Source organism: Stenella coeruleoalba, assembly GCF_951394435.1.
Source record: "Stenella coeruleoalba genome assembly, chromosome: 19".
Classification (NCBI taxonomy): Eukaryota; Metazoa; Chordata; class Mammalia; order Artiodactyla; family Delphinidae; genus Stenella; species Stenella coeruleoalba.
This window is the reverse complement of record NC_137165.1, coordinates 1,491,181-1,628,322: the sequence shown is the minus strand read 5'-3', so window position 1 is coordinate 1,628,322 and position 137,142 is coordinate 1,491,181. Positions and strand designations below refer to the sequence as shown.

The following is a 137,142-nucleotide window of genomic DNA, read 5'->3' as shown; positions in this document are numbered from 1 at the left end:
AAAGAAAGGACGATGCATTAGCCATCAGAACCCTAACCCTAGGCCTTTGCACCCAGTGGGATGGCTGTAATCCTAAATGTTGGGAAGGACACGGGGAAACGGGAGAAGCGGAACCTTTGTGCATCACTGGTGGGAATGTGAAAAGGTGCGGCTGCTGTGGGAAACAGTTCCCTGAAAAGTGAAATATAGAATACCCCGTGACCCGGCAATCCCACCCCAGCTGTGTGACCAGAGGAACTGAAAGCAGGGACTCAGGCTCTTGCACACCCACGTCCACAGCAGCCGAAAGGTGGGAATGACCCACGTGTCCACCCACTGATGAACAGATAAAGACAAGGTGGTCCATCCACACGGTGGGAAATCACTCAGCAATATAAAGCAATATAAAGACCGCAACCCGGGGCCCTTCAAAGCCGACGCTCAGACACAGAGGGCACACGGTACGCGGCCCATTGGCACGACACGTCCAACAGGCAAACCTGCACTTAGAGAGCGCAGCTTAGTGGTTGCCTGGGGCTGGAGGGGGCGGGGAGGTGGGGTGACAGCTCAGGGGGTAGGGCTCCCTCTCGTGCCGACGAAAACGTTCTGAAATTGAGCGCAGTGATGGCTGCGCAACTCTGTCGACACGAAAGCCCACTGGACTGTACGCTTCCAGTGAGGAGACTGCACAGCAGGTGAACTGTATCTCCGTAAAGCGGGTATTTTTAAAAGGATAGGAAAACTTTTAAAAACTCATTTGAAAGCTGAACAGGTGTTGACACCCCAACAACGGCTGTTCCCACAGAGGCCGGGGCTGCATGGAGCCCCGGGCACTTGGTTGTCGCTGGATAGCCCCACGCAGCGTCCCACAGGAGCCTTCAAAGTGTGCAAAAGTCGCGAGGAAATAATTTCCACATTCAGAGAGGAAATCAGGTATTTCATGATACCGTCTGCCCTTTAGGGATAACGGGGCACTCACAAAAGCTCAAGGAGCCACAAGAAGGCCCGCAAAGGTGACAAACACCAGCCCTCGGGTGGCACGCTGCCGTCACCGGGGCAGAGGCCCAGGGCAGGGCCGACCACGCCCACAGGCACCGGTCACCGGCCGGCACCAGGTGGGAGCGTGAGCACAAAATTAAAAAGGCCGCTGACAGCCAAGTTCCCGCTGTCCACAGCAGGGTCTGACACTTCAGTTACTGAGTAAACTGGGGAGGAATAAATACAAGACCCGCAAGATTGAGATAAACATAGCTGACAATACTTGCTGCTTGAAAGCGTTTAGCTGTGAGTTCCTGTGCCCAGAACTTCATTTCTTTACCTTGTTTACACTGCCCTGTGGACGGAAGCGAGCCCCTCGAGACACGAGGCCGCGGCGGCCGGTCCTTACCATTCCGAGCTCCTGTGGTAATAGTAGCCCTCTATGGAGGCCGCCGACTTCTGGAAACAGATGTAGTAAAAGCCGGCAAAGGAAGCACCGCTGATGTCCTTGATCGTGTGGTCCGGGACCAGGAACTGCTCCTGCACATGGATGGGGACGGAGGGTCAGCGCCGGGGGCTCCGGCCCCCCAGGCCTCCCTGCCCCCTGCAGGTGGCTTGTGGGCAACTGTGAACCCCCGAGCCACTCGCATGTTCAACCTACGAACACGGCCACCACGTGTCGAGGTCACCGGGGTCAGAGCCGAGAGTGGGCGCCGTGGTGCCCACGCCTCGAGAGTACATCACAACCTTCCCACCCCTGAGCCGCGGACTCACGCTTCTGCTGCACCCCAGGAACCGTCGCTAGGCTCCCGGTCACCTTGAGAGCCGAGGGTCACTTCTATGGCCCGGGCCTCACCCCGAGGGCAGGTGGAGCTCGCTCGCCCTGGGGACCCCCCCATCGGCAGCGGTCAGAATGGTGCTGCTCTCCTCAGACCCCGGGCAGAGCCAGCCCCCTGGGGGGGCGAGGTCAGGGCCCGCAGGAGGCCTAGACGGCCCACGGGGGAGTCTCCCTGCGTGAGAAACTCTTGGAGACCAAGCAACTCTCCTTCCCTTTCCCCAGTCTCTGAAATTGTAGTTTTTCAAATTAATTTTGAAGTAGAGTCTCACCCGACACTTCCTTTAGTGGGTTGCTTAGCTGGCCGGCGGCGAGGCGGGACTCAGGTTTTCCCCCGGCACCTGCCTGTCTGCCGCCAGTGCCAAGCCCCTGCCCCAGTTCTCACCACAGAAACACAGACCGGGAAGGAGGGTGCTACAGGCTTCATCTGCAGGAAAGCTGGCGAGATTTCACCTCAAGCGGCTTTTTCCTACAGCTTGGGGGTGAGGGGCTGGAGGTGGGTGTAGGTTCTCGAAGCGATTTCACACACTCGCCTGCTGAATTCAGCACCCTGGGGCTCTAACCCAGGAAATGCCGGAGGGGGCAGCAGAGCCGATCCAGTGAGCCCGGCCCAATGGGGTTCTCAGGGGCTGGGGGAAAACCCAAATTCTGTCCCCAGCCCCGTGTTTCCTGAGCTGGAGGGACCGGGGGCGCCGTGACGGCCCACAGCCCGGGCGAGGTCACTTAGGGGCTGAGACGATGGGGGTCTCCTGAGTACACAGGACACTTGGGATGACCCAGTCTGCAGGGTCGCCGGAGAGAACAAAGGGAGAGGACACAAGAGCGTGGAGGGTGCCGCCCCAGGCCTGGGACCCAGGGGCCACACCACAGGTCGGCACAGCCGGGCAGCCTTACCTTCCACCTCATGAAGACATAGTCCCCACTCTTCAGCTCTTCGTAATCAAAGTCGTCTGAGTTAAACGATTTTGCATACTGATAAAAAGCCAGAAACTTGCCCTGAAAGCCAAAAGCAGAGTATGAGAATGAGGGACAGAGGGGGTGGCAAGTGTGCTGGGCCGGTGCAGTGGTCCCTCCAGGGCGAGGCGGCGGCTGGCGGGCAGGGAGCGTCTGGTCACCCCATGCACTGGGGCCTGGACCCCGGGGCAGACGCCCGGGCCCTACGCCTGCCTAGCTAACGCGCCCAGGAAAGGCCGCTGAATGGGGTTGGATGCACCCCCGGGCCTTCTCTCACACCTCACCCCAGACAGACGCAGCCGGACGATGAGGGACGGGGTCTCCGTACATCAACCAACGGGGGCAAAGACTCAGGCTGAACCAGCCTGTAGTGCGGGGGTTGGGGGGAGTTAGTAAAGTGGGGTCCCCTGACAACGCAGTGGCCTGGCGGCTTGGGGCCAGCTAGCTGAGACCAGAAACAAGTAACACTTGGTTACGGCAACAAAGTTGTACCTTTATGATCATGTTTTTGTTAAAAAAAAAAAAAAAAAAGTCCATATACTCAAAAGAGATTTAGGAAAAGGTCAACCCCTGTTTTAGCTTTAGGTATTCGGCATTATAGATGTTTTGCTTTTGTTTCCTCCAAATATTTAAAAATAAGTATGTATTAATTCTATAAAAAAAACTCCTGAATAAAAAGTTAAGACAGAGAGGTATTAAGTCATAGAATCTGTCACACAGATATTTTTATTCTAAGTAGATTACGTGTGAGGAATCTTTATCGTGATAATGATAATCACCATAATCTTTTATCCCTTTATCATAATACCCACTTCAAATCTCATTCAGGAAAACTCGAGGGTCAACTACAGTGTCCTGACCACAGTGTGCAGTAGACATCGTGGCTCCCCAACAGACAGCGGGGCACTCAGAGCTCCTGGGGCCCACGTGGGAGTCTGGGAATCCCACGTGGGGAGAGGGCATCGGGAAACCCTGAGTCCTGCGAAGGCAGCCAGCGCTCCTGGAGGGAAACCGTCCACATGCCCGACCTCGCACGCCCAGCAGGCCGGGGCCCAGGGTGGCCTTCCCGGCCCCTCTTTCACTCAAAATAGTTCAACCCAGCCTAGGAAGGCTGGAGTCCGGGTGTCTCCAGCTCTAACGAAAGGCAACGGGAAGTTCGAGCTGCTCTCCAGGTTCTTCACCTGCAGCCAACCAGCCTCAAACTGAGTTTTCATTGGGCCTCAAAGACCTTCCTTTTTGCAGGACCAGTTTGAAATGGAAAACAAAGTTGGAAGGAAGACAGGCCGTGTGCTCGCTGGGCTGTGCAGGAGAGGTAGGTGCCAGGCGGGGAGAGCCAGCCAGGGCGGGGCCTGACAGCTCCCAGGGGTGCTCCCCGACAGCGGCACCTTCCAGGCTCCCCAACTTCCAGACGCTCGGCCCCGTTCGTACTCTGTTAGAAACACAGGTGGCCATCTATCTCAGCGGCTGCTTGCTCCATTTAAAAGCTCAAGTTTAAATTCAATCGAAACTCAGCATTTGATAGATGTTTCTTTCCTAACTCAAGTATGAGAAAGCAGCTCACCTACAAGGACGCTGACTCAGAGTGTCTGCAGGAGGGGCCCCCCAGGAGACCGTGGGCCCGGAAGCAGGAGAGCGTGGAGTGGTGGCAGGGACAGTGAGCTGCTCTGGAATCTCCACTACTGACACCTCATCCTGGGTGCTTTAGGGCTGAGCGCACTGCACTTCCTCGGTGTGAAACCAAGGTTCATCCTCGCCACAGCCAGCTAAGCCAAAAGGCTCTAACGACCAGCTGAGAAATGGGTTTTTAAAGACACAAGACTCGCGTGGCCCTGGCGAAAAGGCCCGAGGAGGAGCTCTGAGCTGTCTTGAGGAGCTCACGGCTGCGAGCACACACCCGTGCTTGACACGTGCGGGCGTTTCCAGGGGCGGAGCGGCCCTGAGGTCCTGCTCGTGAGGGGGAACCGCGCCTCCGCCCAGGTCCACCCTAAAGGCAGAGGCCGTTCGCAGGCTTCCCCAGAGCAGAGGCAGCGAGAAAGGAACAGGGGCTGGAGAGGGACGGTGCCACGAGCCCCCGGGGGCCCAGAGCAGAGGGGCACTCACCCAGTGCTTGCGGTCAACATCCTCGTCTGCATCCCACTTCCGGGTTAAGAAAGGGTGCTTTTTGCTGATTATTTCTCCTTCAAAGAAGGTCGTGAGGGTTGGATACTCCTATGGTAAGAACCCAAATGTCAAACACGACGTCAAACAGCAGTTGTAACCTTTCACAAAGGAAGAAACCAACCTCGCTGTAATTTCTCCCCAAAACTTTGCAGAAATGACCGCCACACTGCTGAGCAACCACCCAGCCCAGCGACGCCCGCGGCCGTGGAGGGAGCCTGACGTGAAGGGGCTGGGGGAGGGGGTCTGTTGGATTCCGGGGCCTTTGCCAGAAGCAGAGAACCCTTCTTTGGCGCACTTGTTAAGGGCTGATGGCTCAGAGAAGATATTTGGACAGGTTATTTCTGAATACAAAGCAGATGGTAACTTGATAGGTTTTACTTTCCAAGGCGAATACCCAGAGAGGCTCCGTAATCGAGCTCCGTCTCCCTCGTGCCACGGCTCAGCCACTGCTTCTCAGACTGGCTCAGCCTGTCCCTTTTACGCCGACTCTTCAGCTTCGGGGGGCGGGGGGAGGCTGGTAGAATACCTTCCTGTATTAGGCATTCGTATAATTCTATCGCACGAGCTAAGACAGCTTATGCGATGGGAAACATTGATAAATCATGTCGGCCCTGGGAAGTCACAACGGCTGCAAAAACAAATAAGCCGTCATCCTGATTGGGTGCTTGGACTACTCCGGGCAACCTTGCTACTTGTTCCTCTGATAGTAAGGAAGCACTAAAGATTTTGAAAAACTTAATGAAAGAACAAGTCAACATCGTAAAAAAGTGTACCGTTTCTCTGCATTTCTAGAAACCAGCCAACCCACCTGCCAGGTGGCCCCTCAGCACCACCCACCCGCCCGGGCACCTCCCGAGGGTGCGGTGATGACCCGCCGCCTGGCACAGCAAGGGTCACCGCCCCCAAATCCTAGGACCATAGAGGTCCCGCTTTCTTCTCACCCCACGTAAGCCCCTCTCGATCGGCATCAGACTTAACTACCCGTTTAAAATAAATCTGTTCTCATGGCTTTGCCACTTCTCCCGGCTCGCCTGCCACGTGGACCGGGGCTTCCAGAAAGGCCGTGGCTGCTTTACCGCACACGTCCAGGCAGCCTGTCCTCGTAGCAGTGAGCTCGAAACACCACAGATTTGCCACCCCCCGAAACCGCAGCCCTCACCCCAACACTGGTGCTGGGTTCCTCAAACAGGTATTTATAGATACAGAGTGAAGAGATTAAAGAGGAGATAAGTTCCTAAGTGGAAACCTGATTTTTTTTTTTTTTTTGCGGTACGTGGGCCTCTCACTGTTGTGGCCTCTCCCGTTGCGGAGCACAGGCTCCGGACACAGGCTCAGCAGCCATGGCTCACGGGCCCAGCCGCTCCGCAGCACGTGGGATCTTCCCGGACCGGGGCACGAACCTGTGTCCCCTGCATCGGCAGGCGGACTCTCAACCACTGCGCCACCAGGGAAGCCCGGAAACCTGATTTTTAAAGGTATAAACCAATCTATACTCATCCGTTTTAGGAAGGACTGCTAAGGGAAAAAGTTCTGTGTAAGCTGACAGCGGACTTGAGGCGCTAAGTAAAAAGCTATAGACAGTATATTGACTTCCTGAGTTTTATCAAGACTTCCCTAAAATAGAAGGATAAATGGTCAAGTCCTCCTATTATAACACAAAGAACACACTTATGTTCAAGTCACGAGTTTTCCTAATAAGTGATTCTGCGCCGACTTCTCTCTCAAATGTTTCAGGCAATCTACCAGGGTGACCACAAGGTACCCACAAACTTCCAAAATTAAATAAAATAAACACCTAATGAATGAGAGTCATGTGCACAGAAGGAACCAAAAAGACAAAGCCTCTCACAGGGCAGGCGAGGACATTCGAGCCCTGACGACAGCTGGCGGGGGAGTCACAAAGGGGGCGGGGGGTGGCCAGCACCCCCCGGGGGTGGGCTCCCTGTGCCAGGTCCCACTCCCCTCACTGACTCCAGGCTCACCTGCCTGGAGGTGGCTCCAGCTTTCCGTGAAGACCTGCCTTCCGGGGGGGCCACGTTTGACTGGCCAGTAAGTCAGCAAGAACTTCTGAAACCAGCAGTAAACGGGCACCTGGGGCTCCGGACAGTGTGACCGGCTCCCCGGTTCAGCCTCGGGAGCGTCCAGAACTGCCTGGAGAGTGCGTGGCAGGCCTGACCATGACACCCCCAGGCTGGGCTCCCAGGCCGGGTGCCAGCCGCCTCCGCCGGGCCTCCCCGGGGACGCCCCTCTCCCTGCGGGTGGCTGGCTCGGGACTGCAAAGAGAATGTTATTTGACACCCATTCTCACAATTCTGGGATTTAATTTCCACAAGGCACACAAACTTCAAAAACTGTACTTATTTGTGAATGTAAGGCAGATGAGAGGACATTTATCTCCAATGTAACAGTGAATTTTCCCTATTTCCGTACAGACGAGGAAGACCGTGACTATGACCCAAACCGTTCGGTTACATTAAAGCAAATCACATATTTGATTTTTCAACAACTATAAATGGAAAAGCAAACCAAAATGGTTAACTGTGTTTTATAACAGGTGTAAAACCAAAGAATCATCACCCTTTTCTGCACTTTACCAATTATCCACAGTGACCGTGTACTAGATTTGTAACTTAAAAAAATGTCAGACAGTTGTACAATGCTGTGACTATACTGAAAGCCAACAGATTGTACGCTTTTTTTTTTGGCCGCGTGTTGCGGGATACTAGTTCCCCAACCAGGGATGGAACCCGTGCCCCCTGCAGTGGAAGTGCGGAGCCCTAACCACTGGACTGCCAGGGAGGTCCTAGACTGCACACCGTCAATGGGTGAATGTATGCTATGTGAATTATATCTCAGCAAAGGGACTAAAAAAAGTTATTAAAAAAGATGAATTCACAGACTCCTGACGCTCGGGCAGGACGAAGGGCCTCAGGAAACACAGCCCTCCTCTAGTAAAAGGCGGCTTCAGGCGGGACGGGCCGGGCCCAGGGAAGGGCCAAGCCAGCGCCCCATCCCCTCAGAGGAGGCTGGCTGTAGGTGGCTCGGGGGTGCTTCCCTTCATTAGCGCCACCTGCTCCTGGTGGGGCGTCCACAGCATTTCCGTACACGGTTTGTGGATTTTTAATCCTACTTAACCATTCGCACAAAGCTTCCTGTGACCATTTGGAATTGGTGTCCACATCCCACGTTACAGATTTTGCTGGTTTCCTTATGGAGTTAAATGTCTATGTTCTGCGCTCAACAAATGTGTTTGGCCACCTAAGAGTTGAGCATATTCTGTTTCCTGTGTGTCTTCTTGGTGTTTTTGTTTTTTTTTTTCTTTTTTGCAGTACGCGGGCCTCTCACTGCTGTGGCCTCTCCTGTTGCGGAGCACAGGCTCCGGACGCACAGGCCCCGGACGCACAGGCCCAACAGCCATGGCTCATGGGCCCAGCCGCTCCGCGGCACGTGGGATCTTCCCAGACCGGGGCACGAACCCGTGTCCCCTGCATCGGCAGGCAGACTCTCAACCACTGCGCCACCAGGGAAGCCCGCAGGGGCTACTCTTTGTTGCGGTGCGCGGGCTTCTCATGGCGGTGGCTTCTCTTGTTGCGGAGCATGGGCTCTAGGCGCAAGGGCTTCAGTAGTTGTGGCTCACGGGCTCAGTAGCTGTGGCTCGTGGGCTCTAGAGCGCAGGCTCAGTAGTTGTGGCGCACAGGCTTAGTTGCTCCGCGGCATGTGGGATCTTCCCGGACCGGAGCACGAACCTGTGTCCCCTGCATTGGCAGGCGGACTCTCAACCACTGCGCCACCAGGGAAGCCCTCCTGTGTGTCTTCTACTAGTACAAACCTCCGGGTGAGAACCCTTCCTTTTGCTGTCATTTTCTACCCCGACTTGATTGGATGTTTTCTAGAGGAGGGAAGAGATACCTTTTTGTCTCAACAACAAATTTCACAGATTCCCAGACTCCCGGTGGGGAAGCAGGAGAACAGGAGGAACTGGGGCGACGCAAACAAGTGTTTCCAGACCGAGGAGGACCAGCCTTGTCAGGTCCCTCGGAGCCTCCCACTCACTGACCCTGCGTCTTCCCCGGGAGACAGAGCAGGCTCCTGGAGCTCTCACCTCGCAGATGAGGAAAATGGAATGGACAGAGGTGACAGTCGTGGGGCCAGCAGAGGCGGCGCGAGGATGCCCGCCAGTGCCACTGAACGCCGCGGCCCCCAACCCTCGGCCGGGCGGCACCAGGCCCTCCTGCTGCCCACTCACCAGCGGGAAAAGAAAGCACACTCTCTCTTGCCTCCGATATTCCCAGGAGTTCTGAGGTTTAAGGTGGTTCAAAGGAAGGAAAACACCTACGTTTCCGAACTGCGAAGACCTCAGTCCTCGGAGGAATGATGCTCACCCAGAGGCTGAAACTGACCCATGACGGTGGCAGCTATGTTCTTACTATGTTTGTTTTCCTCAGAAAGGATTAAAGGGGCTTCCCTGGTGGCGCAGTGGTTGAGAATCTGCCTGCCAATGCAAGGAACATGGGTTCGAGCCCTGGTCTGGGAGGATCCCACATGCCGCAGAGCAACTGGGCCCGTGAGCCACAACTACTGAGCCTGCGCGTCTGGAGCCTGTGCTCCGCAACAAGAGAGGCCGCAACAGTGAGAGGCCCGCGCACCGCGATGAAGAGTGGCCCTCGGGCTTCCCTGGTGACACAGTGGTTGGGAGTCCGCCTGCCGATGCAGGGGGCGCGGGTCCGTGCCCTGGTCCGGGAGGATCCCGCGTGCCGCGGAGCAGCTGGGCCCGTGCGCCATGGCCGCTGAGCCTGCGCGTCCGGAGCCTGTGCTCCGCAACGGGAGGGGCCACAGCAGTGAGAGGCCTGCGTACCGCAAAACAAAACAAAACAAGACAAACAAACAAAAATAACAAACAGTGGCCCCCGCTTGCCACAACTAGAGAAAGCCCTCACACAGAAACGAAGACCCAACACAGCAAAAATAAATTAAGTAATAAACTCCTACCCCCAACATCTTCTTTAAAAAAAAAAAGGATTAAAGTAAAATCAGTAGCGTTGGGCACATGGTGACCTGTTTATAAACGTCAACGGTCTGTGAGTCTGCGTGCTTTCCAACAGGACACGTCCAAACTCCCTGCTCTACGCTCCCCCTGCAAAACCACACTTACAAATGGGGCTCCTGAATCAGGCCTGAGGAGTCGGGGTTGCTGGCCCTTCAGCACCGAGGCCCCCTCCGGCTCCTGCCCGTGGGAGGGGCACTTACCTCAGTAAGGCCTTTGATCTTCAGATACCCACAGAGGTAGGAGTTCCCCGTGTCCACGTGCTGAAAAGACACACACAGCCTCGTTACCAATGGAGGGTCCAGCAGGAGACAGCAGGATCACGTCCGGCAGGCAGAGGCCCCTTCGAGGCCAGGGCGGCAGGCGGGTGGGGGGCGAGGGAGCCTGGAGGCCGGCTCGCCCAGTGCAGCCCGGGGCTCACAGGTCCTGTGGCACGCTGAGTGTTCAACATTGAGTGAGGCCTCATTTAAGAAACTAGGAACATTTTGTGGCATTTACCAGGTCTGGGGACCCAACTACTTCCAATACACCATGAGTCAAACACCAAGGCAGTGCTTAAAAGCTGCAGTGAACTCAGCCAGCCAGACGAGGTCAGCACCAAAGCAAGAGGGCTTCAACGAAGCTGGGGCGGTCCCACCACCCGGTGTTGGGGACAACAGTCTCCACCTGAAAACCACCACAGCCCTGCAAACGTCCTCACCTGCTGACCTGGGCATCGGACAGCACCGAGCAGCTGATCCGAACTCACAGGGGTCAGTAAAGAAGTTGTGTTAAAGGACACACAGCTCTAATCCAAGGCCTTAAGTTTCAAGGATGCAATTCTCACTGAATTTCAATATAGTTTGGGGTCTCACAGCTGCCAGAAAGGGTATCAGGTGGCAAGGATACTTGCTAATAAGATTAAAAACTGCACTGTAAATTGGCTAACACTTTGCACGGATTACCACCTGCTCAAGAATCAGAATTTCATCCTGGCCTCCATCCAAGCATGTGTCGCTCCCTTTCTGCCCAAATTGATCTTGATGAACTCAAACCCACCACAGCGCAGAGAGCTTCAACCAAACAACGGGCCAGCATCTCAACGAGAAAGATAACAAGGCAAGTGCTCAGCAAGAAGGTCTTGCAGCACAGCTGTGTCCAACAGCTGCTCTTTTTAATATTCCTTCCACAGTGACCTGGCCTTCACTTCACTCTTAGCTTCTTGGATGGCAGAGGAGAAAGAAAGCAATCACAGTGACAAAACAACCACCACAAAAAGAGCAGTCAGAATCTTACAAACGTTTGAGGAACTCTTTAAACTGGAATTTCCAAAAAAAAAAGGCACTCCAGAAGCACATGAAAAGAGGCCCAACATTGTTAGCCGTCCCAGAAGTTCAAATCAAAACCACAATGAGGGGCTTCCCTGGTGGCGCAGTGGTTGAGAATCTGCCTGCTAATGCAGGGGACACAGGTTCGAGCCCTGGTCTGGGAGGATCCCACGTGCCGCGGAGCAACTAGGCCTGTGAGCCACAACTACTGAGCCTGCGTGTCTGGAGCCTGCGCTCCGCAACGAGAGGCCACGACAGTGAGAGGCCCACACACCGCGATGAAGAGTGGCCCCCGCTCGCCACAACTAGAGAAAGTCCTTGCACAGAAACAAAGACCCAACACAGCAAAAATAAATAAATTAAAAAAAAAAAAATTCCAATAAAACTCCATTAGATTTAAAAAAAAAAAAAAAAAAAAACCACAATGAGATACCACCTCACACCCACTAGGATGGCTACAATCAAAAAGAGGGACAATAACAAGTGTTGACGAGGATGTGGATAAACTGGAGCCTCAGACGCTGCTGGTGGGAATGCAAAATGATGCAGCCACTTTGGAAATCAGTCTGGCAGTTCCTCAAATGTTAAACAAATAATTACCATATGACCCAGTATTCCACTGGTAGGGAGACGTCAGGAGAAAGGAAGACGTATGTCCACATAAGAACTTGTACGTGAATGCTCACAGCAGTGTGTTCATAACAGCCCCAGAGTGGAAAAAAATCCAAACACCCGTGGACGGATCAATGGATAAACAAAATGCTGTAGATCCACACAGGGGACTATTAGGCAACAATAAAAAGTCAGGAAGCACTGCCACCTGCTATGATATGGGTGAACCTGGAAACACTGTGCTCAATGGAAGAAGCTAGACACGAAAGGTCACATTATTGTATGACTCCATTTACACCAAAAGTCCAGAAGAAGCAAATCTTAGGTGAAAAAAAAAAGGGGTTGCCTAGGGTTGGAGGGGCGTGACAGCTAAGGGTTCTTTTGGGGATGATGAAAACGTTCTAAAATTAGATTGCAGTGACGGTTACACAACTTTGTGACTACATTAAAAAACGACTGAATTGTACACCTTACATGTGCGAATTGTGTTAATAGGTGCATCGTATCTCAGTAAAGCTGTTACGAAAAACAGGAAATAAATGAAGTTACAAAAAGCATAAGTATTCTAAGAAGGCTGAGCCCGAGAACCCAGTCCTGGCTGAAAAACCAGATGATGGAGCTATTCACACGCCACTGTCTCCACGACGGACAAGCTGCTCACCAGTCCGGATACAAGGCAGCATTCCTGGCTGAGACCACTGCCCCCACCACCACTCCAAGGGGCCTCCAGCCACCAGCCAGGTCCTCCACTCGAGCCGCCCTGGGACCTACCAGTCGTGCACCAACTCAATCCCCACTCCCAGCGGTTCACGAGGAAGTTGGCACCTGACAGGAATTCAGAAACAACACACTAAGGAAAGGGAGGGGAGCTGCTGCAGTAACCAAGGCGAACTTCTCTTCTGACACTTGGCTACCCTGCCACTTGTCTCCGACCCCATCCTAAACCATCAAACTCAACAAGGGGCACAAGTTCAAGGTCATTGAAAACATGATCCTCACCGGGGATCTCACTTCTAGAATTTTATGATTAGCTGCAAAAAGTAAAAAGGCCTGTAACTTCCTACTAAACTCTCATATTTGAAGGAAAAGAGAAGGGGGATTACCACATTAGGCATCTCACCATGAAGACTGAAATAACTCAGCCATGGTACTTTTTTTTTTTTGGCCGCACCTTGCAGCTTGCCGGATCTCAGTTCCCTGACCAGGGACTGAACCTGGACCATGACCATGAAAGCACTGAATCCTAACCACTGGACCGCGAGGGAACTCCTACTATTTTCAATTACAATAAATATCGTGGCTCATGATAGATATTTAAGTTTATAGACCAAAGACACAACACGGAAATGGAGTTCTCCCAATCAAAAGAAATTATCTATTCCCACAAAGCAGTAAGAAAAAAGAGGCTGATGAACGCTCTGCAGTGAGTGGAAAGAAAACACATCCACAACTGTTTTTTGGGTGGGAGAACTACTTGCTCAGAAAAGAGGCTGTTTAAGATTTAAAATTATTAAAGGGCAAAGGGCAAGCATAAGGAAAAGACACTACGTTCTGTCCTCACACAAGACCTCAAAGCTTCTGGAAAGCCTTTCAAGAGGACAGATGTTTGGGGGGGCTTCTGGGAACAGCCTAGGAGGTGAGGTATCAGACTAAGGACAAAGGGGCAAAGGGAGGAGGAGGTGGGTCCTGATGCAGGTCTGGGCAGCTAGAGATAAGGAACAGTTTTCTAGGAGGGGGAGAAAAAGGAGTATCAACCACTGCCAATCTCCTTGGGCTGGGAAGAAATGTCAAGTGTGCTCCCATTTGCATGAGAGGGGTGAGGTGCAGGAAAGGGCCGGGACAGGTGAAGCTGCAGTTCCAAAGCCATTAGGGGCTGGCAGCAGGTTCTCAGAAATCCAGGTCAAATGGGGGGAGGTGGGTGGACACGGGAAGGAAATACAGTATGAGAAATAAAGCAAGTGAGTTACATTTCCCAGTACATGGGTATCAGAGACTGGGAGGAAGCCCTGGCCGTGTCGATCAAAGTTAAGAACACGAAAGAGCCCTGGAGCCCGGAAGGAGGAGAACAGAGGTGTAGGACAGGGAGATCTGGGCAGACAGGCCAGGGAGACCGGGAGTAGCCTGGAAGTGGCCAGAGGGCAGGGGTAGGGAGTACGAGAAGCCTGGGCCAGGAAGAGACTAGGGGTTGGGGGCCTAGGAGGCCAGCTTCTTAACAGACGATGAGGAGCCCACCCAGGATGAGGGCCCGGCCTGGGGGGTGGGGCAGGAATCAGGGTAGGCTGGGCACTCTCAAGCTCAGGGGCTAATGGAGGGAGGGGGCTGAGGAAGTCCCCCAAGGAGGAAACCCCAGGAGAAGGAGGCGGGACCCAGAGCCTGGGCTTCCTGGGACCGAGGAAAACGTATGGGGGCAGCAGGCACGTCTCAGGCCTGGGAGGGTCCCGAGTCAGGGGGAACCACTGGAGAGCTCTTCGGGGTCCGAGAAAGGCTAGAAGGAGGGCTGGTCCTGGGGCGACAGGCCACGGGGAGATAGGGCCGGGTCTGAGGCCGCCGGTCCCCGGCTCTGGCCCGCAGAGTTGGGGTGCGCCGGAGTCTCCCGGCAGGCCCGGGCAGGAGGCCCGTCCGCGGCCGCGGTCTCGAGGGGGCGGCGGCGCGGCCCGGCCAGTGGGCGCCGCGAGAGGCCCGGCAGCCGGCTCACCTGCAGCACCACCTCCACGTCGTACGAGTTACCCTTGCTCTTCTGGTGGCCGCGGAACTTAGAGCCGCTGTAGAGCAGGCTGGTGGCCACGCCGGGCTGCTGCGTGTTGATGGGCGGCGGCGGGATGAGCGAGGCGGCGGAGGTGGCCGAGGCACCGGCCGGCGGGGGACACTCGGTGCGGACCGGCATCGCGGGGTCCCCCGGAGCCAGGGCTGGGGGAGGGGGAGGAACCACCGCCGCGCGGGAGCCGAGGAGGGTGGCCGGGGGTAAGGCCGGCGCGCGCGTGGGGCGGGAGGGGTCTACCCGCCGGCCGCCTGCGGTCTGAGCGCTCCGGCCGCCACCGGGACCCCGGGACCTGCGAGCAGGGCCTCCGGGTGCTAAGCGAGCCCCCTCCCCGCCTGCGCTCGCACACACACCCCTTCCGATTGGCTCCGGCGCGCCGGGGGGCGGGAGCAGGCTAGCGCGGCGCTTCTGCCTATTGGCGGGCGGAGACAGCACGTGGCGGGCACCGAGGCCCTCTGGGACTTGTAGTCTTCTTCCCGAGGCGCGGCGCGGGGGCGGGGCCTGGGCGTTTGTGATACTGATTGGCTGCGGCGTGCGCTGAGGCGCGCGGCGACGGCGCGCCGCGAGTGTTGTGCGCAACATGGCGGCGCCCAGGGAGGCTGAGGATGCCGGCGGCCGGTGAGAAGTTCCGGTCGCCGGTGAGAAGCTTCGTGCGGCCCGAGTGCGCAGCGTGCCGTCCCTCCGCTCAGTGTTCCCCGCGCTCAGATCTCGCGCGGTCGTTCTCCCAGGCCCCCGCGCGATGTGGAGGAGCTGCCTCCGGCTGCGGGGCGGGGGTCGCCACCTCCTGAACTGCCCCCGGGGTGGCCTCACCGCCTCCAGGGGGCCCGGGCCAAAACCCCCGGCCCACGCCCGGGCCTACGCGCCCCCAGCAGGTGAGGGAGGCCAGGGCGGAGCAGGCTGAGGAGTTGGCCGTACAGGGTCACAGGTCGGAAGGGAAGCCCCGGCAAGAGCAGGGACCGCCCCAGAGCGCACGCGCGTCGTTTTCTTTAGCACGTGTGGCTTTTTTCTCTTCCGTTAGGAAAGCAGAAGTCATCCTTGTTTTCAGGCGGGGAAATTCGGGTTCTGGGTCGGGATTGCCCCAAGGGAGAAGAGCAAACTCTGAGAGGTTTGCGGGGTAAAGGCCGGTCTGCCGGGCTGCTTTCTGTGTCCCCGCGACCCGGCACCGAAGGGACCTGGAGCCCGGGCTTTCAGTCTTTCATCCCGGCCGCTGTCTCCGCAGCTGTCCTGACCCTTCCTCCTACTGCCTTCCCACGACCCTTGCCATCTGCTAAGGAGTTAACACCCCGTGCCTCTTCCTCCCCTTCCAACTCAGATGAGGCTTAGGAGAAGGTAGTGGCTCTTTCGTTGCTTCTGGGGAGAGGTTTTAGGGGTAAGAGTGGGAGTGACTCCTTTGAGTGAAGATAGTAAAGCTCTCCTTCCAGTCACTCAGTATTGATGTGCTGAGGGCGGGAGGCACCGTTGTCTTCAAGAGAGACGTAGCCTCTACCTAGTTGATGTTCAGTGTCGAGTGCAGAAGGTTATAACACCCTGGTTAAACAATAGCCTATATCCTGCGTGAGGAAGGTACAAAGAAGCACCTATTCCCACCTTGGGGGTTTTGAGGGTCTAGAAAGGGTCTTGGGTGAAAGGACATTTAAGCTGAGTCTTGACAGACGAGAAGGAGCTCGGTGTAGAGGAGCAGGGAGGGTGGAACGTGGGCGGCTGGAACACGTCCAGAGGTGGCAGCGGGTGAGGGAGCTCGCTGTGACACTGCCTGCTTTAGGAAATCTAGAGCTCCACAGGCAGCTTGGCATCGTGGCAGAAGCACATACCTGGGGTCTGATGCTGCTGAACCAGGAGCTGTGTGATCTTAGGCATGTGACTGCTTCGTTTGGACATCATTTTCGTCTGTGAGTTGAAGGGCTAGGTTGTCTCTGAGCGCCCTTCTGTTCCATAATTTTATACAAATAGGGAAGAGGAATGGATGTAGCAGGGAGCAGAGATCTCACTTGTCAGGGCCCAGGTGAAGGGCCTGGAGGTGATCCATGAAGAGCCAGTAAAGGGGAAGAAGGAAGGGCATCTGTGACCGTGTGACTTATGATAAGAAATGTACACATTTGGTCATTTTCTTGTACTGGCATACGTCTCCTAAAACCTTTGTAGCTTACTAAGTAATGAGAGTTATGGGAGAATCTTCTGTTAAAATAGTCGGTCTTCTGTCCTAAAAGAGCTCCAGAGTGATAAAGGTGAAAGGAGGGTCTTATTACTCATAACAAGCCCCTTTCAACCACACCTGAGTGTATGTTAACAAGGTGACTTTTTCCTTAGGGAAAGCCCCTAAGGATGGCGGCTGATTGCCAGGGGAACCAAACACGCTTGATTAGAGGGTTGGAAGTTTCAGCCCCATCCCCTGACCTCTGGGAAAGGGAGAGGGACTGGAGATTGAATGGAGGTTCATCACTAATTACCTGTGATTTAATCATGCCTGTGTAATGAAGCCTCCATAAAACCCCTGAACTATGGGGTTTGGAGAGCTTCAAGGTTGGGGAACACGTGGAGATGCAGGGAGGGTGCCCAGAGAGAGCATGGAAACTCGGCACCCTTTCCTCCATACCTTGCCCCATGCATCTCCTCCATTTGCCTGTCCCCGAGTTGTATCCTTTTGTAGTAAACTGGTACTCTAGTAAGTAAACTGTTCTCCTAAGTTCCGTCAACTGCCCTAGCAAGCTATCATGCAGGACATAAGTCTTGTAAGACTGAGTCCTTAATCTATGGGATCCAGCGCTGTCTCCGGGCGGGTCGTGTCAGAATTGAGTCAATTGTAGGACACTCAGCTGGTGTCTCAGTTGATCAGTGGTATCCGATCGGTAGGGATCCCTAACCCTAACCGCCCCCCCTCCACGTTTGGAGCATAGTATCAGTGTGAGTGTGTAAAGGAAAACGGGAGCATTGTTTTTCCTTTACAGCACCCCAGGGAGGCAGCACACGTTCAGGAATTCCCTTAAGTTTCCTCAATCAGAGGGTTCATCCAGTTGGTGGGTGCCACTTGCCGTCATGGTGGCACTGACCTGCCCCTGTTCCTTTCTACTGCAGACTTGCTAGCTTCGGCTCTTGGTAGGTAGTCAAACGTGGAGGAAGATAAGAGTGGGTGAAAGAGTGCCGAGCAGTGGGACGGAGCGTCTCGCACCGACCTGAGCGCTCTGCTTTTCCGACCTGAGCGTCTGTGCGTGTTTGGAGGAGTGGAAGGTTAAACCCAAGTGGTGGCTTCTCCGTGAAGACTTGGAGAGGCAAGTAGATTGAACTTGGCTCCTTAGGGACAGCTGTGCCATTGAAGGTTGTCGGAAGGCGAGGAGGGGGTTAGGAGAGGGTCACCGGCCTGTGTGGCGTCCAGCCCCGTACCAGCCGTTGGAGCCGTCAGCCGCTTAGAGGGGAAGGTGTTCGGAGAGGCTGCCTGTCGAGCTGAGGACGACACTGGTGAGGGCAAGGCTGGGGGTCTCCTCTGTTTACAAGTTGTCTGTCGCCTGCACAAGTGGTTTAGCTTCTCAGTCTCTGCCCCGTCTTCAGAGGCTGCTTGTGCTGGGTTGAGGCAGATGCTGTAGATAAGGAGGCCGGCCTGCCACCTGTTTTTGTTAATAAAGGTTTATTGGAACCCAGCCCTGCTCATTCACTGACATGCATCTAGGGCTGCTTTCACCACAGTGCAGAGTTGGCTGGCTGCACAGAGACTGGATGGCCTGCAAAGCCTGAAATACTTTATTTGGCTCTTGGCAGAAGTGTGCCAGCCCCTGCTCTGGATGCTAGAGCAATTTGGAAAACAGGTGCGTTGAAGGATTTTTTAACAGCTTTATTGAGATGTGATGCGCTTACAGTTCACTCACTTAAAGTGTACAACTCAGTGGTTTTTAGTATACTCAAAGGGATTGTGCAGCCATTGATTCTAGAACATTCTTATCACCCCAAAGAATCCCTGTACCCTTTAGCTACCGCTCTCCGAGTACCCCCTCAATCCCTCCAGGCCTAGACAGCCACTGCTTTATTCTCTGTGTCTGTAGATTTCCCTAGTTTGGATATTTCATATAAATGAAATGTGGTTTTTTTGGACTGGCTTTTTTTCATTCAGCATGTTTTCAAGGTTTATCCCAGGGGTAACGTGTCAGTACTCCATTCTCTCTCACAGCTGATAACATTCCATTGTAGGGACACACCATGTCTTATTTATGCAGTCATCCATTGGTGAACGTTTGGGTGGTTTCCATCTTTTGGTGTTCTGAATGCCTCTGTAAACACTTGAGTACAGGTTTTTGTGTGGGCGTATGTTTTCGTTTCTCACAGGCAGGTATCTAAGAGTAGAATTGCTGGATCAAATGGTACCTAACTTTCTGAGGAACTGCCACCCTGCTTTCCAAGGTGGCATTTCCACCAGCAATGTATGAAGGTCCCAGTTTCTCAGCCTCCTTCCCAACATCTGTCTTTTTGGTCATAGCCATCCTAGTGGGTGTGAAGTGGTGTCTCGGGGCTTTGCTTTGCATTCCCCTGATGATGAATGATGTCAAACATCTTTTCGTGTGCTTTTTGGACACTTGTACATTTTCTTTGGAGAAATGTCTATTCAGATCCTTTGACCATTTCTTAGTTGGGTTATTTGTCTTTTTATTATTGAATTGCAAGAGTTCTTTATATAGCTGGCCCAAAGAATTCTGAAACTTGAAAACGCTCTGTCACAGCCGCCCCAGGATTATGGGTAGAGGGACCCCGAGTCAGAATCTAACTTTAAGGCTTAAGGCCCGCCAGGTGGCACTGTTTAGAGAGAGAAAGGTATTGAGGCAGCTCTGGGAAGGCACGTCCTCTGTTCCTGGTGCACCGTGGTGATTGCAGTTCTGAGGCTTTGAGTCTTTCCAAAGCAAAGGCCAGCCCGGAAATTGAGGCTGGTAGAAGGATCACTCACTGGTCTGTGAAGCCTGGGACAGGAGGAGGAGTGTCCGGGGAAGTGACACAGAAAATCGCCTGTTCTTTATACGTATTGAAGCAGCCTCTCAGGAGAAAGGGAGCCAGTGGACATTGATTTCCAGTTCAGCACTCTTCACAGGAGCAGCTTGTTAATGTTCCCGCTTATATAGCCTGGTTTCTTGTGGCAGCTTTTAAAATTCAATGCTTTTTCACATACCCATTTCTTTGTATCTACATAGTCCTTAAAATTGTCACTTAAAAGGCACCAAGTGTGGTTTTGCTACAGAAACAGACGTTCTGTAAAGGGAGTGATTCGTACTCAAAATAGACCTGTTCTGTGTGATCCTGCAAGACTAGCCTGTCTCCTGCCTGTAAGGATGGGGTTTCCGTTGCTGGTAGCTCGCCCTCTGTCACTGTTCTGTGTGATCCTACAAGACTAGCCTGTCTCCTGCCTGTAAGGATGGGGTTTCCGTTGCTGGTAGCTCGCCCTCTGTCACTGTTCTGTGTGATCCTACAAGACTAGCCTGTCTCCTGCCTGTAAGGATGGGGTTTCCGTTGCTGGTAGCTCACCCTGTGTCACTGAGGATGTGGGTGCTTCATAGGCTCCTAATCTCATGACTTGTCTTATGAGACCCAAGGCCTTGGAGGGTCCAGGGAGAAAACCTCCATCTTTTGACATTGTTGGGGAGCATGGATCCCGCCAAGTGAATTTTCCAGATCCTGGTCTCGTTGCCTGTGTGAACCCCCTACTTGGCTCCCCCACCCTCCTCGCTGGGACCTGCCGGCCTCCTCCCCAGATGTGGGCCTCTGCAGCCATCGTGGGCACACACACACACACACAGACACACACACACACAGACACACACACACACACACACACACACACACACACACTCTGAAAGCCATCAGCACGGTTGGGCCTGCCCTGCTCTTCTGCAGCTCTCAGGTGCCATCTGGCTGCTTGGAGGTCTTCCTTTGGCCCAGAAGAGATGAGTCTTCTTGGGTTTAGTGTCCGTCTACCCACGGGACAGTACGTGCCTCGAAGCAGGGTAGCTTTGAGTCCTGCCCTGGAAGGGGGTTAGTCGTCACCAAGTTTGCTCCAAGACTGGAGTTTGCCCTCCCGTCAGCGCAGCCCTGAACCCGCCTGGCCGGCCTCTCTGATCAGCACAGAGGTGGAATTGGCCAGGACAGAGGAGGGGGGCAGAGGTAAGAAGACCCCCTCGCGGGAGACATCGCTGTCCCGGCAGCTTTGGGAGGTTCAGCCTGTGCCGTCAGTCTCTGCTCCGTCCTTTCTTTGACCGCCAGGTCTCTTGGGCCCATTTCCCATGGCCGTGTGGGGCGTGTGGTAGAATGCTCTGCCGTACCGGCAGGGTGGGTCCCTCCCCCAGGGATGAGTCAGCCTTCAGGTCCCCCCACCCCCCACTTCCTGCCTGGTCTGGCTTTGGACTTGCTGCCCAGCCAGGCACTGGAGAACATGCTGGACATCGTCTGGGCACCCCGACCGAAGCCTCCAGACAGATGCAGGGGCCTCCAGTCTCGTGTCGGCGGGGCTGCTGCCCCTAGCCTCTTACTCAGAAGCCACTGATCCATGTGGAGTGGGGAGACCCTTGGGTGCTGTGTGGAAGTCGGGGTGGTCAGTCAGAATCAGCAGTGGTGGTACAGGCTCCTCCTGAGTCTCCACAGCATTTTAAACTGCGCTTTTGAAAAATCTTCCCAGCAGAAAGGAAGAGGTTCTATCAGAATGTCAGCATCACACAGGGTGAAGGTGAGTGTCTGGAATTTTCACTGCCTCTTTTGTTTCTGTGAATGGCTGGAAACACTTTTCACCTCCAGCCAGCTCCTCGGTGAGCTTGACCTTGGCGCTCTCGTCGGGTGTGTTTCTGTAAGCCACCCACCCCCCAGAAGGATCTCGGGGCGTCTTTGCACCGAATCAAGTAGCTAAATATAGGGGTGGTCACTCGATTCTGCTTATTAACCCCTGAGAGGTTTTCATCTGTTCTTTCAAGCTGGCTTTGAGATCAATCTGGACCACAGGAAGCTGAGGACTCCCCAAGCCAAGCTCTTCACCGTCCCCAGCGAGGCCCTGGCCGTCGCTGTGGCCACTGAGTGGGACTCTCAGCAGGACACCATCAAGACGTACACCATGCACCTGGTAATAGGTCGCAGCCCGCGCCCGAGGCTGCCACGGGCTTCGTGGGGCACCGGGCAGAATTAGGGATCCTCTCCCGATTTCAATAAGGCCCTGAGGCTGTGGGCACCCACCCCACCCCCACCCTCAGGGCCTGGTTCCTCCCTGGGTCTCGGGACACAATCCTTCCCTGGCCGCCGGCTCTCTTACTTCCCTCTGGGGCAGCCGTTCCTTTGTTTTGTCGGCTCTGAGGGTCTGTGATGGTCTGGGTCATGTGCTGGTCATGGACATGCTGGTCTTGCCTGCTGTCCATCTCAGCAGCACGTAGCCAGCCTGGTCTCAGCTCAGTTCGCACTCAGCAGGGTTGGTGGCGGTGCAGACCCTCCCTGAGAAGCTGGCCTCCCTGAGGCCCTAGAGGAGCAGCTGGGGGAGAGGCCCACTCGGTCACCTTGGGCAACTTGCCGCCCCTCGGGCAAGGTCCCCACCCTGAAAAGTGGGTGGTGGTCAGGATGGGACCAGACGATGCGTCGAGAGTCTGTGCTTCCCGGCACATGGACCCAAGCCCCAGGCAGGCTTCTCAGCCTCTCTGCCCGCGTGCCAGCTCCCCTGGAGTGTCCAGGGAACAGGGGACACGGGCTGCAGACGGAGCCTTCGGGTAGCTCAGCAGCCTGTGGGCCACAAGGCAGATCTGGAAAAACTGTCCTGCCCCTGGGTTGGCTGGCTTGTCCCCTGCTTTCTGAGGCGTTGGGGAGTTGGCGGGTGAGCTTCTCAGCCGGATCCAGGAATGCCTCCACGTCGCCTTCGCTGGACCTGATCTCCCTGGGCCTGGCTTCCCACGTCTCTGTAATGGTTACAGTGATAGTACCTCCTGGAAAGGGTTGTGGTGAGGATTGAATTAAACACTGCAGAGCCTGGTAGTACAGAGACTGAGACCTTGGGGGAGTTCATTGTTCCTGGGGCCTGGGCAGTGTCCTCGGGACCGGCTGTGCTGACGGGCTCTCTCTCTGCCTTTGATCCAGACCACACTGTGCAACACGTCTCTAGACAACCCGACCCAGCGAGACAAGGACCAGCTCATCTGGGCAGCCGCAAAGTTCCTGGACACTGACACCGTCTGGTAATGGACGTGCGGGCAGCCTCCCTGGGGCCTGAGCGAGTTCCTCAGGCTATTTGCCTGGAGCCTTCTCAGTGGAGGAGAGGGCAGGCCCTTACCTCCTCAGCAGTCAGCTGCTCTGCAGACCCCAGGCGGGAGGGCACGGGCTGCCCCAGCGTCGGGCCGGCCCTCTCCCACAGCCAGCAGCTGTCCCCTGGCCTGGGGTGGGATAGGCTGGTGGCCTCTGCAGCTCTCTCAGGCTCCAGGACCCAGGGGGTCATGTCTGGCCACCGCACGTTCTCATGTAGGTCGCCTGCTCCTCACTTGTCCGCTGGGTCACGGATGGCCCGACCTTGGCATCCAGCGGCCGGCCTCCTCGTCTGCATCCTCCCTGCGCCCGGGTTCTCTCACGGGTGGGTTGGGGATGTTGACAGGAAGTGGAAGGAACAACTGAGCAGCCCCATGTCTGCCACCCGAATGCTCCGACACCCGGGTACCTCCAGGATGGCACGTGAAATCGGCACTGGGGCGAGGGGACAGAGGTGTCCCTGCAGAGGCCGCTGGCACTGCTGGTGGAAAGTCCGCGCTGTTTGCATTAGGGACCGTTTGGTTACAGGGAAGAGCACCCTTCCAGCCCAGCTCAGAGAAGGGGGTTTTCTTGGAGACCATCCCAGTACTGAGAGCAGATGCGGGTGGGAGCCCTCTCTGCCCTGGGGGCCACTCCTCTCCCCTGGGCAGCCGCCTCCCCGCACCCTCGTGACCTCCCTGCCACTTCTGCTCACACCAGCCTGGCCTCCCCGGCACCCCCAAGGCTTCTGTCCCAGGAGGCCTTGCAGCTCAGCTCCCCTCAGCTGACCTCATCTCTGTCTCGGTCAGAACAGTGGTGTGGCCTGGCATCGGTGGTGCCGGGCAGGGCCGCTGGCGGCCGCATCTGTGGCTGGGAGGCACGTGGGCAGACAGGCAGCTGGCCCGTGGCCGGGGTGCCGCCTCTTGGGAGGGGCTGGCAGGCAGGACGAGTGACTGAGCTTCTGGCGCAGCATCCTGGGACCAAGGGGGTGTGGGTCTGGGGACAGTGTTAGTGTTGAGGGCAGCACCAGGGCAGCACTGCAGGCAGTGACCTGTCGATAACGGGGGGTGTTCGGGACAGTGGGTCTCAAAGTCAAACTTACGCAGAACCCCTGGAGGGCTTGTGAAGCTGCAGGTTGCTGGTCCACCCCCAGAGGGCGGGGCCTGAGGATGTGCATTTCCATCAAGGTCCAGGGTGAGCCCTGGGCCACACTTTGAGAACCACTGCTTTAGGGGAAAGGCTTGGGGGCGGGGGTAGGGGGTGGAGAGGTCTGCTGTTGCGTTTTGTGTATCTGTGTCTGTCGCTGGATGAAAGAATTGTACTTTTTTTATTAATGGAGGTGCTTTTGCACTGAATTAGCTGCAGGGTGGAAGAACCAGAGACGCTGGTGGAGCTGCAGAGGAACGAGTGGGACCCAGTCATAGGCTGGGCCGAGAGGAGGTGAGCCGCTCAGCGCTGGGCAGGCCAGGGTCCAGGCCATGCTGCACAGCCGAGGCCCTGAGCTGGTCAGCGTTCTGAGTTCAGAGCACCCAGGGGACTCAGGACAGGGCCACCTTGGGGGAAAATGCTGTTCAGTGCTTCTTCCCCCATTGGCTGTGTGACCTTGGGCTAGTGACTTGATCTCTCTGAGCTCCCTTGTTTGTGAGTGGGGCTCATAATCCCTACCTCCCAGGGTGTCGGGAGGTGTACGCGAAGTGATGCACCCTGCTTGGCACACACTGAATGCTCGCATTGGCAGATACCGCCCTGCTCGTTGTCACAGTTGCTGTGCAGTCGTATACACAGTCACAAAGCAGCATGTGTGATCCTGACACATGGAGAAAAGTCTGGACAGGTGAACCTGTGGGTGGGAGGTTTCCAGGGATTGATGATGCCCAGTGCTTTTCCTTAGCAGGAAGACTCTTGTGCGGAATTGAACAGGCCATTGATATGGCACAGTTGATTCAGTTTCATTTCATTCCCAGGGGATTCGCAACGGGCTCTGACCCTGTGCTCCCTTGACCACGGTATTTTGTAAGTGTGCGTACATGGAGTGGTTTTGGCATAGCGTTTTTTATCTGTACACGTTTACAGAGCACCCACGATGTGTCGGCATCCTTGGGTTTTGTAGTAAGAGGCATAGCCAGTGTGCTGAAGGGTCAGATAAAACTGAACAACTAGATGCCACGTGAGAACCGCAAAGATGCGATGCCATTTTGGAGTCCAGTGAAATGGCGCAGTAGTTTGGTGCCTGCAGGCCTTTGCTGTGGTACAGAGTTGTCAGCTTTTTGTGGCAGTTGAAATTTCTCACACGTAGCAGATTACAGGAAAACGTGGCCACTTCCTGTGTTCCATTTGTACTATTGGAAATTTCGGAAAGACTGTTTCTAAAGCAATGGGGAAAATCAGTGATATGTGAGAGGAAATTACAAAAATTGCTTTTATTCCATTGTTTTTTCCTGCATTTTGTGTAGTTAAGATTGTTCTTGAAAATGTATCGTTCTTGAAGCTAGCTCATGTCCCAGACTAAAAACAGTGCCTCGTGTATGGTAGAGGCTTAATAAATGTGTGAAAAAGTGATTGCCTGATATGGGACATACACGACTATTGTAAAGAAAACAATATTTAAAAGAAGACTCTTATGGCTCATATGTGAGGACTTTTCTGCAAAGGTTTGAAACGCAGGCAGCCCATAGTTCTGATGGACGTTCAGGCCAATGAATTCGAATCTCAGGAGCTGTAAGTGACCCCCTGCTTCCTGACTTGCCAGCTGTGTCTCCATCCAGAGCTGTTTCTTGCCCTCTGCTCTTGGTGACAGAAGGTTACTAGGTCAGGAGGCCACGGACTGCAGCGGCAGGTGCTGTCCGTATTCCCAGCGGGCCCCTGAAGGGGCACACGTGTGCTCAGCAGGCTGGGGCTCTGCTTCTGGGCAGAAGCTGGGCTGCACAGCAGGACAGACAGACATGCAGCCTCTTCCTTATAGATACGGCGTGAAGATCGGCTCCTCCACCAGCATCATGGGGCCCAGCATCCCAGCCCGGACTCGGGAGGTGCTGGTCAGCCACCTGGCCTCTTACAACATGTGGGCCCTACAAGGTACGTGGTGCTTCCTGTTGGCCAGGGAGGACGGGCCGGGGGTGGAGGGCTGTCATGCTAACCTGTCCCCTGGTCCACGGGCCAGCAGTTTCACACCCTTCCTGGGGGACGTGGCTCTCCCCTCTTCAGGAATCTCCATTCAGGTCTCCCTGGCCTGGCTCGGGTCACGGGGTGGAGTGCTCGCTCTGATGGGCCGGGGCCCGCCCCAGGCAGGAGCAGAGCAGGGATCCCCGAGGGAGAGCAGAGCGCTCCTTGAGAAGTGTGGCGAAGGCTCTGTCCCCCGCCTGGCGACTGCCCTGTGTGGGATGGGGGCCCCAGGTCCTGACCTGGCTGTGTCCCTGCAGGGATTGAGTTTGTGGTGAGCCAGCTCAAGTCCATGGTGCTGACCTTGGGCCTGATCGACTTGCACCTGACGGTGGAGCAGGCTGTGCTGCTGTCGCGCCTGGAGGAGGCCTTCCAGGTGAGGCGCAGCCCCAAGGCAGACTCCCCGAAGGGCACCCCGCCGTGTACACGCGGAGCCCGGACGCTAAGGCCCATAGAGGTGTCGCGTCACAATGGTAGCAAACCACGGCGGTGCTGCTCAGCCCTCCCTCACCGCCTCGCCGCCTCTTCTCAGCACCGTGTCGGGTGAGGGCTCGTTTCCCATCTTGCACAGGAGGAATCCGAGGCGTGGGCGCCCCCTGAGATGATGCCAGAGGCGGGTCTTGGAGCCCCCCTCTGCGGGTGGAGGTTCAGGCCGGTTCAGGCACAGCTGCAGGCTGGGCCCCTCAGGATGAGCAGGGGCCACGTGGGTGCTTCTAGAAGGAGGCTGAGCCCGCACACCCGGGCGTGCGCACGGCGGGCCCTCGGGGCTGCTGCTCGTGCACGTTTGGTTCAGGGGGCTCAGAATTAATAAGGCTTTGCTGCACTGCCGTTTGCGTTTTTTAACTCAGAATGATGGTGTTCTCTGCAGTGCCCTTGTCATTTCTCCAGCCTCAGAAGGTTAACTGCTGTTACAAATTGGCTCCTAGCATGATGAAAACCCTTTTGTAATGACAGTATTTCCCAAGTTCGTCTAGTCATCGTTCAGGAAAATGCCAGGGGATAAAACTGCTTCTGTGTTGTGAGAGGCCGGCCACTGTCTGGTGTGAGAAAGGGTTGGATGGGAAGAGGGTGATCTGGGCCTGGAGGCGGCAGCCAGGAAGCCTGGTTTCCAGTCCGGGCTCTACTTTTGGCTGCGGGGTCCGAGCGGGGCCATCGTTCCCTGAACCTCACATTCCACCCACCGCAAAACAGTTCTCTGAGAGTATAAAACGCCCTTCAGATGTTCTGGGCCACCTGAAATGCAGGTAGATCTCGAGTTCCTGGGTGGGGGGCCCACGCCTCTGGGCCTCTGGCCAGGGAGGGGCCCACAGGGTGGGCTGGAGTCGCACTGACAGCCATGCTCAGGACAGGGCTCCTCCTGGAGAGAGGGTCTGCAGCCCTGCCCAGTACAGACATGCCGGCCTCTGCTGTCCCGGCCTCCCCCAGGAGCCCAGCTGCAGCAACCTTGTGGCCCTGGCTGGCTTATTCATCCCCCCGCCCCCACCGGGGCACTTACAGCCCTGCCCAGCGAGGCAGCTCATGGAGGGTGACACTTTGCAGACTGCCTCACGCCAGCCTCCCCGTGGGAAGGTCAGGCCCCTGGGGGAGAGGCACGTGTGGCCGTACCCGTGAGCACGGTGCCTGCTCTGCCCGCCCCCCCACCGCGTTTTCTCACCTGTCGCTCCCCCTGCGTGTCTCTCATGTTCGGGTGGGATCAGAGCCGACTCTCCTCAGCTATGGGACGTCGTGGCTCTGGCCAGTCACCCAGTGGCCTGTCCCGTCCTCCCCTCAGATCCAGAAGTGGGGCAACGTCGAGTGGGCCCACGACTACGAGCTGCGGGACCTGCGGGCGCGCACGGCCGCCGGCGCCCTCTTCGTGCAACTCTGCTCCGAGAGCTCGGCCGTCAAGCACAAGCTGCTGCAGGGGTGAGGCCGGGCCCCAAGCCACGCGGCTGGTGGAGGCCAGCTCGGGCCGAGGCAGGGGGCGTGGGTACGAGTGATTATATTGAACGATTCTTTGCCTCGAAACGCGTGGCGCCTCCACTCGTTGCTCCTCCCGTGGTCCCCGAGGCCACCCTGCCCACCCACAGGGCACGTGCTGCTTCCACCGGGGAGCTCTGCATGGCCCTTAGCCCCAAGACTTTTGTTTTCCGGTTTTTAATCAAACAGTCTTTTAAAACTGAGTCCCTCTTGGTCCGAGCCATCTGTTTCTGCTTGTTTGTTCCTACTGTTTTAGCAAAAATGATTTACTCTTAAAAATAGAAAGTAGGGTTTCCCTGGTGGCGCAGTGGTTACGAATCCGCCTGCCAATGCAGGGGACATGGGTTCGAGCCCTGGTCCAGGAAGATCCCACATGCCACGGAGCAACTAAGCCCGTGCGCCACAACTACTGAGTCTACGCTCTAGAGCCCGCGAGCCACAACTACTGAGCCCTCGCACCTAGAGCCCATGCTCCGCAACAAGAGAAGCCATGGCAATGAGAAGCCCACGCACCACAACAAAGAGTAGCCCCTGCTCGCCACAACTAGAGAAAGCCCGCGCACAGCAACAAAGACCCAACACAGCCAAAAAAATATATAAATAAATTTTAAAATATATATTTTAAAAAACAAAGTAAACGGTGTTCGTTGTTTCTGGGATAAAAGCCTGGGCGAGGCCTGTGCACGTGACCTGCTCAGGGATCCCAAGGTCCTCCTAACAGGGCCACTCACAGGGCTCCAGACTGCAGGTGGGGTCTCTGGGTGCCTGGGCCCAGGTCAGGGAGCAGGAAGAGTGTGTGAGTTTGGGGCACAAAGGCCTCAGAGCTGCCAGGCCTTGCTCTCCCCCATTCCGGGGGCACTGGCCAGCTCCCCGCAGGCCCCCACCTCGCACCCTGAGTGTGCTCGCCAGGGGTACTGTCACATCCCCACCTCACGGGTGACGCCCAGCTGTGCTCTCAGCTGTGGAGGGTCCTTGGGTTCCTGCAGCCTCCGCCAAGGTGGGCTGGCCGGGCCCCCAGGCTGTGCTGGGAGCTGTACCTGGGGAAGGGTCTGCCCTGGGCCCCGCGGAGGGGCGGCCGAGAGCCTAGGAGTCGCTCTCAGCAGATGCCAACTGCCCAGACGCGGACACAGAGGATGGAGAAAGGTAACCAAAGTCCTTTATTTCTCTACCTGTGAAGTTCGGGGGTCGGGGGGAGGGCTGGGCCGCAGCCCTAGTCCAGGAGGTCGCTGTACTCCAGGCTGTCCAGCTCGCTCTGCACATGGTCGACGTACTGGTTGATCTCCTTCATGCGCCTGCGGTTCCTCATGATCTCGTCCTTGTGAATCTGTGGAGCATACGGCGGCTGGCCCGTCAGGCGGGATCCTGAGCCTGCCTTCCTTACTCCGTTCCTCCCTGCTCCAGCCCTGCATGTGTGTCTGGCGTGCGCGTCTGCCCCGGGGCGGGCCTCCAGCGTGGGGTCCTGCTGCCGGGAGACGCCTGCCCTCAGCTGCGCTCACCTTGTCCACCAGGTGTGCGCGCCAGGAGTTGACCCTGGTCACTAGCTCGTCCTCCCGATTGTCGATCTTCAGGAGGTGGATGTCGTGTGAGGCCCCGACTGCGTTAACGATCGTGTCTTTGTCAACAAAGAGCTGGGGAGCAAGGAAGCGCAGGTGAGGGCCTGGACCCGCACGAGTGCAGAGGCGGTGGAGCCAGAGGGGACGGGCCCAGCTCCCCGCAGGCGGAGGCCGTGCCCAGCCCGCATCCTGCTTCCTCCGCCCGTCTCAGGCGACCACGCCGTCGGCCTGGTGGCACCAGTGCCCAGAAGGGGCCCCCGGGCAGCAGGGCAGTGCCTGGGGGGAGCGTGCCCTCCCCAAGAGAAGGCAGGGCAGCCCTGGCCACCTCGCCAAGCGTCTCCAGTCTGACTTGCCTGAAACCTGCCTGTCGAGTGGGCAGCACGAGGCCGGCCGAGGGGCACAGGGCTCCACTGACGACAGAAGGTCCCACAAACCGATGGGACTCTGCTGCCCCTCACGTCAACCCAGTCGGACCTGGGGTCCCACCTGGGCTCCTGCCTTGTTCCCACCCGCTTCCCCGCCGTGGACGACGCTGTGGGACGTGGGCCCCGCCAGGCCCGGCTGGTTCCAGGTGTTCACACGTGAACTGGCCACGTGCGCCCAGCACAGCTGCGGGTCCACATGGTCGCTTCCCAGCGCGGGGAGGCCGTCACTGGCGGCTGCTTCAGCTTTACGCAGAGGCGCTTCATGTCGCCACGATGGCGAGGGACCTGAAAGCTCTGTGTTGTAGAGAGGGCACGGGCAGGTGTGTACACGTGGGTTTTTTCTCTCCTTCGGGAGTGGTTAACCTAATGGTCTCCAGAATACAGTCTATGGATCTTGAAATGTTAGTGTCTCTGCAAAAAGAGTGTTCTGAGACCCTGCTACTAATACGCTCGCTGATGGTTAGAAACAGAAACCAGACTTTTATCGCCGAGGACCTCATCTGAAAGTCCCTGTCCTGCCCGTGTCCACCACCCACACGCTCCCTGTCATCTCTGAGCCTCGGTTTCCTCGCCTGTGAAAGGGAACCACACTGGCACCTATGTCACTGTGTCGGCTTGGAGATTAAAAGGGCAAATACACGTGCAGAGCTGCTCAGGCAGCTGGCCCTCGGGAGGCCCTCGGTCCCTGTCAGCTCCTCGTGGTGATTCCGCTCTAGTCAGGGCTTGCTACCCCACGTTTTGTTGCTTAAGCGTAAGGAGACGGTGTAGCATCTCCTGCTACAGGTGTTCCTAAAGGACAGAGCTGATGGGCCCGCAGAGGGAGGGGTGTCCAGCGGGCTCTGCCGGCTGCCCCGTGAGGCCTCCAGGGTGGCACCCGATACCAGTGCCGCCCGGGAGCCCAAGGCAGCCCCTTAGCCCAGAGGCAGAGCCCATTACCCTGGGGCCTGGGGCCAGGGGCAGACCCAGAACGCCCACTTCGCAGTGAGGGCTCAGTGCCCGGGCTCGGCATCTCAGACTAAGGTTTGAATCCAGACTCATCCTCACAAGACGAGGTGTCCTCACAACACATCCTGGGTGTTTACCGAACTTCTCTGAGACCCCGTCTCCCCAGCTTTCCCATCTGTAGACTGGGTGGGAATGCCACTTTCAGGGGTCCTTTGGTGAGTTAACTAAGCCCATGCGAGCCCCACCCAGTCAGCAGCCTGAGTGTCCGGGGGCGCGGGAACAGGTGTCAGATGGCGCCGTGCACAGCCACCCTGGAAGCACCCGCCCAGGCTGCTCACCTCCCGTTGACATCGGGGCCTCCTTTTCTGCATGTCCCAGTCCTGAGAGAGGTGTCACAGACCCCGGAGCCTTGCGTCAAAAACTCCACGACCGCTAGGTGGTCTGTCAGGCGGCTCCCGGGTGGGCTCTTGGGGTCAGCCTTCAGGCTCGGGAAGGTGACCTCTCCCTGTGTCTGGGTGTTTGAGGAGGCCCTGCCACCTTTCCACTGCCCTGGCGACTGTCTCGGCCCCTGACAGGCTGCGGAGTCGGAACTGCTGGTCCCTGCCTGCAGGACTCCGCCAGCACCTGACAGCGGGCGTGGTGAACCCGGCACCCCGGGTGGGGGCTGACCGCGGTGGGGAAGAGGCCACTCCTGCCTTCCCCGGGGGGCCTGTATGTAGTGTGAAGAGTAACCTAAGCAAGTCGACGCGAACACGATAGCTTGGAACCGTGACAGCGGCTCTGACAAGGATGAACGGCTGTGACGGAGAGACAGTGGGCCTTTGGGAAGGTGATGGGGGCCTCTCCAAGGAGCTGGGTGTGAGCTGAGATCTGAAACACGGGGAGGAGCCGGGTGCACGGAGGCCTGGGGGAAGGGTGTGTCGGGGCGGGGCTCGGCGGAGACCTTGCTCCAGGACTCACTAGGGGGAAGGAGTCCCTGGTCTCTGGCTGCTGCGTGGAGAAGAGCGGTAAGGCCAGGGTCCCGCAAAGGGCGGTGGTAGCTTGCCTTGGTGGAACGCGGAGGAGGAGAGAGGTGAGGGGGGCAGTGAATGGTGAAAGAAGGAAAGTGGAGAGACACAGCAGCCCACCTGTTGCCGGCCCCCAGCGCAGCAGACCTAGAGCCCCGCGAGCGGGCAGAGACCCCAGCAGTGCTTCCCGCCATAGAGACTCGGGGCTGAGACGACCTTCCGGGGAAATCTCGGACCTCAACCTCTATTTGTCGCTGCCTCTCTTAGAAGGTGCCAGAAGCCCCACAGAAACGAGCTTTGGGAAAGCAACCTCTCGGTACGTTGAAAGCACTGAATTATCACAAGCTCCTCTGTAGCTGGGCTGCACTGGGTGCCCACCAGCTGCCTTTCTTGCCCATCTCGCCTGCCCACCGCCCCTCTTGCAGATGAGGAGACTGAGGCTCTGGCAGGTTTTTCAGGCTTTACGGGGGCTGCGGGGCGGGGCTGCGTCTGCCTGGCGCCGGGGCCGCCCCGCCCCCGCCCCCGCGCTCACCGCACGCACGGCGTCCGGCAGGTCCTCGTCCAGCTCGCCCTTGACTATCTTCTCCCGGGTGCTGATGGCGATCTCCAGGAGCTTCTCGTGGTGGTGGTTCTCCAGGTCCCGGCACTGAGCCATCGTGCAGCGCGAGTTAAGCCAAGGCCGGGCTGGAGCAGGCCGGGCGCGCCCTCCCCTGCGCTGGGCCCCGTGTAGCCCCGCCTTCAGGGCCCTCCGACTCGCCCGCCACGCACCCCCTCGGGGTCCCTCCTGGCCCGCTCCCCTCCAGCCCTTTCTCCCTGCAGCAGCGGAGTCCCACCCGCCCCTGCTGTGCTGGCGGCTCTCACACTCTGTGGTGACCTAAAGGCCTCCTCTTGGAACGTCCTCTCCCCGTCCTCTGGGCCTTTGCACAGGCTGCCTCCTGAGCCTGCCTGGGACGCCCTCCCCACCGTTCCAGCCCGTCCCTCTGGCCCACCCTCAGGCCCTCACTGAGTGGACCCTCCTTCAGGGAGCTTATATAGCCCTGTCACCCAGCGGGACCATGGGCCCAGGAGGGCAGGACTGGGGGGACTTCTGGGGTGGACTTCAGGGCCCAGAGTTCAGGTGGCAAAAGGTCAGGCGTGCCCCCAGTGTTGGTTCCTGACCTGACATTTAACCCATCTCCTGATAGATGACGTATTTGTCAGTGGCTTCAGCATAGAGGTCGCCCCACCCCCAGGGCATGTGCACCTGCAGTGGGGGGGGCGGGGAGGGTGGATCTGGGGGTGTGGTCTCCTGGTGAAGTCACTCATTAGAGAACAGACGGGCCACGACTTGTGCCGCAAGCGGTGGCCTGCAGAGCCACCCAGTGGGCATCCAGACTTCTACTCTAATAAGGCCCCTTTGTGCTGAGGGTCAGGAGGTATTCCTCGAACATTCCAAGTGGTTGGCAAATCTCCATCCTTTGAAGGTGGGCTTTTTTCCTTGGTGGCAGTGGGAGGGGGCAGGCATGTGACCCCACAGGGAGCCACCTGTAAGGGACCCCACTTAGTTGCATCCTGCTTAGCTGTAAAGAAGCTGTGCCCCTCTGTGCCTTTTGTTTAAAATGCAGGCGCCTCCCCCCAGCCCCCTGCAGGCGGGGAGCGGTGGTGCGGCCCTGAGAGCCCCGCGGCCCGCAGCGCCTCCCCGCAGAGGGCCATCAAGGAAAGGATATAGGCTTTGGACGTTTTCGACAAAGAGTCCAACCAAGTCGATGATGTTCCTTTCAAACATGTTAATAGTCTCCTGGAAATGATAAAGCACGTGCATATTCAAACATGAACGCCAGCGAACTGCACCAGAGCAGAAGTTCTCCTTACCACTCAGCGGGCAGTGACCGCAGACCTGGAGGGTGAAGACCAACCACCTGACCTTCCCCAGGTGGCGCTGTGAGCCGACCCTGCCCCTCTCCCGACGGCTGCCCCCAGCCGTCACCCTCCAGCCACTTTGCCTCGGTCACCCCCCGGGGCTTTAGTGTGACACCTTCTCCAGGCCTTTGCCTGTGCTGGTCTCTCTGCCAGGAGCCCCCCACCAACAGGCACACACAGAGCTCACCCCGTCCTTGGGGTTCTCGGTGGCATCTGCCTCCGCCACCTCCAGAGAAACGGGAGGGTCGCCAGGAGCCAGGCTGCCTGCCAGCTCCACTACTGGGTGTAACTCGGAACGTTGTTAACTTCCCTGGGCCTCAACTTCCCACCTATGAAATGGGTTCCCTTCGCATAGTATGTGTCTCACGAGGTTGTGGTGAAGCAGAAACGGGTTTCTTCACACAAAATGCTTTGCAAGGTGCCTAGCAGAGAGGAAACCCTCGGGAATGCCGGCTGTTACCCCAGGCCTCTCACCTGCAAGTCTCCCGCCTCCCTCCCTGAGGGCACCCCTGTATTGCTGCATCTAGTGCTGAGCAAGGCGCCCGGGCCTCACCCAGAGGCCCTGGGGAGGGCTGCTACCCACTGAGCCCACAGGGTGGGTCACGCCCCTGACCTACTCTAGACTCCAGGGGCTGCAGGGTGGGCCGACGGCGCAGGGAATGCACCTGAATCCGAGGACTATCTATAGACTGAGCTAATTATACATTTTTCAAATGTGTGTAAACCCTCTTGTAATGAAAAAAAATCGGGCCACTGGAAAGTGCGGCTCCAAAAAATCGGGCCGCTGGAAAGTGCGGCTCCACTTAGTAGCCTTTTGGCGGCTAGTAAGTCACGCACAGGCTCTGGTGAATTGCGAGATGCTGACAAGGGGGTCCTCCCAGTCGGAAAGGCTGGGGGCCGCTGCCTGAGCTTCCCGATGCCCCAGAGATGTGGGGAGCGAGCGTCTGCTCTGTGATGTGCTGGGAACCTGGACGAGGCAGGCATCGGGGAGGCGCTGGCGGGGGCGGGCCACGGCAGCTGGCGGGAGGTTCTGTTGGTCACTGCTCTGCAGGCCCCAGCCTCCGCTGCAAGCTGCCTGGTAAACAAACGCGCAGGTCGGTCTGGCCGCCCCGGGTTTCACGTAGCAGCACTCTGTCAGGCTCCTCGCTCGCCCCGAGATGCAGCGACTACAGGCTGCAGTGCCGGGAGCCTTCGTTCTATCCCGGAGTGGGGGGTGAAGAGCAGGGTGCATTTTGTTTCTCGACAGCTCCTTGGGTCTAATAAAGGACTCTCCCTGCCGCGGTTCTGCACTCTTCCTAGATGGGGAGACTGTTCCAGAGGAACGAGCTCACCTCTCATGCTGCACAAGGGCCACCTGTCATCTCAGCGACTGAAAAGCACCAGAAGCACAGAAAGCTTTCGTGTGACCCGCCGAGTAGCTCCCGGGAAGGTGTTCCCTCGCCAGGTTCTTGCACAGGAACCGGGCAGGGCCGTCGCGTCACGTGTGTTCCCTGGGCCCCACCTCACCTCCAGCTGCTCCACCAGCTGCATCTCCAGCGTCATGAGCACGTTGACCAGCTCGGTGATGTTCTCGCTGTGCTCCGCCATCTTTATCTCGAAGTTGGTCAGTTCAGACTCGTCTCGGATGGAGCTTAAAGTCTGGAAACAAAACCTGTGCTTTAGGAATCCACAATTAAGTGTAATTCCTGAAGTGACAGGCGGCACTTTGGTTTTGTCGGTCGGAACTTGGATTATGGGGTCGGACTGCCCAAGTCCGAGCGTCAGCTCCACCCCCTCCACGGCGGAGGCTGTCAGAGCAGAGGCTCCACCAGCTGGTGAGTTATTAGGCGTGGAAGGAGCGATGGCTTCAGAGTCACGTGGACCTGAACTGGGACCCGACTGGGTCACCGTGGGACCTCGAGTGACTCCCGTCTCCTCGGGTGCAGGGGCAGAGAGCCTGAGCTTCACGAAGCCTGGGGATGGGGCGCTGTCTGTGAGGCCCTGGCTCACCATGGGCTGACTCCCAGCCCAGCGGGGCTCTGCGGGGGAGGTTGGAACACAAGGTGGGCCCTGTCTTGGGGGAAGCCAGCTGGACCCCCGCAGCACCCTGTGTGCAAGTAGCTGTCAGGTCCGTCTGCAATGAGAGGTGCTCGTGGGCTGGAGAGCGCGGGGGTCCGAGCCGCACCCAGTACCAGCTGTTCACTGACGAGGGACCTGGAGGCTTGGCCGGCAGACGCAGTGTCAGCGGAGTGACCAGGCGTCACTGGGGGGCAAAGGGTATTTGTGGTCATGGCCACCCCATCTGGAGGAAGATCAGGCCCCTTGCCGGTATCAAGCCTGACCTGAAAGCAAGCGGCTTGCCCCGTGCGTCTCGGGTCGTCAGAGGCAGAGGGGCCGGGCCTCTGGCGGGTGGGCACCTGGAGGGGGGGGAGGGGCTGGGGGCGGGGCCTACCAGCAGGTGCTTCTCCTCGAACTTGGCAATCTCATGCTTGCCCTGCTCCTGCTTTTCCTGGATGGCCTCCTGGACACACCCCATGAAGGTGTCGAGCTCCGCCTTCCGCTTCTCCTGCTGCTTCATGCCGAACTTGAAGATGTTCATGCAGATGACTACGAACTTGTCCTTGTAGGTGAGTGGCCGTTAAGGAAGCTCACGGCTGCCTGGGGGGCGCACATGGGGTGGAAGCAGCTCCCGTAGCAGAGCTGCAGTTGGGATTTGGAGTATGAATTGGTGGTTGGGCATCTCCAGCCTCAGCCTGAGGGATTCAGGGAGGGGCCTGCGTGGTGGGGGTGGGGCGACAGAGGAGAGACCCCCCCCGGGGGACCTGAAGGGGTCAGGAACCCGGAGAAGGGGGAGCAGCCAGGGAGCTGAGCAGTGTGTGTTTTTGCCTCTGGGGCCCTGTTGTCCAGGCCGTCTTTGTTGCTCGGCGGCCACAGGGGCACAGGGAGGCTGCGGAGGTCAGGGGACCGCAGGCTCGGGGCAGAGAGCCCCAGGTTCAAGGCCTGGCCCTGCAGCTGCTTCTATGGCCTCCTCGCTGCTCTGGGCTGAGGGTCCCACATCTGCAGCGCCTGCCACACGAGGGGCGCTTAGGTGCTGAGGTCAGGCGGGGCTGCAGCCTAGGGCCGGGCTGGGCGGAGAGCTGACCCCCCGCACTCTGCTGAGCGGTGGGTGTTCAGGGGCAGGTTTCTCTCTGTGACTCGCGGCCCCTGCGTCCCTCAGCCACGGTGACAAGTGCCCATCACATCATCTGGGGGATGGGATGCAGGCTCAGCCCACAGCTCCTAACTGCACAGCCTGGACAATTCACCCTTTCCAAGCTCAGCTTCCCCAGCTATGAGAAGGTAGTTCGGGTCCAGTATAGCACCCACTCCATGGGGTGGTTGAAACAGTTTTAAATGCTGCATGCAAAGCGCACAGCAGGAGCCCACAAACAAGGTAATGAGGGTCAGAGTCACAGACATGGTCAGCCAGCCTCCATCTCTGCCAGCCTGGGCCCTGCTGACCAGATACCCGTGTGCGCTCACAGCCAACCTGGTTCTCGAGGCCCTGGGTGGAAAGGGAGCCCCCCGGACTCCCGCGCCCAGGCCCTGGGGGCGGCCGTGACCCGGAAGGGTATGTCTGCACGAGCTCGCCCACGCCGGGCAGGTGGGACAGCTGGCTACCCTCCACGTCCTCGGCGTACATGCTGTCAAACAGGAAGGGGCCGTTCAGGTGCTCCACGAAGGCCGCCTGCGGTCAGAGACACGGTGGGCTCCCTGGGCAGGGCCCTGCGCTGGGCACCGGGGCCAAGGTCGCCCGGCCCTCGGGAAGGCAGGCTGGGGAAGGGCAGGCGATGGGCCCGGCACAGGCGGGGGTCCAGAGGCAGAAAACTGAAGGGTGCCCAGCTCGGTCCGGCCGGAGGAGAGGCACCACGGGGAGGAATGAGCTTTTCTGGCTGCCCCCCTACCCCCACCACCCCACCCCCGCCGCCAGGAACCAGCCAGGGGTCTTAAGGACAGGGGCTGCTCTGAGAGATGGTTCTGGCACAGAGTCCCCGGCCCTTGTGCTGGAGGGGCGCCTGGGGGCCGTGGGATGAGGAGGGGCAGGTCCGCGTGCTGCCCTGACTGAGGTTCTGGCAGCCCAGCAGCCCTGGGCACCAGCTATTCTCAATCAAAGGACAGGCTCTGGGGGCCTGGGCCCTGCTGACCTTCATGGCACTGGCCCATGACCGGTGGCGGCAGCATCCTGGGGCGGGGGCGGGGCGGGGCGGGGCAGGTCCTCCCACCGGTCTCCTACCTTGTGCCCCTCCAGCTCCTCCCACCGGGCCTGCTCTTCCTCCAGCTGGGCCTGCATCAGGCTCTCCTGGTGCTTCAGCTCGTCCACGCTGCACTGGTGCTTCATCTCTGCCAGCCCTTTCTGTTGGAGGATCGGGAAGCGGCATCGTCACCAGGGTCGTGGGGTCCCTCCTAGCCGCTGGCCTCTGCCGTGCTGTGGCCTCTCCAGCGTGGGCGGGGATCCCCTCCCCGCAGCCCTTGCCAAGTATTCTGAGCCTCAGGGAAATCAGTGGGGGAAGCAGCACGGGCAGGCCGAGGGTCCGTGGGACATCCCTGGGGTGGAGGCGCCCAGCGAAGACTCGGCCGCTCCCCCAGGCCTCCCTGACCAGGCTCTGGCCCTCTTGTAGGGCTGCACAAGGGAGAGGTGCAGTGGGTGCCCGAGCCACAGGCCTGGGCACGAGGTCTCAGCCCTCGGCTCTGGGCCCTGCCCCCTCCGGCCCTCCTCCACCCGTCCTGCGTATCCCCCTGCCTGCACTGGGGGCTGCTGGAGCCCCAGGTGACATCGCCTGTGCTAAGGCTTCAGGTACAAGCACCGCCGACTCTCTGTGCTCCAGTATCTGCTCCCCCCACCCCCGCCCCCTCCTGTCTCTCAGGACCGTGGCCTGCACGCCCTGCCCTCTCCCTCTTATGCTGTAAGCCCCATGCCAGCTTCCAGGTCCCTGAATGCTCATCACATCATGAACTCTGCTGAAAACCACAGGGTTCTTCTCCACAGGCCTCCGTCTCAGCAGGACAAGCCCTGAACCCCAGCGTCGCCCTCCTGCCTGTCTCCCCCCACAACACAGAAAGCCCCCCAAGCTCACAGCCCTCACCCGTTCGTGTGCTCTGCTGGGACTGTCCACCGTTCCTCAGGGCTGCGCCAGCCTTCAGGCCCGATGGAAATGGGGAGGCACCGCAAGAGCCTGCCCTCAGCCCTGGTCGGCCTCGGCTGGGCCCGGCTGTCCTGCTGCCCGAGCCTGGCAGCACCAGCAGGTGAGAGGCTTGGGGCTGGCCTGGGGGCAGGCAGCAGCATGGACGGGGGTTCCCGGTGCCCCTGCTTTGCGGGGCTCTGCTCTTACAACCTTTCCCTCATTACTGATCTTGGTGCGTCTAGGCAAAGCCTCTGAGATGCGGAAGGAGGCTTTGTTTCCCGCAGCACAGCGTGGGGCCAGGCTGGGCGGCCTGCCCCCTGTGGAATCTTCTGGGGAAGAGGAGAAACTGGCTGGGGAGGGGCTCGGGAACCGTGCGGTGTCCGGCTGTGCATGGTTTTTTGTTTTGGGGGGTTTTAAAAAATATTTATTGTATTGATTTGGTTGTGCTGCCTCCTTAATTGCAGTACGTGCGCTCCTTAGTTGTGGCGTGCAAACTCTTGGTGGCGACATGCACGTGGGAGCTAGTTCCCTGACCCGGGATCGAACCTGGGCCCCCTGCATTGGGAGCTCGGAGTCTTAACCACTGTGCCACCAGGGAAATCCCTGTGCACGCTCTTATGATGAGCGAAATACACCCCAGCAGCTCTTCAGCTATTCCAAGCATTTGAGCCCACGCTGCGTTTCAAATTATTGTCTAAATGCAAAAAGTAAGACTTGAGCGTCTTGGGACTTCCCTGGTGGTCCAGCGGTTAAGACTCTGCGCTCCCACTGCAGGGGACCCGGGCTTGATCCCTGGTCAGGGAACTAGATCCCACGTGCCGCAGCTAAGACCCGGAGCAGCCAAAAAAAGTAAATAAATATTAAAAAAAAAAAAAAAAAAGACTTGAGAGTCTTGGAATTCAAGATTTCAGATTCTTGTCCTGTTCTGGGACAAGAGAAGGCCATGGTCGGAGGAGGGGCAACTCTCTGGGCACCCCGACCCCGGCTGTTCTCCGTGGACCCCCCAGGAAGACACCCGTGAGTGGAGGGCTCCACGCTTGGCAGGCGGTGTGGCAGCCAGGACGGCACCGTCAGCACCGAGACCCGGGGCCCAGCCGCCCTCCCTGCTTCCACTGGGCTCTCCCTGAGCCCCACATCACCTCAGGCCCCACCCAGGCACAGGCTCCTTTCTCCCAGGAAGGGCACCAGCTCCCAGGGAGAAGGGTGGGCAGGTCCCTGTCCCCCACTGCCCACGCTCAGCACGCAGGGATATCCCGGTCCTGCCACCAAAGGCCTCGTGTTGGGCGGGGTTCTTTTGTCCAGGGGGCAAAGCACGCACAAACGTCATGCTGCAAAGGACGGGAAGCTCACAGCAGGGGAGTAGGATAGAGGCAGGGGCGGTCAGGCCAGGCCGGGCAGTGCACTGGGGGGGGGGGCTTCCTCCCGGCCCTGCTGCCAGACCGCCGGGCCCAGCTCCCCGCTCAGCATCCCGGCCGCGGGGGGCCTCTCTCTGGGGCCGGTGCCCTCGGCTCAGAGGGCGCTACCGTGAGCTGTCGTGGCATGGAGGCGAGTCCTGACTCTGCCCTGAGCTGCTGACCCCGCTAATCGCCTACCCTCACTTGGTCCCCCGACTTGTTCACCCAGAAAAGCAGACGGCGGCCTTGAGGTGGGAGGTGGCACGACAGTGATGGGGGCAGTAAAGGCACCGCGAGGAGGGCCGCCCTGCGCTCCTCCTGTGGACGCGCCCCTCCCCAGACCCGGGGCCTGCACGCTGACCCGCGGAGCTGGACGCACGAGGGCCACGCTACCATGTGGTCGTCGATGCGCTGGAAGTCCAGGTACACCAGGTCGGGGAGGTAAGCACAGATGAACGTCCTGTAGTCCTCGGCCTCGGCGACCGGGTTCCCCGAGAGGCTGAGCGTCCGCAGGTCCTTGAACCGCCGCAGGTAGATGATCTGGGGGAGAGGGGGGTCGCCTGGGTCCTCTCTCCGTCCTCTGCCCGCACTGGGCGGAGCCACGAGGGAGGAACCATGGGCTTTGCCCAGGACCCGTGGACCTGGGTCCCCATCTCCTCTTCTTAAGGTGGGTGCAGGGATGTGGTGCATAGGTGTTGAGAGGACCGAATGCCACATGCTGTGAGGGCCTCCACCTGCCCCCGTGATGCCCTGGCTGTGCCCATCGCTGCTGCTCTCAGAACGGGCGGCCTTTTCCAACTGTAAAGTGCTGTGCAAGGCCCAGCGCTCCTAACTTCAACGGAACCTGATTTACAGTTGGCCTGGACCAACTGGGTGGCAGCTAGTGGGATGTCCACTGGCGGCCGTTTATTCTTCCTATTGTTAGTAACCGGGGGAAAGTCAGCGAGATGCCCGTACCTCATCTGACCGCAACTCCTGTGCTTTCCTGAAGGAGCGTCTTTGTCATTTGGTTTATTTGTTCAACAAAGATCACTAAGTACCTACCAGGCCTCAGGTACGTGCCAGGCCTTAGGGACACAGTGGGAACAAAGCCCTTATAGCAGGAGCTGGCACTGTAAGGCAGGGGACAAGAATGTTTTAAAAGTAAGTAGAATCATTGCTGTTCGGTGTAAGTGCTAGAAGAACTCAAAGGGGGAGGGGGTGGAGAGGGGGCCTTAGGGACCATGACGGGGGGGTTTCAGTTAGGACTGAGGCCTCTGAGGCCTGAGGGAGCAGCCAGGGAAGAGCAGGGGCCAGTGCATTCCCAGAAGCAAAACCAGCACAAGCAAAGGCCCTGAGGCAGGAAAGAGCGTCCTGTACCAGGCACTCAGCGAGGCCAGGGGAGGGAACGGAGCGTCCACAGCAGGGCGGGGCGTGGCCTGAGAGCCAGTGTCCCCTCCACGCCCAGGCCTGGACCTGCGTCCATTAGACTCTGCAGTGTCCGAGGGGCAGCAAGCCAGAGGGGATCTGCTCACTGTGGCCCTGGGTACTGGACCAACCCAGGCAGGAACAGCTCAAGACATTCAGAAAGGTTTTCACAAGCAAGATTTGGGGCTATTGGGTGTGCCCTTAATCTGAAAATTCCTGAATAAGCATCATTTCCTGCAGAGTTCTCCTGTGCCCAGTCCTGTAGCAGCCACTCAGCCCTAACTGACTCAGCCCTCACACCGGCCTGCCCCGCAGGCCACCGCTGTCCCGTACAGATGGGCACGCGGGCCCCGGGTGCTGAGTCCCTGGCCCAAGGCCAGGCGGCCAGGAGCCCGTTAAACCTCAGCTCTCCGCTTACACCTCCCTCAGCTGTCCTGTGTGCCCCCGCCCCGCAGGGCAGAGGGCAGCTGAGCAATCAGGTCTTGAACACTGGCAAGAGGTGGGCTGGGTTTACCACCTCCCAGGGGCGTGCAGGGCAAACCTCCCAGACCACACGGCCTCCGGGGTCCGGCCCTCAAACACAGGTGAGCAGCCGGCACCTGACCCGCCCCAGGCCTTTCACCTAAACCGCCTGGCCCGCCCGCCCCTCTGGGCTTGGTCGGGTGGCTGAGGGCGCGTCACACCGAGGGGCACCGTGGGAGAGATTTCTCCTGCTCTCTGTCCTGCTAGCTGTGGACGAGGAAGACTGCGGCCTGGACTGCTGGGTCACAGCCACAAGGAGCATCAGCCCAGGGCGACGCTAAGGGCGGCTGAGCCGAGAGGTGGGTCGGCCCCCTCCACGCAGCCCCCTGCTCCGGCCTCGGCCGCGGCTGCAGCGCCCATCTCTCCCCTGCTCTCCGAGCCCCACCTGCAGCGAGGCCGGGAGGGAGTTAATGCCGGGACGCGGCTCAGCCGCGGGGACAGGACTGGGGCTGGGGCTTGGGCCCCGGCACTCAGGTGTTCACTTCTGCACGCCCGCCCAGTGGCACGGAGCCCCCATCGCGCACGGCGGCAGTCTCTGTCACACACCTGCACGGTGGCTGTGGTTGCCCCGGGGTCACCCAGCTTCCTGAGGTCACCCCGTGGCACCCAGGGCCCTGCCCCGGCCCTGCTGCCAGCTCACAGGGAGTGTTGGCAGAGCGAGCGTCTCTGGTCTGCAGGCAAACCTCCATCCCTGCTACACTCATGCGTGCGGGGGTGAGGGGGTGGGTGTTCCTTCTGAAACGCAGGCCTGCCCTGGGCACACACGGCGTAGAGCCCCCCACGGCTCTCCTCTGCCGCTCTGGCTGCCTGGCCCTGGGCACCGCCCTGCACCCACACCCCGACCCTTCCAGTGACCCGGGGCTGTTGTTGGTCTCTGTCCCCAGTGAGCACGAGCCAGAGGCCCCACGGCCGAGGGGGCCCCACCCCAGCAAATGTCTGCTGAGCGAGTGCGGGGACAGGGAAGGAAAGATCCCACCGGGGCAGGGGCACAAACGGACCCGCACGTGGGCTCTCGTGGCCTAGGCTGGTGTGTGAACATCATCCAGTCTGGAATTCTGGCCTTTCTGGGACAAGGGGAAGGTCAGAGGCTCAGCCCGTGGCCCCCCCGGCACCCTCGCTCACGTTCGTCATGTTGCCGATCTGGTTGTTGCCCAGCGACAGCACCTGCAGCTTGACCAGCGCGTCCAGCGAGTCGATCTTGGAGATCCGGTTGTTGAACAGGCTCAGGTCCTCCAGGTTCACCAGCGTGTCCAGCCCCTCGATGGCCTCAATGTTGTTGAAGGACAGGTCTGGAGGACGGCTCCGGGTTAGGGTGACTGTCCTGAATCCAACCCCCCCCGCCCCCCCGGCTCTGCTGCCACCTTCCCGGCCCCGGACTCGCGCGAAGGCTCGCGTCTGTGCGGCCCTCGTTCTGGGATGGAAGCTCCCTGGTGGGTCGGGGCAGCGCACCTTGGGGTGGGGGAGACCCGCGCGGGCCGGGCTGCCCCAAACTCCAGGCCCAGCCCCGGCTGAGACCTCAGGAGCCCCTCTAGCCCAAGGTTCTCATCTTTGGGAATAAAACTGCTTTTCTGCCACCACGGGTTTGGGGGTTTGGTTGGGGTTGGTGTCCTTGAACACCGTTGGCCCAGAGGCCCAAACTGGGAACTTTTCAAGAGCTTCAGCTAAAGCCCTCAGTGTAAAGGGGGCTCAGGAAGTCGGTTTGGCCTCCATGGCACCTCAGGGGACACTCACCCGGGACACTCTCCCTACGCCAGGCCCTCCCTGGGCGTTTCCTCGTTTGTCATCGCCTGCATCTTAGGGCTGAGGGAGCCGAGATTCAAAGGGGCCTGGTGGTCACGTGCTCACGATCAAGCGCACGTAAGGAAGGTCGGGTGCAGGGGGCGGAGGGAACGCACAGAACCGGCTAGCACGCTGGCAGAGCGGGACCTGAACTGTGTCAGCCTGCTTCCTTTCGCTCCTGCAGCCGGGCTCTGCTCTTTGCAGGCGAGCTGGTAAACGTTTAACAAAGGGGTGGGCGCAGGCAGCCCTGATCTGTAGCTCTTGCTGACTTTGGTGGTGTAAGTGCTCCCACTGTGGCCAATTTCAAGCTACCAACAGGACGGGCCTGAGTGTAAAGCTGGGACAAGATGTGGACAGTCAGCTTCTGGGGGCAGTGCCAGCCGGCTCCCGCTCGCCCCCGGCGCTGGGACAGCTGACCAGGCCACCAGCCGGGCCTGTGCTGGCAGGTGGGGGCAGCGCATGTGGCTGGACAAAGGCAGGCTTCTGACTCTCTGAGGGGCACCTGACCTCTTGCCAGAACTTTCCCCTCCGGCTCTCTCGCCCCCCCCCCCCCAGAACACTGGGCATCACAGGGGCATCTCACGGGGACCCGTGACCCTTGTTTTATGTCTGCGAGACTGCAGGGCCTGGGAGCTCTTGCCTAAAAGCAGGGCCTTCAGAGGGGGTGAGGCTCAGGGTCTAGGCTGACCCGTCACCTCTCCTCCTCCAGCTCCTGGTGGTGCAGGTGGGCCGCCGAGCCCGGGACTCAGCATTAATGGGTGCTGGGCTGCCAGGAGGGCTTGTCTGGGTGAGACCTGGGCCCGGCAGTCAGGAGACCTGGCTCTGGGCTGCTCTGCTGCCGGTACGTGCAGCTCCAAGTCCACCAGCCCCTCAGCCTCTGCACCCGTGAGATGCACTGTAATCCTGCCCCGGGGGGGTTGCTGTGGTCTGGCGGCCGTCCTCACAACCACAGCTGCGTGTCCTGCAAGCTGGGAGGGGCCTCGATGCCCCAGGCTGCCTGTATTGGGAAGCAGCCTGACAGGATGGAGGGGACGTGGCTTTGGGATCAGACAGGCGTGGGTCTCGTCCCAGCTCTGCTGCGTCTTGGTCACAGAGCTCTGGGCGGTGCCCCGGCCTCTGGAGCCCCTAGGGTGACTGGGAGGGCCAAAGAAGCCCTCTCAGTGGGCTCGGGAGCTCCCAGCCGGCCCCACCCCTAGTTAGGTGCCCACTGCCAGACGTGAGGGTGCTGCCCGAGGCCGGCAGGTGGACGCAGTTCGGCAAAGCCCCTGCTGCCTTGGCAGTGAGGGCTGGACCCCTGGAGTCAGGCGAGCCCCCTGCTCGCTGTGACCTCAGTTTGCTCCCGTCTACAGTGGGGTCGCTGTGTGGTTAGAAGGCCTCACACGGAAAGCGCACAGGCCGTGCCTAGCAGGTAGAAAGTGCTCAGCGCACGCTAGCATGGGGATGGTTAGTTCTGGTTTGATCTGGGCCCCCCAAATAGCAGGGGCCTCAGTTATCTGTCACCCTGAGTCTAGAGTACCTAGACGGAGTCCAGGCTGCTGCCATGAGCCCTCCGGACTGGGAGGTTTGACAGCTGGGGCAGATGTTCTGCCCTGTGGTGTCCAAGCACATACGTGCTGAGCTTTGCCCAGCGCAGGCCCAGGCTTCCTTCTTCCCAGCAGATGGAGCTCCTGCTGCACCAGGGCCGCCACGGGGCTGGCAGGGAAGTTTACCTGGGGGGCAGCCTCGGCAGGCATCACTGGGGGCTGGGGGACGCGCGGGGGCTCACCCAGCCAGACCAGGTGTGTGAGGTTCTCCAGGCCCTCGATCTTCTCGATGATGTTGTTGTCCAGCTGCAGCTTCCGCAGGTTCTCAAACTGCCAGAGGTTGTCGATGCGGAGGATATCTGAAACGATGTTGGACACGCTTTGGCTGGTTCTGGCCCGGGTCAGGGTTAGGGTATAGTTCCAGGGTCTTGGGGGCCGGATGACTGATGCTGACTGTGGGAGAGGCCCCAGAGCCCCGCTGCCTTCCCCGGAGCGCAGGGAGCCCTGGAGGTGTGGGCCCAGCTCCGTGGAGCTCGGGGTCCCTGTTGGTGCTGCCGTCCGGGGCCACCACAGGGACGGGTGGGCCCGCGCAGGGTGGAGGGGGGCAGGCCCTTCAGGGCGGGAACTCACAGGGCTCCCCCTCGGAACACCTGGGCTCAGGACACAGGGCACGGGCAGGGCCCCCCAGGGTGACAAATAGAACTGAGGCTGCAGGGGTGGCCAGTCAACTAGTGGAGCCGTTTGGAGGGTGCTCTGGCCACATGGACGGAAATAGTTAATGTCTGTGCCCACTGACCCTGCAGTGTCTCTACCTGGAATCACACGCTGTGCCAGTGCCCGAGGATGAGGCCCCGAATGTCCATATACGGGGAGGGGATGAATCGCCCCACAGAGGCAGATCCTGACGTCACTCAAGTGCCTGACCCCACGGCCGCTGAAGACCACCCCCCTGGTCAGGCAGCCGACCCATCCCCTTGCTCCTGAGCCAGGCGGAGCTTGGTCTCTGTCTCGGCTGCCAGGAGCTCTGAGTAATGCTTAGTGTGACAAGCACACACTGTGTGTGTAAAACTCTAGAGGCCTGACCTTGTCCCCGGTTCTCTTAGAAACCAGAGAGCTGTTGTTTACATGCCCCTTTTTCTACGTTTGCTTCTATAATGATTCCCAAAACATAAAGTTAGAGTATGCCCATTAAAAGAACTGAAATAACATAGAAGTAAAAGGAGTAGAAAAAAAAAAGAAAAAAGCCCTTAATAGCCACACATTCGGGGCAGCCGTTTCAACATTTATTCAGACAGGCAGGCACCCCTCCCAGCTGCCCACCCCAAGCTGGGTCTCGGTGGCGGGGTGGTGGGCAGCATTTCTCTGACCCAGGGCCCTGTCCCTCCCGGTCCCCAGGGCTGCCTGGGATGGAGTTTGTCCCCCAGCTCTGTGGTCACATTTCCTGGAATGATACCAGCCCCACCTGTGCTTCTGGGGCAAGGCCCAGCCCCGCCCCCGGATCTCCTGGTCTGGATTTTCCTTCTCTGGCCCTGGCCTTAGACCGACGGCCTTGGCTGTGATTGACCGTGCAGACACCAGCCCTGGGCGGCTCCCCCACTCCTGGGCGCCCTGCCTGGCGCACCTGTGTGCTGGCTCTGCTCTAGGCCTCAGCAGTTCACGTGGAAAAGCCCGAACGACACGAAAGAGCCAGATGTATCTGACAGCATGACAGGGCTGCCCAAAAAGCCCATTCAATCTTCAACACAGACACGGGATCTGCCTCTGCTGCCACTGGCTTGGTGCAGCCTGTTGTCACGGCTCCCTGACCCTCCTCTGCTCAGGACCTCCCTGGGCTCCTGCCTCACTCACTCAGAGCCAGACGCCGCCTTTCGGCCCCCGAGGCTGATGCTAGCTGATCCCTGCCTGACCACACTGCACCCCACTCCCCTTCTCTCCTCTCTTGCCTCTACTTCTCTCAACAGCATACGTGTCCCCCTCCCTCGAAGGTCAGCTCCACGAGTCCCTGGTGCGCAGAGCAGCGCCCTGCACGGGACAGGCATCCGCTACGCAGTGGGGGAGGGGCAGCAGAAGGAGGTCTGAAGACCACTCCGCCTCCCCTTTAGCCCTTTCCCGCCGAGAGCCTCAGGGCCCTCCCTGCTCTGGGCGGCCTGCGGGCTCCATGAGGCCGGGCCGGGCCTGCCGTGCGCACCGCATCCCAGGGCTGACTCAGTAGCCCCTCGTGGTCACTGGGTGACCCGGCAGGCCAGCGTGGAGGCCCAGGACACAGCAGGAGCGTGAATCAGCCCGGTCCGTCTGCTGTGACCGGCCTGCGCCGGACATGAGGGGTCACGGGACCCCCGCCCACCCATCCTGCTTCCTCACCTATACCCTCCGCCCGACTCGCGGGCCTCCTTTAGTGAGCCGGGCACTGGGCCTGTGCTGTCTGGTCTCGTCTTCCCAGCCAGCGCCTGAGACACGGATTCCGGTCACCCCGGTTCACAGGTGGGGTGCTGAGGTCCTGCCTGATCCCAAGCCACATCTCCCCCCAGGCTGTCCTGCGACCTGGAGGGGAGCCCCCCTTCTGTTTCCAGTCCCTCCTCTGAAGCTGCTCCCCCAGCACATGGCCCTCCCCCGACCCCGCACCTTCCTGGCCACGTGGACCACCCTCCTAGGTCCCCCCCACCTTTGGGGACCAGCGTGGCCTCTGGGGGTCACTTAAGACTTGGAACGGGAGGATGTTACCTTGCTTTGTTCTTACTCAGAATTGGGAGTGTTGTGGCTGTTCAAGTGCTACCCACACTCGGTATCAGGCTCGGTACCGCCCGTGCTGGTACCGCACCTTCCGACCCAGGCAGCCCGAATGCGACCGCGGGCCGCGGCCCACGCATGGAATCGGGGAGCCCTGTGCCTGCCCCGCCCCACCCAGGATACGCACTCTGGAAGTCCAGCTGCAGGGACAGGACGTCCTTGAAGAGGATGCCCTCCTGCTTGGCCAGCTGCCCAGCCTCGTCTCGCGGGCCCTGCTCCCCAACGGCCAGCTTGAGCATCTCATCATCCATCACCCTGGGCTCCACGTCGCACAGCCGGTTCATCCTCCCTGGAAAACACCACGTCCCTCGCCCAGGCCGCTGCTCCTGCCTCCCTTTGAGGGCGGGGTCTGGCTGGGGTCCTTCCACGGCATCGTGGGGCAGCGTGGCGGCCACGGCACTCTGAAGGCGGCCCCCTCCCGCCCTCGGCTGCTGTACCCGGGCTGCTCCGGGGCCTCTCTGGACCCCCGCCCGCCTGGTCCCACGAGCAGGCTGTGTCACCACCCCGGCCCCGGTGTCCACACGGCTCTCTTCAGCCTGTGGAGCTCAGCTGCGCGCACAGCCGTGGCCACCTCAGGCCTCTGGCTTTCTGCGCCCGCCCTCGTCGGGTTTCTTGGCACCAACCACCGACCACAATCCTCGGAGGCCCCCCAGGTGGCCATGTCTGTAAGCTCCCCGCCCTCAACCGCAGCTGCCCAGCGTGTGGCCACTGGTGGACACCAACCCAAGCTGGTCATTCGTGTCCCCCTCCCCCCCGAGAGACGTGAGCTGCGGCCGGAGGACAAAGTGCCCATCAGAGCTGGCCAGGTGCATGGTGAGTAAGAGAGTGAGAGGGCCTGGGGCAGACGGACAGACAGAAGCAGAGATGAGAATCTGATCCAGCAATAAAGGTGAAAGGATGGACAGACTGACACAGAGGCTGCCTTCTCCTCGCTGGCTTCCGGGCCCCTCCTGTCCCGACCCCAGGCCCCGGGAGTGTCCTGACTTCGCACATTAAATCCTCTTTTCGTTAAACTAACCCCAGGAGGTGTCTGTTGCTAATGGTCCAAAGGGATTTGGCTGAGACGCTACGGGGGGTCTGTGGGGTGGGTCAGTCACGGGCAGACCTGGGCTGCTGTTCGTGGCCAGACAGAGCCGTGGCCCTGGGCAGCCTGACCTCACTTCATCGTTGCCAGCCGTCTTAGTGAGAACACCCAGAAGGGCTGGACCCTGCAGGAGGGCGCGCGCCACCGGAAACTCCCCAATTCTGCCTCCGAACCCTCTGCAAACTCAGTTCTCCCCCTACTTTCCACCCCGTTCTCACCTCCCTGCTGGCTTCACCTTCTGCCTTGGCCCCTGCGTCCCCACAGCCAGGCCTCCCTGCCCCACTGGTCCCTGATGCTGGGCAGCCCCACATTCTGCCTTTCATTCCACCGAGCGCTACTGGGGACACTCCTGACGTTGGGCGAGCCAGGGTGGGCCTAGCCATCCTGCACCTGGTCTCCAAGACTGCCCACCTCCCCTCCCCGTGCCGTGCAGCTTATGCAAATGTGCATCTCCTGTTTCTGGAGTGTCCATGACCCATGGTCCCAGGGCCTTTAACTTTCACGGGGCCTTTCCTCCTGCCCCCACCTCCGCCCCCCGCCCCCTTCTCCTCTGGTTCCTTCCTGCCTCCCAGTCTCTGCTCCATCCCCTTAGGGTGACTGACTCAATTCCCGAGGACGTTTCCAGTCCTCCAGCTCCCCGTCCTCTGAAACAATTTTTTCTGAGATTTCACATAACTTGACACCAACTTGTCTTTGGGGAAATTTTAACGTGCTGCATTTAGCAGATGTTACCTGAAAGTGTTTGTGCTTTTTTTTTTTTTTAAAGAAAAGTGCTGTACTTTGGGAAAGGATGCTTAACTCTGATTTCAAAACTTTGGCTGACTTCTCTTCACTCCCACCCCACCAGGGTCTGGCCCCTGTGACAGGTCAAGCCTGCTTTCCATCAGGCCCAACAATCACCGAGTGATGTGGAATGGTTGTGTTTGTTACACACACAAGGGCAGGACTTGCATCCTTTGGCAACTAACTTCGCCTTCCAAGCCTTTGACCTCCCACCTGTAAAAGATGGGTAACTCTTCCCTCCTACATTTGTTTAAGATCATTCATTTAGTCCACATACGTGTAATGAGTAGTCACTACATGCTGTGAATAAAACCGATCTCCTTACCTCTGTTTCAGACCTGAATCAGACAATTATACAAATCTTTAATTACAAACCATGACAAGTTTGTAGGTGTAGGGGACTGTGACAGCATACATGCAGGGACCTGTGCTGGCCAGGGGAGAACCCGCTGAGACCTGGAGGATGAGCAGGAAAGAAGGAAAAGGGGTCTGCGTGGTGAGGGTCCTGAGGTGGGAGAGGAGGAGACAGGTTCCACTGTGGCTGAAGCGATGCAAGCCTGGAGAGGCCTGCAGGAGTGTGGCGGTTATCCTAGGATCCCCGGGAAGCTCCTGGGGCTTACTAAGGGCAGTGACATGATCAGACTTTCATTTTAAGAAGCTCATTCTGGCTTGTAGTACCAAGAACAGCAAGAGTCGTGAGGCGAGAGGTGGCGGGGGTGGAGGTAAGATGTGGATTTTAGAGACCTCTAGGAACTTAGTTTACATGAAGGACTGATTCTCCGCAGTTTTCACGTAAGAAAATGGAAGCAGGTTAGAAACGTCAAGTTACATGCCCACGTGGATACATCTAGTACATGGCAGAGGCAGGAGGACAGGCCTCCAGGGCCCATTTTCTTAATCACGACTCAACTGTGCCCAGGCACACTGCGGATCATTGTCACAGTTCACACAGTTTCTCACAGCTGTTCGGGGTCGGGGCCAAAACCCCAACATTCCTTCCCAAGGGGGTTTTATCAGTAATTCACCACCCAGCCCGGGTTGCTGTTGACTTGCCTGACAATAGTGTTGTGGTGGGCGGGGAAAGCAGCAGAGAACCTTACACCTCCTCACAGAGAAACAGATCCTGAATTGTCCTGCGAAACAAGACCTTGGGATCAACTGGACCTGGAAAATAGAGCGCCTATTGGCCGTGAATTAATAAGAGAAACCCCACCCTTTACTGAGTGCTCACTCCGAGCTAGAGCACGTTAATGATCAAATTACAGGTCAGCTCTGGGAGCCATTAGAGAAGGGAGCCCTAATGCCCTGATTTCCCAGACAGGGAAACTGAGGCCCGGGAAGGGAGCTGCTGACAAGGGACAGACATGGACCCGGGCATCCACATTCCAAGCCAAAAGCCTTCACCAAGAGGAAGTCTAGGTCTAAGGAAGAGGAACAAGTTAGCAGCATTGAGAGGTCGGACAGAGGGTCAGTAATGCCCTCCTGAAGAAGCGTCTATCGCTGGGCCGGGTACCTCTCTCTGGCACGGAGGCCGGGGGTGGGACCTCAAAGGTCTCTTGGGGGCATGCGCCCGGAGGGAAGGCTTCCTCAGCTTCTCTCCCCACAAGGCCTGAAGGCCCCAGATCGGCGTGCGGCCGGCAGGGGCTGCCAGGGGCCTGCGCGCTCTCCTCTAGGTGGGGCGGCCGGCGGACTCCTCCGGGAAAAAAGGCTCCTCCCGCAGCCTCTCGGCCACGGGCTCTCAGAGTCGCCGGCACTGTCCGCCGCCTGCGCCTCCTCGCTGAGCCCGGTTGCTAGGGGAACCAAGCGCCGCGCTCCTTTGCTAGGGGGAAGTCAGGGAGTAGACATCCTGGGTTAAAGTTGACGACCACGTGATCACATTTCTGGGCGGGGAAAGCCTCCCAGAACCAACTAGCCGTAGGGAAAACAAATGCTTGTCCAATCAGCACTTTCTAAGGGAGAGGAACTTACTAGCTCCGCCCTGCCCCCGCCCCCTCTTGAGTGACTGACTCGACTCTTGTCCAATAATATTAAGGACCCCCTGGATTGACCAATACATAAATGAATCAAAATACACAGACTCGCGTTGGGAGGCGGGCCAGGGGAGGTGACGGAGATTCCTGTGACCTAGGTCACCGCCCCGCCCAATCGGACGCCGCGGGATGGGCGTGACTTCGCGAAAGGAGCTGTAGGGGCCAATCGGAAGAGGGCATGGCAGCCATCGCCCAATAGACGCCGGAGGGGCGGGGCCAGGGGCAGGCACCGGCGTTCCCGAGGGTGGGGCCGGGGCAAGTGTCAGTCAGGCAGGGAACGCCGCTGGGGACGCGGAGACCCGGCGGCTGACGCGCGCGGGCTGCTACCGAGCCGTCCGCCCAAGATGGAGTTCCTCCTGGGGAACCCGTTCAGCACGCCGGTGGGGCAGTGCCTCGGTAAGGCCCCCACGGCGGCGCCCCGAGGCCTGGGCGGTGCTCCGCGCGTCCCTGCGCTGCGGGGCCCAGTCCTCCGCCCCGGCCCGGCCGCCGCTTTCCCAGCGGGCTCCCTGCCCTGGGCCCGCCCGGCGGAGCCGCCCTCGGCGGGGAGCGGGAGGCCGGGCGCGCTCCTGGGGAGGCTATCGGGGGCGGGGGCGGCCGTGCCGGCTAACGACCGGAGCCCCGGCCGGGGAGCCTTGCCGCCGACTCTTCCCGTGACCTTGTGCGAGTCGCTGCCCTGTCGGGTCTGGAGTTCCGTCTGTCAGAGGCGGGGGTCCTGATGTCCGTGGTGCTGCTGTCTGCACGGTGACTGTCGCTCCCCTGCGCTCTTGAGTCTGCCAGCGGTGAACCCTTCGGTGGCAGATAGAGGGTTACTCGGCAGTTCTAATCCTGTGGGGGGCTCGGAAAGCCCGAGGTGCAGGTGAAGGACCACCAGAGGGCCCGCCCTATGGAATTTCCTTACTGAAAAAGCAACGTGCCTTTTCACCCAAGGTGGGCGCTCATGCCAAGTGTGATCTGTCTAGAATGTTGATTGGTTTCTTTTAAAACTGGGTTCCTCCTGGTTGGTGGAAGGACTGGTGAAAGGTCTTTCATGAGCACGGACCTTTGGAGTCCTTATGGGCTTGGCTGGATTAGGCTGTAGTGATTTGTTTATTTCCTGCTTTACTTATAAATGTCCAGCTTACTTTTCAGCCTTTAGTGGGGCCTGTGAAATTATTGAGGCCTCTCGCGTTGGCTAACTGGCATTTGGGAGCCTTTCTTTTCTCTGTAGTGTAGCGTCTCTGATGAGGGGTGATGGGCCCTGGAGAGTGTTTCCCCACCTTTCTCGAGGCTCCCACCCCCGTTCTTCTTCCTCAGCTGCTCTTTCACTGCATCCACGTTCCAGAAACTCATTTCTCAGTTGGGTATTGAATTCCAGTCAGCTATGAGAGGGAGCCAGTAAACTTGGGGAATTTTTTTTTCTTTTTCTTTTCTGTCTGCTTTACAGTAGGAGACTCTGTTACTACCTTTGAAATGCCAAGGTAGTTGATGAGGGGTATAAGTTAAAGGGGACTTTAAAACATACAAACGTAAGGGATGTACAGGTGTATAGCAAGGGGAAAGAGCATGATGCTTCTTTCAGGAAGACCTGAGTTGAATTTTGCTTTGCCCGATTCAACTGTGGGACCCGAGAAAATTGTGCGGCCCTTCTGAGCCTTAGTTTGCTTGGTGGGGGGCGGAGATTGATTCATCCCCACACTGGAGAGGCTGTGTGGGACAGCGGGCCCATCTGTGATCAGGCCCCGCGTCCACCGTCCCGTGGACAAAACACTTGACCATGAAGAGGATGGAGCCTCCTCATTGCCAGTTGGCCAGCAGGCCAGACCTCGGTAATGTCACAGCTCAGTTCAGATAAATGATTAGAGGCCAGAGTGAGTATCTAACGTGTCTTCTGTGCTGTTGTGACGGTGTAAAAGCGACTCTCACGGCATTTAGTGCTGTTAGTGTTCTTTTAAAAGTATGTGCTAGGGGGTTGGTGGGAGGGAGGGGGTGCAGAAATAAAACAACAGCGACAAAGCTAGTGATCACGAGCAGAGGTATGCCTCACGCGAAGCAGTTCCGCAGCCATCACTTGCTCCCTACGGCTGCGCTGCGAAGCAAGCTTTATTGTCCTTCCCACTTTAGAGATGAGGAAACTGAGGCTCAGCGAGGTGGAAGGATGGCTCAGCCGGTCAGAGGGAGCTGGGATTTCATAGCCGTCCCGGTGCTCAAGGGGTTGAGGGGGTCAGGAGAGGGAACAGAGATGCGTGGGACAATGTCGACCGACAGGAGGCCACGCAGTGCCGGTGCTCAGTTGCCTCGTGGGCACCGTGAGTGCTGTCAGGACGCCACTGCGCCCAGAGGAGCTGCGGCCTGCGCCTGGCGTCTTGGAGTCAGAGGGCCGTTGGTGAGGATGGATGGGAACTGCACCAGCAGAGAAGAGGCCCCCTGTGCCTGGGGACAGGTGGAGGAGGCGGGCAGGGGGCGTGCGCACCTCAGCGGTCCCCAGTCCGCGTGGAGCAGAGGTGGCTGTGGGGAACAGGGGCAAGTTGGGTTTGGGCCCAGGATGGAGCCCTGTCCTGGGTGGGTGGCATCAAAGGCCACATTCTGTAGCTGACCACAACTGTTAGTCTCTCTGGACCTCATTTTCCTTACTCAGCAGCCGCTGCGGCTTCTCCCTAAACCATTCCCTCAGTCCATTTCAGCAGGCATTTTGAGTGCGTATTGGGTACCAGGCCCCAGGATACAGATATTAAAAAGCTGCTCGGAGGGGCCCTTCTGTAGCGGTAACGCACCCACCAAGGTGTCCTGAGCTGCAGAGCCTCAGGCTCACCGTCCGGGGGTCCGTAGAGCCGCGATTACCCCGCCTCGTGCCTGGCCTCACTCGAGCTCCCTGGCCTTGTTCGGTCAAACGCATGGTCTGCCCGTCGCAAGGCGGCGGCTAAGCTCCATCTGATGTGGTTACGTGCCTTCCCTGCATCCACGCTGCCCGTGGTCCTGGAAGGTGGCTCGCAAGTGGAGGGCACGGGTCAGAGCTAGGACGGGCTGCAGTGTGAGGGCCGAGAAGCGTGGAAGAAGGCGGAGTGCTTCCTCGTGCCGTCCGACTCTCTCCTCTGAAACAAGTTTCAAATGGTCCTGTCCTAATGGCTGTCGCATATGCGGAGTCCCCGAGGCAGGTCTATGGTGCTCTGCAGACGTGCACGGTTCTCCTTGTGTTGGCCGGAAAACGTTTTCAGATCGTCCTTTTCCAGGAGTGAAGTTTGGATTCATTTAGATGAAAAGATTGGTGAGTAGTTCGTTAATTGCACCCAGAGTATTGGGGGCAGGCTGGTAGCGGGAGGACCAGCGCTTCTCTGCTGCAGGGCTTGTGCCCGTGGATTGGGTGATGTGGGGTCTGAACTGCCTCCTGGAGCTTCATGCATTCAGGGGCTCTGTATCGCCTCTCTTGTATACCAAGCGAAACGCTTACCAGGACGTTCAGTCCAGTAAAGGAGCTAAGACAGGGACCTAAATCAGGTAAGACAGAAAGCGTTGGCACAAGATTGGACAGATAAACAAAGTAAGGTAATGGAGGACAGAGGGGTCACCTCCAGCAGCAGTAATAACAGTTAAAGGTTTTTTGTTTTTTTAAAAAATTTTATTTTATTTATTTATTATTTTTGGCTGCGTTGGGTCTTCATTGCTGCACGTGGGCTTTCTCTAGCTGCAGCGAGCGGGGGCTACTCTTTGTTGCAGTGCATGGGCTTCTCATTGCAGTGGCTTCTCTTGTTGCGGAGCACGGGCTCTTGGCGCACGGGCTTCACTAGTTGTTGCACGCGGGCTTCAGTAGTTGTGGCTCGCGGGCTCTAGAGCGTAGACTCAGTAGTTGTGGTGCGCGGGCTTAGTTGCTCCGCGGCATGTGGGACCTTCCTGGACCAGCGACCGAACCCGTGTCCCCTGCATTGGCAGGCAGATTCTTAACCACTGCGCCACCAGGGAAGTCCCTAGTTAAAGGTTTTGCTTTTTTAAAATTGCGTACTGTGTTACCGTGTGCCGGAGACTGCAGTAGGTGCTTTGTGTATCTTGCAGTCCTTTAATTCTTAGAACAACACTGTGAGTGAGGTACTGTTATTATTTCCACTTTGCGGACAGGGACCCGGAGGCAGTGAGAGGGTCACACAGCTAGTAGCGAGGGAGCTGGAGTTGCAACCCAGCGTCCCAGCATTCTGGCTCTGGAGCTGCTGCCCTGGGGGGCAGGTGAGGAGGGGCACCTCGGGGGCAGGAGGAACCCAGCCCTCAGGGGGTGGGATTCGGCTCACGTAGGAGAGGAGAGGAGGCTCGGAGGGCGCTCTGAGCGAAGGCTGGGTGTGGAGGGGTGGTAGTAACGCCAGCCTGGGGAGCGGTGGGGGGCCAGGTGGACAGACATCAGGCCTGACTGACGAGGCTTCGAATGTAGGCCGCGTGGTTTGGCCTCTTTCATTGGTGGCACTGGGGAGCCATGGGTGATTTGTAGGGAGGGGAGTGGCACAGCTGTCATTACAGAGCCGGGGACATTTCCCCTTGGCAGCCCCCAGAAGGCCATTCCTCTCTGACCATCAGAGCCCCCGTGTGTGCAGAGCAGGGGTCCGATAGGGGAATCAGCACACGCCGTGCCAGTTCCCCGAGGTCCGGGGTTGGGCCCTTCCTGGAAGCCCCCAGTAGAGATGAGGGGTGCTGAGGTGGGTGGACGGAGCACGGGAAGAAGTGTGGGGTTCTGAGAGCATCTGTTCTTAACTGCCTGGATGGTTATAGAGCGCCGGCCCGCTCCCTGCCCCCCTGCTTCCCGCTCAGGAGGACAGGAGCTGAGAGGATGGCTCGTAGGGCTTGGCGGGAGGGCTGCCCTGCTTAGGGGGCGCTATGGGGCTGTGAACAGGCCCCATAGAACTGTGCTGTTAAGAAACAGTGCAGACCCGTGTAGAAAGCTTGAAACATACACGCAAATGCAAAGGGGGAAAAATCACCATCCTGTGCTTTCTTACAAACTCTTTGAGACTCTTCTCATTTCACAGAATAAGTAAAATAGTAGAGTGCTTGTGTATTTGACCCTGTATTTTCTCAAGCCTTGGAGATGCAGTGTTGTGTAAGTGCTCTTAGCATATTTCTGGGCGGTACGCCTGCTTTTTTGTGGGGTGGATGTCAGCTGATGAAGGGGGTATAAACACAGTGCCCAGAGGGGCATCGGTTAAGCACTGTTGCTCTTGACCTAGCAGATAAGTCACTCAGAATTTTTAGGCTAACCTACTAGTCTGAAAAGAAAGAAAGAACGTTCAGACTTTTTTTTGGTGACTCAGCTTGTTATGGCCAGGAGAAGGGCCTGTTAAAAACCAGCCTCAGACTTGGTGCGTATTTCAGTGCTCCCTCCAACCCTCCTGACCTAGAAGAATTTCCGATCTCCTCCATCCAGTCCTGGCTGTCAGCACTTGCCTCCTCCTCCAGGCAGCCTTCCTAGACCAGCCTGTTTGTGGTGCTGTCTCTTCTCTGAACTCACCGTGTGTGTTATCTGAGGCATTCACTTGGCTCTGCCCCCACCCTCCAGGGTTTGTGAAGACTAGCGGAGAGAATGTGTGTGGGTCCCCAGCACAGCTAACATACTCTTGCCTCCTCCTGCCGTGCTGTTTCCTGTTGTTTGTCTTGCGTCCTGTCCTGTTTATTGCCTTATCTTCCTCAGGGCAGGATGTGTACCTTCTGTTTCCCTGTGACCTTCACAGCACGTGGTACAGTCTGCTCTGCACAGTTACTCACTCCAAAGGTTCCTTTCTATGAATGTTATTATTATTACTTTTTTAGCATCTTTCAAAGCTAAAAATAGTAGCCATCATTTACTGGCCCTTCACCACGTGCCAGGCACCCTGCGAGTGCTGTACAAACGTTATCTCATTCAACATTTTTTTTCTCAGGAAACTCCATGAAGTCAGGGGTGTCATGTCCATTTTACAGGTGAGGACCGGAGGCTTAGAGGAGTTAAGCAACTTGCCCAGGGCTGAGCCGTGCTCCACACCCAGGGCCTGAGCTCCAGGGCTTCGTCCTGTTGCCCCGTAGACGGCAAGCCTGGCCTGGAGCCTGTAGACAAGAGGTGGCCTTCGCTGATCCACTGTGAGTTCCAGAGCCTTCTAGGTGCCCTTTGCCTGCTTGTTCTCTTCCACCACGGGCACTGTGTTTTGGCTGGAGACAGCCCCGTCTCTGCCTCTGTGAGCAGCTGCCTGCATGTGGGTCCACTGACTGGACACGGGGAAGGGTGTGTGTGACCAAAATGCTGCTCCGTTGCTTCTCACAGGGTCCTTAAGGCGATCACTGAGACACTGTATGCGAAAGCAAAATGTGTTGCTATGTTACAGTATTTCCCACACACCTTCTCGACTCGTCTTCCATGAGGGCACTCGTTTTTATTTGTAGCTGTTTATTTACTTTTTAAAAATTGTAGAAAAACACATAGCAGAAAATTTACCATTCTGACGGTTTCAGAATGTTCAGTGGCATTCAGTACATTCACTTTGTTGTGCAACCATCACCAGCATCCATTTCCAGAGCTTTTCTCATCTTGCCCAACTGAAACTCTGTCCCCATTAAGCACTAACTCCGCTCCTCTCCCCCCAGGCCCTGACCCCCCTGACCCTTCTACTTTCTATGAATCTCACGACTCCAGGGGCCTCACGTGAATGGAGTCATGCAGTGCTTGTCCTTCTATGCCTGGCTTGTTTCAGTCAGCAAGATTCACCCATGTTGGAGCAGGTGTCAGAGTTTCCTTTCCTTTCTTTCTTTTTTTTTTTTTTTTGCGTCACACGGGCCTCTCACTGCTGTGGCCTCTCCCGTTGCGGGGCATAGGCTCCGGACGCGCAGGCTCAGCGGCCATGGCTCATGGGCCCAGCCGCTCCGCAGCATGTGGGATCTTCCCAGACTGGGGCACGAACCCGTGTCCCCTGCGTCGGCAGGCGGACTCTCAACCACTGCGCCACCAGGGAAGCCCTTCTTTCTTTTTAAGGCTGAGTAATACTCCACTGTGTGTATAGAACACATTTTGTGTATCTATTCATCCACCTTTAAGTTGCTTCTACCTTTGGGCGGTCGTGAATACTGCTGCTGTGAACATGGGTGTGCGGATATCCCATGTTTGTGTTCGTGTCCCTGCATTCAATTCTTTTGGATATAAACCCAGAGGTGGAATTGCTGGGTCATGTGGTCATTCTGTTTTCAATATTTGGAGGGAGAACCGCCATGCTCTTTTCCACAGCAGCTGTACCGTTTTACATCCCCACTAGCTGTGCATAGGGTTCCAGTTTCTTCACATTCTCCCCAAAACTTGTCATTTATTTATTTTTTTATAGTAGCCATCCTAATGGCTGTGAAGTGTTTTCTCACTGTAGTTTTGAGTTGATACCGAGCATCTTTTCATGTGCTGATTGGCCATTTGTGTAGCTTTGGAGAAATGTCGACTCACATCCTTTGCACATTTTTTAATCAGGTTGGTTTTGTTGTTGAGTTTTAGGAATTCTCTCTATATGTTGGATATTGACCTCTTATTAGATATTAGATTTTCTCCCCAGGGGGAGAAAATATTGCCTCTTTACTCTGTTGCTTGGGTCCTTTGATGAAACCCAGCGTATCTGTTTTTTCTCTTGTTGCCTGTGCCTCTGGTGTCCTGCCCTGATTCTCAGAAGAGTCTGACACGTGCCCTGAGGACAGGCAGGGTGACGCGGGCTGTGCTGGTCGGCCTCACTCCTCACCAGGTGCCGGCTGAGGGCCCCACAGGCAGCAGCCCCGCGAGGCAGGCGCAGTCACTCACGTCTGGTAGAGAAGGAGACAGGCTCAGCAGGCGAGTCCCTCCCGGAGGCCTGGGGTAACAAGGGGCAGCGCAGGGACTTGCACCAGGCCTATGGGCTCCAGAGCCAGGGCCCTTACCCACTCAACTGGAGTTGTCTGTGGAGTTGAGTAGATGCACTTGTGGCTGAAAATCTGGAAATAGTCGTCTCAAGTTCAGATCGGCCTTAGCATTACTCGCTGTTCACTGGTTCCAGTGCGAGTCGGTGCAGAGTGTCCTTGTCACCCCTGTTTCCAGAGAGTTCGGTGAGAGGCAGTGCACCAAGACTCTCACTGTGGATTTTCCTTTCTCTTTGGATGTGCTTTGGATCCACAGTGTCAGGAGGAGGAAGAGGGATGAATAGACGCCAGGTTCTCCAGTGGCCAGCTTGCTTTTCAGGCATCACCAGCTGCTGTTTTAATCAGGATTGAAGCGCAGGCCTTGTAGTCTGGGGGGCATGTCCAAAATTCTGTCTGAGGTTTTGGTTTAAAGTGGAGGTTGATGGAGAGAGCCTGGTCCCTCCTCTCAGAGAACTGGGCCTCTGAGAGCTGGGAACAAGGCCAGGGCCCGGAAGCGATGCTGTTACGTTCTCAGCCGCTACACACGGGCTCCCGGCGTGGCGTTGTCGCTGTGGGAAACACGGCCTGGGGAGGGTGCTGCCTGGTGTCGGAAGGCGGAGTTAACTCCGGAAACTTCAACCAGCGATTCCAGGAACCACTGAATTCTGGCTGGAAGGACCTTCGTGGCATTTGATCCAAACCCCTCACCACTACCGTTGAGGAAACTGAGGCCCAGATAGGCTAGGTCTGTGCTGTTTCTACCCCAACAATTCTTTTTGTTTTTTTTTTGTTTTGGGGGTTTTTTTTTGGCTACACAGCGCAGCATGCGGGATCTTAGTTCCCCGACCAGGGATGGAACCCGTGCCCCCTGCAGTGGAAGCACGGAGCCCTAACCATTGGACTGTCAGGGCTGTCCCTACCCCGACAACACTTCTGACACCAAATGTGTGGGTTTTTTCTGGACGCTAGCCAATTCTGACACCAACTGGCATCCCCAATCCAATCTGATTCGATTCACTTCGACCTGCCTGCCTGCCTGGGGTTGTTGCAGGACCGCAGGGAAACGGCTCAGCCCCACGAGACCGCCGCACTTCAGACACCAGCACCTCTGACCAGCTGGCTGTAAATTGGGGGTGTTCCTGTGACCCCCTCTTCAGGTTTGAGAATTTGCTAGCTTAGCTCACAAGACACGGGAAAACACCTTATTTGGTTTTCAGGGTAAGTCCGTCACATCATGAATGACTCCAGCTCACGAAGATGAAAACTTTTGTTTTGTTTCAAAGTTAACCACGTTTAGTCTAATCACATGGGACTATTTAGTTCCCGGTTTGGTGGTTGATAAAGTTAGCTCATAAACTCCCCTTTGCTCTTCTGTTTTTCCTGCTCTTCCTGGCTTCCGTCCAGAACAGAAGAGCTGCTCCCAGACAGGACTCAGGAGGGCCGGGGCTGGCCGGCGCCCCGCTGCTGATTTGCTGTGTGACTCTGGAAAGGTCACGTCCGACCGTTAACTCCTGTGATGAGGGCAAGTTGAACAAGTTCATTTCCACGCCTGAAGCTTAAGGCCTAAATCAAAGTAGCTTTCAGTTTTTCTTCAGACCTTTAGCCTCCATAACTCAGCCTCAAGGGCACAGAACAACTCTCTGCATACTTAAAAAAAAATTATGGTAAAATATACATAACACAAAATTCACCATCTTCACCATTTTTCAGTGAACAGTTGAGTGGCATTAAGTCCATTCACCTGGTTGTTCAGCCATCACCACCATCATCTCTAGAACTCTTTACATCTTGTAAATCCGACACTGTCCCCATTAAACAGTAACTCCTATTCTCCCTCCCCCAGCCCCTGGCACCCCCCTTCTACTTTCTGTCTCTATGAATTTGACGACTCCAGGAACCTCATATAGGTGGAATCAGACAGTATTTTTCTTTTTGTGACTTGCTAATTTTACTCAGCAGAATGTCTTTAAGATTCACCCATGTTGGAGCAGGTGAAAAGAATCTTTCTCCTTTTTTTTTGCGGCACACGGGCCTCTCACTGTTGTGGCCTCTCCCATTGCGGAGCACAGGCTCCGGACGCGCAGGCTCAGCGGCCATGGCTCACGGGCCCAGCCACTCCGCGGCACGTGGGATCCTCCCGGACCAGGGCACGAATCCGCGTCCCCTGCATCAGCAGGCGGACTCTCAACCACTGCGCCACCAGGGAAGCCCTCTCCTTTCTTTTTAAGGCTGGATAGTACTCCATTGTACGTATAGGCCATGTTTTGTGTATCCACACATCTATCTTTGGACACTTGGGTTGCTTCCACGTTTTGGCTGTTGTGATTAATGCTGCTGTGAGCATGATGTACAGATTTCTCTTTAAGATCCTGCTTTCAATTCTTTCGAGTATATACCCAGCAGTAGAATTGCTGTCTCATATGGTCATGTGGTAGTTGTATTTTTAATTTTTTTAGGAACCTCCGTACTGTTTCCATAGTGGCTGCCCCATTTCCCATCCCCACTCACGGTGCACGAGGGTTCCAGTTTCTCCACATCCTCGCTGATACTTTATGTTCTGGTTTTTTGATAGCAGTCATCCTGAAGGGTGTGAAGAGGTTGCATACTTTTTGGGGTGTATTATTAAGTTCCCGGGAGAGTTGGGGAGCCAGCGCCACAAGGCGCCCTTCTCTCAGCTCAGAGGCTCCCTCCACAGTCGGATCTGTGCCAGGATGGACACGTGAAGAAAGTTCCGGGGAGTGATTGGGACACCTGCGGCGAGGACCATGGTGGCCCTGGGATCGGGGGGCATCTGAGTAAGGTGGCATCGAGCCTGCCTCTCGGGAGGAGCTGGAGAGGCAGAGCAGAGAGCCGTACGTGGGGGCCAGGGCGGAGGAAAGGCCCAGAGGTGGGTGGTGTGCCCGGCTGCTGGGGGCGCTCCCCCGGGAGTGGGCCGCCGACCACCGGGGACTGGCGGGCAGTCACACTGAGTCAGTGCTCTGAGGGTCTCGTGCCCCAGCTTGCCTGCTCCCTGTTCTAACTCGGTGGGGGGTGGCCTCGGCCGGGGCCTTAGGGAGGCAACAGGATCCAGCTAGAATAACCTGGCTTTGATTTCACTGTCCTTGTTTATTTTCGTTATTTTTATGTTACTTCGGATTAATGCCAGATGAATTTGCGTGAGAGAAGGGCACCTCGTGGCGCTGGTTCCCCAAGTCCCCCGGGAGCCCTCGAGGGCCGGGCCGTTCCCCCCACCTGCACCCAGCCCTCCCTCCTGGTCCTGCCGGGCCGGGTGCTGGGAAGCATGGCCAGTGCACTGGGCCCTGCTGGCGGGCAGGCCGCACCGCCCCTCCCGGCGCTGGAGGAGGCAGGTGGGGCCCCGAGGGGCGGGCTGGAGTGTGCCCTGACAGCATCTGAGCAAGGACCTCTGCACGTGCCCCTCGGCTTCCGCCTGCTTAGGCTTCACCTACTCTTTGGGACAGTCCACCCTCACGGCCCCCCTGCCCCGCCCGGCATTTCCACCCCTGCGTGGCATTGCCACAGGGGGTGGGAGGACAGGCCTGGCTCTGTCCTCCCACCCCCTCCCCAGGATCAGCGTGACCGCATCTCATGGCCTGGCTGGTGTGGGCGGCAGGTTATGCGGGGAGATGTAGCTGCTGGGGGGGACCAGGCCCTGCGCCCAGCCCACTCTCGGCAGGGGCACGTGGACCAAGCGGAAAGTCCGGGGCTGTGCCCTGGGGCTGCTCCAGCTCTGCAAAAGGGGCACTTTTTTGTAATTTGCTCAGCACTCCCCGTGGGCTGGCTGGAGAGCCGTGGCCCACACCCACCCCCTAGGTAAGGGCTGGGGGCATCCATCCTGGTGTCCATCCTGCTGGCATGATAATGTGCATGGCTTTCCTTCTCTTCTCTGTCCTCCAAGTTCTCTGTAATTAATTTTTTTAAGTGGAAAAACCCAGAGTCCTCCATTTCGTGAAGATTACTTGGGATCTAGTTTTGTGTGGTGCCGAATCAGAGCCACAGAAAATCTCCGTGGACTATTAAGGGGTCACTTTTGCTCCTAAAATATCAACACTGACTAAGGTTTCCAGGCTAAAAAAAGAGGGAGGGACTTCCCTGGTGGTCCAGTGGTTGAGAATCCGCCTTCCGGTGCAGGAGATGTAGGTTCGAGCCCTGGTCGGGGAACTAAGATCCCGCGTGCCGGGGGGCAGCTGAGCCCGTGTGCCGCAACTAAGACCTGACACAGCCAAAAATAAAAATTAATTAATTAATTAAAAAAAATTTTTTTAAAAATAGAGGGAAAATGGGTGAGTGTGTGCTGAAGCTTGATAATGAGTTTGCTCTGCTGTGATGTGGGCCTGTCCCCTCCTCAGCGCACGTCCGTGGTTTGCGGCAGAATTAGCTCTTTATTGTCTAGTGGAGTCCAACTGGTGTTGGGCATTGAAATCCATGTTTATTTATGTTCGTGTGTGTGTGTGTGTCCTTTCAGAGAGCTGTCCATTCCCAGCTTGACACTGTTTTCTATCCTGTGCCCAGAGATTTCTGAGCCATGTATACATATATATATAAATGTATATATATATATATTTTTTTAATTTATATATATATATTTTTTGCGGTACGCGGGCCTCTCACTGTTGTGGCCTCTTCCGTTGCGGAGCACAGGCTCCGGATGCGCAGCCTCAGCGGCCATGGCTCACGGGCCCAGCCGCTCCGCAGCATGTAGTATCTTCCCGGACCAGGGCACGAACCCGTGTCCCCTGCATCGGCAGGCGGACTCTCAACCACTGCGCCACCAGGGAAGCCCTATATTTTTAATATATGTTAAATCATTCATCAAGGAACGTGTGTATGCTGAAACATTGGTGGCCACCTCCCTTACAATTTGACTCTTTCTACCCAGTTTTTAACTGTGTTCATCCTATAGGCACTGTTTCTTGGCTAACGAGATAAAATCATCTTTGAAAGGAAAGCTAAAGACTCTTGCATTACCTTTTTCTCCTTTAAATCCACCCTTTGGTATTTGCAAAGGTTAGATGAGCGATTCTGGCGTCCGTGGCCCTGATGAATGGGAAACCGTACGTTCCCATTGGCCTCTGAGGATGAGGGATTACTGCGGTGGCCGAGGCATCTGCTGTAATGTCAGGAGCGCAGCGATGGGAATGGCAGGAGCAGCAGGCCCATGAAAAATGCAGGAAGAGGGAAGCTCCTCTCCGCTTGCAACCACGCGGACACCTCTGAGCATTTGTTCTCCTCCGTTAAACCTTGTGGCTGAGAATCAAGTACGGGGGGCACGGGTGCCCCCGTCCTGAGAGGCTGCCCGCGCATCAGCCTGTTTGCGTTCAGCGTTCGCCCCCGTGGGGGATGTCGGCTTTATTCTAAGTTAAATAAAAATCGTCATGTTGGCGCCTAGATTTTCGCAGGAGAAGCAGGTGCTGTGCGTTGGGAGAGTAATGAATACGGCGTCTCTACCCTCTCCCAGGAGCAGATGGTCTGCGTCAGTTCATTTTGTGACCTTTCTTTGCTTCTAAGACACCAAATCTCTGATCCCACGGATCATAAATATTCTTTAGGTTTGCAGGCACGGAGGTAAGGGGAGCAGCAAGCTGTCGCTATCGTTTTCCATTTGTCTGGCACCTTTGGAAGGAACTCATTACAGCATGTTTAGGCCCCGCGTAAGCCTGCTGCAGCCATGGGCTTTACGGACACGTGAAGGGCGCCGCAGCCAGGCTGCCTCAGCCAAGGTCGGGGAGGAGCCCTCTGCTCAGCGTCCTGCCGTCCTCACCTCTCCACTCACTGGGCAGCCCTCCCAGCAGCCGGCACAGCACCCGCCCATCTACCCAGGGCCGCGGTTTTTTTTTTTACAGTACGCTGGCCTCTCACCGTTGTGGCCTCTCCTGTTGCGGAGCACAGGCTCCAGACGCACAGGCTCAGCGGCCATGGCTCACAGGCCTAGCCGCTCCACGGCATGTGAGATCTTCCCGGACCGGGACACAAACCCGTGTCCCCTGCATGGGCAGGCGGACTCTCAACCACTGTGCCACCAGGGAAGCCCAGAGCCGCGTTTTTAAAGTCACTAATCGTGATAACGGCCACCTCATCTTGATCGCCCATTGTATTGGGGGGGCCATCAGGGGTGGCCTCGCCCTGCCCCAGAACCCGCATTCTCACAGGAGGCAAACTGGAAATAAGAGCAGTCTGGGGGGTCCTGATAAGAGGAGTGTGCGCTGTGCTGGGCTCAACGGGAGGTGCCCCCAGAGCTGGTCCCCTGCAGGGTTGTATGGATTGAGGGGGGTGCTGGGGGAGGACACAGTTCTGGGTGTCCGCGGGGGCCTGGTTCGGGGGCGGACAGTCACCCTGGGTGTCGGGCTGGAGGGCGTGGTCCTCGTCTGGAGTCAAGGGGGAAGCCTGGCAAATGAACTTACTACAAAATAGAAATAGAGTCACAGAGGTAGAAAACAAACTTATGGTTACGGGGAGGGGTGGGGGAGGGGCGGGGGGATAAGCTGGGAGATTGGGATTGACATGTACACACTACTGTATATAAAATAGGTAACTAATAAGGACCTGCTGTAGAGTACAGGGAGCTCTACTCAATACTCTGTAATGACCTAGATAGGAAAAGAATCTAAACAAGAGTGGATACATGCATGTGTGTAACTGATCCACTTTGCTGTACCCCTGAAACTAACACAACATTGTAAATTAACTGTACTCCAATAAAAAATTTTTTAAAAAGTGGTGGGGGGCTTGGGGTGGTTTTGAATGCGTGGGGGGACCACGTGGCCAGGCTTCTGTTTGGGGAAGAGCATCCTGGGCGATGTGGAGGGCGGGCTGTGGGAAGAGGGCTGCAGGGGTGACGCCAGCGAGGGCCGAGAGCCCCTGTCCCGCTCCGGTTCTCACTGCCTTCTCCTCCTTCCGTCTCTCATGACTCCATCCTCCTTCCTGTCACCCAGAGCCTCTCCACACCCCAGTAGTCCTGCTTCCCTTCAGCCACCTCCCGGGACCCCTGGGGCAGGGGCTCACCCTTCCCCAGCCCCCCTACAGCAGCCTGGGCTTCCACCACGGGACCCTCAGTGGAGACCACCTTGCTTTCGACTCCCCGGTTCGGGCATGGGCAGTCCCCTGGGGCTGGGCCCTGTGGGTAGAAGAGGGGGCGGGGGCTACAGAGCAATTATCACAGCGGATCTGAGGGGACTCAGAACTGGGGGACAACACACCTCAGTTTGAGAGCCTCCTCCGCCTTACACATTCTCCAGGAGATGAGGCGATCTCTTTGGTGTTTACTTTTTCCTGGGGAAGATTTCAAACATAAAAATAGGGAAAACAGTGTAATGAGCTTCTACGTTCCCCATGACTCAGCTTCCCCAAGTCCTCGGCATCTGGCTGAGCCGACCTAGTCTCATGGACTCGGCTCACCTCATTATGTGGAAGCAGATTCCATGTCTCCTGTCATTGTGACCGTGCGCGTCTCTGAAAGGTCAGGGCTTTTGGCTGAAGCCCGGGAGCCTGGACTCCCTGAGCCCGGCCTTCTTGCCTGCCCGGTGGGTGAGGACGCCTCGCCCAGGGCTGCTGGGCACGGGGTCGCTCGGGAGGCCTTTGCCAGAACCCATACAGCTCCTTTTCTCCACGACCTGCTTCGCACCCGGCACCGTCACAGCCTGGGGGCGGGCGAGACCCGGGCCTGTTCTCGGCCCCAGCGCTCACCACCGTGCTTGGGGCAGTGGCTTAGGCTGGGCCTCTGTGTCCTCATCTTTAAAAATGGGGCAGTCGGAGCTCCCTCATAGGCTGGGTTTAAGGTTTAAAGGAGACAATGTGTTATGTGTCCGTACATGATAAGCTCAGTACACGGTAGCTTGTATTGTAAACATTCTTTCGGTAATACACCCTGCAGCATATTAGCCGCTATCCCCGTTTTACAAATGAAGCAACGGAGCCTTAACACCAAGATTAAGTCACGTGCCTGCGCTCCTGGGGCGAGTGAATTATAGAGCCAGGGGTCTGAGCCCAGGTCTGACTCCCCCACGGCCCCCTTTGTTATGGCTAATTCTTTATTGAACCGTGCTCGGCGGCCTCTAGGAAAAGAACGTGCTGGTCTTGGATCAGCAGACCAAGGTCATGCGGTCCTGCCTCTGTCTGATGTTCCAGCCAGCGCAGTCTCCTAGCACCTGACAGCACATGCAGGTTCTCCCCAGACCCCTCGCCCGTATCCTCCGCCTTCTTCCCGCTTCTCCGTTGTTAGCGCCAGTCAGCCCCGCAGTGCAGAGAAACGGGGCGGGCCAGGGAAGACAGTTCAGGTCAAACACGGGCACATCAGCCCTTTTGTGCTGAGTTTTCGTGGAAAGAGGCAAGCTCTAAAGGGCAGTGAGGGCCGTTGGTCACCTGCAGATGTTTGTTTTCCAGTCCGCCGAGATAGTGAGGGGCGGACAGGACGGATTTATCCGTTTCAATTGTAAAATTGATGGGAACGGAAAATGTGAAGTAAATGTGGCAGAGCTGGACATCAAACTCAGGCCTGGCCGGTCTCTTCGGTCCGCGGTGCCTCGGGCCACGCAGGCAGAGACCCCGGGGACAGGTGAGAAACGCTGCCGGCAGGTGACCCACTGGCTCGGAACCCTCCTCTGGAAGATCCGGTCCAGTTCTGGCTTAATGGGAGTCAGCGTCACTGGGCCAGGACTCAGCTTCCTGTCTGGCTCTCCACACCTGTTCAGTGAGGTTCTCCGTTACCCAAACGCGCAAGCCAGGCAGATGAGCGAGTTGTCTGTAGCTGTCGGAGGGCAGAACGCGGACTTGGGCATGTTTAGGCCACGGCCAGGCCTCTTCCTGCGCGTCCACCGTGGCCGCTGGGCCTCCGTCAGTGAGCAGCAGAATCGCCGGGGACCCATGGCTCCTCCCAGTTGCTCAGCCTGCCCGGGGAAGAAGTGGCAGTTAGCAAAGGTGGAGGACGGCCTCTCACTGGAGAAATGATCTTCTCTGTGGGTGTGAGTGCGTTCTGGGGTGTCACATCTGGAACACCAACCTTCAGTGGTGTAGTTTCCCCAAATCAAACGCTAGAACAGATTTTAGGGGAAGGTGGAGAGTCCCAGTGGTACAGATCTTACAGGTATGACTTGCAAGCCCCGTGGAGGAGCCTGCCCTTTGGGTAGGAAAGCAAAACCGGTTACTTCACTGCTGGAATGACAGCCTGGCTTTCTTGGGGTCCAGCCAAGAAGACAATTTATGAGACTGACCCCTATGCTTAACCAGCTAAAGCTTTGGGCTGAAATCCAGAATTCTTATTATGGGAAGTGGAGTTAAAATTGTTCCCTCTGAAACCCAGTGGCTGTTTATTTGATTAGCGAGGTCGCTCCAATGACAGCTGTGGAGCCTAGTCTTTAATTAGGAGAAGAATTTGCCCTGAACTTCATCAGAATGGCATTTCTGAGGGCCTCCATTGTTTTCCTTCCTGGCTTCTTCCAGCCTCGCCTTAGGCCCAGTCTTCATCCAGGGTCAGAGCTTGTTTCTTCCCCGACGCTCCATTCCACACACTGTCAGCAGCCCCGGCCCCTCTGCCTGCACAAGCTGGGGGGCTGCTTCTGGAGCCCAGGGTCCGCATGAGGCCTGCGTGCGTTTGTTGCATGAAGCTGGGTAAAGCTGCCGAGTCTGGAGCGCCTTTGTTGCAGCCACGCGCTACTGCAAGTGCTCTACACGTGTAAGCGCATCTCATCTGAGTGACAAGCAGGGGAAGCAGAATCCGAAACATCCGGTTTCACAGGTGAGGATGCTGAGGGGCAGAGAAGACGCAGCTGGTTAGTGACGTGCCCCCTGCGGAGCCTAGCACACCGCAGCACTCAGTGGAAGTTTATCGAGCCCGGGCATCTTCCGCGCCTAAACGTCCCTGACATTTATCATCTCTGCCCTCTAGTTGTTTTGTTTGTTTGTTGTTTTTGTTTTGGCTGCACTATGCAGCTTGTGCAACCTTAGTTCCCAGACCAGGGACCAAACCCAGGCCCCGGCGGTGAGAGTACAGAGTCTTAAATACTGGACCGCTAGGGAATTCCCTCTGCCCTCTAGGTTTTACTTTAACTTTTCTCTGAGAATATTGAATGTATCAATCTTATCTTCAAATCTGGGTTTACTTTTTAAACTTTGTGTTATGGAAAAATTTAAGCACGTGCAAAAAAAGAGAATAGTATAATGAAGCTCCACTTAACCCTTTATATAACTTCAGCAGTTATCGACTCACGGCATATTCTGTCAATATGCCCATCTACTCGCTCTCCTGGCCTGTACTATTTTGAAGTAAATCCCCCAAATCATAGTATTTCAGCCATATATTTTCAGTGTGTATCTCTATAAGAAAATAAACTCTTTTAAAAACAACCATAATACCATTATTGTGTTTCAAGAATGAACAGTAGGGTTTCCCTGGTGGCGCAGTGGTTGAGGGTCCGCCTGCCGATGCAGGGGATACGGGTTCATGCCCTGGTCCGGGAAGATCCCACATACCGCGGAGCGGCTGGGCCTGTGAGCGATGGCCGCTGAGCCTGCGCGTCCGGAGCCTGTGCTCCTCAACGGAAGAGGCCACAACAGTGAGAGGCCACAACAGTGAGAGGCCCGCATACCGCAAAAAAAAAAAAAAAAAAAAAGAATGAACAGTAATTCCCTAATATTGCATATTCAGTTGTCATTCAAGTTTCTAGTTGTCTCTTTTTTTTTAAAATTGGGATATAGTTGCTTTACAATGTTGTGTTAGTTTCTACTGTACGGCAAAGTGAATCAGCCATATGTATATATATATCCCCTCTTTTTTGGATTTCCTTCCCATTTAGGTCACCACAGAGCACTGAGTAGAGTTTCCTGTGCTATACAGCAGGTTCTCATTAGTTATCTATTTTATACATATTAGTGTACATATGTCAATCCCAATCTCCCAATTTATCCCACCCCACTCCCGTTCCCCCCTTGGCATCCATGCGTTTGTTCTCTACATCTGTGTCTCTATTTCTGCCTTGCAAACAGGTTTATCTGTACCATTTTTCTAGATTCCACGTATATACGTTAATATGCGTATTTGTTTTCTGATGTCTCTTTACAGTCTGTTTGAATAGGCTCTGATAAGGTCTGCATTGCGGCTGGTTGATGTGTCTCTTCTGTCTCTTTTAATCTGTAGGCTCCTCCTCCATATTTCCTTTACTGCAGGGTATTTGTTGAAGAAACCAGGTCACTTGTCCTATTGAGTTTCCCGTGGTTTGGATTGTGCTGATTGTATCTCTGTGGTGTCATCTGACATGCTCACGTGTTCCTCTGTTTCCCGTAAGCTACAGTCTGACCAAGTTCAGGTTTAATTTCCTGACAGGACTCCCTCTCAGGAGGCAAGGACCTCTGCTGTCTCTTTGCACTGTTCACAACCACTGATGACCAGGGCCTAGATCCACTGTGTCTTTAGGGATTGTAAATGGTTTCCAAACTGGGTTTTATTCCCTCGAGGACCTGTTCCTCAAGGTGCCTGTCCCAGGGCCAGGCACAAAGAAGGCTTCATAAGACTCAGACTCGCTACCAGTTCTGCCCTCTGGCTTCTCTTCAGCATTCCTGCTCACTGACCAATCGATCGCTAGGAAATGGGCCTCCCCGGGAGAGGAATGAAATTGTCCCTTTGACTCGACGCTCCCCTCACCCACCCCCGCTCATGTCCTTGTGCTTTTTCCCTTCCACCCTCGGCATTGGAGGGCGCTTGGCGGCCCCTGGGGAAGAGCGCTGGGGCAGCAGGGGCGGCCTCGCGTGGGGCCCCCCGGGTACCAGCGAGAGCTCAGTTCTTCTCGGCTCTGAAAGCCGCTGCCCGCTTGGCCTGGCGTTAGTCTCAACACCAAAAGATGGGCAGTATCTGGGAGGAGAGGGCTGGCCTCCCTCTGCAGGCCCGGGGAGAGGTTTAGTTCAGCTGGCAGACCCTTGTGTACTGGGAGTAAAGGACTGTAGACAAGTCCTTTAGCGGATGTCCACAGATCGGGGTCACCCCACTCCCAGGGAGCTGCGTTGTACCGCCTGGCAAGGCTCTTGGGATCAGAAGCCAGAGCCGACCCCGGTGAGCCCGCTGCCCTGCGGGTCTGGGCGAGTCGCCCTGGGTGTGTGGACAGGGGCGCAGGGGCAGCTCCCTTAGGGTCCCGGCCGGGGTTCCACTCAGGGACCAGGCAGGGGCCTCGGCGCCCAGGGTGGTGGCTCTCCCGATGGCCTGTCCCCAGGACGAGGCTCTGCCCTGGGCGGGGGCAGATCTGGAGAAGTTCGCGGCCACCTGGCGTCTTGGGTCCCTCCTGGCCACCATTTATCGTGTGGACCACGTGAGTCACGGCGAGTCTATGGCCCCCGTGGTGGGCCTTGAGCTGAGCCTAGAGAAGGTGGCTCCAGGGCCCGGGAAGCTGCTGCGAGCCCAGGGGTCAGAACCCATGCACAGCGCCACCCCTGGGAGCGCGGGAGACGAACCTCGTTTCACCTGCTCGGTGGTCCCAGCCCCCACCTTCTGGAGGCCTCGGCCTTTGAGCCCATGCCCGCGAGCCCCCCGATTCTGAACCCCGTGGGGCCTTGAACACTCTGGTTCTGCCTCAGGAACGCGGTCATTTCCTTGTCGCTCGACCCCCGTAAAAGATGGAAGTGAAAGGTCTAGTGTTCCTCGGGTGGGATTAGAGCAGGACGCCTGTTCCAAACCCAGGGGAGTAGTCAGTTGGGCTTTTATGGCATTTCGGGGACACGGGGTCAGACCAAGGGGTTCCCTGGAGGTACCCAGAGAGCTCTGGGGACACGAACCGCGGTGGGGACAGCCTGCCCAGATTTGCCTGCCTTTATATTTGGGTGCAGGGACAGATGGGCCCGGCTCCCTCTTCTGCTCCCCCCGACACTTGTCACTATGCGCCATGGGTCTGGAGACCCTGAGGGGAAGGGTCACGGGAGGTGTGCTCACCCTGTCTGACCCCGCAGACGTGGCCGCTGGAGAGCAGGGCGGGATGATGGGAGGGGGCGGTTTCGGCCCTGGAGCCTTTTTCTTCCGCAGAATTTGAAAGCGTGAAGAAACGTAGAGAAGTAGAGAGAAATAGTCATTATCCTACTACCCAGAGGCCACTGCTCTGGACGTTTCGGCCTGTTTCCTTCCTGTGCTGTTAATGTATTTTTCTTTACAGAGATTATACTGTAAATACAATTTTGTGTCCTGTTTTGTGTCCTTCTTCTTACCATAATAAGCGTTTTAAATTAAAAACAGCTTATAAATATCATGTTTAAATGACTACATCATGTTCCATCATGTGGGTATATCGTGGTTTACTGTACCATTCCCTAAATGTTAGGCATTCAGATTGTTTCTTTTATTTTTTCCTTGCCGTTATAATTAATGCAGCAATAAGCCCTGGTAGGGCTTAAGTCTTTGTCTGTGTCTTAGGTTATGATAATGAATTCCTGTCACTGGAATCACCCTGTCAGAGGGGATGCTCCTTTTCGAGGTCATCACTCTCTAAAAACTTTACTGCCTTTTATTTTCTCAGCCTGTTTTGGGATCCAGCGTGGGTTCAGGTGGCGGGTTAGTGTGTGGAACGGGGCTGGGGAAGGCTTCGTGGAAGAGGGCTTTTAGGCCACGTTCCGAAGGGGTTGGTCGTTCCTGAGGGTAGACGCAGGTGGGGAGGGTGGGGAGACTGTCCTAGGCACCCAGGCAGAGCAGGAGACTCAGATGCCCAGGGCTGCTAGTGAGTGTGCACCTGGGAGAGCTGGGGCCAGAGGAGGGGGGACGGGAGAGGGTGGGGCGGGAGTGGGGGGGCGCGAGCAAGGCCTGGGAACAGAGCGTGGACTTGGCCATATGGAAGGGGGAAACCAGGGAGGGGCTTTGAGCAGGCAGGTGACGTGAGGAGGCGTGCGTGCTGGGTCACCTGGCTGCCGGGCGGAGGGTGGACAGGACAGGGCGGGAAGGGATGCCGCCAGTTAGGACCGTTGGGTGAGAGGGGTTCCTCGCAGACTTGGCTACATGGATAGGAGACAGTGCATTTCGTTTAAATTTACATTTCTTCAATTCCTGCTGAGGTTGGACATTTTTATGTTGATTCGCCAACTGTATTTCATCATTTGTGACTTGACTCCATGTGTCCTGATGGGTTCCAGAGGCGCCGTCGCTGCAGATGTTAGGTGTGGCCAGACGCGTGGTCCAGCTTTGCACCGGAGCCCTTGGAGACCCAGCGAGGGGAGGTGGTGCCTGGGTCCCGGGACGTCCTCTGCTCTGTCCCGTTCTCCTCAAGCTGGCACCGTGACCAGGGCCTTGGAAAGCATGGCACGGCAAGCTCAGGGTCTACTGACCAAGAGAGTAGTAAAAGTGGCCGTGGAGGGACTTCCCTGGCGGTCCAGTGGTTAAGACTTCGCCTTCCAATGCAGGGCGTGCAGGTTCGATCTTTGGTCGGGGAGCTAAGATCCCACATGCCTCGTGGCCAAAAAACCAAAACATAAAACAGAAGCAATATTGTGACAAATTCAATAAAGACTTTGGAAATGGTCCACATCAAAAAAAAAAAAAAAAGTGGCCCTGGAGGTCGCTTCTCTGCCATCAGATTTGAGGAAGAGGCTCAGGATGCAGCCAAGTCAGCCTAAGTCAGGGGGTCCCTAGCGAGCGGGGTCAGCTGTGCTGGAGGAGAAGCCCAGTCCAGGCTGGATCCTACCAGCAGGCCGTGCGCACTCGCTGGAGCGGAGAAGGTGAGTGAGAACAGGGCCTTGGGGACGTGGTTACCTCCCAGCCCCGACCCAGAGTTAACGGCAGCCAGCTTGGAGACCTTGCCTATTAACGTATTTGTCGCTGGCTTTTCTGATAGCCCCAGAAGCTTCCTGAGGAAATCACAGGCAGGGGCTGGCCAAGAGCGAACCCTGATTGGAAAACGTTGCTTCCTAGCTGGCTGCTTGCCAGACGGCAGGGTCTCTTGCATTTGGTCCCCCCTGAGGGGTGGCTGGCTCTGTGTGCAGTATGTTCACCCCAGCTCCACCCTGGTCGCTGTGACGGGGTCGCTGAGTCGCGGTACGAGTGGCGGCGGGGTGGCTGAGTAATGATCCGCGTTCTCTTTGCAGCTTCTGGATTAGGAAACCCAGGGACCTTGAGCCGCGTCTCATCCTGGAGCGTTTCCCGGTTAAATCTGAACGGTGTCAGATTGTTAAAAGGCCACTGTTATGGCCGGGCCTTGTCGCGGTCGTGCCCTCACTGTGGCTGGAGTCCCCCCACTTTGACATTTAATTTTACACCAAGACCAGGGACTTCCCTGGTGGCGCAGTGGTTGAGAATCCAGGGGACACGGGTCCGAGCCCTGGTCCGGGAAGACCCCACATGCTGCGGAGCAACTAAGCCCCTGAGCCACAACTACTGAGCCTGCGCTCTAGAGCTCGTGCTCCGCGACAAGAGAAGCCACCGCAGTGAGAAGCCCGCGCACCGCAACAAAGAGTAGCCCCCGCTCGCCGCAACTAGAGAAAGCCCGCGCCCAGCAACGAAGACCCAACGCAGCCAAAAATAAATAAATTAGTTAATGAAAAAAAAAATTTGACACCAAGGGCAGATCAGATAAGGCATGGCAGAGAGTTGGATGAGCTGACTGACTGGAGGCCTTCCCGAAACTATTCCAGAGTCCTGATGAGTCCTGGTTGAAAAGAAATACACAGTTTTTGTAGAAAAATGTGGACAGTTAACCTCCTCCCCCACAAAGCCGAAGCAGACACACACATGGTTGCTCTCACACCGCGGTGTTGCCCAGTTACGGCCTGGCCTGGGTCTGCAGGCCTTCCTCCGTCCACAGGTGCGCGCTGTTTAACGTAAACCTGCGTGTACGATCTTTGCCTTGACGTTCTCCTGCTTGACGGGCGGGCACCGCTTGCCCAGCGTCCCATTTCCTCCCCACCAGCAGGCGCGTGTGCCCGGGGGCTCAGGCGAGCCTTCCCAGGCCGTGAGTCACCTCAAGGGACATGCTGTCATCTCGGTCAGGGCCTTGTGGCTTCAGCCAGGTTTGAGTCCCGTCGCATTCTTCAAATGCCGTCAGATCATCATCCTTTCAGGATGGCTTCGATTTTTAAAGCAAGTTAGTCATTTTCCAGGGCCCAGCGTCCTGTGCTGGGCGAGGCTGAACCTGAGACTTGGCTGCTGCCAAGGAGAGCACACTTCCTGGGTGACCTGCAGGGGAGTGGAGAGGATGAGAGGGTGCAGCCCTCTGGAGAGGATGAGAGGGTGCAGCCCTCAGGCACCTGGGGTGCCCCGCCGGGCCGGGGCCTTGGAAGCCAGCTCTGAGCCGGGCATGAGCGTCGTGCTCAGACCCGGGGAGCTTGGCAATGCGCCCACGAGGACGGGATGGATGGCCCAGGGGAGAGGGCCAGAGGGATGTGAACCTTGCCTGTGGCTGCGGTGGACACTCCTCGTTTCCCCCTGTCTTGGGGTGGCTCTGGGCCCAGCTGGACCATTCTTTTACGCAGTTTCCCTTGCAGCTACGCGTGGCCATAGGGCACGGTTTTGGCCTCCGAGAGGGACAGTACCCGTTCAGCAGTAAAATGGCAAAGCCCTCTGGCCCACGCGCCTTCTTCCTTCCTGTTTCACGGACTCTGCCTGCTGGGGCAGCGGCTGTCTCGCAGGTACAGGGACGGAAGCACAGGCCAGGGCCGGCGGAGCAACAAGACAAGCAGATCCCGGTCCTGCGTGAGGGCCTGGAGGGGCTGCTCCCGCCCCGAGCCTCCTGCTTCCAGAGTTCTGGTTCCGTGAGGAAAATAACCCACCATCTGTTTAAGCGACTTGTTAGTTCGTTTTTAATTGCTTGCAGCTGAATGCAATCATACCTGATAAGGTAATGTTTTAATATTTTACAAGGGAGAAATGTATTTACATATTGTGTAATTAAAAATGAAAAATAATTTAAATCCCCACAGATTTCTGGGCCCACAAAAGACACACTGAAACAGAATCTTTGGGGATGGGACTCACATATCTGTATTTTTAACAAACTCTCCAGTGATCTGTTGTAAAATAAATCATTTCCATATTCATTAATACTGTTCCCATTTTATACATGAAAACATTGAGGCCCAAGGAGCTTAAATGACTTATCCCAGTTTTTTTTTTTTAATATCAGAGTATAGTTGATTAACAATGCTGTGTTAGTTTCAGGTGTACAGCAAAGTGATTCAGTTATACATATACATGTATCTATTCTTTTTCAAGTTCTTCTCCCATTTAGGTTATTCTCCCAGTATTTTTAAGTGAGACTTGTGTCCAGCAGTGTCTGGTTCCAGAGTGCGCCCCCAAGCCCTGCTCACCCCAGGGAGGCCTGGCTTCCCCTCCACCTCACTGTCACACTACTTCTGGAGGGAACTTCCAAACTGGAAGATTCAAAACTGTTTTGGACACGGTTTTGCACTGCTGTCCGGGGCAGTATCCCTGCAATGCACATGTCCCCAGGAGAGGAAGCCACGTATGGTTTTCTGGTGTGTTGGTTAAAAAGTGGACTCATCAATTCTTGGTCGTGTCTTCTGCTTTTGAAACAAAACTTCTTTGAAATTAGTTTTTTCCACAGACTTTCTCTGGTTAAGTCACTTAAGAATTACTAGACCATCTCACCCGTGAAAGGTAATTATGGTTGTTTTATGAGCGTGGAAGACGTATAGCTTGTAAGTGCGTGAGGAGTCTCCTGTGAGTTATTAGAACTCGCAGGATTCATGTTCTACCAAATTAGCCATCACGAGCTGATAGATTTTATCTGTAGTTCAGCAAGGCTTGGTCAGCGCTGTACATTCATAACGGTTAAATACACACCAGCTCCCTCAGAGAGGTTAACTCTGGGTAAGGTGGCCACCTCAGGTTGTAATAGCGCGATTTGCCTGGCATTTGGAGACTTGTATGACGAGAATGCTCTTCTGATGGTGAAGAGGGTCTTTGCTGCGAGAAGCAGAGGGTCAGTGCCCTGGAGCCCCTCAGGGGGGCTGAGCGCGTCCTGTGGACCCAGCGTGGCCTGGGGGCAGGGGCTCCTTGTTCTAGCCCTGGGTCTGGCATGAGCCACCGTGTGTCGGATCTCTGACTAATTCCACGCAGTCAGACTCTCAGACAGCACTGTTCCTGAGGTCCCTTGGGCGCGGGGCACGCTGGACATGCTTTCCTACGTCGCCTTCAGGGACCTCCTTTGCTGGGGGGGTCTCTACGGTAGCAGCTGTGGCCACCCATACTTCTCCTGAGGGCTGCTCTGTGCCAGGCCTTTACAGATGTTCATTCAGTTCTCACAAAAGCTTTGCAAGGTGTAGGTATTACTCTTCCCGATCCCTAGGTAAGGAAACTGAGGCTCAGAGAGGTCTAGTTACTTGCTCAGGATCACACAGCAGATAAGCAGCAGAATCAGACTTGGGCTCAGGTCAGCCCGACTGCAGGCTGTGTGACCCTGGCTCCGTGGTGCTGGTGCTTGTGTTGGGCGGCGGCAGGGGCCCGGGAAGCATGCTGGACGAGGCCTCTTTTGACTGGGAATCTGGGAGGCCTTTGGAGCAGAGGCAGGATCTAGAGTGTCGGGTAATTCCAGGTAAGCTTGGGAAGGTCGCAGTGTGTTCTGGGAATCAGGAGGAGCCCGGCTGGACGAACTGTGCCATCCCCCGGGGACCTGGGGAGGCCAGAGGAGGACGTGAGGCTGGGAAGGTGACGGGTCAAGTCAGCGAGGGTGCGAGGCACCGGGAAGTTGGGGGAAGAACGTTTTGTGTTTCATGTGAAGCTGTTTTCAAGATGTTTTATATTATGCTGCCCATCATTCCTTAACACAAGAATGACTGCAGTAAGTTCATCTTGAAGTCACTCACTTAGCGCCAGGAGAAAACAGTCCCCCCCTCCCAGTGGAGCACCGTTTACTCTGCCTTTAATCAGAAAGTGAGGCTGTGGGCTTGTTGTCTTTGCCTTTCTGCCCAGGCAGCCAGGAAGGCCAGGCCTGATTGGTATCTGACTGTAATAACTCTCGTACCTCTCTGGTTCTTGGTAAAAAGGTTCATCTTTTATTCCATGTGTTTTCTAGTCTTCATTTCATTTCATTTTATTTGCCTTGAGTATAAATTATTATTAAAGACGACCATAAGTTCCTTTTGGAAGTAGGCAGGGTGTATCCTTTAAATATATTCTAACTCTTGGTAAGAAGAAACCGGGACTGACTTCCTCGTATGGTCATAGGAGCAGCCGTGAAGGGCCAGGCCGGGGCAGTGGTGGATGAAAGCGTTCTCTCGGGTTAATGGACTGCCAGCCAGAGGCTTCCAGGAAGGGCGCTGTACGTCCTGGCCAAGGGAGGGAAAGAGCCCGTCCCTGGGAACCGCGGAGGCGCCGAGTCTGGGGAGCCAGCTGCAGGCGTGTGCCCCCTGGGCTCTGCAGCCCCGCTCGCCTCTCTTTCCTTCTGTCTTCACACTTGGCTGTGATCCGCTCATTCCCTAGAACCCCCTGGACGTTTTTTGGCTCTTACTGGGAGAATGGACTAGGTCGTGTGTCGGCAATTCTCCGTAACCGCTTCCCGGAGCCTTTAGGGAAATCCTCTGGGAGATGACTCTGCACAGTTAACATCAGCGTCCCAGGCCCACAGAGAGAGGCTGCAGACCCTGAGTGCAGAGTCTGCTCGTTCTCTGGAGGGGCCTCCGCAGAGAGTGCTGCGGCCGCCCGGGTGCCATGGAAATTCATGTTCTGTTTAGCTTCTCAGGTGTTCCTATGAACAGCGCAGCTAAAGCACCTGGGATGCTTGGCGCAGGAAGCTCTCCCACTGGGGTCGGGCTCTCGGACCAGCCTGTCCAGAGTGTGTGCCGAGTTGGGTTCGGATGCATTTTTCTGGAAAGGTCTTCCCAGATGCTCACAGGGAATGTATGCTTCCTTTAACATTCCATCCAGAAAGAGTTAAGAACCACTGCTCTGGGGCTTCCCTGGTGGCGCAGTGGTTGAGAGTCCGCCTGCTGATGCAGGGGACACAGGTTCGTGCCCTGGTCCGGGAGGATCCCACATGCCGCGGAACGGCTGGGCCTGTGAGCCATGGCCGCTGAGCCTGCGCATCCGGAGCCTGTGCTCCGCAACCACTGCTCTGAAAAACGGCCTCTGGTTTTCTTCCTGACCTTCTTGAATATCCATATCAAACCACTTCCCCCAAAGCATGCTGCTCAGAGCAGCTGTAGGCAGAGGGGTGGGGGGCCATCCGGGCCATGGAGGCACAAAGCCAGCACCGGGGACGTGGCATGGAGGGCAGTTCCCCTCCCCCAGCCCCTGCCGCCGAATTGTGCTGGGCCGTGTGTGTCGGGAACCCGGGCAGGGGAGACCCAGGGCAGGCTCGCAGAAACGCAGCACGGCTTTGCCTGTGTCCAGTGTGGTTTGGTTTTGCCTGCGCTCTTCCCAAGCCCAGGGCCGCAGGGTGCTTTGTGCACAGAAAGGAAGCATTGTCCTTACTAAAGATGCCTTTTCCGAAGGGTTCCTGTGGGCGGAACAGCTCTGCAGAACAAACCAGGCCAAACCTCAGACTGGACCGCAGCCGTTTAGATTCTGTTTCGCTTGGGGAGCATCTGCCGCGTCCTTACCGTGTGCTGTGGAATCCCTGGTCTCCTGGGGCAGGGAGGTTCGGGAGTAGCCACCACACGGCCCCAGCCCCAGGGCTGCGGGGAACCAGGGAGGGAGGCTGCGGGGAACCAGGGAGGGAGGCTGCGGGGCCCCGAGCGCTATCAAGTCAGCAGCAGCGGCCAGGCCTCTGTGAGAGGATGCGGCTCTGTGTTCTCTCCCAACCCTTCTCGTATGTGAGCGTGCATTTTTACCTTGTGGTGATTAGTATGCATCTGATACTTTGGCTCCCCGATTTTCACTTAGCATTCCTGCACTGATTTCCACTTAGCAGCGAGGCCGAGGTATTTATCATTTTTAAAAGCCATGTACATCTTCTGCCTTATTGTTGGAGCCTCGTGGAGCAGCCATCCTCTCATTTGCTGAGAACAACAGGGACTTTCTCAATTAGGCATCCTTGCAGAATCAGCTCCCCCCCCCCCCGCCCCCTAACTTATTTCCTGAGGGGTGTCTTGCTGAGCCAAAGTTATGAATAGTTTTATGCCTTTCCTACTGAATTTTTTCTTATTATTATGGAAAATTTCAAACATATGGAAAGAAGAGGCCCTCCCGTGTATTTACTGGTGTGTTTCAACAGTGATCAAGTCAGGGCGCTTGGGGTCACCTACAGCCCCACAGACTTTTCCTGCCCCGATTGCTGTGCAACAAATCCAAATCCCAGACATCACATAATTTCATCTATAAATACCTAGGTGTGTATTTCTTTTTTTTTTTAAAATAAATTTATTTATTTTTGGCTGCGTTGGGTCTTCGTTGCAGTGCGCAGGCTTTCTATAGTTGCGGTGAGCGGGGGCTTCTCTTGTTGTGCAGCACGGGCTCTAGGCGCACGGGCTTCAGTAGTTGTGGCGCGCGGGCTCTAGAGCACAGGCTCAGTAGTTGTGGCGCACAGGCTTGGTTGCTCCGCGGCATGTGGGATCTTCCCGGACCCGGGCTCGAACCCGTGTCCCCTGCCTTGGCAGGCGATTCTTAACCACTGCGCCACCAGGGAAGCCCGAGATTCCTATCCTTCAGAAATACACACCTAGGGCTTGTGTATTATACTGAAGCCTGCGCGCCTAGAGCCCGTGCTCCGCAACAAGAGAAGCCACCATAATGAGAAGCCCGCGCACCACAACGAAGAGTAGCCCCCGCTCGCCGCAAGTAGGGAAAGTCCCTGCCCAGCAACAAAGACACAACACAGCCAAAAAAAAAAAAAAGAATTATGGCTACGTTTCCATGTAATCTCCCTGTTTATTTTCAGTGTTGGTATTCCTGATTTTTTTATGTCGATAGATAGGCACGATTTCCCAGGTGATTCAGAGCCTTGTTGGGTTGGCCTTGGAATGCAAATCACACGTGTGTCGTGTCTGTATCTCCCGTGCTGCCCAGACTGGCTCTCCCTTTGGTCCTCCCTGACTGTCCGGGTGCCCCACCAGGTGGCAGAAAAACCAAGTCATGGGTCACCCGCTGTGGGACAGGAGCTGTTACTGGGGAGACCTGGTCAGGATGAAGATGCCTTTATAGTCCATGGAGAGGTTTTCTCATGCTCGGGACAGAATTGCATCCTGGGCCCAGCTATTTTTGATGGAAGAATTAAATAAGTTGGGCTTCCATGGTGGCGCAATGGTTAAGAATCTGCCTGCCAATGCAGGGGACATGGGTTCGAGCCCTGATCCAGGAAGATCCCATGTGCCACGGAGCAGCTAAGCCTGTGTGCCACAACTACTGAGCCTGCGCTCTAGAGCCCATGAGCCACAACTACTGAGCCCATGCACCATAACTACTGAAGCCTGTGCACCTAGAGCCCGTGTTCTGCAACAAGAGAAGCCACTGCAATGAGAAGCCTGCGCACCACAATGAAGAGTAGCCCCCGCTCGCTGCAGCTAGAGAAAGCCCACGCGCAGCAACGAAGACCCATTATAGCCAAAAAATAAATGAATAAATTTATTTATTTTTTAATTTTTTTTAATAAATTTATTTTTTTTTAAAAAAGAATTAAATGACTGGATTTTAGTTTTGGTCACAAGTTTGCCATTTTATTCTTAGTCTTTTGCAGTACAATAGCCCCTTCTTTGTAAAACAGTATAATAACAGAAAGAAATTTTAAAGATTTGCCTCTAAGCCACACTGATTATTTTCACTTCTTTCTGTTTCTCTTCCCGGCACAATCCATACGCATCCCTTTTTTAAAAAAAAAATTGTGTCTTGTGTTCTTTACATCATTACAAAATGTTTCTGTATGGTTTTAATAGCGATTAGTTATAATGGCTATATGGTATTTAGTTAAGTTGATATAGATACCATCATTTACTTAGCCACCACTTTGTTACTTCATATTTGAGAAGTTTTAAGAATTTTAAATAGGGACTTCCCTGGCCGTCCAGTGGTTAAGACTCCATGCTTCCACTGCTGGGGGCGCAGGTTTGATCCGTGGTTAGGGAAGTTCGGCATGCCTTGCAGTGTGGCCAAAAAAAAAAAAAAAAAAAAAAGGATTTTAAATAAGACTATATTGAATGCATCCCCGTGTGTAGCTTTTTTCCTTTTTTTACAGCTTTATCAAGATCTAATTCCCATACCATACGACTCACCCTTTAAAGTGTACAGTCCAGTGGTTGTTGGTATATTCGCAGCATTGCGAAGCTGTCACCACAATCAGTTTTAGATCATTTCCATCCTCCCATGTCCATCAGCAGTCACCCCTCATTTCCCCCAACCCTAGGCAACCACCAATCTACTTTCCATCTCTATAGATTTGCCTATTCTGGACGTTTCATGTAAATGGACTTATCCAACCTGGGGTCTTTTTTCCCATTTGAAAAATTGTGAAAACATATAAATTTTTAAGTGGCATTAAGTACATTCATATTGTGTGCAACCATCACCACCATCATCTCCAGAACATTTTCATTTTCCCAAACTGAAATGCTACCCCATTAAACCCTCACTCCCCACCCCTCCCCTAGGCCTCGGCCCCCACCCTTCTACTTCCTGTCTCTATGGATTTGTCCCCTCGAGATCTCTCCTGTAAGTGGTATCATGCAGTACGTGTCCTTCTGTGTCTGACTTCTTTCTTTTTTTCTTTAAATAAATTTATTTATTTTTGGCTGCGTTGGGTCTTTGTTGCTGCGCGCGGGCTTTCTCTAGTTGCAGTGAGTGGGGGCTGCTCTTCGTTGCGGTGCGCGGGCTTCTCATTGCGGTGGCCTCTCCTGTTGCGGAGCATGGGCTCTAGGCACGCGGGCTTCAGTAGTTGTGGCACGCGGGCTCAGTAGTTGCGGCTCACGGACTCTAGAGCGCAGGCTCAGTAGTTGTGGCGCACGGGCTTAGTTGCTCCGCGGCATGTGGGATCTTCCCGGCGCAGGGCTGGAGCCCGTGTCCCCTGCGCTGGTGGCGGGTTCCTGAGCCCTGCGCCCCCAGGGAGCCCCGTCTGGCTTCTTTCAGTTGGCACAGTGCCTCAGGGTCCATCCATGTTGGAACACACATCTGCATTTCTTTCCTTTTTACTGCCAAGTGTTATTCCATTGTATGGATCTTCATCTGTTCTTCAGTTGATGGACATGGGTTATTTCAGCGTTTTGGCTGTTATGAATAGTGCTGCCATGACGTTCAGGTGCAGGTGTTCATGTGGAAAGATGTCTTCATGTCTCTTGGGTGACCCAGGGGTGCAATTGCTGGGCTGGGTAGCTTTTTTATTTGAAATATCCCTTTAAGCTAAGAGTCCTAAAAAGATTGTTAGGTCAAAGGACAAGAATCTTTTACAGCATGCCCCTGGATGTCTGTTGTTTTTCCAGAAGGTTCTTAAAGGTGTGTGGCCGCCAGGGAGGTGATGCCCTGGTCTCCCGATAGCCGTCCCAGCAGTGGGCATCGTCCTTTTAAAAGTGTGTGTTGATTCAGGAGTAGGAATTTCGCTTCGTTGGTCCGACACGGTATTTGTTCTTATCAGCTGCTCTTCCTCCTCGGGCTAGACCTCCAGGTGGGAAACATCTGCTAACATGTGAGCCCCATTCAAGGGGTTGTTTTCGCCTGGTCCCCACAGAAGCTGTGAGCGGGTGGCCAGGAGCCTGTTCCTCTGGACCTGGTTCCGGGGGCCAGCTCTTTGCAGGAATGGGGCCACACACTCAGGCTTCACCGAGCACAGCCAGGGTGAGCCCTGGGGAACGTGGGGGAGGCTTCCTCCAGGCTGGGAGTTTTGTAATTGGTCTTTGAGGCTGGAAGGAGACCTTCCTTTTTGGTGTCGTTCATGGTGACGGCTGTGGTCCCTGGCTAGTCTCGTTGGCTGATGGGTGCCTGGCCGGCGGGGTGCAGCCTGTCCTGGTCGTGGTCCTGTCCGTCCACACACTAGGAGCACCCTAAAAGCCGTGGAGGCGGCTCCTCTGCCTTCCTGAGCTCCCGTCCACAGAAGGCTTGAGGTAGGTCCTGTCTGTTGCACACTCACTAACTCACTTAATACTCACCCCCTGTGAGGGGAAGGGACTGTTGTGTGCCCGTTTTTATGGATGACTAAGCTGCAGCTGAGAGAGCTGGAGGAATGTGGCCACGGTCAGATGCCCAGGGCCGGCCTGGGCCCCGTGCTCGCTCCCTCTTCCCCGAGCAGTCAGCTGGCTGTGTGCTCCGGCTTGGGCCCTCGGGGTCACCGTGATCTGTCTCCACCACACGCTGTCGCTGCTCTTGCAGGAAGCCTGCCTCTCAGAGGACAGGGGGCTGTTCCCAGCCGCGGCCCCTCCTCCTGCAGGCCCGGGGGTGAGGGGGGGCGGGGCCTCTGTGGGCCTCCCTCCGCATGGCGCTCCCCTGCACTCGCTGGGTCACGGTGTGCGTGCCTCCTGCCTGCTTCTGTACTGTGCCTGCCAGTGCCCTGGCGCGGAGGCCCCTCAGGCAGTTTGGGCTTGAACTGGGAAGCCTTCCGTGGCTCGGCCCCTTGCCCTCGCCTCTGCCCTGGGGGTGCGCATGGGCGAGGCCAGCAGCCCCAGAGCCGCAGGTCAGCTCGATTTCCTGCAGCTCTGACCTGAGCACCAGCCCCCCACCGGACCTTTCTCTTCCCGTCAACCGGCCCAGCGGCCTGGCTGTCGGATAACAGCCGGAGACCCCGGCGGCCCCGCGCTCGCGGCCTGGCCCGGCTCCTGCAGAGCCCTGCGCCCCCAGCTGCCCACCCGGCCCTAAGTCGGCGCCCCCAGCCCCCGTCCCGCACCCGCCTGTACCTACTCGGGAAATGCTCCATCGGGTGCCCCGTGTCTCTGCCTCTAGAGGACACACCCACGTGCACCTAAGCTGGGGACCCCCAAGGGGGGGGTCCCAGTTAAAAAGAACTTGGGTCAGCAGCCTGGGGCCTGTGAGGCTGACAGGCGTCTCCTCTCTGCTGCGGGCTGGCCTGAAGGGCCTCTTTGTTGCGGGAGGGGAGCGTGTGGTGTCCTAATTAGGCCGTCGTGGAGTTGGGGCTCGGACAGAGCTGCCCCTTGGAACCGAGCTCTCCAGGTGGGAGAGTAAGTTAGTGATTTTGTGAATTTGTCAGTCTTTAAAGAAAATAGGAGATTAAAAAGAGAAGACTAAATGCAGTGTGGTATTCTGGATTGGATCCTGGACAAAAAGGGCATTTTAGTGGAAAAACGGAGAAATCCGAATAAAGCCTGGAGTTTAGTTAGTAGTTCTCTGCCGATGTTAATTTTTCAGTTTTGACACGTGAGCAGCGGTTCTGTAAGATGTTAACATTAGCAGAAACTGGGAGAAGGGCACATAGGGACCCTTACACAATCTCTGCGACTTCTCAGGAAATCTGAAATTATTCCAATATTAAAAGTTTATTAACGAAAAAAGGAAGAACAAGGAGAGAGTTGACCTGGCAGCCGATTGCACTGATCCCTCACCCCTGCTGCCTGTTCACTTCTCGGCCCAGGCCTTCTCAGCTCCACCTGGGAAATCAGGAGGGCAGGCTGTGGCCGGGGACTGGGGCCCTGGCTGCTCTCGAGGCCCCAGCCTTGTCTGTGGGTGTCGGGGTCCCAGGCTGCGTGCGCCAGGGTGACCTTGGTCGCTGCTCCCTGCAGGCGGTGCGCTGTCGCCATCGGGCTGATCACCCCTCGGCCTCACTGTCTTCCCCTCTGAGACGGGCTGCCCTCCATGGGGGCGGGTCTGGGGTACATAAGACGAGTCTGTGAAGAGCCCGGCCCAACAGAAGGTGTGCTCGCTGGACACCGGATTCCCTCCCCTTGCGCTCCTGCTGTGCGAGAGGAGTGCGCACCGGCGCCTTGACGACGCGAGGTCAGAGGTGGCAGCTGAGGGTGAGACATGGCCGGCGGGGCACGGGCAGCCTGCCCAGGGCCCATGTCCAGAGTCGGGAGATGTGACGTGTGTCGTGAGTGACTCGTAGGCAATCTTACCGGCTGGGCTCTGAGACCTGGGAGCTTCAGCGTTTGGATCCCTGAGGAAACGGTGCCTCTGCCTCGCAGGTGGGCCGGGCCGTTGGGCGCTTCCTTCCGGAAGGGGAGCCCCTGTGGCGCAGAAACCCAGAAATCAGGAAGCTGGGTATCTGCAGGCTCCTGGGCATCAAGCGGCCGGGGTGGCTGGTGGGCGGCTGTTTACCTGTAGGTGGCAGTGGTGACATGGGAATGCGAGGGAAGGGTGTGGGGGGCCATGGCACGGGGGCGGGGCGGGGGGAGGCCACTGAGTCATGGGCTCTGCAGTGCTTCCTGTTTCGTGCTTAGTTCATTTCACAGCTGCCACGTGAGAAAACCCGCTGTGATTATTGCATCTTAGAGATGACGGAAAGCCTTAAAGAGGTTGCGTTCCGGGGGTCACACAGCAATTGGCTGAAGTTTGAAGCCACCAAAGCGTGGGTTCCAACTCCCTGCTCAGACTCCACAGTCACGCCTGTTTCTCCTGCTTCTGAGCCCAGAGGGAGACCCTGGGGACAGCTGGCGCCCAGCGCTGATCTCCCCAGGCCACCCAGGGCCCAGCGCCCAGGGCCGCAGAGGGTGTGCGGTCATCACTGCTTGGCATCACAGGCCAGGCCAGGCCCTGCCGCGGATGCGGAGACGTGCTGCCTTCGTGCAGCTGCAGGTTTAGACGGGAAGCCAGGTACCCCCACGGTTTGTTACGGCCGTCACATTGGGAGAACCTCCCAGAACAGAGTTGGAACGGCCTTGAGAACTTGGCCCTTGCATGGACTGTACCGTCAGGTGCTGGCGCCTGTCAGAAGCATCCCTAGGGATGGTATCTAAGGAGGCTCGGAGGAGGACGTGGCGGCAACACTAGACATGGGCAGGCTGGCGGGGGCGAAGGCTTTCCAGGCCGGAGAAGTCCAAGTAACCTCCTGGGGGCGGGACGCAGATACAAGGCCCCTTGGCTGGCAGAGTCCTCTGGACCCGGATGTGGCTCCCGCTTTCACACTCGGGCAGGTAACCTACCTTTTCCTGAAATGAGGGCTCAGCTCCGATGGGTCTCCTCTTCCCTTCATTTGCTCTCACAGTGATGATTGGGTTTGGTGAAGTTCTATGTAAGCCCAGGAATGCTAACTTTCACCACTTCTATTCAACATGGTACTGGGAGTCCTTGCTGGAGCAATTACAGCAGAAAAGAAATAAAGGACATCCAAATGGGAAAGAAAGAAGTAAAATTATCTCTGTTCACAGATGACATAACCTTGTATGTAGAAAACCTAAAGATTTCATGAAAAAAAAAAAACGTGTTAGAATTAATAGATTCAGCAAAGCTTCAGGATAAAAAAATCAACACTCAAGAATCAGCTGTATTTCTATACACTAACACTGAACAATCTGAAAAGGAAATTGAGAAAACAATTTCATTTATAATAGCATGAAAAAGAATAGAATCCCTAGGAATTAACCAAGGAGGTAAGAGACTTATACACTGAAAACTACAAAACATTGCTGAAAGGAAGGAAAGAAGATAAATACATGGAAAGACAACCCATATTCATGGGTTGAAGACTTAGTACTTTTAAGATGACAATACTACCCGAAGTGATCTGCAGATTCAATGAAACCCGCATCGAAAGCCCACCAGCATTTTTGCAGAAATAAAAAACTCCATCCGAAAATTCAGATGGAACCTCGGGGACTCCAAATAGCCAAAACAACCTTGAAAAAGAAGCACAAAGTTAGAGGACTCAGCTTCCCTGATTCAGAATTTACAGTAACCAGAACAGCGTGGCACTGGCATAAGGACAGATGCACACCAATGGGATAGAGTAGAGAGCCTGGAAGTAAATCTTCCCATATATGCTCGACTGATTTTTGACATGGGTGCCAAGACCGTTTAGTGGGAAAAGGACAGTCTTTCCAACAGATGGTGCTGGGAAAACTGGATATCCCCATGTAAGAGAATGAAGTGGGACCCATACCTTATACCATATAGAAAACTTAACTCAAAATAGGGCAAAGACCTAAACATAAGAGCTAAAACTATAAACGTTTTAGAAGAAAACGGGGATAGCTTCATGACACTGGATTTAGCAATGATTTCTTGGATTTGACACCAAAAGAAAAAAATAGATAAATCAGACTTAATCAAAATTGGAAACTTTTGTGCATGAAAGGACATTATCAAAAGAGGAAAACACAGCCCACAAAACGGGAGAAAATATTTGCAAAGCATGTATCTGATAAAGGATTAATTTCCAGAATATATAAATAACTTCTAGGGACTTCCCTGGTGGCGCAGTGGTTAAGAATCTGCCTGCCAGTGCAGGGGACGCGGACGGGTTCGAGTCCTGGTCCGGGAAGGTCCCACATGCCACGGAGCAACTAAGCCCGTGTGCCACAACTACTGAGCCTGTGCTCTAGAGCCTGTGTGCCACAACTACTGAGCGTGTGTGCCACAACTACTGGAGCCCGCGTGCCTAGAGCCCGTGCTCCTCAACAAAGAGCAGGCCCCGCTCACCACAACTAGAGAAAGCCCGCACACAGCAACGAAGACCCAACACAGCCAAAAATGAATAAATAAATAAAAATTAAATAACTTCTACAACTCAACAACAAAAAACCAAACTACCCAATTTAAAAATGGACTTGAATAGACATTTACCCAAAGAAGATATACAGTTGGTCAATAAGCATGTGAAAAGGTGCTCAACATCACTAAGTCATTAGGAAATGCAAATCAAGACTGTGATGAGATACAAGATAACAAGGAGACGAGGGTGTGGAGAAATTGGAACCCTTGTGCACTGCTGCTGGGAGCATAAAATGGTGCAGCCGCTGGGGGAAACAGTCTGGCAGTTCCTCAAAAAGTTAAACATAGAATCACCGTATGACCACCAATCCCACTTCTAGGTATACACCCAAAAGAACGGAAGGCAGGGACTCAAACCGGTATTTGCACACCAATGTTCATAGCAGCATCATTCACTGTAGCCAAAAGGTGGAAACAGCCCATACAGATGAATAAACAAAGTGTGGTCTCTACGCGCAATGAAGTATTATTCAGCCTTAGAAAAGAAGAAAATCCTGACACTTGCTCCAACATGGATGAATCTTGAGAAAATTATGCTCCGTGAAGTAAGCCAGTCACAAAAAGGACAAATATTGTATGAATCCACTTATGTGAGGTACTTAGAGGGGTCACTTCCTAAAGACAGAAAGCAGAAGGGTGGGTGCCAGCAGCTGGGGGAGGGGGATGGGAGTGAGGGTTTCATGGAGACAGAGTTTCAGCTTGGGAAGATGAATGATTTCTGGAGATGATGGCGATCGCGGTTGCACACAACACGCATGCACGGAATGCCACTGAGCGCATTTAGAAATGGTTAAGGTGGTCAATTTTATGTTGTGTATATTTTACCCCCCCCACAAAAAAAAATCATGGGGACTTCCCTGGTGGTCCAGTAGTTAAGACACTGAGCTCCCAATGCAGGGGGCGCGGGTTCAATCCCTGGTCGGGGAACTAGATTCCACATGCCGCAACTAAGAGTCCGCGTGCCGCAACTAAAGATCCCACGTGCCGCAACTAAGACCCGGCACAGCCAAATCAATAAATAAATAAATATTATTTTAAAAATCACCAAAAAAAGAAGAAAAGAAATCATAGGCCAATGTACTGTCAGAGTGGGGTAGGGGACTGGGGGGATCAGAGATCACTGAGACCTGTTGCCTCATTTGGCGGGAAACAACACCTAGAGAAGGAACCAGAGAAGAAAAGGGAAGCAGAGTCCAGGAGCTCAGGGTTAATATGGCAGAGCCAGGACTGGAGCCAGGGTCCTCGAGCTGCAGGGCAGGGACTCGGTCTGTCTTGCCTCCTGCTGTTTCCCCATGCCCAGCCCTCAGTGGCTGTTAGCTAGAGGGCTGTGTCCCGTTCCTTCCCCGGGGTGGGACCCCCAGCCCCCTGGCGCTGTTGGAACACGTCTGTCTGTCCCTGCCTCGTGCCCACGGGTTCTGGTGGGAAGGCACAGGGCGGGACCCAGGCAGGGGTGTCTCACCTGCAGCCAAGGTTGGAAGCAAGTTCTCCATCACCACCCACCCCGCTGCCCTCTCCAGCTGCGGGGTGGGGGAGAGGGGCTTACCCAGTCCCTGAGGACTTCACACCAGCTCTGGCTGGTTCTTCCTGGCTTGTCTTGTCCTATGTGCCCTGCTTACAGGGGCTTGCCGTGGTCTGTCACAGTTGGTGGGCAGGGGCGGGGTTGCCACTCACTTCCCCATGGCCCCGTGGCACTAGGGCCCAGGGATCGGGGCCCCAGTGCTGTGGTTGGACTGGGTCACGACTGGCCATCTCCCTCTCCCTGCCCGCAGGTCAAGGACAGTGCAGGGCACTTCTCAGGCTGCTAATCTCAAGTACATGGCATGGGGACCACGGGGTTTTATTTTGCCTTAAAGTTCCAGAGGAAGCTGCCTCTGTAGTCTGCGGGCTGTTCAGATGTACTTTATCTGCCTTTTAAGAGGGATGAAGGAGGAGTGGGGCCTGCTGGCGTAGAAAAGGACATCCCATAAAGCAGGGGCGAGGCTCTCCAGTGGAAGAGGGCCAGCTGCAATTAACATTCACAGAGCAGGTTAGGAATCTGGAGCAAGCGGCCACCATGGCTCTGAGTACAGTGTTGGGGTTGATTTTTCTTTCCCCCTGGCTGGTCTGTGCCCACCTGCCCCACTAGCATGTAGCAATGCGGAATCCAGATGGCTGCTTCCGTCATTGGTGCGTATCATCAGATGAGCTTCTTGCCCATCCGGACCCCCTTTCCTCCGTTCTCCACACCGGGCACGAAGCAAGCCGGAACGCTGTTTCCTTGCGCCGGCACCTCTGGGCTCCTTCTCACACTCTTGATTGTTGGGGAGGTAGAAAATTTGGCTGTTTTTTCCTCCATTCTCACCAGAAGGATGTTGCTGAATGCAAAAATGCTAATCCAGCCTCTTCCGCCTTCTGGGGCTGGCTGTTTCTGAAGCTGCTCCATTTCACAGCAGAGTGTGGACGTCCGCAGCCAAGAAACCAAGCCACTGGGTCTCGAGGCTCCTCCCAGCAGGACCGCCTGGGATTTCCCCCTGCGTGGGAGGGGTGAGGGGTGGGCTGCTGGAGAAAAGCCCGGCTGGGAGAGGGCACTGTCATGGCTGGCAGGGTCGAGCGGCCCCCGACCAGGTATCAAACCCGTCCCCCCTGCAGTGGAAGCGCGGAGCCTTAACCACTGGACCGCTAGGGAAGTCCCAGGGTCGACCTTCAAGGCGCCCTGGCCCCCAGCCCGCACCAGGCAGGAGGCAGCCTTTTCTGAATGGAGAAAATGCCATGGCAACAGCATCAGGATGACATACTCTTTTACGCTGAAGGTTTAATGGGAGCTGTGTCTGCCCCTTCACAGCCCTGCCCTTCACAGCCCTGTCCAGCCCTGCCCTGCCCAGGCCTGCTCAGCCCCTGGTCATTAGCATATCACCGGGGACCTCTAAAAGGTCAGCCCTTTGCAGCCCGGGTCACTGGTGCTTTGATCTTTCTCCATCCCAAGGGCTAGCTGGCGGGAATGACTTGGCCCTTGTCCCCTGGAGCATTGTGTTTCTGCTGTTGCACCAGGATTTATCTTCTGTTTTGACAATTTACGTGATAAAAGAAATGAGCCTGAACTTTGCGTCCTCTGGCCTGGGGACAGGACGGAGGGAGGGAGCCCGTGGGAGTGGCCACAGTTGCAGGGCAATCAGCTCCAACTCAGTTCTGTTGCTGGGGGAATTCTTTTATGAGGAGAGGAAAACGAGAACTGATTTGAGCTCCTTTGTCAGCCGTACCTCCTTCATCTGTCTCAGCCGAGCCAAATACCCACAGCTGCATTTCTGTGGCATATCCAGCAAAATGAAAAGAAAGCAGCATTCTTTGGGGGTTGGTTCTGTATAATCAAAAGGAGTATCTATCTTTTAGCTTGAAAACTCAGAACGCCGGTAATTGGATAGAAAGCGCTGACCCCGAGGATGGGTTCTCATGCCTTTGACCCCCTTCCCGGTGCCGGGGGAGGGGGAGGTTCATGGACTCTGCTGCTACCCCTAACTTGGATGTGAGGTTCATTGATTGAACGTTTCCTCTGTTAAGCCTCCAAGACAGTGTCCCCGTGGCCCCGCCACGGTGCCACTGCCGCTCTCTCTTCCCGAGTCTGTGCCGTGGCCCGTGCTGTGACTGGCCAGACCACCGGCGGAGGGCGGCCCTTTGGCCAGCTGGCCTGTCCCTTCACTGGCTCCGTAGGGTCGCAGGCAGGACGGCTTTATTAGGAGGCCACTGGGTTTGTGGTCGCAGACACCCCTGCTGTGTGGCCCCTGGGGGGAGTCCCCTCCTCTGGGCGTGGACACCTTGAAGGGGAGGGCCCTTCAGAGAGCCGAGTGGCTGGGCGAGCGGGGGTGTGGGGTGTGGGGTGTGGGGTGGGGTGTGGGGGCAAGGGTCGTCCCGACGCTGCCTCGTTCTGCCCTCACCTCGAGCAGCCTCTGCCCTCGGTCTTCCCTTCTCTAGACTGGACGGTGCTTTGGCCATTCCTCCTGCGCGCCTGCCCCTGCTCTCCCCCGATCAAATGCTCCTGCCAAGCGGCACCGTGGGCTCTGGTGGTTGAGACCCCCGCCCCCCGCCCAGCCCACCGCACGCATGGGCTCATCAGGGGTGACTCTCACCGCTTGGGGGCAGGTTTGCTCATTCGCGGGTAGGGAGTCTGGGTGCCCAGGGTGACGAATAAAGGGGGTGAAAATTTGGGGGATATAGCCTTTTCGGTAAAAATTAAAGCCGTGAGGCTTTTTCCATGCAGACTGAAGGCTGTTGCACAGATGTTTGGAGCAGTAGCAGTAGCTGTTTGGAGTGTGTGCTCACCGCTTGTAAGGACAGCCTTCGTTTGGGCGTGTGAGTTCCAGGGTGTTGTGTACAAAGCAAGCGTCCCTTCTCTGCAGCTGCCTCTGGTAAAACAAGGCCACTTCCAACACGTACAGAGGTCGCGGGGTTTTTATGGAGCGTCAGTGGAAGTGCGGGTTGTTTGAAGCTTTTGTTGAAAGGGGGGTGATGGTCTCCCTCTCGAGAATTGTGCAGTTAGGATGGGGCAGGCTTGGAATTCAGCTAAGATCCCAACGTTGGGTCCAAACTCGCCTGTGCTAACTGCTGAGGCCATATCAGCAAATGCCTAGGCGTTAGAGACAGACAGACCTGAGACCGGATGTCAGTGCCACCAACTCAGCTATGTGATCCCGGCCAAGGACCCAACCTCTGAGCCTCACTTCCTTCTTTATAAATGTGGGAGAGAATCATGCCTACCTTAGGGGGATTTTTTTTTTTTTAATTTTTAATTGTGTTAAAATACACATAACAAAATTGGCCATCTTCACCATTTTTAAGTGTTAAATACTTCACATTGTCGTGCAACCGCTCTCTAGACCTTTCTTGTCTTGCAAAACTGAAGCTCCATCCGCATTCAGCAGCAGCTCACCACCTCCTTCCCCAGCCTCTGTCCTTCCCCCAGCCTCTGGCACCCACCATTCTACTTTCTCTCTATGAATTTGACTACTTTAGGATGCTCAAATAAGTGGAATCACACAGTATTTATCTTTTTGTATCTGGCTTGTTTCACTCAGCATAATATCCTTGAGGTTCTATTCATGTTGGAGCAGGTGTCAGAATTTCCTTCCCTTTTAAGGCTGAATAATATTCCATTGTGTGAACCTGCCACATTTTGTTTATCCATCATCTGTGTCTAGACACCTGGGTTGCTTCCTGGCTATTGTGAATAATGCTGCTGTGAACATGAATGTGAAAATACCTCTTTGAGATCCTACTTTCAACTCTTTTGAAACTCTTTTTGGGTGTGTACCCAAAAGTGGAATTTCTGGATCATATGGTAGTTCTCTTTTTGATAATTTGAGGACCTGCCATATTTTTTTTTCTTTTTTTTTTGCAGTACGCGGGCCTCTCACTGTTGTGGCCTCTCCCGCTGCAGAGCACAGGCTCCGGACGCGCAGGCTCAGTGGCCATGGCTCACGGGCCCAGCCGCTCGGCGGCATGTGGGATCTTCCTGGACCGGGGCATGAACCCATGTCCCCTGCATCGACAGGTGGACTCTCAACCACTGCGCCACCAGGGAAGCCCCCTGCCGTATTTTTTATAAGGGCTATATCATTTTCCATTCCCACCAACAGTGCACAAGCCGTTTCTCCACATCCTCTCCAGCACTTGTTATTTTCTGTTTTTTTTAATATATATTTTATTTATGGCTGTTTTATGTAACTGGATCTTCATTGTGGCACAAGGGGTCTTTTAGTTGCGGCATGCAGGCTTCTTAGTTGTGTCACGCATGTGGGATCTAGTTCCCCGACCAGGGATCGAACCTGGGGCCCCTGCATTGGGAGCGCAGAGTCTTAGCCACTGGACCACCAGGGGAGTCGCTATTTTCTGTTTTTTTTGATAGCAGCCGTCCTAGTGGGTGTGAGGTGGTATCTCGTTGTTTTGATTTGCATTTCCCTAATGACTAGTGATTTTTAACACTTTTTTTTTCATGGACTTATTGGCCATTTGTATATCTTTTTTGGAGAAATGTCTGTTCAGGTCTTCTTTATTTATTCTAAAGGATACTAACTCCTTCTCAGATTTGCAAATATTTTCTAACATTCCGTAGGTTGCTCCGTTTTTACTCCGTTGGTTGTGTCTTTTAATGCACAGAAAGTTTTAAATTTTTGTGCGGTCCGGTTTATCTATGTTTTCTTCCGTTGCCTGTGCTTTTGTCGTCACCTCCATGAGTAGAAGCATTGCCACACCCGATGTCACGAAGCCTTTCCCCTGCGTTCTCTTCTGAGAGTTCTAGTTCTAGCTCATGGGAGTTTGGTGAATGAAGGGCAGGCTTAGGAGTCAGCCCCCGGCCCCCCTCCCAGGTATTCTCGTGGGAGCAGCACCCAGAGGTGCTGTCGGCTCAGCCCATCTGCCTGGTGGGAGAGTGGGGTGGGTCCGGGTCCCTCCTCTTCCCCGCCGGGGTCCTTATTCCAGGAGAAGTGTAAGCCAGTTTTCTTTCTGAATTTGCAGAAAAGGCTACAGACGGCTCCCTGCAGAGCGAGGACTGGACGCTGAACATGGAGATCTGCGACATCATCAATGAGACGGAGGAAGGGTGCGTGTCCCCCACCCAGGGCAGGCGGGCGGCGGGCCGCTCGAGTCGGTCTGTGTGCAGCCCGCTGCCCTGACGTCTGACAAGTGGTTTTCCTCACCGTCCTCCCCCCGCCCTCAGTCAGAGCAGTGACCGCCTCTTAATCACAAGGGGAATGACGTTGCTTGGCTTCGGGGTCCCCTGCAGCACGATCCCCACCTCCTCCCGCCTTCCGCAGCCCTGGGGACTGGCTGGAGTCCCAGGAGGGAGAGGCCCCGGGGTCTGTGGGGTAGTGGAAGGCGGGGCGCGGGGAAGACTTGTGAGGCCCAGGCCCCCCCACCCCTGCGCCGCCGGGTCTGTTCTTGCTGCTGTATTTACGTCCGCTTCTGCATCACAGGTACATTCCATGTGTACTGCTTCCAAATTAGTCGGTATGTGGCCCTCTGTCCACACTGTAAAAATGGAATTTACGGTAGCCACGCCCTCTTAAACCCTCTCCAGACCTGGGCGGCCCTGGCCTTGGCGCTGTCCTTACTGGCCTTGCCACGTGGAGGCTGGGGACCAGCCTCTGACGGTTGGCCCTGCCTTCATTCAACAAACATGTCCTGAGTGACCACCTCGTGCCGGGTCCCAGAGTGAGTACTGAGGGCACAGCAGGGACGGGACAGACGGAGTCCCTCCCCTGCACCACGAGCAGGACAGTTACCACACACCCAGGTCAGCTGGTGACATGGCTGGGGAGGAAGAGCTGGGGGTGAGTGCTTGTGAACAAGTCACCAAGGAGGGCCTGGCCCAGGTGGCTCGAGGGGCGGAGGTGTGAGCACCAGGCCAGGGAAGGGCTTCCCAGCGCACGGTCCCAGGACAGAGGGGCTCTGTTGCGTCTGAGGGACAGCACTGGGGCCGGGGGGCCGGGATCCAGGCAGGGACCCTGTCTTCCACTTGGTCTGAGGTTCATCTTATTTATTTATTTTTTAAGATTTATTTATGATTTATTTATTTAATTTATTTTTGGCTGCATCAAGTCTCAATTGAGGCATGCGGGATCTTTCCTTGTGGCGCGCGGGCTTCTCTCTAGTTGTGGCGCGTGGGTTTTCTCTCCTGTAGTTGTGGTGTGGGCTCTGTAGTTTGTGGCATGCGGGCTTAGTTGCTCCGCGGCATGTGGGATCTTAGCTCTCTGACCAGGGATCGAACCCACGTCTCTTGCATTGTAAGGCGGATTCTCTATCCCTGGACCACTGGGGAAGTCCCCATTTTATTTTTTTTTATAGTTTTTTTTGTGTTTAAATTTATCTGGCTCCACCAGGTCTTAATTGCAGCACTTGGGATCTTTAGCTACAGCATGTGGACTCTTAGTTGTGGCATGCAGGATCTAGTTCCCTGACCAGGGATTGAACCCGGGTCCCCTGCTTTGGGAGCATGGAGTCTTAGCCACCGGACCACCAGGGAAGTCCCTGAGGTTCATTTTAGGGACCACGCTGGCTGCCATGCCCAGGACGGCTAGGCTGGGGCTGTCACAATCACCCTGGTGTGAAGCGATGGCAGCTTTGACTGGGGTGGCAGTAGAGGGGGTGAGAAACCATGAGAGTCTGAGCATTTCTGAAGGCGGAGCCGGTGGAATTTGTGCCGTGGGCCTGAGAGGAGAGACAGGATAGATAATCCGAGGTTCGGGGCAGCTGCATCCCGAGGCCCAGCAGGCCGGGTTGGAGGTTCAGCTAAGGTTCAAGCCCTTCCCAGGCGGCGCTGGCGGGAGGGGTGGAGGGCTTGGCCGCCCTAGGGGCAACAGGTTGGGAGCCCTCTGGGAGGGGAGCTCCAGGCGACCAGCTTGGTCCTGGCAGGAGACGGGATGTGTTGAGGAGAAGGCATTTTAACCCCGCAGCCCCTGGCCTCCTTCCTGCCCACCCCGCCCCCGGCCTGTCCACGTTTATTGAGCCCACGGGTGGGGCGCGGCCTCTGGAGGCCGAGGCGGGTGCTGGACGGGTGGCCGAGGCCGTGGGTGCAGAGGGGAGGAAGTGGGAAGTGCGGGGGGGTGGGATGGGCATCTGGACCAGAGGCCGGAAGGGGGCTCAGGCCGCGGGCACTCTAGCTCCCTTTGCCCATGTCGCCCACCCCTCCGTCTGCCACACCGAGCTCCTCCGTCACCCACGGGCCTTCCTGACGTCTCTCTGGCCCCGCTGGTCTTTTGGTTCCGTGAACCTCCCACTCTCATGCCCAGCTTGCGGGTCCCCAGGAAGCGCGGAACGTGCACACGTGTCGGAACGGAGCGTCCTCGTCCCATGGGGGCTGGAGCGCAGCCCCTCCCCCTGCCTTGTCGAGGGAGGGTCCTGGCCCCTGCTGTCGGCCTCTTCCTGAATGAGGGGAAGCCTGCCCTCTCGCTGTCCCAACGCCCCGCGGATAAGCCCCCGTTGTGTGATCCCCTCACAGCCCGTATTGTACTTGGGCTCGCCACAGCTAAAACTCGTGTGTTCTGATGTGTGTGGGAGGGAGTGTCTGTCTCGCCCCCAAAGCCCTGGGCCCCGAGCTCCCTGAGGCAGGCATCTGTCTTCCTTACGGCCACATCTCCACCACCTGGACACATTCGTGAGGTAAGAGAGTAAGTGGATAAAGTCCCTGGGGACTCAGGGCCTGAGGACGAAGGGGGTCGTGACCCAGGGCAACATGGGCTCCACGAGGGAGGCCAGTGCCAGGCGCCTGGGGAGGGGCATCCAGGTGGGGTCCAGCAGCCGCCCAGGGGTCAGCAGGCAAGGTGGGTGGATGGCAGGGCAGGAGAGAGGGACCAGGGGCCTGGGTGACCCTGGGTGGGTTCCCCTCCCGTCTCGGTTCGCTCGGGTATAAAGTGGGCCCCAGCAGTGGCCGCTCGTGGCTTCACTGCCGCGCCCTGTGCCCGGCCCATGCGAAGCCCCGGCCCACACCAGCTCAGGCAGCACCCTCCAGCCCGACAGGGCAGGGCCAGACCATTTTAATGTTGAGGGGCTCAGGCTCTAGCATGGGAGCTCTGTCTGTGCTTCCTTTATTTATTCGGAGCTCACCTCTGGGAGACGGTCCTGCTGGGCACCGATTTGGTGAGCTGTCCTGCAGGCCCCTCCCTGGGCTTGCCCTAACGCCCAGGCTGGGGTCACCTCCAGCCTGGGGCCTTGTGTGGCTGTCCCTCGTGCCCTGGACCCTTGGTCACTAGGCAGGAGTGCCCTGGCTAGATGACCTCCCCGGGATGTTTTAGGCCCTGTTTACCAGGCCTCCCCCAGACCTGCCAGGTTAGATGCAGCAGGCGTGTGGATTTAGTAAATGCCCTTCAGGTAATTCTGACATGCGGCTCTGGTGAGCACCCCCTGACCTGGTCGTTTCCGTGACCATCTTGGACCGTCCCCAGCTCATGGACTCTTTGTGCCCCAGCCTCTAAACTGGAGTAGCCCCGGATAAATGCAATGGAGCAAGGGAACAGCTGGGAGGGGGCGGCCAGGAGGAGAGGAGGTGTCCAGGGTGGGCGGGGCGGGGCATCGCCCCCCCGCGGGGTAAGTGGGAAGCAGCTCAGAGGTGGCAGTTCTGGAGCCGAAGGACAAGGTGGGCTCAGGATGACCAGAGAGAAGGTCTCTTCTGGGTCTGGGGTCCAGCTCCCGCAGCCCCGACCTCTCCCCCTGCTTGGGGCCCTTCCCTGCTCTGCTGGGCTCCAGCACCCCACTCCCCTCTCCCAGTTTCCTGCTCTGCGTCTGATGGGCTGCTGTGTGGTTCCTCTGACAGGACTTTGATTCTGTCTCCGAGGCTGCTTCCCCGGGGAGAGGGAGAAGTACTTGCTTTGGTGTCCCCAGTGCCTCTCAAGCAGCACTTCCCCGATGGATTTTTGGTGGATTTTCACTTTCTCTCTAACCTGGGAGCCGCCGCCTCTCTGATTTCCCGGCACCGCATGCCCCCCCAACCCAGGAGCTCCATGAGTCACAAGTGAGCAGAGCCCTGGGAGGCTCTTCCCATGTAGTGCCCCGTGGAAGTTCAAGAGGAGGGATGAGAGCGTGCCCGGCGGGGCCTTTGAGACAGGAAATCAGTCCCCGCTCCTGGCCGGCGGCTGCTGACCTTCATCAGCCCCAGGCCACCAAGTCCTCAAAGCCGAGAGCCTGTCGAGCCCCATGTTTGCAGAAATCAGCACCCCTGTTTGGGAACTGCAGCCACACTGCAAACACACCTGGCAGGGACCCCTCCCCAGGGAGCCGAGAAGTTCCGCGGGGAAGCCATGCTTCAGGTGACTCGGGTCTGTTTATTCCTTCTAGAAGCCTCGCCTTGCTTCTGTGTGTTTCTGTTGAAATTGGGCTGATTGGCAGAGCTGCTCCCCTCTCCTTCCCCAGCTCCCTCACACACTTCTTGAGAGTATTTTTTTTTTTTGTCTTTGTTTCTGGGCGCAGGCTTTCTCTAGTCACGGCGGGAGGGGCTACTCTCCTTTGCGGTGCATGGGCTTCTCATTGCGGTGGCTTCTCTTGTTGTGAAGCACGGGCTCTAGGCGCGCAGGCTCAGTAGTTGTGGCTCGCCGACTCTAGAGTGCAGGCTCAGTAGCTGTGGTGCATGGGCTTCGTTGCTCTGCAGCATGTGGGATCTTCCCAGACCAGGGCTCGAACCCGTGTCCCCTGCATTGGCAGGCGGATTCTTAACCACTGCACCACCAGGGAAGTCCTGGTAAATAGATTGTATTTCCAAACTGTCGGAATAGGAGGCCCCGATTTATGAACCTTCACTTTAGGAAAGACCCAGATTATGCTGGCCTGCTGATGGGTGGGCGGCAGGAGCCCACTTGTGATAGCAGAGGGCGGGGTTCCCCAGAGTGGGCCATGGGCACCGGGGGACCCTTAGACACGGGCACTGCGCCAGGTAGATGCCCTCAGGGGCTGGGTGGAGACCCGCCTCCCAGCGTGGCTGTGGTTTCAGCAGGAGTGTGTACTGAGAGCAGACAGTTGGCATATGACAGAGCTGTTGCCAGCTGGAGGACCCTGCAGCTCTGCCTACAGGGCCCCCGGGAAGCCGGGTCAGATCTGGTACCAAAACACACAACTCCCAGGGTTTTGAGCAGACTTCTGTTTTCTCAGGGAAAAAGGAGTTCCACAGAGCCTGGAACCTGGACATCCAGCTCTGCACAGGGACCTGGCCGTTCTCGCCTGTGTTTCTCTGGCGGGGTCCCTTCAGTGAACCCACCAGTGGCAGGCTGGTTATTGTTCTGGGTAAATCATACTTGCACGTGATGTGGAATTCAAGAGGGCTGCAGCCTGCGACCTGGGGAACAGCCCCTCCTCCTCGGCCCTGGCGCCCTCCCCAGGGCCGACTCCCTCCAGGGTCCCCTCCTGGCAGAGGTGTGTGCGCTGGGCATTCCTTGTCCTTTTGTAGCTCACATGGCTGCGTCCCCTCTGCCCTGCTCTGCAGATGACGCTAGTCTGTATTTTTGGTGCGTTAAGAGTGTTTATTCTTCTGTGCAGCTGCATAGTACTCCGTTGTATGGATAAGCACAATTTAATTCAACCTGATTCACATTGATAGACATTTCGTTTGTTTCCAGTCTTTCACATTTACAAACGGGCGGTAGCAAGTAACCTCGTGTACATGCTAGTTGGCACGAGTGGCCCTGACTCTGTAGGCTGGGGCTCCGGTGGGATTGGCAGGGTCTGCATATGTCTATTCTCCAGGCCAAAGGATGCCATTCGAGCCCTGAAGAAGCGGCTCAACGGGAACCGGAACTACCGAGAGGTGATGCTGGCGCTGACGGTGAGTGCCCCCCTGCCCTCCCCCAGGGCGGGAGAACGTCCGGGAGCCGCAGCTGGGGGACAGCCTGGAGTGAGCGCTGCTAGGGGTAGCTGTGCCTCCTGCTGCCGCCCCCGTGTGTCCACCCTTTGAGACGGGTGAGCCAGCAGGTACGCGGCACGGGCAGTGTTGTCCGGTGCAGAAGCCCAGAGCAGAGAAGCCACAGGCCTGGGCGTGGGTCCCCGGGGGCCAGCAGCCTGCTGTGAGGCACTGAGGCCAGCTGCTTCTCTAGGGGTCAGCTTCCTCCTTGTAAAAGTGCCAACTTCCACCGAGCACCTGCCCGAGACTAGGCTAGCTCTTCAGATGTTAACTCAAATGCTTCCAGAAACCTTCCTAAATGGGTTTCATCGTCCGCTTTTACGGATGCAGAAACTGAGGCTCGGAGAGGCCCAGAAGTTTGCCCAGACTTCACAGCTAGTGAGGTGCCAACTGGATCATGGGATAAAAACTGAACATCGCCGCAGAGGTTCTAGGGAAAGTCAGCAAGTGACTCCTTTCAGGAAGGAACAGACCAGGTTTTTGCCCGTCTTTCAGATGTCAGAAAATTAAAAGGGACAACTTCAGGTATTATTTCTGTCTTGAAAGCTAACATTTTTTCAAATGTGGCAAAAACCAGGCCACAACATGTTGCTCTAATAGAAACTGTAACAGGTCAGCGTGTGGACCTCCCTGTAGGGTTGAGTAGTGGGTTGTTTATCCAAAACAGCCATAACATGTTCCTTTTAAAGCAGAGAAACTGTTTGGATTTCTTGCCCAAGTGAAAACCCAAGACTTATTAGAGTTCTCTGCCAGGGAATTGGCGTTTGAATAATGAGAAAAAGACCAGTTGAGAAACAGGGAGTTGAAAGCTTTTGTTTTTTCCTCAGAATTTCAACTGCAGCTTTCACTAAACCCACAGTGATGCCCAAAATGAACTGTTTTCAGAAACAGAAATCACCAGGGACAGGCAAAACTCACGAACTCTTAGCACGCAGGCCATTTTCCTGGCATCTAAACACCTCCCACTCCATGCCCAGCATCGTGGTAGCTGCCTGGGATGGAGATCTCTCCACCGTGGGCCCTGCCATTCCTTCCTTCCTGTAGTAGAGCATGAGGGCCACCATTTAGTGTTTCCTTAAGTCTTACATTTAAGTCTTTAGACCGTTTCAAATTAATTTTTGTGACTGGTGTAAGTTAGAGGTCCAGTTTCATTCTTCTGCATGTGAATATCTAGTTTTCCCAACATCATTTATTGAAGAGACTGTCCTTTCCCCGTTGAGTATTCTTGGCTCCCTTGTCAAATGTTAGTTGACAGTATATGTGAGGGTTTATTTCTGGGCTCTCAGGTCTGTTCCATTGGTCTGTGTGTCTATTTTTATGCTAATACCACACTGTTTTGCTTACTATAGCTTTATAATATAGTTTGAAATCAGGAAGTGTGATGTCTCCCACTGTGGTCTTCTTTCTCAGGATTGTTTTGGCTGTTCAGGGTCGTTTATGGTTCCATATGAGTTTTAGGATTGTTTTTTTGTTTCTGTGAAATCTGTAGATGGCTTTGGGTACTGTGGACATTTTAACAGTATTAATTCTTCTGATCCGAGAACATGGGATACCTTTCCATTTACTTGTGTCTTTACTTTCTCTTACCAATGTCTTGTAATTTTCAGGGCACAGATCCTTCACCTCCTTGGTTAGATTTATTCCTAAGTATTTATTTATTTTGATGTGGTCAGGCCTTTGCTGCAAATCCCGTAATGCCTTTGGGAGATTTGTGAAAGGTGCAGACCCATCTTTCGTCCGCTGGAGGCCCAGCCTGGCACACACTGCCTGGGCTCACGTCTGCTCTCGTGGCTTCTCTGTCTTGTCCTTGAACTAACCCTGTTCGTCCATCACAGTCCTCCTGCTTCCTGAGGGCCTTTTAACTTCATATCTGCCCCCACCAAGGTTGTCAGGATGTACCCCAAATAGGAGTTGGTCAGAGGTCTGGGGCTTCCTGCTCAGTCATCAGTGCGGCTCTGACTGCTTGGAGGCGCTGTTTGCCTACTCCGCGGGCCTTAGCTGCATTCAGGAAAGTTACCACCGTGTTTCAGGACCAACAACCCACAGCGACAGATTTGCCTTTTTGGTAGAGCAGCCTGCAGTGGGCTTGCCAGCCGGGAGCACTTCCACAGCTCCTGCTCTGCCGGGCGGCCCCACCACCTCTGTCCAGGGCATTTTAAGGACCGAATGAGGGAACGAGAGTGTGGCAGTGGTTGCCTGTCGTCTGAGGCACTCACTGATCTTGGAGGAGGGTGGCCCTGTGCCTCAGGGCGGGCGGAGGCTCAGAGGAGGCTGCAGGGGATCCTGTCCTGCTTCTGGCCTGACTAGCAATTTGTACCTACACCACTTTCTTCACCTTCTAAGCCTTTTAACTCTGGGAAAAAAAGGGGATAACAGCCTCCACTTAAAAAGGGTGAATGAGTTGTGAGGATGGAGTGAAATGACATACAACATGAAAGGGTCTCCCCTGGGTCAGCCATGCAGTCACATTCCTAACATCAGTGTTAGGAACTTTCTCCATGACCAAGCTTTGTCCAGGGAAAGCCCCGTTGTCCGACCCTAGCCCCGGGGAGTGGCTGCCTGGGGTCACCAGTGGTCAGTTAGTTTAGGCGAATGAGGACAAGCAAGGCGGCCAGCAGTGTCCCCTGATGCTGGTGACGTCCTTCCGTGGAGGCAGTCCCCACCAGCCAGCTGTGGCCTGGGTGCCGGCGTGGGAGGGGCCGGGTCATCGTCCGGGTCAGGGGGTTTCCAGAGAGCGAAGGGGTCCGGAGAGCTGCCTGCGAGGCTGGAGGGACCCTCCAGTGGGTGCTGTGAGCTCAAGGCCCCTCGCTCGTGCGGTGGGGGCCCAGGACAGTAACCCTGTGACACATCCTCCTGCACTGGCCCGCCAGGCAGGTCTGCGCTTCAGACACGCTCACCCTAACTGCAGTCCTGCAGCGGGGCACTCGCGCCCACTTTGCAGGCAGGGAAGCCGAGCTCAGACAGACTGGCCCTGAAAGTGGACCTGAGATTCAAGCCCGCGCTGGCCATTGCTCAGAGCCCACAAGCGCTGTGCTCTTCTAGTGGCCGAGGCCTGTGTAACTTACTTTTCCGGACGAGGAAGGAGGGACAGAGTTGATTCGAATGTGGCCAAGGCCACAAACCGCATATGGGGGTGAGAGACCCGGGTCACGGCCGGTCTCAGTTGTGGAAGCAGGGTTGTGCGGCCGTGTGGGGCATTCGCCTCTTCACGACCAGGTCCAGTAACTCACCAGCAGCGCAGGCTGCTCCAGTGGGCTCCGCCCGGGAGGGCCCGCATCCACCGGCTGTTGCCACCAGCCCAGAGGCTCGTTTCCAGGGATGCTTGGTCGTTTTGACCCCGCTGAGACCCCAGTACCCTTCTCGTGCAGATCCGGTGCCGCCCGACTGCTGTGCAGGCCCAGAGACCCCAGCCAGCAAGGGGCCACCTGTGTCCTGCAGAAGGGTTTGCCTCTGGAGGAGCCCATCGGCAGGATGGTCGGCAGTGGGGAGAGGGGGCCGCGTCTCCTTGGCCCCTGGGGTGACCTCTGTTTCCATCCCGCCCGCATCAGGTGCTGGAGACGTGCGTGAAGAACTGTGGCCACCGCTTCCACGTCCTCGTGGCCAACCGGGATTTCATCGACGGCGTCCTGGTCAAAATCATCTCTCCCAAGAGCAACCCCCCAACCATCGTGCAGGACAAGGTGCTGGCTCTCATCCAGGTGGGTCGGCGGGGAGAGAGGAAGGCGGGGCCTCCCAGCAGCCAGTCCTCACGCTTCCCCATCATTTGGAGGAAAGGATGGGTGCTTCTGGGTTTAAATATTGGTTGAGAAACACTTGTTTTTTACCCTCATCCCGCTGAGATGACACCCTCAGCGGTGGCTCTCCTGGCCGTTGCTGGCTGTGTCCGGGTGCCTGGCCCTCGGCTGCCCATGGGGGACAGGCCTGGAGCCTAACGGAGCCACGTGCCGGGTCCACGTGCCACAGGGCGGGGCCAACTCTGGGGTCGTGGGGGTGGTGTTCAGGATTCACTGAGGACGTGACAATTCTGTTGAACCCTGAGGGGTGACAAGCTGGGTGGAAAGGTCAGAGTGCAAGGGGTATGGCAGGTAGAGAGCAGTGTGTGCAAAGGCCTGGAGCATCGAGAGCACAGGTGACACTTTGGGACGTGTTCGTTATTCATTGTCCGGTAACAAATTAGCCCAGACTTAGCAGCTTAGAGCAACAGACGTTTATTGCCTCCTGATTTCTGTGGGCCAGGGCTTCGGGGACAGCTTAGCTGGGCGGTTCTCGGGAGGGTGCCGTCCGGGTGTCGTCCGGGTGTCGGCCACCTCCTCCGAAGGCTCGGCTGGGGCTGGAGGAGCTGCCTCCAGGCTGCTCCCACGCGGCGCCCCCGCCAGCGGCCCCCCCCCCCACCCCGCCTGCAGCAGGTGTCCTAGTGTCCCACGTCCTCGCCATCGTCTTCCTCATAGCCCGTCTGACGGGTGCACAGAGGTTTTGCATCCCGTTGGCCTTTTTAAACCCGTCTTGGAAAGAAGGTGATGTTATTTCCATGTTGAATATGCTTTTAAAATGAGAAGTTAAGGTCTGATGGTCCCCTGGGAGGGCGAGAGCTGCAGCTTTTCTGAAGTCTCCAGCACCTGTGTCCCCACAGGCACGGGAGACTTCAGAAAGTCTCTCTTTGCACGGCCCCCTCGCTCCCCACCCACCGTCCCTCTGACACCTTCCTAGAACGCCGATCCCAGGCATCGTGGTCCCAGGGTGGCCCACAGAGCTGGCGTTTCCAGTGCACGTTTGCCACCGTCTGGTCCGCTGTGAAGTCAGGATGCCCGTCCCTCCCCGCTCCCCTCCACCCCTAATCCCTCCATTCAGCCAGGCAGCCGTGTCCTCTGGCTGCCCTCCTGCCACCCCACCTCCCTGGGCCGCACGGAAAGACACCCCCTCGGGCTCGTGTGCTCAAGGGACCCTGCCCTTCAGGAGGACAGCGTGCCAGATGCAGCAGGCCCTTCTGGAAGGGACAGGGCTCCCGGTGGCCCGGGAGGAGGGGGCCTGTCCAGAGGGCGGGCCTCCCGTGACGTCCCCTTTGTGGGACATCCCCCCGCTCTACGCCACCCTCGGCCTCTTCCTGGGGTTGTTCCAGAACAGAAAGGACGTGGTTCTGGTGGAGGAACCTCATCCCTGCCTCCCGCACTCCCCCCAGAGTAGTGTCTAAAAATTCTCTTTCTTTCCACTGAAGAGGGGAGCTGATGGCGGGGGGTGGGAGGGGCAGGGGGAGCCGGGGGGGGGCTGTGTTCTCAGGAGGTGTCAGGGAGCCAGCGGCCGGGCTTGCAGTAGATTCTGTGGATGGGCAGCTCCCGAAACCCTGTCCCTGTGAGTGAGAACCCCAGGAGCACGAGCAGGACGGCACAGCAGCTTCCTTTTGTCCAGGGAACGGAACCCATTGTTTAAATCAGCAATTGTTTATTGATCTGAAATTGGATGATTTAAAACTTTGTCGAGTGCTTCCCTGGTGGCGCAGCAGTTAAGAGTCCGCCTGCCGATGCAGGGCACGTGGGTTCGTGCCCCGGTCTGGGAGGATCCCACATGCCGCGGAGCGGCTGGGCCCATGAGCCATGGCCGCTGGGCCTGCGCATCCGGAGCCTGTGTGTCCGGAGCCTGTGCTCCGCAGCGGGAGAGACCACAGCAGTGAGAGGCTTGAGGGGTCTGGAGCAAATGGCTCATGTTTGCATAAGGTTTTAGTCCTTTCTTTGGTGTGCGACCCAGGGGAAAGGAGATCGGAACTCCCTCTGGGCCTTCCAACCCCTGACACGTGGGCACGGGTGGGCGGGGCAGGGCGTAGGACAGTGAGCGGGAGCTGTGATGCTGACCCACAGCTCCCAGGACAGGCCTTCTGCTCTGACAGCAACCGCCCTGCCGCTCCCTGGCTTCTTGTGGGGAAGCAGACCTCCCGAGGCCACAGCCCCTGAGGCAGGGTCGTGATTCTCAGCGGGGCCAGCTGTCTAGAGGGGCTCCTGCGCTGTCACCGTCACCTCAGTCCGCTGGCCGCCTGCGTGGCCATGCTCCCCTGTCCCTGCAGCAGGAATCTTCGCATCGGTGAGGCCGTGTTCGCTCTGACTTGACAAATGCTGTCTGACTGCCTTCTCTGTGCCCCCAGGAGACTCGGCAGCTGGGGGGCACAGGTGTGGGCACCGGCCCGGAAGGTGCCCAAGGCACACGGCATCTCCCGCCCTGTGCTTCCCCCCAAGGTGCTGGCGTCAGGGGTGTGGTCAGTAGAGAGCACTGCCGTGGACACACACTCTGCTAGCAGCCCCGCACCCAGACTGCACAGGGGTCCCGCGCAGGACGGGGGCGATTAGCCGGGACTGCTTGGCTGCTTAGATAGCAGATGTCAACCCCAGCTGCCTGGGCAAAGAGCAGAGCTGGTCATGGCAAGGCTACCCAGAGCCCCGGGGTGACGGCCAGGGAGGGGACAGACCTTCTCCTGAGTGTCCGCGCCGTGCAGTGCTGGTCATGACAAGGCAGGCTACCCAGAACCCCGGGGTGACAGCCAGGGAGGGGACAGACCTCCTGAGTGTCCGCGCCGAGCAGTGCTGGTCATGACAAGGCAGGCTACCCAGAGCCCCGGGGTGACGGCCAGGGAGGGGACAGACCTTCTGAGTGTCCGCGCCGTCCCAGCAGGCAGGCTCTCCCTGCTCCCTGGTCCGGGCTGGCATGTGGGTGCGACCCAGGGCCCACATCTACCCATAGAGCAGCCCAGCCCTCCGAGGGCCCAGGGCCAGGCTCCTGAAGCAGGAGGCCGTAGCTGCTCAGCTGGGCACGTGTACCCCCTGCGGGGCCGTCCATGGGGCCTGCTGATCGCTGCTGGACAGGTGCCCCAAGAAGTGTCCGTCGACTGGAGAGAACAGTCGTGGTCTTCTTATGTCTGTCTGCTGGGGGTGGAAGGCAGGATAAGTTAAAAGGGCTCCCCTGGAGCTGTTGTCTTTCTGCAACAACGAAGGCCGGAGGCGGCTCCAGGAGGAGCTGACTGCCGCCTGCTTCTCCCCGCCTCCCCGTGGGCAGTGAAACGCGCCCCCCACCAGCGTTCAGGAGGAAGTGTGACCACGAGGGGCTGTCCTGACGTGGGCGTTAAGTCCCTGCGTGTGCAGGTTGGATGAGCAGGCCCCGGGAGGCCAGGCTCACGGCAGGGTTTGTGGTCAGTGAGATGCAGCAGCCAAACTGAACGAGGCTTTTTGGAAACTGCCCTCTTGGTCAGAGATGGGGGGAAGCAGCTGGGCCCTGTGGCAGCGACAGAGCTGCAGGCAGGACGGCATTCCTCGTCCTCTGAGCCCCTCTTGGGGGCTGCCCTTTGGAGGAACTTCCTTTTTTGATACCTTCTATAACTTCCAAAGAACAGAATTTAAAGATAAATTTTGACAGTTCCTTGAATCAGAGACGAGCGGCAGCCTTTTGAAATATGTGTTCCTTCCTCCCCGTGTTGTGTCTTACATAACGGAAGCTAGTGGCCGAGCTTCCCAGCGGACTGTCGCACACGGGCGCCTGGTGCCAGCGCTGTGAGTAGCGCGGGTGCACCTGCCCCGGCCGCAGTCACCTCGGCCGTCGGATGGGCGGCCAGGCAGTGTGGACTCCGGCTCCCTGACCTACTAGGGTCAGCCTGGACTTTCATGCGCGGAGCGTGGAGGCCACGCCGCTGTGCCCGCGCATCCTGCGGGCGCGGCCTCTCCAGCCGCACGTTGCCAGGCACATCTCCTGGGCTCAGCCCCATGCTTCGGTGTGGTCGCTCCGTCTCCGCTCTAGGCTGTGCCCCACGCTGGACTGAGTTCTGTGCTTTGCTTTCATTCGTGCTCAGCCTGGTGGCACTGGCAGAAGGAGCAGGGTGGCTGGGCCGCAGCCCTGAGCGCCCCGTCGCCCCTAACAGGCCCCCTCCTCCCCTCCAGGCGTGGGCCGACGCCTTCCGGAGCAGCCCTGACCTCACGGGCGTCGTGCACGCTTACGAAGAGCTGAAGAGGAAGGGCATGGAGTTCCCCATGGCCGACCTGGACGCGCTGTCCCCCATACACACACCCCAGCGGGTGAGCCTCGGCCGCGTCCCCAAGGGCCTGTTGCAGGGACAGCCTCTGAATTATGCAGCTTGTCACCAGCCTCCTTAGGGCTCCAGGGCGTTTCTTGTTGATAACGAGTGGGTGCGGGAGAGAGACGGCTGGTGGCTGGTGGCTCAGGGACCCCCCCACCCGCCCCAGGTGCGGGAGAGAGACGGCTGGTGGCTGGTGGCTCAGGGACCCCCCACCCGCCCCGGTTTTCACCCCAACTGTGGGAGAAGGTGACAAAGGAGCCGTGTGGACGCTGTCATGGAGATGGCCGCTCAGGTGGAGCCATCCTGGGAGGGGCGCGGCACCTGCTCTCCCGAGCCCAGGCGTCTGGTGTGGGGACCGCGTCTCCCAGGGCGGCCGGAGGAGCCCCACCTCCACATCGGCAACGCCGAGGGGCTGGCGAGGTCCCTGTTCATGGGTTTTTGAACTGGACAAGTCACATGGATCTAAAATTTACTTTGGGCTATGAGTGGTCACCCTTGACTCCCGCCAGCCTTGGGATGCAAAGCCCCGGGAGGGCCCGCTGAGGGCAGCTCCCACATGCTAGCAGCTTCAGGAGGGAAGGTGCCCAGGCAACGCCATCCTTCCTTTTTGGGGGCAGCCAGGCCCTCTTCTGCCCCGGGAGAGCCCCGGGAGGCTCAGGATCTGGGAGAGGCACCCACCCCAGCTCCCTCTGCCACGGCCCCGTTTGTCCATCTCTGAGGGACGGTGCCGTGCAGGCCTCCCGCGTGGGCACGGCTCACGTTCAAGGGGTCACGAGGGGCCCAGAGGGAAGCACGAGGACTTGGGCTTTCCTAGCGTTTCTCTCACATGATCCCTCCAAGCCACTTGCTGCACTTTGTGTAGTAAACCTGTTTTATTCTTCGAATCATGACGCAGAGCAGCGTGGCGGTTCCTGTAGTTACAGAGAACGTTCAGTAAATTGCATAATTACTGTTTCTATTAGTCCGCTTGTAAAGGCCAAAAAGTAACCTTCTGGTGCCAAACGGGGGCTCCTGATTAGAAAACTTACCAGCAGGCCCTCCCCTCCGATCCCGAGGTGGTCCTGACGGTGGGAGGGTGGCCAGAGCCCGCACAGGCTGCGCTGGGGGCTGCCTCTGTGGCCCGCCTCGGTGTCTGTGAGGTTCTTGGAAGCAGGAGGGGTGGGGGGGCCCAGGCGGCCCAGGCGGACAGAAGGCTTTGTCGTTGCCGTGCAGAGCGTCCCGGAGGTGGACCCAGCCACCAGCATGCCCAAGTCCCAGTCGCAGCTGCAGCCGAGGACGAGCAGCGGCTCCTCCTTGGTGCCGCAGGCCCCGGCTCTGAGCGCTGCGGGCCCCATCACGGCCAATTCAGAGCAGGTACGTGCACGCTTAGGGGCCACAGGCCAGCCTGCCGCTGCCCTCGGTCTCCCAGGAGACAGAGGAGGCCTCCCCAGACGGGCCCTGTGAAGGGTGTCGGCGACACGGGTGCAAGTGCCCGGCCCTCCTGAGGGCGCGCTGTCCAGGGCGGTGGTCACTCGAGGTGGGAGGTGGGGGGCTCCGGGCACAGCAGGTGGGTGGTTTGGAGGACTGGGCGGGGGCGGGGCTGGCAAGAATCACAGCAGGAGGTGAGGCCAAAAGCCCGGGAGCCAGCGGAGTTGTGAAGGGCCTCGGGCGTCCACAGAGAGGTTTAGACTTATCCTGAGAGAAGGCAGCCTGGGCCAGGGCGGAGCCTGCAGGAAGGACCAAGTCCTGCTGCGTCCCGAGCAACGCCCAGTCTCCCCGAGTTATTTCCTGCGGAGCTAATGCTGCCTCAATGCCAGCCTGGATTCTTTTGGAGGAGTCTGGAGACGAGTCCTTAGACGAATCTATAGAACTTCCATTAGTTAAAAAGTGAGGATTGGTCAGACTTGAAAGAAAATCCATCCACTGTTTCTGTTTTTTAAATTCTCATTTACTATTTGCGACAGTTTCATTATTATGGAACCTCATTTAAACAGAGGGCTCAAGCGACTGTGTCCGGTTAGCGGAGTGTGCGCACATTTCTGCTCTGTGGGCCCTGAGGATGGGGCGGCCGGGCAGGTGGTGGGCTGGAATCGGAAAGGCCTGGGCTCAGCCCGCTGCTCCTGGTGAGGCTTCAGCCGGGTCGCTTAACCTCGGTCTCCTGTCAGTAGACCGGGCGGCGGTCCTTCTCTCCTGCCCACCGGGCGTCATGGGCTGGCTGGGCAGTGGCAGGAAGCCCCCTGGGATCCCCAGAGCAGGGAGGAGGTGGAGGCCACAGCTGAAACTACCGCTGCCCCTCCTGGGCCCCCGCCACAGCCGGCACCAGGCCTCCCAGGTGGCCCTGGGAAGAGGGAAGGCAGACGCGTTTGCAGTTGGACGGCCACCGAGACCCTCCCCTGATTGGCCGTCTGCGCCCGGGGGGAGCTCGGGATCGGTTGGAAGGAGGGTCTGGGATGGGCGAGGGGACATGGGCAGGACGAGAGGGGGCTGAATGCGGTGAAGAGAGACAGCAGACCCGACTGGGCAGTGCGGGGTGTGCCCCTGGATGGCCACGGCTGGCCTGTGAGGTCACCTTTGCACAGGTGAGGACACAGGCTCAGAGAGCTGTCCCTGCTGTGGGAGAGGCAGCCCGGGTCCCGGCTCTGGGGAGCTCTGTGGAGCTGGCAGTGGGGACAGGCACCCCTGGATGGGGAGCCGGTGGGGAAGGCACGGCTCAGAGGTCACTGTGCTTGAAGCCTCGATTCCGGGCCAGAGCCTGCAACTGTGAGGTTCCTAGTCGAGGACCCCAGACCTGCAGGGACCTCGGGGGCCACGCTCTCCACCACGTGAAGGAGCAGAAACGGGGCCTGAGAGGCTCACTTCCCCTGCAGGCCCCGCTCGGCCCCCTCCCCCCGCGCTCCAACCCAGCACTGCCCGCGCTTCCTGGGGCTCCCAGCTGCCAGCTGCCGGCGCCCCCCGTGCGCAGATGCAGACGGAGCTGGCCCGCGTCCACCTGGTGCAGGCTCGCTGACCCCGTCCCCACACTTCCCCCGGCCCCCACAGATCGCCAGACTGCGGAGCGAACTGGACGTCGTTCGGGGAAATACAAAGGTCATGTCCGAGATGCTAACGGAGATGGTTCCTGGGCAGGAGGACTCGTCCGATCTGGAGCTGCTGCAGGTGAGGGCCTCCGGGCCGGGGGTTGGGCAGGATGGGGTTTGGGGCCTGTCCTCTAGAGGGACCGAGTCCGAGGAGGCCCGCGTCCAGCCCACGCATCCCGGAGGCGGTCAGAGGCCAGTCCCAGGTGCTCTCTTCTTTATCCTCCTTAAAAACGTTTTTTCCTCATTGTAAAATGCCAGTTGCAAAATACGTGCCCATTGAAAGAGAAAGGAAGTACAAAGAAGAAGATCGTTTTCTTTAACCCCAGCGTCCGCAGATAAGCACTGTCGGTGTTCTGATGTATTTTCTTTCAGACCTTTTTTCCGTGTTTATTTCACACGGGGTTGAGACGGTATCAGGTGTATGATTTTATGTGTTGCTTTGTTCACCCAACATGACGTCACAAACGTGCAGGGACTGCTAGCTGTTCCTGCTCGTGGGAGCCACTTCTGAGACTTCTGGGGTGAAGCTGAGGGTCCCCGGCCAGGGTGGCCCACGTCCTGGCTCCGGAGGCTCTGTGGCTCACTGGCCACCTGCAGGTCTGGGAGCCAGGCGGAAAGAGCTGGCCTGCAGGGTTCCTACCCCAGGTCCGCCATGCCCAGAGCTGGCGCCCAGCTCTCCTGACACCGTCTCAGAGACTCTGGCATCGGTGGAAAGTGGCAGCGGCCCCGCCCGCAGAAGCAGCACCTCCTGGAGGGTGGAGAGGACGCTGTGAAATGTGAGGGCCAGCGGGGAGCACCTCCCACGCCTGCCCCTCGGGGCAGCCGGTCTTGGTCCCCTGAGGGCCACACTGGCTGCTGTCCTTAGGAGGGCATGCTTCCCGGGTGGCCTGGCCCAAGCAGCTGCTTGCCGTGCCCCCCGCTTCCAGCCCCTAAGGGGGTGAGGGTGTGGGTGGGGGAGACCTGCCCAGGGTGTGGGCTGTGGTCCCCGCTCTGGAGGGTCTCACAGCGGGCAGCCTACCTACCTGGGTCCGGGCCCTCCGGCTGCTCTGGACGCCGAGCGACCAGATGCCGCAGCAGCCCAGCTTCAGGTGTGCCATCAGTGCCGCGTCAGCCTCCATCTGCGGTCTGCAGGGTTCTCCCAGGCGTTACCCCAGGCACAGGAGACTGAGATCAGTCCAGGAACGGTGCAGGAACTGAGGGGCCTCTCGAGGCAGCTCTGTGCTGTGTCAGCACCAGAATTCTTGCTGACAGGGGTTTGCAGTGGACAGAGCTGAGTTCCTGGTAGCAGGCGCAGCAGAACAAAGCCAGCCCTGCGGACAGCCAGGGCCAACCAGACAGCACACACCTCTGCGTGTGCGTGTGTGTTTAAACGAGCCCGTCAGCCAAGACAAACAGAACCTGATCTCCTGGCGTCAGCTCAGTTTTCAAAAATAGGTTGCTTCCCATGACGTTTCCCTTCCCTCTGTCTTGTTCCAACTCCAAGCCTGCCGACGTCGCTGCTATCTTATAAGTCAAACAGAGAGGACGGTTCTGGGTGTCAGTGGGAGGCTGTCCTTTCGGCACGAGAGACTCGGGAGCCGGCAGCTCTGTAAGCAGACACGGCCGTCCTGGCCGCTGGCCTCACTCCTCGAGCCAGCCGAGCAGGATCTCCCAGGGGTTGGGGCTGCATGTGGGAAAGTGCTACGGTCTGCTTGGAAAGGGATGGGATCAGACTGTGCCCTGGGACCCCTCACTCGAGCTGGAGGGTGGCCAGATTGCTCAGGGCAGAAGCTACCCAGAGCTCAAAGTGGAAATAAATGCATTTGTCACCAGCCCAAGTGTTCATGCCCACAGAAGCTGCTGCGGATTTGAGTGTAAACTGCTGGGAGGAAATGGGAAGAGGGAAATGGGAGGTGTCGGCGAGGGCGCGCCGCTGCAGCCGACCAGCATCCTGGCCGGCTGCGTCCGTCCGGACGGCTTCCTGTGCTTCGCACAGGACTTGCAGGTGTGGCCTCACCCGCGGCTCGCAGCGTGGCAGGAACTCAGGCAGCGTGGGCGAGGGGAGGCGGGACCCCGGAGGGAGCACAGCAGCGTCCCCCTCTGGGCTGGGAGAGACCTGGGAGGCGGCTTGTCCAGCCCCACCCTGTGCCGATTCCCCATGCCGGCAGCATGCCTGGTGCTGCCTTGTTTCTGAACATCCTCGGCGACAGGCTGGGGAGGCACTTCCGCCTCCAAACACATGACCTGGATAGACTTTGGGAAGCAGCACGACAGGGCAGGAAGAGCTGCGGCCTAGGGATCCCCGGCTTCACTCTGGGCCTGGCCGCTGATGAGCCAGGTGACTTAGGGCCTGGAGTAATCTCCCTCCGTTGGCCGGCTGGGAAGCGGCTGATTGAAGCCCGTCCACACCGTGCCTGCAGCCCCGGTCTGTCTGCTCCACCCGCTGGAGCAGACACAAGTTCCTCCCTCACGTAGCAGGTCCTTCCATGCTTGCAGGCTGTCGGCCGCCCTCCCTCGGGTGGCCCGGTGGCTCTGAGCAGGGGGCAGCGCTGGGGAACCTGCCGCCTCCGTCTCCCTCCCTCACGGGCTGTCCAGCCATGTCTTCCCTGTCCTGAGACTCTACATCTCTGTCTGCTGGACCTTATGCCCTTGGCTGCGCCTGGGAGTCTGGCCTTGGGAATCTCTAAAGATCCCGATGCCGGCAGCCGTGCCCCCACCGCCCCCAGATCAGCCTCTCCAGCTCTGTCTGCAGTTAGTGATAACGCGTGATTAATCCAGTGATGCCCAGGATGGGCATCCCTCACGGCCATCCCTCAGCTGACGAAGGAGGCCCATCCCACATTGTGTCTTCAAGTAGCAGATGGTTTATCCCCTCTCGCTTCTTGCCTCTCATTTCAACAAAAACCAGGGGGGCCAGGACCATCTTCTCTAGAGAAATCTAGTTTATTCTATGTGTTCAGCTTCATTATTTCCCCCTTTCTCTTCAACAAAGACTGTGTCTCCCTCCTGTCTCCTTTGCAGCTGTAGAAAGCAGATCTTCAGGGCCTTATTCCCTGTGGGTTCAGAGGAGACCCAGAAGATGATTAAAAGATGGTTTTGCAAGGTGGGGAGGAGAATGTCCCTTGAAGAAAAGATACAGGCATTGGGATGAATTAGACAGAAAAGGGACATTTTACAAAGCCTTCTGGTGGATGGAGGGCTTTTGCACCAAGAGCAGTGACCAGCCGCCCTCCCTTCTGTTGAGAACCAGACCCCAGAGGCCAGAATGAGACCGTCTGCGTTTAGGAAGTTCCTGTCCCAGCTGTTGCCAGGCGGGAAGGGCAAGCCGGGCAGGCTCTGGCTGTCTGTGGCTCAGGACCAGGAGAAGGTGCCTGTCCGGGTGGTTTGGAGGCAGGTAGGGTCTGCCTGCTGGTGACGGCGTGGAGGGCCCGCAGGCAGCCAGCGGGTGTCTGTGGTGGCACAGATCTTCATGCTCTGGTCCTCCTCTCCCGTGCAATCTCTTCTCGTTTCTTCCTGTTTAATTTTTTTAAGACAGTAACTTAAAAGGTTGAAGCAAGGAGAAGGTGAAACTTTCTCTCTGCAGAGACCCCTGGAGACCCCTCATCCGGGCCGTGTTTAGGCAAAGCTCCGTGGGGGGTCCCTGGGTGCCAACCCAGGCGTAGAGCACGCGAGGCCCTGCCAGCGGGTGGGGGATGTCCTGCCCGCCTCTGCCCCAGCTGAAGGCCACGGGAGCCAGACCCCAGTGCACGGCCTCGGGTCTCATCCTTCCTCCAGGCGAGGCTCCAGAAACCACCTAGCGCTTCCCAAACGTTCTGCAAAGTGATGGAACACCTCCTCCACGAGTGAAACTCTACAGAGACCTATCAGTGTCCGAACAGATGAGAGCATAGCCACCCTGGCTGCCGTGGTGGTGCCCGGCGCCCCCATCCCACCCTGGGAGGGCCGAGCCCAGGGCGCTGGACCCCCGGACAGCGGGTGGAGCCCAGGGCGCTGGACCCTCGGACAGCGGGTGGAGCCCAGGGCGCTGGACCCCCGGACAGCGGGTGGAGCCCAGGGCGCTGGACCCCCGGACAGCGGGTGGAGCCCAGGGCGCTGGACCCCCGGACAGCGGGTGGAGCCCAGGGCGCTGGACCCCCGGACAGCAGGTGGAGCCCAGGGCGCTGGACCCCCGGACAGCGGGTGGTCAGGGCTGCTTGCTGCTGCCTTGGCCGCCACACCCGGCAGGGACTGGGCTCTGGGGGGAGATTGAATCCAGCCCTGGCCTCTCCCTGCGGGTGCTACTGGTGCTTCGGGCGTGTGTGCCAGGTGCTTGAGATGCTCCCTGCAGCCTACTGAGGGCTGGCGGCGCCTCCGTGAAGCCTCCTCTGGGGGGGTTCGCCCTCTGGGGTGGTTGGGAGCCAGTCTGCACCTACTGGAGGTGAAGGGGAGCCCAGGGCGCTCTAGGCAGTCTGGGGCGGCAGTGCGGGCTCAGGGCGTGTTCATAGCGCACAGGGAGTCTTGGCGGGCGAGATGCACGATGATACACAGAGGCTGGGGCGTCCTGTCCCAAGTGGTAGAGTGGCGTCTGGCACGGTCTGTTGAAGAGAACAAGCAACTGCAGAGAATCACGTTTTTAGATTTTCCAGACGGTTTGTGCAAACCCGTGCTCTGCGCACAGCAGAGTGTGCGCTAGGACGCTTGTCCATCAAGAGGCGCCGCCTGGTGGGCGGGGCGGGGGTCCACCTGGCCTCCCGCACACACCCGGCTTTGTGGACAAGCCTGGGCCCGTGTGGCTTTACGAACTGGCACATGTATTTGCAAAGCAAGTAGAGTGTGAACAAGGGGCACCCGCGGTAGCCAGACCTGTGTCCGCAGGAGCTGCACAGGACCTGCCGCGCCATGCAGCAGCGCGTCGTGGAGCTCATCTCCCGCGTGTGCAACGAGGAGGTCACCGAGGAGCTGCTGCACGTCAACGATGACCTCAACAACGTCTTCCTCCGATACGAGAGGTGGGAGCCGGCGTGGGGGTGGGGGTTGGGGCGTGCAGAGTAGAGGCGGAAAATACTCCTCGGAGATGCTGACCTGTTCCCATGACGGGGAAGTGCTTCTTGTTCTCCTGGGAGCCAGCAGCAGGAACGTGCCGCAGAGTCAGGCGCTGCCCTTCATGAGCCTCGGGCTGGCCCCTGTCACCCCAGCCCAGGAGGGAGGATGGGGCTCGGGGACCCTGCGCTCCTGCACCTGCTCCTTTGAAGATCCTCTGAATCTGAAAAGGATTAAGGGGGAGAAATCTCTATCAGGGAAAAAAAGATTTCCTCTTGCCCATTTTTAAAAAAAGAGAAAGAGAGATTTTCCCTTCCTTTGCCACCGCCAGCATGTGTGGAGCGCGGAAGCAGGCAGGTGTGAGTGCTGGGAGAGACACGCATTTCCGTTCTTCCAAATCATTTTCGGGTTTGAGGTGACAAACGTGCATATTCTTTTGCCTTCCCAGAGCCGTCCCTCAGGGAGAAAGGTGAGTGATCCAGGCAGTGCTCAGCAAGCAGGGAAGTGGCGAGCGGGCTCCCATCCGTGGCTCTGACGGGGCTGCCCCAGAAAGCGCCTTGGCCTGGCCAGCCTTCTGCTCCTAAGGATGAGGCCTGGGCCCTGGGCCGCTGACTCGTGGCCTGATGACCTGGCATCACGCAGGGTCCGGGTGACAGATGCTTGCATCTGGGCCTTGGAGGGTGATTTTGCTGGGGTTGCCACAGCTCTGGGCTGTGTCTCAGCTTCGACCATGGTGGCAGCGGTGGGTGGCCCTGTGTCCACCCGACAGATGACGAGCCCTCCACAGGAGGAATGGGGGCCCGTCTGGGGCCCCCTGTGCCACGGGAGCACAGGAACAGAGCCGGGGGCCTCAACTCCCGGCCCCAGAGCCCCGGGTTCCTGCCCTGCGGTGCCAGGGTCTCCACTGTAAACAGGCTGAGCTTTTCACCTGTTAAACCCGTCTCAGCCCTTTCTGGCACAGGGTGACAGCGATCCAGAGGCAAAGCCCGGGGCCGGCAGCCCTGAGGTGCCCTTCCGGCCAGAGAGCCTTTGCTAAGACTGATGGTCAGCAAGGGCATGGGAAGGTGCTCCCGCAGGAGAACCTCAGGGGGGGTCATATTTCTGTCCTTGTCGACCACTGAGGATAAACTGCGTCCCACGGGTGGCCTGACCAGTTGTCCCCCCGGGGATCCCTGCTCACCAGGGGCTGACCCCAGCACATGGGGAGAACAGTGTGGAGCAGGGAATCTCAGCAGATCCCCAGCTGGAGAGGTCTCTTGGCGGCCTCTTAGCCTGTGGCGTCAGGGGCTGCCATGCTGGTCCCCACCTGATAGAGAATGACCTGGGTGCTGGAGAGGAGAGTCTGTCCTCGGCCAGGCTGCGGCCAGCAGGCGGGGGCCCTGGCTCACCGACCCTCCCGCAGCTGCTGGGGCCTGTGCCTGCCCTCCTGCTCCACACGCCTGGCCCTGGGTCCCACCCCTTCCCCTAGCAAGTTAGCCCTTCAGCTCGTCACTCCGCCACAGAGCTGTCCAACAGGGAGGGGCTGCTGTTCTCCTCTGGATCTGGGGCGCCCCCAGGGAAGGTGGCTGGCCCTGGGGGTGCTTATGATGGCCTCCTGCATGTGCTAGCCCGCACCTGCAGTGCCCTTGGGGAGGCTGGGAGGCTGATCCCCACTCGGGGGAGCCCCATGCAGCAGCAGGAAGGGCGAAGTTGTGTGTTGGGGGTTGTCCACTCCCTGGCCCCCCAAATGGGCCCGGTGGTTCTCCTTCCCCAGAGCCTGGGTCTCTGCTGGCCTCCCGGCCCACGGGCCCCGGGAGCTTCCCAGGCCAGTGGGCTTCGCGATGCCGTGTCCCGGGCACTCCCTCTCCTTACTCCACTTTCCTTTCCCCATTAGGTTTGAACGATACAGGTCAGGCCGATCCGTTCAAAATGCCAGTAATGGAGTGAGTATTCCTTCAGAATTCTCGCCTTTCTGGAGGCCGGGAAACCTGGGGTCTCCTGGGGTTAAAATATCCGGGCGATGGGAGAGCAAGCTCTGGTGGGTGGGCTCTGAGGAGGTGCCGGCAGGGCACATCCCTGGCGGGAGGGGGCAAAGAAGCCCCTGGGACCTCGCTGTCCCTTAGATGGGGGAGGGGCAGGGGGTAACTCACAACAGCCCACCCGGGACCCTGGGTGGTGCCTGCCAGCTTTCCCCTCGGGGCCGAGCACATGGGCCGGGGCTCAGCCCACCTCCTGCCCAGCAGGTGCTGAGCGAAGTGACAGAGGACAACCTCATCGACCTGGGCCCGGGGTCTCCAGCCGTGGTGAGCCCGACCGTGGGGGGCACGGTGCCCCCGTCTTCCCTCTCCTCCCAGCTTGCGGGCTTGGGTGAGTGTCCCGGAACTGCCTCCCACCCCCCCCGCCCCCCGCCAGCCTTGTGGGGGACCCGTGGGACAGCGTGTGCCTGAGTCCTGCTGTGCCATTTCAGCTGAAGGCTTGTTCCCTAAACTTAGAGTTTGACCCCAGCTTGGAAAGCAGGGGTGCGAGGTGGTCCAAGGGACTGGAAGCTGTTGGCTTTTTGAAGAAAGGTGGCTGCTGTGTTGTACGTGGCTTATTCTCTATGGCTGGAGTGATTTCCTTCTCAACGTCAACCAGGCCAAGGGTGGCAAATAGGTGTCAGCTGCTTGGGTGCTTGGCGCGTGGGCCCAGGAAGGATGCTGAGGCCACGTCGGGGCTTGGAAGAGTCCATGGCTGATCGGTGACGTCTGCCCTGGGCTTGTCAACAGGAAGGGGTTTGCTCTCCTTGAGCTAATATCAGTGAGAGTGCGCCATCCTCTGAAACCTAAAACAAAAGATGCCATTTTCTCGCAGTTTGTTCGGTTTAATGTGTGTCCGTGACGCTGGATGCCCACCCGGGCTGGATGAGCCCAGTCTGGGACAGAGGAGGTCACAGTGTTACATTACCACTCAGCACGGCCCTCTCAAAATGCCGTCTTCCACCCTGCGCTCCTGTTTCCTTAGTATTTGTCTTTGTACCTTCGTCTCATTTCGGTTGAATCAAGCTTTCACTCAGTGCCCTGGCAGTTGCTGTAGTGGCTTCTCGACCTCTCACGTATCCGTAGCCACTGTTTCTCTTTCTCTGCCTTCAGTCTACCCAGCATGTGGCCACCAGGCTTAATACCTAAAATTCAGATTGGATTCCGCTGCCCCTGCTTTAAAAAGCTCTAGTGTTTCCCCATCGACTCCTTTGCCGGCGTGTGACCTCTTCAGCAGCCTCGTCTCTCCGCCGGCACCCTTCCCGCGTCACCCCCTCTGCCCGCCGCCCAGCCCCCCTCCCGCTCCTGTAGCAGTTTCCGGTCCCCCGCCCATATCTCCACCTAATTCTGTGCTGCTGTCTGTCCGCCTACTCTGTGTACCCCCTTGAGGCCGGGAACCACGCCAGAGTCACTGTGGTCCAGTCAGGGTCGAGCTCTGGCCGTGCGCGCGCCTACGAAGTACTTGTCACATGAGTGACCTTGGCCTGTGGCCTCTGTGACCGGCTCCCAGGGGCGCCTTGGTGCGGGCAGGAGCCTGCACGGCCCGCCTGCTCGCCGCTCGCCCTCATTCAGGAGCGACTTGGGGGGCTCGGGGGCTGTCCTCGCTCCCTTCTGCCCCCGCAGGACTTCAGCCCGCCAGGTGACTTCTTCCCAAGGTCAGGCCCACATTTGCTGTCGCCCACCCCTCCTCTGTTCTGTTGCACAGACCTGGGCGCGGAGAGCGTCAGTGGCACCCTGAGCTCGCTCCAGCAGTGTCATCCCCGGGACGGCTTTGACATGTTCGCCCAGACCAGAGGGAGCTCCTCGGCTGAGCAGCGCAAGACGTATGTGGGGACCCTCCCGGGGGCTCTCAGACCCTGGCCTGGGCCCGCGGCCAGCACAAAGGGGCCTTTTATTCACTGGGGTTCGGTTGCCGGGACCTGGCGGTAGACACAGCTGTTGAGTGGAGGCCAGCACCCTGAGCCGGGCGGCCATGCGGGTTCCTGCCACCTGCTCCCCTGCTCTCCCTGCCCCCGCGCTGCTGCTGCCTCAGAAACTTCATCTGTAGGAGGAGCTGGGGGCACGGGGTGGGGCAGGCAGGCACCGAGTTGGTTCCTCGCCCCTGGGGTGCGAGCAGCGTCTTTCCTGACAGCAGCTTTGGCCAAGATGAGCCCTGTGGAATTAGGGGAGTTGATTCCAAAACACACAGCCCCCTGCATCTCCCTGGAACCTGCTTTGAGCTTTCTGTTCAGCCTTTGACCCCCTCCCCCGGGACCCAGCATCTTGACGCATCCAGCTCTTTGAGTCCCGTACTCAGGACTCAGCAGGTTGACCAGAAGCCCAGGGCCCCAGGCACCTTTTAGCTGCTTTCAAAATGGATACAGCAAAAGAAGTCGGGGAGCAGAAGAAGACAACCCCGCAATGAGTGACAGACCCTCACCCCAGACCGGGAGACCACCTTCCTTGTCAGATGCCACTGAGGCTGCTGCTTTTTTATTAATATTATTATTTTATTGATTTATTTATTTAGGCTGTGTTGGGTCTTCGTTGATGTGCGTGGACTTTCTCTAGTTGCAGCGAGCGGGGGCTACTCTTCGTTGCGGTGCACGGGTTTCTCGTTGCGGTGCTTCTCTTGCTGTGAAGCACGGGCTCTAGGCGCGCAGGCTCAGTAGCTGTGGCTCGCAGGCTCTAGAGCGCAGGCTCAGTAGTTGTGGCGCACGGGCTTAGTTGCTTCACGGCATGTGGGATCTTCCCGGACCAGGACTCGAACCCATGTTCTCTGCATTGGCAGGAGGATTCTTAACCGCTGCGCCAGCAGGGAAGCCAAGGCCGCTGCTTTTAAAATGAGAATTGTGACCCCTTTGCTTGTATCCAGCCTCTCCCTCTAAGCAGTTCCGGGCCCTCTGGCACCCTGTCCTTGAGCTTTGCAGATGCCTCTAGTGTTACTTAACAGAGGGAAATGGAGGTGGTACAGAGTCCCAGACCCAGAGGGAGCGAGTGGCTGGGCTGTGCTTGAACCCAGGCCTCCTGACTTCAGCTGCGGCCAGACCACGACCTAAAGCCGAGGCCTCTGAGTACTCGTGAGGAAGGTGCCGAAGATGGAGGGTGATTGCAGGTCACCACCCCCCCGTCCCCCGTGACCACTCTGCTTGTGCTGCTTCGTCCCCAGGGCCACCTACGAGGACCCCCAGGCCGTCGGAGTAATTGCTTCTGCGGTAGACGGTCGGAAACAGAACCCCGAAGTGGTAGGTCTCTCGCCCTGTTTTTCTGCCTGGGGGGAAAGCAGGGCCGTCTGGTAAAGCCAGCTGGAGAGTTAGGCAGAGCTGGCGGCGCGGAGGGCAGACTGGGGTGAGCCATGTCAGCTCCTGAGTGCCCCCCACCCGTGGGGACGCCCATATCTGGACACCCAGGAGGAGACAGGCCCAGAGAGGCAGAGATGTGCGGAGGGCACTCCGCGAGCCACCTTGGGCGGGGCTGCACCCCGGTGGGGTCTGATGGGGAACCTCTGCTGTCCCCCATGGTGGCTCTAAGCTCTCAGGGCGCAGGGCTCCTGTGGCCAGAGAGGGTCTCTCCCCAAAGGTTGCAGTGCCCTGGGGTGGGCGGCTCTCTGACAGAAGGGAAATGGAGGCCTGGGCCTGTCCCTGCAGGCCTGCCCTCAGAAGGTGGCTGGTGGGGCTGGCTTGGGGAGGGGGCTGGAGTGGGGGAGCAGCGCTGAGGGCAGAGGTGCTCGGAGGTGAAGGAGGGGCTTCTGTGATTTCTGGGAGATCGCAGTGCCCGGAAGGAAAAGGTTTGTGCCTCCATGCTTCTCGTGAGGTGGTTCCCTTCTCGCCTGAGAAATGTGTGTGGCCACGAGCGAATGAATGTGTGTGTGTGGGGGGGGTGGCGTTGGGGGGACAGTGGCCCCAGAACAGCCGCCCCCTGGCCCGCCCCATCCCGGGCTACAAAGGGGCAGCGCTCATCTGTCCACTGGAGGGGAGCCTGGCTTCCCAAACACCAGCCCTTGGCCTCCCGCAGCCCCTGTCCAAGTGGCCCGGGCAGGCGGCAGTGCTGAGGCCTGGCGTCCCCAAGAAAGCTCATCGCCTGGTCCCCATGTCCCTCCCGGCTCAGCCAGCTTGTTGAGGGCCGTGCGTCCCTCTGCACCAGCCACCAGGGGGCGCAGAAGAGCCACCCAGGCTGCGGCTCTCAGTGCCCCGCCCCCCGCAGAACCCCTGAGGCCGGGACTGTGCCGTGGCCCAGTGGTCCTGTTGCTGAGGACGGCCCCCACCCCAACTCAGGGCACCAGGGAGCCAGTAAGGCCGGCCCATCCTCCTGGCCCAGCTGGCCAGGCCGGCCCGGTCAGCTCTCCACTCTGCCTCCAGGGCCTGCCCCGCCAAGGCCAGGAGTGCCCTTCTGCCACTGCCTCTGCCAGTGCCCAGGGTCCAAGCACAGGAATGCAGCCAGCTCCCTGCCTTTCACCCCGGGTGCCTGGCCTGCCTCCTGTTTTCAACATTTCCACCTGCAGCAGGCAGGCTGCTCGTCGTGTGCCCTGCTCGATGGGGTGATGCAGGGAGCAGGGTTCGTGTGGGCCGTGTGTGTGTGTGTGTGTGTGTGTGTGTGTGTGTGTGTGTGTGTGCGCGCGCGCGCACGCGCCTGTCTGTGGGTGTGTCTTTGTATCTGTGCACACACACTTATATGCATCTTCAGGCCTGTACTTCGGGTCATGGTGTTCCATATCCTAAACAGTGCTGCCCTGGAAATGAAACCTGGGCCATGGGAGAAATTGAGAACACGGCAACGGAGAAAAAACTGTGTAGCCACACCTTCACGGTACAGCCACACCAGTAGTTCTAACTTTAAATACTTTCATCATTTAGAAAAGGCAATATCCCCAAATTCATCATTCACATTAAGAGTTTGGAAAAAGAACGCCACAGGTAACTGAGGAGGAAAAAGATAATGAAAGTAGAGATGATTGTGCAAAAGCTGGTTCTGTGAAGCCACCCCTCAGTGACCCTGAGAGCCTAGGCGGAGGGCAGCCCCGGCCGGCCTTCTGCGGCCCCAGGGGCGTGGGAACAGGGGTTCAAGTGCGTGTTACCCTCTTGGGGTGCCTGTTACTAAACGCCTCTTCTTTTATCCAGGAGGTAAGGGCATGTTTGGGGGGTGGGCCGCTGGGTCCCAGCTCCTCAGGTGACGGGGCACCAGCTCTGACAGTGGCTTTTCTGTTTCCATGACATGTGCTATTGGCTTCTTTACCACGGGTCTTGCTGTGACTTTCCTTTCTGGGACTTTTCTGTCCTCGGCCCAGAAGAGAGGTAAAGGTGGGGACTCTGACCTGGAGCCCATAGACAGCTGGCTCATAGCCCAAGGAATGGTGAGAGGTCACCAGCCGCGCTGAGCCCCTTGTCCCCCCACCACCACCACCCTCGGCGCTTCCCTCTGTCTTCTCGCGGGTGCCCAGTCTTCCCCTCCTGTCTGTCTCCTTAAGCTGCAGACTTCCAGCCCCAGAAACTCCATCTCTGGTTTTCTGTGGAGGTCCGGGCGTTTGCAGGAGTGAGGGGAGGGCCCTTTCCCTCCTTCTACCGTTTCTGGAGCTCTGGGCAGTATTCACTTTTCCAGGATGAGCACAAGTTACTGTGGCCTCTGCTTGGGAGGGGATGTTTCTGAGAGGACAGGCTCAAAGCATCTGACTGGGCAGAGAACGCCGCCCAGCCTGTGAATGTGGCAGTCTAGGCCGATGGGGTTTCGTCCTGTAATTGTTTGTGCCCACTGTGCCCCCGGAAGGATCTGAGACCTCCTAAAGAAACACAAACGCTACTGGAACGGAATAAGAAGATGTGGGGATCATACACGCAGTCAGCCTCAGGAAGTAGGGTGTCCATGGCTCCAAGACCCGGCAGGATCCCTCCTGCCTCGTGATCAGGTGGCCCCGAGTCTGTGCACAGAGAGGTCACTTGCTGCAGGCTGCCTGCGGTGCAGGGACGATTTCACCTCTGAGACCGGGGTCTGTGCATGGTGGAGCCTGAGCGGGAGACCTAGACACACCAGGAGGAAGCCGAACTGACCCCTTGGGGCCGGGCCAGCCTGGGGCCAGGGGAGGGCTCTTCAGGCTGGGCCAGCATGCCCGAGCCTGCGGGCAGCACAGGGTCACCTGCCTAAGCAAGTGTGACTAGCTCTCGAGGACACGGGCCAAAGGGCTGTCAGAGCCGGGGGCCAGGGTGTCTGCCCGCCCAGCTGGGAGCTGGCGACCCAGCACAGCCGCACTCGGGGGGCCGTCTCCCTCCACCTGCCGGCAGCCCGTCCTGCTTGCTGCACCAGACCCCAAGGCCGTTCTTAGGGACATGGGCTAGCCCGGCCCCTTGTTTGCTTCTGTGGGGACAAGCAGGGGCTCTGGCCCACACGTGCGGGTGGCCTTAGAGCAGCACTCCTGGAGACCACGTCCACTCCACTGTCCAAATTGGGAGGATCCAGCTGTGTGTCCTTGTGCCTATTAGTCCTGCAAAAAATGATACTGCCCACACAGCTGCCCCGCGTGTGGCTTGGTAGCCGGTGGTGGCACCCGCCCCTGCCCGGCCCCACCTAGAGCTCCAGTCTCCGACTTCAGAAACAAGCCCGACTAACAGCTAACCCTGTGTCTCACCTGCCCGACTGCAGTGTTTTGTTTTGTTTTCTTTTAAACAGCGTATATTAATTGCTTTGCCTCATTTCCCATAGCATAGAAACCCTGAGTCTTTCCAAACCTGCCAAGTACAAATTCTTTACTTGGAAACTTTTTGTACTATTGAGCGAGACCAAAGGGCCTGTAGACTGAGCCTCAGGTTGGGGAGGCGGCAGGAGGACTGTCGGGGGCAAGAGCCCCTGCAAGCATTGCGCCCGAGCGCAGCCCTTGGTCCGGCCGCGTTGGAAGTGGTGCTGGTTTCCTTGCGGGGAGGCGTGTCGGGCATCCAGGTCCAGCACCAGGCCCGTTACCGTGGAGGAGAGCCCCAAGAACCTTCTCGAGCAGCCTGCCCGGGGACGGCGGTGCTCTTGCCTCTCCCGGCGGCGGTCGGAGGCCTGTCACCCACACGCAGGGTGCAGCCAGGATAGGTGAAAGAGTAGGAGTCGCAGCAGGAACCCAAAGAGATTAGGGAAAAGTCTGCCGCTGCCCAGGCCCAGGCTTGGGGCGGGGCCCCCTACGCAGACCGGGCAGTGCCTTTCCCCTTTGAGCCGGTGACCCTCCCGCCCACACGCAGGGCTGCCCGTCTGAGCCCAGGCTGGCCCACCCCTGCCACGTCCACGGCTGCCCTCCGCATCCAGCGCCTCAGCCAGCCAGCCCCGTCCGGCCGTCCTCGGAGCTAGGGAGTTTGGGCGGCCGGTCTGTATCCAAGGGTGTACCCACACGCGCTCCCTTTATTTTTTTCTCGTTGCATCTGTTTCCCTTTCTGTCTCCTTCCTCCAACTCACACTCTGGCAGCCCCCTTGCCCGGGAGGTGCTCACCCCAGGGCGTGTGAGAGCCCAGGTCGCTCAGGGTGAGAACGCTGAGGCCTCTCTGGCCTGGGGATGTGCCCGCAGCTGGAGCGGTGACAGAGCAGCTCCTGTTTGCAGGGCAGCGCAAGTGTCTACTGTGTCTGAAGCACCTGGTTTTGGGGCAGCTTTGCCGCGCTCCTGGCGCCGTGCTCCCCCATCGATTCCCAGGCAGGCGGCTCGTGAGCCCAGGCTGCATCCAGCCTGGCAGGGCGGCCCATCCCCCCGTCACGTGAGCTATCCTGTCACCCACACCCGACTCCACGTGATGCATGCCCTCGGCCAGCGCCTCTCAGTCAGGGCTCAGGCCCCACGGCTCCGGCATCCCTGGGTTTCTGAGTTAGAAACGGAAGCACCCGACTAGAACTGAAGGGCTCTGGGGTCGTGAGTGGCGGAAGACGTCGCCCCATTTCACAGACGAGGCTGAGGCCCCAGACCTGGGGCTTCTTGGGGCCCCGGAGGTGGGGAGCTCCTGGAAGGGAGCAAGTCCACCCCTGACTTGTGGGTGGCAGGCTTGTTTTGAGGGGTGAGGAGCTTCTCATGTGTCAGTGTTTATTTTCTGAGCGTGCTGGCTCTCAAGATCGGTCCAGAGGAGAAAACTGAGGCACTATCCCTGCCCCCGAGGGACCAATTCTGAACAGTAACAAAAAAGTTACGAGCAAAACCTGAAGGCCTAAGGCGCATGACAACTTAGTGTCTTTTTTCAAGCTTTGCGACCCGAGGAATCCCCACTCCTCCTGGGCGGGCCGAGGCTGGTGGGTTGGCGGGTTTCTCCCTGGAGACACACTGACTTCCCACGCTTGGTCCTGGGGATTTGGCGGTGTGACACGAGTCCTCCCCGAGGCTGGGCGTCCTGGCTTAGAAGCATCATGATAACGAAAATTGGCATCTCCTGTCATGGGAACGTGTCGGGCAGAAGCCCCGTCAGCAGGCGTAAGACTGGCCGGTCGCACCCTGGACGCCGCTGGTCCCTGCTCCGTGGGGAGGGAAGTCGGCTCCAGGTGCTGCCAGCAGCCCCTTGGCGTCCTGCCCGGAGGGAGGACCATGTGTTCCTTGTCACCATGAGTCATTTCAGGGTGGTTTGAACTCCTTGGTATTTTTTCATTTCAACATTCTTAAGTCCCCAGTAGGTCAAAGAAATTAAATGGCAACATAGGCAGAATCTCCCTCATCTGATCGAGGTTGGCCTGAGCCGCTCTGAGACACATGTGGAAGCCAGAGGAGGGTCTGCCGGCCCAGCTGTGTGACGTTGGGGTGAACCCAGCTACAGACACAGTGCCCGCAGTTTTTCTAGAAATAGCGAGCTTGTGAGTGAGTTCTAGGAGGTACCTCCCAGACCCAGCCAAGGTGAGGATGCAGGTCACCTCGGTCAAGGGCCATCCTCTCGTTTATCTAGTCTGGGAGCCAACATTTCATTAACGTGGCTTCGAAGGGGTTAAAGGTTCCTTTTCCTTCTTATCATACGATCATTTGATTATGTCTGACAGCAGCTTAAGTATTTCTAGCCAGATAGATTTTCAGGCCCTTGGCATGGGTGGCCCAGGCGTGGACAGGGCCCAGGCACCAGAGGGGTGCCCTCCTTTGCTCGGGACCCTGGTCCCCCTTCCCAACCGCTCCCCTGCTCCCCCCGTCCCCCCCCCCGACTCCCCTGCTTTCAGTTGCACTTCTTTTCTTTGTTGCTGGGGCCACAGACAGCCATTGGAAGCTGGGAGGAAAGGGTGGGATGGGAGGAGGCTGCGGCATTCAGGCCGCTTCCTGATTTTTCCACCAAAGGGACACAAAGACAACCAAAGCCTGCGGTCCCTTTTGTCATCAAAGCCCTTGCTTTGGCCTGTGTCTGCTGGTGGAGGAATGTGCCGGGCTGCTGTGGGCCAGGCCACACCCAGGCCTGGGTGCCCTTCCCACTCAGAAATGCCCCAGGACACCATCCTTTCAGTGAGCGAGCCTGGACCACCTGCCCCCTGCCCCGCCCTGGGCGGACGGCCACATGGCCTCCCCGTCCTGTCGGGGCCGGGACTGTCGCAGGCGGAGGGGCTCCACACCGGCCTGCAGGCCGGCGCCCCAGGGCTGACAGGCAGACACGCTAGTCAAAAAGTTATCCACTGAAGAACGCGTACTGCGCCTCCCTCCCCACCGCGTCCCGTCCCGTCCCGTCCCGTCGCTAGCCCTGCTTCCTAGAGCTGCTGCTTCCCTCACCTGCCGTTTCCCACGTGGCTGCCTGCGTGCCCGCCCGCCTGCTGCGCCAACGTGTTCTGCTCTGTGTACGTCTGGCTCCGTCGGGCTGCTTGGGTTGACGTGTCCGCTGTTCTGTCTCCCCTGCCTGGCCGCGGGCTGCCTGGCCGCTGCCTGCCGCTTCCATAGATCCCCGTGGTGCAGCCGTCTGTCATGGACGACATTGAGGTGTGGCTCAGGACCGACCTGGTGAGACTCGACTTTTCTATCTCGTGTGGGGAGTGGCGAGGCCCAGGCGCCTCTGAGGACAGGAGGCCTGGGGGCCGGCGCGGGGCCGCTCCCTGGGGAGGTGGAGGAGGGGAGGCTGGGCAGGCGCCCCCCGGGGTCCGCACCTGCTCGGTGGGCCACGCCGCCCCCAAGACGCACACTGACTTTTCCCAGTTACTGCGGTTTTAGGTGTGTGTGTGCTTGGGTTCTTTTGGTTTGGGGTTTTTGTATGCTTTTTAATTTATATTTTTATTTATTTATTTTTTGATTTTCATTTTTTTCTTTTAATTGTGATATATACCCAGAGACATTTTTTTCTTTTAATTGTGAAATTTACACAGACATGAGTTGGTGTTTGTTTTTTAATTCACTCTCATCCCCCTTCCCCAGCATCTCCTGGTATCTTGGATTTAATGGTTCCAGGGACCATTGTCTTTATCCCCAGAGATGGGCAGGAAGGTTAGGACATCGTGCAGCTGGCAAGGGCAGCCGGTCCGAGAGGGGAGGGCTGTGATGGCTGGTCCCCCGCTGCCCCCGCCAAGCACTCTCACCACCACCCCCAGCCCCCCACCCCCGGGGCTGGTGAAGAAATGCACCCTGGGAGGGGAGGTGTTTGTCCATGGTCATGGCTGGTGGGACTCTCCCCATGACCTGAGGACAACTCGTCCTTGCTTCTCGCTGCCTCCCCTCAGGACACCCCCCCACCTAGGACGGCAGACCTCAGCCCCCAGGACGGGCCTCCTGCCGCTCCGGGCCAGCCCCCAACCCCCCCCACCAAAGCCGGGCTTCCCGGAGACTCGGGTGCCATGCCAGGGGAGGAGGGGCCCCCCCATTACGCCTTTCCCAGGGAATGCCCGGAAAGCAACAGCTCCCATCGCAGAGCAGGCAGGCCGGGGCCCCCACCTCACGGGGGGCACCCGCGCTCGAGGGCCAGGGACCTCCCAGCCAGCCGCGCAGCAGGTCAGGGGCAGAGCCAGGAAGGAAGCCCGGGCCGTGTCTGCTTCCCCATCACTGTGCAGAGTTCCCAGTGGCCCCCACGTTCCGCACAGAATTGACCCCCCAGAGCCTCCCCAGTGACAGCATCGGGGCGCAGGAGGACGCTGCCAGAGCGCCGCAGGGTCCGGCCCCGTGCTTCCAGGCCTCACGCGGTTCCCAGCTGCTGGCGTGGCCGTGACCTCCCAGCGCCCTGTGGCTGCCCGCGAGGGGACGCCCAGCGGAGGAGCGCCCGGGGCCCTGGCTGCCTGAGGCGCAGCCTCCTCCTGGCCGCCCTGCAGGCCTGCCCCGCGGCTCAGCCGGAGAACGAACCTGCACCTTTTAGAATTTTTGCTTTCTGACCCTTCTGGGGGATCAAAACCTAGAACCTACTATTTTTGTTTTTACTTTTTAAAAACAAAGTTTCTGCGTCTCTGATTAAGACGAGAGCAGTGCTTTGCTCTTACAGAACTTGGGGGGACGGGAAGTAGGAAGTTTTGCTCGGGTGCCGCCCTGGGGTGGCCGAGGGCGGGGACCGGCAGCAGGGTGGGCGGGTCCTAATGCCCTCTCTCTGCTCTCCCACAGAAGGGCGACGACCTGGAGGAGGGCGTCACGAGTGAAGGTAGGCCTGCCCCCCACAACCCGCTGCTGCTGTGTCCGCCCCAGGCTCTGGGAGCCCCCCCGCCCTCCGCCATGCCGCCTGGGCGGGCCTCCCCCGCGGGCTCCTGGGCTGTGTCCCACCCAGGCCTTGTGCTGATGAGGGAGGTGCTGCAGCTGGTGAACAGTCGGCACAGTTGCCTGCACTGCTGACCAGTTTGCCCCCGCCAGATGCTCAGTGCAGCTGAAGCAAGACACATGCCATGCAGTCAGCAGGGCACGCAGGGAACCCCTGGGCCTGGCACCCTGTGGCCGCACAGCTGGGCCCCTCTGCAGGCACAGAGCCCTGCTTGGTGGGTGTGTGGGGGGGGTTCCCTGCCAAGTTCAAGGAGGAACTCTCCCCTCCAGCTCCCCCTGCCCTGCCTTCTATGCTGATCTGCATGATGGAAAAGCTCCAAGTCAGTGGTGGGGCAGGAATCCTAACTGGCACCCCCCAGCCCCCACGCCCCCACCCCGCCGGCTTGTGGCAGGCTTCCCGCTTGCCCTGGTGATGGCGGAGGAGGAAAGGGGGCGGTGCTCTGTGGGGAGCAGGTGGGCGTGGCTGTTGGAGCCTCAATACAGCTGAGCCCTTACCAGTCCCGGCCGGCCTTGTTTTGTGTTGTAGAGTTCGATAAATTCCTTGAAGAAAGGGCCAAAGCTGCCGAAATGGTTCCCAACCTTCCCTCTCCCCCAGCGGAGGCTCCGGCCCCGGCCTCCAATCCCTCCAGCCGGAAGAAGCCGGAGCAGTCGGAGGACGCCCTCTTTGCCCTGTGAGCTATCCTGTGGTTGGGCCCCCCCACGGCAGGTCACCTCTAGCTCCCCCCATCCACACCAGGCACTGGCCACTCTTCCCATCCCCAGCCCTCACCTGGTCCTGCGCTGCTGTGTCTCCATGGAAACGCCACTGTGTTTGCTCCCAGGCCTCCCGCTAGTCAGGACCAGCTTTAGCCACCCTCTCTGTGGGCGGCGGGACAGCGTTGCTGTAGCCACAGCCCCTCAACTTCTGCTCTTCCTGCCCACCAGCTCCCTCTGCCTGTTCCTTCCCAGGAAGAGCCCACAGCTGGTCCAGCACCGGGCAGGGCAGTCCCTTTGGGTCTGGTCCTGAGCGGTTCCTCTGGTCACCTGCACACAGAGAAGGGGCTCAGGCCCCAGCCCCTTGCCCGGCGTGCCCCTGCCCAGCTCAGCGGGCCTCTCCTGCCCTCTCGTGACCCCCTGTGCCCCAGAGAGGGCAGGTCTGCACCTGCGGGCTTGGTCGCCCTCCTGGACCGTTGCTGCCTGATGAGTGTCGGCACCTTAGAAGGCTCTGTGGATGCCCACGGGTGGTGTCTCTCACCCGCCATCTGCTTGACCCTTTCTTCATACTCAGCTGCTCGCCCAGACCCACGTCCAAGCTGGCTCAGCAGCCGAGCCTGGGACCAAGGGCTCCCCCGCAGGCCTGCATGCTCCTGGTGTGGGCAGAGCCATGGGCTGTCAGGAGGGCAGCTCGCAGCCCTGGCCGGTCAGCTCTTGCAGAGATAACTCTACTGTCTCCAAGCTGCCCCTGTGCACCACGGGCCCTGTGGCCGCCCCACCTGTGGGGGGGCCTGCACAGTGCGGGCTGGCTCTGGCCAGCTGGGGAGAGCTCTGCATGTTGGTGAATGTGCTTCGGCCTGGTCTGCGGCAGCCTCCACGCCTCCGCCTCCAGGGCCCAGCAGCAGGCGGTGTTGCACCCCAGGCGAGATCCCAGTGGCCGAAGGCCCCTGCACTCTACTGGGCGGGGCCTCAGCCTCCCCTGCAGACTGTCCTGAAGCCTGACCTCCTCCCACCCCAGACCCGGCGCCCAACCAACCTAGGAGGGGCTGGTGACACCCACTCCTGTCTTGGGTCCTTGCTGGTATCTCGGGCCATGGGCAGGGCACTAGCCGCTCGGCCCAAGCCCGGTCCAGCCTGAGCCGCCCTGTGCTGTGGCCCAGAAGAGCGAACACACTGCTGCCGCGGCTTCCACCAGCCTGTGAGCCCTGGTCCAGATCAGCGTTCCAGCACGCGCGGCCTGGGCGTCGGGGCAAGGCCTGGCAGGGCCACCTGGTGGGCCTGGCCCGCGGTGTGGTCAGCCCTTCCCACCTGGCAGCCCAAGCAGGGAGAAGAGGCTGGGCCTGACACAGGCCGGGATCAGTGCCGCCGTGGGCTCCAGCGGGAGCGTTTAGGACGGGGCTGGAGGGCTGTGCGGGGCACCAGCAGGAGCAGGTGTGGGGGAAAGCGGGGTGCTGCCCGTCTGGGACCCACACCCAGCCTGGCACCCTCACCCAGCTTGGCACCCTGCAGCTTCCTCTGGAGAGGAGGCCTGGGATCCGGCTGGGGCTGTCACACTCCAGTTCCTCAGAGGGCTCTCAGGAAGTCCCCACCACAGAGCTGGGCCAGCCTGCCTGCACCCCGCCCAGCCCCGACCCTCAGACAGCTGCACCCCTCTCCTCGGCGTTTCCAAGGGCGAGGCCCCGAGGCCGGCGTGGATGCTGAGCGTGTGAAGTTGGCCGACTTGAGCTGCACAGAAGGTGGCTGGGTGGCCTGGTTGTCCCTGGCGACCCTAGCTGGTATCCCTGGGCCTTGGGCGCAGCCTGGGGAGCGTGTCTGTGTGGGGGCGGGGGACAGTGGGCCTCGGGTGGCCAGTCCAACGGGAGCTGCAGCAGCCAGGCCCAGCGTCCGCTGAGGGAGGAGCCGGCCTTCCACCCGGCGAAGCAGGGAGCCCAGGGGTCTCCCGATGGAGGGTGAAGTGGAGACGTACCTGCCCAGGGAGGCCCCGCAAAGCCGCCCCCCAGCCCCAGCTGCTCAGCCAGGCACAGCTGAGAGAGGTGGGGCCGCCGGGGCGGCGGGTGGTGGTGGCCTCGCTGGCCGTCCCAGCTGGAGCTGACACTCTGCTCGCCCATCAGGTCACAGCAGCCTGCCCCAGCCGTAGGCCGGCCTGGGAAGCAGGTGGCCGGGGCGGTGCTGCTCTACCCTTCCTGTCCTGAGCCCTAGGCGCCCTGGGCCCCTCCCACTGGCTCCCTTCCGCCTGGGGGGCACGGCGCTCGGGAAGGGAAGCTGGCCAGAGCCTTCCGCCCTGGGGAGTGGGACCCCCCGAGCCAGCAGCCTCTCCACCAGTGTTAGACATCACAGATACAGTATGTACTTAATTACACTACATTATTGCTGGGATTCCTTATAAGCACTAATTATACCTGATTATAGGTTAAAATATTTATTTTGTCAAGATATTTTCTTGGGGATGTGTGTAACCTTTTCTGTGTTGTGTGCTGAGATGTGAAAACTAACCCTCTGCTCCTGCCTTTCTGGCCAGTGGGCAGCAGCTAATGGCACTAAGTGCAGTGCGACCCGGGCACCGGCGGGCCTTTGGCCAGCCTGCCCCAGAGCGGCCTCTGCCCGGGACCCCCAGGCACCGTGCAAGCCGACCGGCCCAGGGGACACGTGAGCAACTGGCTTATCAGCACGTGCGGGACAAGGGCCGCAGAGCTGCAGCGGCTCGTTGCTGGCCGGGCCAGAGGGCAAGGTGGCCGTCTGTCCTCCTGTCTCTCTGTCAGCCCTCTCAGTGTGAGCGACCGTGCTGTCTGCCCTGGGCCACGCTGCCTTGGCTCGCTGCCCTCCCCCTCCTCACCCAGTGTCCAGGGCAAGGGGCCTGGGGAGGCGTGAGGCCTGGGCCTTCCCTCAAGGCCCCACTGGGGAGAGGGGCCGGTGGCAGCAGGCGCCCAGACTCGGCTCTTCCCGTCCCTTCCTGCTGCCACAGCCCCGCTTGCCTCCGCACGCTTCTAACTCAGTCCAGCCCAGCCTTCTGGAGGGTCCGAGGGGGCTGTGGGCTGGCGAAGGGGAATCGCCGTGGAGGGCGGCGGTGCTCTGCGCTGGCTGCCGCCAGGTCCGGGCCCCTCCCCCGTCCCCGACGTGGGCAGAGCCGGCTTCGCCACCCGGGCTGAGCGTGTGCACCCAGAAGACGCCCGGGGGCCCCCGCCTCTCCCAGTGCCCTGCTCCAGCCTGTGCTGTCCCTGGGGCACCCTGGGAACAGCTGTCAACCCCGGAGTCTCGCTGCGTCTCTCCAGGCACTCCTGGAGGAAGGGGGGGTGGGGGGATATTTATTTCCTCGAGTTTGCACTTGACTTGTGAGGGTTCTCAGGTTTGTGGTCCGGCGTCCCCCAGCCTGGCGGTCCGTCTAGAGGGGAGTCAGCGACACCAGAGCGTCTGTCCACCCACTGGCTCTCCTTCCAGACATGTCTGTCTAGTTTGGGATCTTGCATGTAAAATACTCCACAATAAACAAACAGACTGTTGCTGTGTGATCTCTGTCAAGTCGGCGGTGACTGTCCGGAGGGCCAGCCAGATCCGACCACCTGTTTTTTCTAGGCAGCGGCGGAGTGGGCCTTGCTGGAGGGAGCAGGCAGGGAAGCTCACCACCACATGCGGCCCCGGGCCTCGAGCAGCCCCTACCCTGGAAGGCCCCTCCCACCCCTTGCCTGTCCCTGCTTGGCCACCCTGGGGCACCGCCTGCTTTGGGGCTTTCGGTTGGAGCGGCTGTAAACCCGCCACAGCCTGCCTGACAGCTCAGACCAGGGGCCGGGGTTCTTCCTCCATCTCTTACCGGGTCCCAGGAGCATCCAGGCCTGAGCCACCTCCTCAGCGCCCTCCGCTGGGCTCCCCGAGCGTGGCTGGCTGCTGGATTGGAGAGCCACTCCTCCCCTTTTCTGGGACAGCTTCACCCATTTAAAGTGTATGATTAGGGACTTCCCTGGTGGCACAGTGATTAAGAATCTGCCTGCCAATGCAGGGGACACGGGTTGGAGCCCTGGTCCGGGAAGATTCCACATGCCGCGGAGCAACGAAGCCCGTGCGCCACAACTACTGAGCCTGCGCTCTAGAGCCCGTGAGCTGCAACTACTGAGTCTGTGTGCCACAACTACTGAAGCCCTCGTGCCACAACTGCTGAGCCCACAAGCCACAACTACTGAGCCCACGTGTCACAACTACTGAAGCCCTTGCACCTAGCGCCCGTGCTCTGCAACAAGAGAAGCCATCGCCATGAGAAGCCCGCACACCGCAACAAAGAGTAGCCCCCACTCGCCACAACCAGAGAAAAGCCCGCGTGCAGCAATGAAGACCCAACGCAGCCAGTAAATAAATTAATTAATTAATAAAATAAAATAGAAAAGCCACCGCCATGAGAAGCCCGCGCACCGCAGCAAAGAGTAGCCCCCTGCTCGCCACAACCAGAGAAAAGCCTGCGTGCACCAACGAAGACCCAACGCAGCCAATAAATAAATAAATAAATAAAATAAATAAGAGAAGCCACCGCCATGAGAAGCCCGTGCACTGCAACGAAGAGTAGCCCGCCCCCGCTCTCCACAACCAGAGAAAAGCCCGCATGCAGCAGCGAAGGCCCAACGCAGCCAAAAATAAATAAATTTATAAAAAAAATAAAATAATAAAGTATGATCAGGTAGTTTTTAGCACATTCAGAGTTGTGCGACCCTCACCACAATTTTAGAGCATCTTCATCACCCCCAAAAGAACCCCCTACTCTTTAGCAGTTACCCCCCTCAGCCCCCTATCCCTTTTAAAAAGGGTTCGCGTCTCCTCTCCTGTGCTGGGAGCTGGGCACTGCTGCAGGCGGTGGTCCTCTGGGAAGCAGGCCT

At 57.8% G+C, this 137,142-nt stretch overlaps 4 protein-coding genes across 13 annotated transcripts in view; 2 read left to right on the top strand and 2 right to left on the bottom strand.

The window, feature by feature from the left end:
- Window positions 1-14,899, bottom strand: part of GID4 (GID complex subunit 4 homolog) — a 17,365-nt gene extending 2,466 nt beyond the window's left edge. Inside the window, exons 1-5 of the mRNA XM_079903612.1 lie at window positions 14,565-14,899; window positions 10,154-10,213; window positions 4,847-4,954; window positions 2,687-2,788; window positions 1,367-1,497 (exon numbers count right to left, since the gene is read on the bottom strand). Of these exons, the coding sequence (XP_079759738.1) occupies window positions 1,367-1,497; window positions 2,687-2,788; window positions 4,847-4,954; window positions 10,154-10,213; window positions 14,565-14,753 (590 nt within the window). The 5' untranslated portion in view covers window positions 14,754-14,899. The remainder of the gene's footprint in view (window positions 1-1,366; window positions 1,498-2,686; window positions 2,789-4,846; window positions 4,955-10,153; window positions 10,214-14,564) is intronic.
- A 315-nt stretch (window positions 14,900-15,214) lies between these two features.
- ATPAF2 (ATP synthase mitochondrial F1 complex assembly factor 2) lies at window positions 15,215-28,533 on the top strand. Of its 5 annotated transcripts, none has more exons than XM_079903610.1 (8): window positions 15,215-15,499; window positions 21,274-21,318; window positions 21,560-21,705; window positions 22,701-22,798; window positions 24,201-24,281; window positions 25,804-25,916; window positions 26,261-26,376; window positions 27,772-28,533. In XM_079903610.1, exons 1-8 carry the CDS (start codon window positions 15,367-15,369, stop codon window positions 27,907-27,909), a joined length of 870 nt encoding a protein of 289 aa, XP_079759736.1. In that variant the 5' UTR covers window positions 15,215-15,366; the 3' UTR covers window positions 27,910-28,533. The 5 variants fall into 5 exon arrangements, with proteins under 5 accessions (XP_079759736.1, XP_079759735.1, XP_079759734.1 ...); XM_079903609.1 differs by having other exon boundaries at window positions 21,271-21,318; XM_079903608.1 differs by lacking the exon at window positions 27,772-28,533 and having other exon boundaries at window positions 26,261-26,639.
- A 583-nt stretch (window positions 28,534-29,116) lies between these two features.
- Window positions 29,117-49,154, bottom strand: DRC3 (dynein regulatory complex subunit 3; the record flags this gene model as incomplete). Of its 2 annotated transcripts, XM_079903693.1 has the most annotated exons (12): window positions 48,469-49,154; window positions 45,797-45,913; window positions 43,375-43,541; window positions 40,717-40,863; window positions 38,041-38,160; window positions 37,390-37,494; window positions 36,220-36,402; window positions 35,295-35,426; window positions 33,596-33,666; window positions 32,422-32,545; window positions 29,456-29,587; window positions 29,146-29,283 (listed from the first exon to the last, which is right to left on the bottom strand). In XM_079903693.1, the coding sequence occupies exons 1-12, from the start codon at window positions 48,623-48,625 to the stop codon at window positions 29,170-29,172; spliced, it is 1,569 nt and encodes a 522-aa protein (XP_079759819.1). In that variant the 5' UTR covers window positions 48,626-49,154. The 2 variants fall into 2 exon arrangements, with proteins under 2 accessions (XP_079759818.1, XP_079759819.1); XM_079903692.1 differs by having other exon boundaries at window positions 29,117-29,587.
- A 3,339-nt stretch (window positions 49,155-52,493) lies between these two features.
- TOM1L2 (target of myb1 like 2 membrane trafficking protein) lies at window positions 52,494-135,773 on the top strand. 5 transcript variants are annotated; one of them, XM_079905611.1, is made up of 17 exons: window positions 52,494-52,634; window positions 96,028-96,112; window positions 101,740-101,818; window positions 105,442-105,591; window positions 109,804-109,938; window positions 111,153-111,293; window positions 112,959-113,075; window positions 117,830-117,963; window positions 119,868-119,916; window positions 120,217-120,340; window positions 121,694-121,811; window positions 123,137-123,212; window positions 125,252-125,317; window positions 129,809-129,868; window positions 131,444-131,480; window positions 132,120-132,264; window positions 134,398-135,773. In XM_079905611.1, the coding sequence occupies exons 1-17, from the start codon at window positions 52,583-52,585 to the stop codon at window positions 134,483-134,485; spliced, it is 1,656 nt and encodes a 551-aa protein (XP_079761737.1). In that variant the 5' UTR covers window positions 52,494-52,582; the 3' UTR covers window positions 134,486-135,773. The 5 variants fall into 5 exon arrangements, with proteins under 5 accessions (XP_079761737.1, XP_079761738.1, XP_079761739.1 ...); XM_079905612.1 differs by having other exon boundaries at window positions 132,518-135,773; XM_079905613.1 differs by lacking the exon at window positions 125,252-125,317.
- The last annotated feature ends 1,369 nt before the right edge of the window (window positions 135,774-137,142 follow it).

What these genes read in the sequence shown, in the direction of transcription:
- ATPAF2 (XM_079903607.1), top strand. Translation starts at nt 15,367, where the DNA reads ATGTGGAGGAGCTGCCTCCGGCTGCGGGGCGGGGGTCGCCACCTCCTG. An exon ending in CAGCATCACACAGGGTGAAG is followed by an intron (nt 21,319 to 21,559) that starts GTGAGTGTCTGG and finishes TGTTCTTTCAAG; the next exon opens with CTGGCTTTGAGATCAATCTG. An exon ending in AGACGTACACCATGCACCTG is followed by an intron (nt 21,706 to 22,700) that starts GTAATAGGTCGC and finishes CCTTTGATCCAG; the next exon opens with ACCACACTGTGCAACACGTC.
- TOM1L2 (XM_079905611.1), top strand. Translation starts at nt 52,583, where the DNA reads ATGGAGTTCCTCCTGGGGAACCCGTTCAGCACGCCGGTGGGGCAGTGC. An exon ending in AGGTGCTGGCTCTCATCCAG is followed by an intron (nt 105,592 to 109,803) that starts GTGGGTCGGCGG and finishes CCTCCCCTCCAG; the next exon opens with GCGTGGGCCGACGCCTTCCG. An exon ending in CCGATCTGGAGCTGCTGCAG is followed by an intron (nt 113,076 to 117,829) that starts GTGAGGGCCTCC and finishes CTGTGTCCGCAG; the next exon opens with GAGCTGCACAGGACCTGCCG.